The sequence below is a fragment of the Osmerus eperlanus genome, chromosome 25 (genome assembly GCF_963692335.1).
Source record: "Osmerus eperlanus chromosome 25, fOsmEpe2.1, whole genome shotgun sequence".
Taxonomy (NCBI): domain Eukaryota; kingdom Metazoa; phylum Chordata; class Actinopteri; order Osmeriformes; family Osmeridae; genus Osmerus; species Osmerus eperlanus.
In genome coordinates, this window is record NC_085042.1 from 5,532,540 (window position 1) to 5,657,999 (window position 125,460).

At 45.8% G+C, this 125,460-nt stretch overlaps 17 protein-coding genes across 33 annotated transcripts; 6 read left to right on the top strand and 11 right to left on the bottom strand.

Annotated features, from left to right (window-relative positions):
• Positions 1–1,169: 1,169 nt before the first annotated feature.
• Positions 1,170–3,723, bottom strand: tal2 (T-cell acute lymphocytic leukemia 2). 2 transcript variants are annotated; one of them, XM_062451715.1, is made up of 2 exons: positions 2,792–3,723; positions 1,170–2,325 (listed from the first exon to the last, which is right to left on the bottom strand). In XM_062451715.1, the coding sequence occupies exons 1-2, from the start codon at positions 3,094–3,096 to the stop codon at positions 1,977–1,979; spliced, it is 654 nt and encodes a 217-aa protein (XP_062307699.1). In that variant the 5' UTR covers positions 3,097–3,723; the 3' UTR covers positions 1,170–1,976. The 2 variants fall into 2 exon arrangements, with proteins under 2 accessions (XP_062307699.1, XP_062307698.1); XM_062451714.1 differs by having other exon boundaries at positions 1,170–2,328.
• Positions 3,724–5,983: 2,260 nt separating this feature from the next.
• Positions 5,984–20,781, bottom strand: LOC134011838 (protein shortage in chiasmata 1 ortholog). Of its 3 annotated transcripts, none has more exons than XM_062451325.1 (29): positions 20,620–20,781; positions 15,558–15,633; positions 15,292–15,421; positions 15,094–15,184; positions 14,788–14,984; positions 14,439–14,601; positions 14,196–14,301; positions 13,964–14,105; positions 13,794–13,883; positions 13,576–13,708; positions 13,343–13,437; positions 12,988–13,236; positions 12,811–12,849; positions 12,167–12,673; positions 11,834–12,010; positions 11,549–11,725; positions 11,250–11,342; positions 10,895–11,088; positions 10,742–10,814; positions 10,574–10,643; positions 10,211–10,386; positions 9,880–9,985; positions 9,164–9,275; positions 8,828–8,949; positions 8,599–8,686; positions 8,326–8,457; positions 7,966–8,115; positions 6,545–7,709; positions 5,984–6,261 (listed from the first exon to the last, which is right to left on the bottom strand). In XM_062451325.1, exons 1-29 carry the CDS (start codon positions 20,646–20,648, stop codon positions 6,176–6,178), a joined length of 4,968 nt encoding a protein of 1,655 aa, XP_062307309.1. In that variant the 5' UTR covers positions 20,649–20,781; the 3' UTR covers positions 5,984–6,175. The 3 variants fall into 3 exon arrangements, with proteins under 3 accessions (XP_062307309.1, XP_062307310.1, XP_062307311.1); XM_062451326.1 differs by lacking the exon at positions 20,620–20,781 and adding an exon at positions 15,857–16,203; XM_062451327.1 differs by lacking the exon at positions 10,211–10,386 and having other exon boundaries at positions 10,506–10,643.
• susd1 (sushi domain containing 1) lies at positions 16,217–20,151 on the bottom strand. The gene is made up of 12 exons (XM_062451328.1): positions 19,829–20,151; positions 19,454–19,633; positions 19,185–19,364; positions 18,917–19,096; positions 18,580–18,759; positions 17,898–18,062; positions 17,663–17,757; positions 17,382–17,568; positions 17,070–17,163; positions 16,661–16,916; positions 16,501–16,540; positions 16,217–16,394 (listed from the first exon to the last, which is right to left on the bottom strand). Exons 1-12 carry the CDS (start codon positions 19,962–19,964, stop codon positions 16,255–16,257), a joined length of 1,833 nt encoding a protein of 610 aa, XP_062307312.1. The 5' UTR covers positions 19,965–20,151; the 3' UTR covers positions 16,217–16,254.
• Positions 20,782–23,110: 2,329 nt separating the features above from the next.
• On the bottom strand, positions 23,111–28,839 carry si:ch211-12e13.12 (uncharacterized). 3 transcript variants are annotated; one of them, XM_062451610.1, is made up of 8 exons: positions 28,370–28,839; positions 28,076–28,239; positions 27,711–27,944; positions 27,366–27,575; positions 26,007–27,220; positions 25,625–25,734; positions 24,522–24,579; positions 23,111–24,407 (listed from the first exon to the last, which is right to left on the bottom strand). In XM_062451610.1, exons 7-8 carry the CDS (start codon positions 24,556–24,558, stop codon positions 23,695–23,697), a joined length of 750 nt encoding a protein of 249 aa, XP_062307594.1. In that variant the 5' UTR covers positions 24,559–24,579; positions 25,625–25,734; positions 26,007–27,220; positions 27,366–27,575; positions 27,711–27,944; positions 28,076–28,239; positions 28,370–28,839; the 3' UTR covers positions 23,111–23,694. The 3 variants fall into 3 exon arrangements, 2 of the variants coding, with proteins under 2 accessions (XP_062307594.1, XP_062307596.1); XR_009928524.1 differs by lacking the exon at positions 23,111–24,407 and having other exon boundaries at positions 24,551–24,579; positions 28,370–28,813; XM_062451612.1 differs by lacking the exons at positions 27,366–27,575; positions 27,711–27,944; positions 28,076–28,239; positions 28,370–28,839 and having other exon boundaries at positions 25,936–26,025.
• A 127-nt stretch (positions 28,840–28,966) lies between these two features.
• On the bottom strand, positions 28,967–29,993 carry LOC134012013 (immediate early response 3-interacting protein 1). Its single transcript, XM_062451613.1, has 3 exons — positions 29,828–29,993; positions 29,501–29,602; positions 28,967–29,360 (listed from the first exon to the last, which is right to left on the bottom strand). Exons 1-3 carry the CDS (start codon positions 29,916–29,918, stop codon positions 29,305–29,307), a joined length of 249 nt encoding a protein of 82 aa, XP_062307597.1. The 5' UTR covers positions 29,919–29,993; the 3' UTR covers positions 28,967–29,304.
• A 503-nt stretch (positions 29,994–30,496) lies between these two features.
• Positions 30,497–38,023, bottom strand: LOC134011830 (mothers against decapentaplegic homolog 2). 2 transcript variants are annotated; one of them, XM_062451300.1, is made up of 11 exons: positions 37,832–38,023; positions 36,565–36,949; positions 35,269–35,358; positions 34,873–35,066; positions 34,513–34,647; positions 34,325–34,387; positions 34,123–34,176; positions 33,753–33,965; positions 33,440–33,577; positions 32,909–33,053; positions 30,497–32,774 (listed from the first exon to the last, which is right to left on the bottom strand). In XM_062451300.1, the coding sequence occupies exons 2-11, from the start codon at positions 36,798–36,800 to the stop codon at positions 32,651–32,653; spliced, it is 1,392 nt and encodes a 463-aa protein (XP_062307284.1). In that variant the 5' UTR covers positions 36,801–36,949; positions 37,832–38,023; the 3' UTR covers positions 30,497–32,650. The 2 variants fall into 2 exon arrangements, with proteins under 2 accessions (XP_062307284.1, XP_062307283.1); XM_062451299.1 differs by having other exon boundaries at positions 34,313–34,387.
• Positions 38,024–38,494: 471 nt separating this feature from the next.
• lrp13 (low-density lipoprotein receptor related-protein 13) lies at positions 38,495–46,507 on the top strand. The gene is made up of 21 exons (XM_062451763.1): positions 38,495–38,596; positions 38,758–38,916; positions 39,050–39,265; positions 39,453–39,623; positions 39,845–40,060; positions 40,325–40,554; positions 40,748–40,877; positions 41,020–41,210; positions 41,412–41,598; positions 41,783–41,995; positions 42,142–42,325; positions 42,535–42,736; positions 42,857–43,021; positions 43,360–43,560; positions 43,696–44,248; positions 44,348–44,467; positions 44,752–44,859; positions 44,977–45,210; positions 45,303–45,888; positions 46,034–46,232; positions 46,325–46,507. The coding sequence occupies exons 1-21, from the start codon at positions 38,539–38,541 to the stop codon at positions 46,346–46,348; spliced, it is 4,347 nt and encodes a 1,448-aa protein (XP_062307747.1). The 5' UTR covers positions 38,495–38,538; the 3' UTR covers positions 46,349–46,507.
• A 694-nt stretch (positions 46,508–47,201) lies between these two features.
• LOC134012024 (uncharacterized) lies at positions 47,202–49,145 on the top strand. Its single transcript, XM_062451628.1, has 3 exons — positions 47,202–47,320; positions 47,432–47,483; positions 47,640–49,145. Exons 2-3 carry the CDS (start codon positions 47,436–47,438, stop codon positions 48,411–48,413), a joined length of 822 nt encoding a protein of 273 aa, XP_062307612.1. The 5' UTR covers positions 47,202–47,320; positions 47,432–47,435; the 3' UTR covers positions 48,414–49,145.
• Positions 49,146–49,474: 329 nt separating this feature from the next.
• Positions 49,475–50,612, top strand: LOC134012070 (uncharacterized). The gene is made up of 2 exons (XM_062451693.1): positions 49,475–49,530; positions 49,616–50,612. Exons 1-2 carry the CDS (start codon positions 49,480–49,482, stop codon positions 50,330–50,332), a joined length of 768 nt encoding a protein of 255 aa, XP_062307677.1. The 5' UTR covers positions 49,475–49,479; the 3' UTR covers positions 50,333–50,612.
• A 48-nt stretch (positions 50,613–50,660) lies between these two features.
• On the bottom strand, positions 50,661–56,424 carry rchy1 (ring finger and CHY zinc finger domain containing 1). 3 transcript variants are annotated; one of them, XM_062451723.1, is made up of 9 exons: positions 56,379–56,424; positions 53,240–53,359; positions 52,893–53,008; positions 52,730–52,808; positions 52,598–52,642; positions 52,408–52,466; positions 52,242–52,271; positions 51,993–52,113; positions 50,661–51,789 (listed from the first exon to the last, which is right to left on the bottom strand). In XM_062451723.1, exons 1-9 carry the CDS (start codon positions 56,406–56,408, stop codon positions 51,589–51,591), a joined length of 801 nt encoding a protein of 266 aa, XP_062307707.1. In that variant the 5' UTR covers positions 56,409–56,424; the 3' UTR covers positions 50,661–51,588. The 3 variants fall into 3 exon arrangements, with proteins under 3 accessions (XP_062307707.1, XP_062307708.1, XP_062307706.1); XM_062451724.1 differs by lacking the exon at positions 56,379–56,424 and adding an exon at positions 55,503–55,524; XM_062451722.1 differs by lacking the exon at positions 56,379–56,424 and adding an exon at positions 53,815–53,970.
• Positions 56,425–57,134: 710 nt separating this feature from the next.
• On the top strand, positions 57,135–61,920 carry kcnv2b (potassium channel, subfamily V, member 2b). Its single transcript, XM_062451350.1, has 5 exons — positions 57,135–58,605; positions 59,520–60,420; positions 60,733–60,787; positions 61,276–61,374; positions 61,574–61,920. Exons 1-2 carry the CDS (start codon positions 57,271–57,273, stop codon positions 59,775–59,777), a joined length of 1,593 nt encoding a protein of 530 aa, XP_062307334.1. The 5' UTR covers positions 57,135–57,270; the 3' UTR covers positions 59,778–60,420; positions 60,733–60,787; positions 61,276–61,374; positions 61,574–61,920.
• A 1,424-nt stretch (positions 61,921–63,344) lies between these two features.
• LOC134011854 (purpurin-like) lies at positions 63,345–65,490 on the top strand. 3 transcript variants are annotated; one of them, XM_062451353.1, is made up of 7 exons: positions 63,345–63,504; positions 63,759–63,873; positions 63,967–64,103; positions 64,219–64,257; positions 64,291–64,331; positions 64,634–64,846; positions 65,108–65,490. In XM_062451353.1, the coding sequence occupies exons 1-7, from the start codon at positions 63,488–63,490 to the stop codon at positions 65,116–65,118; spliced, it is 573 nt and encodes a 190-aa protein (XP_062307337.1). In that variant the 5' UTR covers positions 63,345–63,487; the 3' UTR covers positions 65,119–65,490. The 3 variants fall into 3 exon arrangements, with proteins under 3 accessions (XP_062307337.1, XP_062307338.1, XP_062307336.1); XM_062451354.1 differs by lacking the exon at positions 64,219–64,257 and having other exon boundaries at positions 64,258–64,331; XM_062451352.1 differs by having other exon boundaries at positions 63,346–63,504; positions 64,219–64,331.
• A 74-nt stretch (positions 65,491–65,564) lies between these two features.
• On the bottom strand, positions 65,565–70,307 carry idua (alpha-L-iduronidase). 2 transcript variants are annotated; one of them, XM_062451348.1, is made up of 14 exons: positions 69,948–70,307; positions 69,600–69,740; positions 69,400–69,482; positions 69,181–69,288; positions 68,991–69,086; positions 68,512–68,714; positions 68,115–68,294; positions 67,652–67,868; positions 67,202–67,411; positions 66,918–67,039; positions 66,636–66,761; positions 66,148–66,224; positions 65,951–66,051; positions 65,566–65,829 (listed from the first exon to the last, which is right to left on the bottom strand). In XM_062451348.1, exons 1-14 carry the CDS (start codon positions 70,091–70,093, stop codon positions 65,729–65,731), a joined length of 1,911 nt encoding a protein of 636 aa, XP_062307332.1. In that variant the 5' UTR covers positions 70,094–70,307; the 3' UTR covers positions 65,566–65,728. The 2 variants fall into 2 exon arrangements, with proteins under 2 accessions (XP_062307333.1, XP_062307332.1); XM_062451349.1 differs by lacking the exon at positions 69,948–70,307 and having other exon boundaries at positions 65,565–65,829; positions 69,400–69,515; positions 69,600–69,732.
• Positions 70,308–70,494: 187 nt separating this feature from the next.
• Positions 70,495–72,176, bottom strand: si:ch211-155m12.1 (uncharacterized protein LOC567653 homolog). The gene is made up of 3 exons (XM_062451600.1): positions 72,034–72,176; positions 71,896–71,943; positions 70,495–71,751 (listed from the first exon to the last, which is right to left on the bottom strand). The coding sequence occupies exons 1-3, from the start codon at positions 72,085–72,087 to the stop codon at positions 70,714–70,716; spliced, it is 1,140 nt and encodes a 379-aa protein (XP_062307584.1). The 5' UTR covers positions 72,088–72,176; the 3' UTR covers positions 70,495–70,713.
• Positions 72,177–74,632: 2,456 nt separating this feature from the next.
• On the bottom strand, positions 74,633–87,580 carry tnksb (tankyrase, TRF1-interacting ankyrin-related ADP-ribose polymerase b). 3 transcript variants are annotated; one of them, XM_062451281.1, is made up of 28 exons: positions 87,091–87,580; positions 86,293–86,517; positions 86,062–86,157; positions 85,911–85,947; positions 85,645–85,720; positions 84,108–84,128; positions 82,642–82,736; positions 82,286–82,352; positions 81,989–82,175; positions 81,625–81,746; positions 81,152–81,243; positions 80,933–81,011; positions 80,515–80,686; positions 80,137–80,216; positions 79,908–80,053; positions 79,592–79,757; positions 79,269–79,488; positions 78,867–78,976; positions 78,522–78,710; positions 78,081–78,321; positions 77,764–77,846; positions 77,490–77,619; positions 77,270–77,367; positions 76,933–77,007; positions 76,690–76,795; positions 76,326–76,512; positions 75,973–76,129; positions 74,633–75,777 (listed from the first exon to the last, which is right to left on the bottom strand). In XM_062451281.1, the coding sequence occupies exons 1-28, from the start codon at positions 87,542–87,544 to the stop codon at positions 75,691–75,693; spliced, it is 3,798 nt and encodes a 1,265-aa protein (XP_062307265.1). In that variant the 5' UTR covers positions 87,545–87,580; the 3' UTR covers positions 74,633–75,690. The 3 variants fall into 3 exon arrangements, with proteins under 3 accessions (XP_062307265.1, XP_062307266.1, XP_062307267.1); XM_062451282.1 differs by having other exon boundaries at positions 77,490–77,610; positions 87,091–87,579; XM_062451283.1 differs by lacking the exons at positions 79,269–79,488; positions 79,592–79,757 and having other exon boundaries at positions 78,867–78,956; positions 79,961–80,053.
• A 213-nt stretch (positions 87,581–87,793) lies between these two features.
• On the bottom strand, positions 87,794–99,491 carry piwil2 (piwi-like RNA-mediated gene silencing 2). 4 transcript variants are annotated; one of them, XM_062451484.1, is made up of 23 exons: positions 99,289–99,491; positions 96,768–97,246; positions 96,575–96,680; positions 96,102–96,201; positions 95,225–95,452; positions 94,963–95,073; positions 94,662–94,779; positions 94,320–94,444; positions 93,711–93,791; positions 93,461–93,574; positions 92,815–93,003; positions 92,434–92,518; positions 92,072–92,164; positions 91,728–91,868; positions 91,149–91,262; positions 90,504–90,692; positions 90,258–90,359; positions 89,889–90,005; positions 89,714–89,802; positions 89,397–89,502; positions 89,035–89,288; positions 88,567–88,674; positions 87,794–88,210 (listed from the first exon to the last, which is right to left on the bottom strand). In XM_062451484.1, the coding sequence occupies exons 2-23, from the start codon at positions 97,221–97,223 to the stop codon at positions 88,054–88,056; spliced, it is 3,183 nt and encodes a 1,060-aa protein (XP_062307468.1). In that variant the 5' UTR covers positions 97,224–97,246; positions 99,289–99,491; the 3' UTR covers positions 87,794–88,053. The 4 variants fall into 4 exon arrangements, with proteins under 4 accessions (XP_062307468.1, XP_062307469.1, XP_062307467.1 ...); XM_062451485.1 differs by lacking the exon at positions 99,289–99,491 and adding an exon at positions 99,232–99,252; XM_062451483.1 differs by lacking the exon at positions 99,289–99,491 and adding an exon at positions 97,707–97,997.
• Positions 99,492–102,342: 2,851 nt separating this feature from the next.
• On the top strand, positions 102,343–116,232 carry htr7c (5-hydroxytryptamine (serotonin) receptor 7c). Its single transcript, XM_062451488.1, has 2 exons — positions 102,343–103,006; positions 114,835–116,232. Exons 1-2 carry the CDS (start codon positions 102,540–102,542, stop codon positions 115,565–115,567), a joined length of 1,200 nt encoding a protein of 399 aa, XP_062307472.1. The 5' UTR covers positions 102,343–102,539; the 3' UTR covers positions 115,568–116,232.
• The last annotated feature ends 9,228 nt before the right edge of the window (positions 116,233–125,460 follow it).

Genomic DNA, 125,460 nt, shown 5'->3' on the forward strand with positions numbered 1-125,460 from the left:
AAAATACAGTCAACTGTAAATACAAATTATTACAAGCACCAGGAGAGCGATATATACTGTCTATATATCATACTTATTGCAGTGTGAAAAATGTATATAGACAAAATGAAGATAATCATAAAAAGCCACATCCTTCTAGTACAGTATGGCTGGATTCACCTGTCCATTCCCACAGGCCTGTGTGTGTGTGTGTGTCCAGCTGCCTTTAGCTCCGTGTACACACCATTAGTAGGTCTAACAGTGGGAAGAAAGAGGCGAAAGCCTTAAAACCAACTGTGTGTTTACCCTTCAGCTCAGTAGGAGCAGCCATTTGGCAGGAAATAGATCCGATTTCCACGGCAACAATAGGTGATTAAGGATGTAAATGTGTGACCTCTGTGCTTTTCGCTGATGACATCCCACCTAAAGGGTGCAGATCAACAAAGGACGACTGTTTGATGTGTTTTAATTTGTCAGTTATATATTTTTATGGATTCTTTTTAATGTGTTTCTTTATCGGATTACCTCCTATGACATTTATTGCAGAGCGTCATTAGGCTTATGTATCCCTCTAATGTAGTTTAATATTATTTTGGATTAAAGAGTATTAAAAAATGGGCTATCCCAACCTCCAATGGGTGTATTTGTCAGTTACAAATATTGTCAATAAAGTGAACAGCTATTCTATTCATGGGCAGCTTTTTACGTGGCACAAGGTTTATCCTGGCAGAGTAAGCTGGTATGAGAAGGGTTTTGCATTGTGTGTGGTTAGGAACTCGGTAGTATCTAAATCCACCCTGTACCACTGAGCTGCTCTAGTGTTTGGTCAGTGGTCAGTTTGACCAAAGGCTGACCTGTGACTTCGGGCCACAAGTTAAGCTGTCCTTTCTACCTCTGGGCCTGGACACAGGACGCAGGTCAGAGGTCAGCGCTGTGTCCACAAGGCCTTCAGAGGGCTTGTAGTGGACAATCATGGCTTGACCCATTGAGCAGGAACAACAGTGTTTTGTCTGCGGTCAGGCAAAATAACTGAGGGAGCAGGTGTACTCTTGACTTCCTCTGTTGTTTTGGGATTTGTGTTACATACAAACACGGAGTAAGATGTGAAAATCCCTGATGCTACGGTATCCACCTAGAAAATGGTAGCTTCTCTCTCACAAATCAAAATATTGGCAACCAGATTTATGAACAAATAATTTATTAAATTCCAATAAATAACATATAAATAACATATTCACAAATAAATCCAAATAATTTACAAAACCATATTGAAACAAGAGTCAAATAATAATCTTTGGCTACATGACATGCCTGTACAAATAGAGCGAACGCTTAAATAGTTCAATAGACAGACGAGACGGTCCTTCTAACGAAATGCAAAGAGGATCGTCGTCACTCAACTTCTCAATCCCTGGAATCCCAATAAATAAGAAAAGAAAGTTGTTGTTCTTTTTTAACTGTAGAACTTGATCATATCTAGTGCTGTAAACAAGTAGGGTTCAGATTCATTCTCATCATGAAATCAGCAGGTCAACACTGAGGTGAAGTGCCCTGGTTTTTGTAAAATAGCCTGTAGTCCCTGGTGAATCGGACGCTCCTTTATCAAGGAAAAAAAAACACCTTTCTAGAACAGTCTTGGACATTTTGCACATATTTAAAAACTCCCTTCGTCCCCATTCCAACCGACAGGTACGTTAACTGAAGACATGACGGGAGAAGACATCCAAGATATATCCATGCAGATTACAGATTGAATTTAAAAGGCTCCCGCTCTCCACATTCTTAACATTTCAACACTTGATGGACAGGGTAGCTACAACCAGCGTTTCATTCCGCTGGGACACAAACATATCCTCTGCATGCCCGACCCAGGCGCTGGTTTCAACTGAGCTCAGAGCCAAATAAGAGTCTGTAGATGGGAGAGAGGGGGGGAGGCTGTCACAACTTCACCTCAGGTACCCAGCACTCCGGTGCCTCCCTGGGCTTAGAGGCTCCCTCTACCAGGCCTCGGAGCTGTCGCAGCTGGATCCGGGAGAGGGGGCGTCCGTGTCGCTGGTCAGGCCCAGGCCCCAGGGCCGGGAGGAGGCATGCAGGCGCTCCACGTTGCCCCTGAGGAAGGTGAGCAGGGCGTTGGGGGAGTGGGAGGCCGGCTGGCCGCCCTGGCTCTCCAGCAGCTGCACCAGGAAGTTGATGTAGCGCATGGCCAGGCGCAGGATCTCGTTCTTGCTCAGCTTCTTCTCGGGGGGGTGGGTGGGGATGAGCTTGCGGAGCTCGGCGAAGGCGGTGTTGACGTTGTGCTGGCGCCAGCGTTCCCGGGTGTTGGTGAACACCTTCCTGGTCATGATGCTGCTGGAGGGGAGAGGAGAGACATGCATATAAGACACTCTGCATGATAGTGCCACAGTGAAATGATTACTGCTTAAGTGGTCTGATTTGATGATGTATTACAGTAATAAATAAAAAAAGATTATTATTATTGACAACAGTACTGTATCCCATAATAATGTTGACTTAAACATTATTCAATTCAAAACTAAATCTCGGAATAAATAAAATTGACATTCAGACATGTAATTAGAGCTACACTATGAAGGACGCATGATGCCAGTCGTCTGAGTACAGCAACAACGCCTTTGCAAAATGTCACTTCACACATTCCTGGTACTAAAATCCCATCAGTTGAATTCCTTCCGCTTTCAATGAAACACACGTTTTTTTCGATCGGTTCCCCAAAACCTTAAATTCTAAAACACACACAAAAAAATCTGTCTTCAGAGGTAGACAAATCCTGTTGCATATTCCATCGTCTCACCTGTGAGAGTACTGCGAAGGTGTCGGGTTATCCAAACGTGTCTTTCTCAGGTTATCCGTACTGTAGAGGTGTGTCCAGTTGGTACATCCACTCAATCCAGTCTTCTCATGCTCACTGGCTACTGCTGTGTGCGGAGAGAGAGAGAGAGAGAGAGAGAGAGAGAGAGAGAGAGAGAGAGGGAGGGAGGGAGGGAGAGAGAGAGAGGGGGATGGCTGGTGCACGCATGCATCGCACATTTTTATAGCGGGGTGAGTCCCATTGTGTGACGTGTGTTGTCGTCGAGCCTCCCGTACAGCCGGAGGCATTGTGTGAGGTGTTAACTTGAGAGTGCTGCTTCCACACCAGTATTCCCTTGCTGCCTGGTTAACAGAAAATGCCTGGAGAGAAAAAAACAAAAGGCTAACCTAAAGGGGTAACCATTTGAGTTTGGAGGTATTGTGCGACCAAAGACAATGCAACAATTTTCAACGAGAAGTTAGAAACCTCTCTTTCATTTAATAGCCACTGACATTTCATGGTGAATATGTCAATTGATTCCCTCCTGAAAATGATTTTTTTTTTACAGTGTACAGTAGCTGACAATACATCCAAGGTTCAGGTCCTATTGACTTGGAACTGAGATGTTTCCCTGCTTGATCCTCTCCTTGCATTTCAAAACACTTGTTCCTGCTCATGCTTCCAACATTAGCCACGGCTATCCCGGCCAGTCCAACCTTCATATCACTAACGACTGCTACCATTGAATTCACCCCCGATTGGAGCACAAAAGGTAAAAATACCACATCCAGATTGACAGTTGAACAATGTGGGGTTTGTTATGACTATGGTAATCTTGTTTAGCCATCCCGAGGCCCACACATAAATTACAGGGAACATGGGGACACCAATTCTCTGGGTCACAAGCATGAGCGCTAGCTTTCTCTCTCCTTCCTTTCCCCTCTCTCGCTCCCTCCCCCTCTGCCTCCCACTTTCAACCTCTACGCAGATCAAAAAAAAAAAACGACGTCTAGTTTAACCAATTGTCACTGTTCTTTTTACACCCTTCAAGTGTTGTTTGAAAGACGCAGCCTTCCATAAAAGTCTCTCTGTGTGGAGTAGAATTTACATAATCCGATTAGGTCCGGGATTAGCCCGGGCCTGGAGAACAGGCCCGATGGGGCCGGAGATGAATTGGTGCCATTCATAGGCCTTGCTGCACTTCCAAGGGGCTGCACCTGCAGTGCTGCTGGGACTCCGGGGGTCTCTGGGTCTCTGGTTCCTTCGCTGCAGGTCTGCAGACACACTCACAGCACGCCCCTTCAGCCAAGCCGGCCCCTCCAGACCCCGAGTCAGTGCCGCACTAGACCGAGGTAAGGCCAGCCCTCACCGTGAGGCATCATTTCATCTGTCTTACGTGGACGTCAGTTGGCTGCCTGTCTCGAGTTGTTTGGCTCCCGACGTGACAACAAAACAACATTACGTTTACATTTATGCATTTAGCAGACGCTTTTATCCAAAGCGACTTCCAAGAGAGAGCTTTACAAAAGAGCATAGGTCACCGATCATAATAACGAGATAGCCCCAAACATTGCGAGCAGCCTAAACATGAAGCATACATTGTGGAAAACCAAATAAGTGCCAAAGGGAAGAACCATAAGAACATTGGAGCCATTGGGAAGCATTTAAGGGAAAATACATGATTATGTATCTTGATCGAGTTGGTATTCAATTGAATTCCGTTAACTTCATGGATCCTGAAGGAAATCCAAGACAATGATTATTGGTGTTCAAAATAATAGTAGAGATGTTATGAGAGAAATGGAAGGGGAAAAAAGACGCAAAACACAACAAAAAAAGTCAAGTATGAGAACTGTTCTGGCTTCTCAGGAGCGAGGCCCTATCAGGCCCATCGGTTCTCTCTGGAGAACGGCCTGCTGGGGTATAAAACATCAGTCTGCCGTATGACCTTTAGAAAGTGTGGCCCGGCCAGAAACCCGCTCTAAAGGTTAGGTTTGAACAGCCTGTCAATTCTCACAATATATCTTCTATTCACGGCAGGACCAACGTGTGGCAGGGCGATTACTGCACCATTACGCCGCTGTTTACCTAGTCTGCGCGCAGACACCTCTTAAACCGCTCGCTGCTTTTGTTCCTCCGCCATTAAAAAACAACCCTTTTTCCCCCTCGTTTTTTCTGTTTTGTTTGGTGTGTGCTTGTGAGCGAGGCGGTGTGTCCAGAGGAGGAGAGAAGATGGGAGGCTGGGTTGGTTGTAGACGGTGGTGTGAGGGAGGTTAGCGCTAGCTGCCTGGTGGATGTGGTTAGTGAGGAGGCTGCTAGGCTGGCAGAGATCAGTGTCCCTGGGGGGGTCTTTGTCTAGGGCTCATTCCTGCGGGAGCTGGCTTCAGTCTGCTGGCTCGTGAAGATAAGGACTCTCTCCACACTCTGAGAGCCGCTGATAAGGGGATTGCAGCGCTCAAACGAAAAAAAAAACTACCGTTTGAGCTCCAAAATGGGAGAGACTTTATCAGTTTAACTGGAAAAATGTAGAGAAAAATACCCCTTTAGTTAAAAAAAAAGCAGAATTTTTATTACGAAATAGAATAAGTGCTATATATAACCTTGTATTAAAGAAAATACATCTGGATGGAGACACCTTGTTCTAATTTTGGACAGTAAAATAGGTGTTCATGTCAAATTGGTTTTCAATTGAAAATTAGTTTAAAGATAATTATGAAGTGTAAAAAAACATTTTCCTGCTAATATTAAAACTCGAAATAAAAACATAAGCATTTGAGCCATGAACACTTCTCGCATCAATTGAAATATTTGGTCCCCAAACACTATATGACCTAAGCTTTTCATAAGTTCTGCTTTGACAACACAATGCTGTTTTTAGAGTCGCCCTCATACAGAACTGTGCTACTTTGGCCCCATTCACATTGAAATGCAGTCTGCCTGACTACAATAAAGCCTTTTTAACTAGTTGTGTGGTATTCGGGAGTAGTATAGCTCCAGTAATGTGTCTTATTGTTGGTAAACACAGGGGCAGCACTTCTGAATGGAGGTTTTACTGCAACACCAGTCCACCTGCTGCTGGTCTCCAATAGGAAGCAGACAAGAGGAGACAAGACCCCTGTTGTGATCCCAGGCTGACCGCTACATACTGGTCACTGGCTAAGAATATACATGAATTGATGAACAGAAATAACTGGAATAAATACATTTCATTTATTTTTAAATTAAACGACATAGAATCAATAACTACAACACTTGGAGAGCATACTAGCTTAATTTAACTTGAAATAGCTCATCGTATTATTTGTTTACAAAACAATGTGTGGTTAAATAGTTTAAATAAAGAACACCATTGACATGAATATGCTCCTGTCTGTGGTAATGTCCTATCTAGAAAAACCTCAGTCTGGTTTGGCCATCGCTTCGTCCCGGAACCTTCTCATAGCTGAGCTTGCCTCGCTTCACGGGTGTCAACGCTGAAAAAGACACCGACAGCAGATGAGACCTACATCAGGTATTATTCTTTGTTTCCCACATTTATTATCCAGCTCCTGTCGAGATGCTGCATACTATTAGTACATTTCTTTTGATAAAAGCATGTGCCAAATGAATTACATGTAAATGTAAATCACATGTGACTAGTTCATCTTCAACTGATGCTTAGCAGGAGCTTCTCAAACGTAAGCGATACAAATGTGTTGAACCAAAGTCAATCGATCATCATTCAATGTTGGCAGCTATCAGACACTTAGACATTACCTGAACTGAACATTCCTCCTCCGGCCGTCACCCTCTTCCTCTCCTGGCCCGTCCTGAAATGATTCCCATATCCGGGGGATCCCACCAGGCCGCCTCGCCGCTGACCACCAGCGTAGTAGGGACTCCCCCGGCTGCCTGCCCACCGCCTGGCCCTCCTGGGGGAGGTCAGGGGCAGGTAGTGGCTGCTCCCTGGGTGCTGGTGCTCGCTGTGGCCGTGGGGGAAGAAGAAGCTGGGACTGGTGGGGCAGGCTGGCTCCTGAAGCCTGAAGCCGGAGGAGGCGTGCTGAAAGGGGTTGCTCGCGGCGCCTGGGTCGGCTGGTTCTCTTTGGGATCCGTAGACCTCGCGGTGTCTAGACCAAGGTTCTCCGCCCCTCCAGTTGTGTTCTCCTTGTCTTCCTCCTTCCGGAGTCCTCTCCCTGTCGCTCTCCTCCTCCTCTTCCTCCTCCCCCCCCCCCCAGGGGTTGTCGTTCCGCCAACTCTGCCGGACGCTGGAACTCTCAGAGCCGAAGGGGTGGCTCAAGTCCACCTGGAGAGCTGCATGGTCGTCCGTGGTTGAGACAGGGTCGTACAGGTGGAACCCTCCTGCTACGCTCCCAGCACAGGGGGAGCTGGGGAGGAAGCAGTCCAGGGCTCCAGGGTCGGTTTGTGGGTGATGTTGGGGCTGGTGGTGTTGGGGCTGGTGGTGTTGGGCCTGGTGGTGTTGGGGCTGGTGGTGTTGGGGCTGGTGGTGTTGGGGCTGGTGGTGTTGGGCCTGGTGGTGTTGGGCCTGGTGGTGTTGGGGCTGGTGGTGTTGGGGCTGGTGGTGTTGGGCCTGGTGGTGTTGGGCCTGGTGGTGTTGGGGCTGGTGGTGTTGGGGCTGGTGGTGTTGGGGCTGGTGGTGTTGGGCCTGGTGGTGTTGGGCCTGGTGGTGTTGGGGCTGGTGGTGTTGGGCCTGGTGGTGTTGGGGCTGGTGGTGTTGGGGCTGGTGGTGTTGGGGCTGGTGGTGTTGGGCCTGGTGGTGTTGGGCCTGGTGGTGTTGGGCCTGGTGGTGTTGGGGCTGGTGGTGGTCTCTGGTTATCCATGGGGGGCTGGGGGTTACGGGGGCTGTCTGAGGAACATTGGGGCGAGACTCTGGAGGGGAGGGGGTGGTGGTCGGCTTGTACAGGGATGTGGTTTCGCTGAACAGCTGAAACACATGGAATGGAGAGAGACCCGTCTTACAGAACGACTTTGTGAAAAGGGGTGACAGACAACTGAAGTTAGCTGCATACTTCGAGGCCGGGGCGTTTACGAACGGTCACACAGTGACTATACCGCATACTGACATTCACTTTCAACTGTCTAGTTCTAGGACTGAAACAGTCACCAGGGAGGTTGACTGCAGTCGAGCCGTGGCCATGACAGGGTCAAGGGGGACGACAGAGAGAGGCTCTCCCGGTCACCTTGACGACTTTGAGGGGGACTTCAGGCAGCAGCTCCTGTAGCTGGGGCAGAGGGGCCCCCAGGAGCCACCGGAGGGACGGGGCCCTGCTCAGCAACAGCTGGGCCACCATGGGGTTCACACAGGGGAAGGCCAGGAGACACTTCTCTTCCTAAGAGAAACACACACACATGGGCACATGAACACACACAGAGACGGAGACGCACCCAATAAGGCAGACACACATTCATATACCCACAGATGCATACAAACACACACATGTACATGAATGAGGCGAGCGTGGGCACAAACACGACAATAAACACACCCGTGAACACACCCACACAGACCGTTTTCCCCATCTACAGTTCTAGAACCACACCTCTGAGGGCATCACAGACAGCCATTCTCTACTGAGGTAGGTAAAGGGGTCAGTTTTACTGGACATCAGGGTTCGGAAGGCTATCTGGCAGATCCACCTGGCTATATCCTCCATCTCTGGCACGATCAGGACCTAACCACACACAGATCAAATCAAATCAAACTTTATTGATAGAACAGGACAGAACACAGCCTGGATGGAGACCTAATACTAGGCGGGCATCCTCTATAGATCATGTTTATGAAGACATAACGGCTGAAAAGGTTGTTTCACCTTAACATCCAGATCTTCAGACTTCAGGCCAAACAGGACCAGAGAGGAGTAAATCAAGACCAGGTTGTTGAAGCCCTCACTAGTCAACCTGCATCGGCAGAGAAGCCCCTTACACATGACACAGAACCAAGCTATGGGACATAAAACGTACTTGTGTATTATGTGTGTGTGTGTGTGTGTAGTGCTTGTGCATGTGTACATGTATGTGTGTGTGTGTGTGCTGGCCCACCCTCCTCCCTGGCTGTCTGGACAGTGGATTAGGAGCCAGCAGCAGCTGTACTGCAGAGACAGAGCAGTCAGTCTCAACACCACATCCTCACAGGCCCGGCCTCGACACAACTCGTCCTGCTCCTGCAACACACACACATTTAAATATACATTTGAATATACATTCACCCACCCACACATACATTAGACATCCATATAAAACACCCCCCCCCCCCACACATATATACACAATTGAACAAAAGTTGATATAAGTGAATAGCCATACTGTACCAAGAGGGGTGTTTTGTGTTGGGATACAGTGGTAAACGGCAGTGCATCGTCCATGGGCTCGACCTACCTGGATGACAACGGCAGTGTTCTCATCCACGGTGACCACTGCGTAGTGGTGAGTCCCTCCTAGTCTCTCTAACGACTGGGAGGGGCTCCTCTCCAGCACGGTCATGTTATACCTGCGCCACACACACACATATGTACATGTATACACACACACACATATGTACATGTATACACACACACACATATGTACATGTATACACACACACTGACGCACAGCCGTTCACACTCACTCAACAGAAGTCTCTTCTATATGTAGTGTTGAAACTGCAGGAGTGCCACAGTGTGACCCTGGACTGCTGGTGACAGCGTGACCCTGGACTGCTGGTGACAGTGTGACCCTGGACTGCTAGTGACAGTGTGACCCTGGACTGCTAGTGACAGTGTGACCCTGGACTGCTGGTGACAGTGTGACCCTGGACTGCTAGTGACAGTGTGACCCTGGACTGCTGGTGACAGTGTGACCCTGGACTGCTAGTGACAGTGTGACCCTGGACTGCTGGTGACAGTGTGACCCTGGACTGCTGGTGACAGTGTGACCCTGGACTGCTAGTGACAGTGTGACCCTGGACTGCTAGTGACAGTGTGACCCTGGACTGCTGGTGACAGTGTGACCCTGGACTGCTGGTGACAGTGTGACCCTGGACTGCTGGTGACAGTGTGACCCTGGACTGCTGGTGACAGTGTGACCCTGGACTGCTGGTGACAGTGTCGACTCACGTGGACTCCAGCAGGTGCAGGAGGAGGGGACAGTTCAGCAGGCCTTCTGTCACAAACACCGTATGGGGAACCTTCTGTTCCAGCGACCAAGACTCTGGATCATCATCTGAGGGATGCGCACACACACACACACACACACATACACATACATACAGACACACATCCGCCAAAATATCAGGAAATGAAAAAGCCTTGAAGGAAAACCCTTGAAAGAAACCTTGAAGACGGGAACCTTTCACTCTGTGAAAAGTCCTCGCAGCGCTTGACATTCTCCAGTACTGTTTTCAGACACCATCTAGTGGTTTCCGGCCCTAGTTAGAACAGCACTGACTGGTGTTGTGGAGGCTGGTGCGGAAGGTCAGGTAGCAGATGTTCCTCTCCCGGCAGACAGGCGCCCAGGGGGAGGGCGGCGTGGGGTCGTACTCCACCACCAGAGACAAGCTCTGCCAGGGGAAGTCTGCACCCACGTGCTGGCCGCACACCACCACACACATGCTGCCGCGCAGGCTGGGTGACACACACACATACCGACACACACACACATACCAACACGCACAAATCCCGACACACACACACACCCACACCGACAAACACATAGAAGGCGTTTAGAGGAAGACTCTCCTCACCCTCACGATAAGTCGTTTGTGGATATGGTTTGTAGTTGTGGTTCAGGGAAAGATTTAAAGAGGGCCACCTGTTCAACACTCTGGCTTTATCCAGCTTCTTCCTGCCCTCCTCGGGACACAAAGCAGATACAGTCTGACCTGCAACACACACACGCAACTTAAGATACGAAAAGATTCCTTGACATTTACGGCTGTAGATTATGTATTATGTATCTGGTTAAAGCTCATTTCCATACCTGTGGCTTGGGTTAGGCCTTTGATGATCATGGCTCTAGTACGGTCTGACCCTGACGTTACAATAACCAGAACCTAGGACACAGACAAAATCAGTAAAAACACTTAACAAGCAGGACAAAGGTCTGATGCTGTCTTGATGTAGAAGGGCTGACTTTGGACGCCTGGTTGTGGCTCTTTCTGTTCTGTAGCCAGGCGGTTATGTGCTCCTGCATCTCCAGGATCTTGGGGTTAGGTTCTTGGTTCCTCTGGCTGAGGAACAGGAGAACCTGCAGCCTCCGGCCCAGCGGCACCAGACCCTGGTCCTGGTCCTGGCCCACACACACATCACTGGCCCTGGACAGGAAGTCTGGCACAACACCACACAACAGGAGGGGAAACAGAATGGCTTAAACGAGGGAAAAGTGTCATTTTACACATTTAAACTGTGATATATTGGAGCCCATTCAACGTCAGATTATCTGTTATCTCCACTAAATATCCCAAACCTGCCAGAGGCTGAATACTGACCCACAGCAGTGTCGAGGTCACACTTGAGCAGCAGATCTTTCACCGTCACCAGGACATGGATCACAGCCGCCTGGTTATACATCTCCTCGCGGTCTGCCGTGACATCGACAGGATCGACGACAAGCCTCGTTAATATCCCAATGATTTCCCCGGCTTTCGAAAGGTCAGCCAAACATTTCTGAGCAATGTGGGCCCTTGGGGAGATGACGCGACACCTTCTGCAGACATCAAAAGCGATCTCTATGCCTACGGTGTGGTGTGTGCTTGGTGGGAGGTGCGGCCTGTCCTGTCTGTCTCACCGTGGTCCGGTCCCAGGCTGAGCTCCTTCTCCTGCTGCTTGAGGAGGAAGCGGGAGTGGTCCGGAGCCAGGCTGTGGAAGTCCTGGCAGGCTGCTGTGTTGAGGCCCAGGTCCCCAGCCCTGGACAGGCACACTCGGGCCAGAGTCCTCAGCTCGCTGAACGCACGCCACTGGCTCTCTACGGCCAGGGGAGGGGACAGGGGTCAAACACACTGGGCCGATGTGTTTGACTTTGTGTTTATTTATTGGAAGAGGCGGAATTGTACCTTCAGCAGGGACACTATACCTGTGGCTTGAACCTCGATCACTCTGCTGTCGTGTTTGTCATCAGCTATTTTATTGGTCGTTTCCTGGACTCTGATTTCACTTCCTGTGACTGCGGGTCTCTCATAGGCTGGCTTGGCATCTGGGTCCACCCTCTGTTCCATCACAGGTGGCTGTGGTGTATGGCTCGCCTTAGGAACTAATAAAGTCAAAGGTCCAAAAATGTATAGAATATAACCATACCAAAAAATATTACATTGCAGAGTAAGACCCCATCAGGAAACAAACCATCCTATAGAGCACATATACATGCTCCAACCACACTGCGTGGCACAGGACCCTGCAGCCTGCGTACCTGGGGGGCTGGAGCAGCTCTGAGGCACCACAGGGACATGGGCTCTCTGTAGGGACCTGAGCATCATGAAGCTGGACAGGGGGTCCAGGCCCTCTGGAGGGCCAGTCAGAGGGACACTCCTGCGGCGGTCCACCACACAGGGCCTGGGGGTGGGGATGAGCCTAGAGGTGGGGGTGAGCCTAGGGGTGGGGGTGAGTCGGGGGGATCTGGCACCCTGAATCGGCTGGATATCATCCCTTCTCCCAGGTCTGATTAGCTGGTTGGATTTCTCCTGGGAGGCAGGGCCAACACAGACTGAACTCCCAGCTGGATTTGCAGAACTGGCTTTGTCATTGGAGAGGAGCGCAGTGAAATCAGACACAGCCTTGTTTATAACGTCATCGCTGGAGGAGATTGCCGTTCCTCCTGCAATCACGCCTGCAGCTGATTGGCTCTCCTGGTGAGGCTGAGGTGTTCGAGGAGGCGGAGTCTTCGGCATGGACTTGGCTTTGACCTTAGTGGATGGCCCTGGAGGTTGAGGAGACACGAGGAAGCAAAATGTTACAGCCTTCTCTTGCAGCCCCTTCTGAAAACCAGGCATACTGTCTGAAAGGGTAAACTTCTGCTGTGAACCACAAGCACAACCCCAATGAAATGGAACTGACCGGAACGAGCGGAATCGTCAATAGACTCATTCAGGATATCTGGGAAAACATCAAGCATGGCAAGAAACACCGTGTTAAATGTTCACCGACGTGAAATACATGTTCAAGTGAAAGTGAGACTGGATGTGCAGTGTGGCCGGTTGCCACGGTCTACTGAGAGAGGGAGGGAGGGCTTACAGTCCATATGGCTGGGGGACAAAGGTGTGAAATCCTCCATCTCATCCCTCAAAGCATCAATAACACGAGCATGCTCAGAGCTCATGCTCTCAGTGAAGTCATGGCAACCAGTCAGCCCTTCGGACAGTGCTGGTGAGACTGCTGGTGGATCCGTTTCCATGTCAACAGAGCTCGACTGGCCAGTGGTAACTAGTGTCAAGGCCTGGGTCAGGGGCTGGAAGCGGACGGCAGGTCCAGACGACACAGGCTCTGTCGGAAACGCAAGACACGCGTCATTTGCCGTGCGGTCAAACTGCCTTCTTCTCGCGCCGAGGCGAGGGATAAATGTAACCCCGAACTGTACAATTGCTTTTACCTGTCAGCAGGAATCCCAGAACTAGTTGAGTGTGTCTCTCTGCCGTCCACAGAGTCTTCTCCATCTCCTCCTGCTCTCTCTCGGACACGAAACAACTAGAACACAGACAGTCACAGAGGCAACGGAAACCGCACAGTGCTCGTGGCCTCACTCTTGGTTGCTGGTGTCGATTTATCAATTAACAACGTTTACTCTCCCTTTAATTCCTGGTTACATGACGGTGTGTGACTTACTTCCTATAGACGGGAGACAGTTGCTCAGCTGGGATCTTGGCGGGAGACAGACCCATCTGGGACAGGCTGATCTTAGGAGCTGGGGTCAGGGGCAGGTCCATCTCTAACTCCGTAGGAAGCATCAGATAGCCTGCTAGTAAACACGAACCTTCATCAGCAGGCAGACACAGCACACTCATATAGGTTTTCCTTAACTTTACAGGGAAATAGAATTGTACCTGGTGACCTGAGATCGGGTGTATAGGGACAGGAAGTGCCTGGCCTGTTTGGCACTTCAAACTGAGATATATCCACAGACGGATGCGTGTCTGAGGGATGAAAAAAAAAAAAAAGATTTGAGCAAACAGCTTGGATCCCTAGAATAACAGCTCCAGACCCAGCACTACACCTGCACACTGTAGATCCAACCACGAGATACGATCATCCATCAACTCCTGGGTAACATTCAGTACATTGCGGGGGTTTGGAAAAGAAATGCAATATTCGTTCTTGAGCGTATAGAGGTCCATCTCAACAGGCAGCAGCAGAGACTGTAAGAAAACAAATATTGACTAAGTATAAAGGTTTCAGTCATAATTCTGCACCTATATATATATATATGTCATTATCCTCCATATTACCTCTTCAATCGACACTATTTCTTTACTGAACACTTCCTCAGTGTTTGAAAATGTCTCTGTGCTCTCTGGCTCTTCATCATGAGGTACCTCATAACTTGCACAATGCCTAAGAAGATAACGAAACAAAAGGGTATAATAATATCAATGTCTCCCTCTCTGACAACCACCACTCCGTGTTTGAGACATTCCAGGAGGCTGGAGATGAGCAGCGGGCTGGTCATGGTCCCATCACACGGCACCTACAGGAGCATGGTGTCCTCCGAGAGGCATCCCCCTGTGGGGCTGAGCAGGGGGTCTGGCACAGGGAGGGTCCGGAGCCTGGCTAGTTTGGCCCTCAGCGTGGGCAGGTGCATCCTGAACTGGGGCAAGGGATCGACAAACAGAACTTCTTCTGGTACGAGGAGATCTGTGGAAGGGGTGATGCCATTTAGACGACACAGGCAAGAGATCCTTTGAGGGTTTAGGCTGGTTATAGGTCCTCATCTATGGGCATTTATGAATCGCTCTCCATGTCATTGCTTGGGTTATAAAAGGGTCAAATCTTGATTTAATATCCAACACTGGCAGATAATACTATAAATTCAGAATATACCCTCGTCGATAAGTCTCTGGCCCATCAGCACTTCTGTGCTCTTGCTGAAGACTTCGCGACAGAGAGAAATCCCCTGTTCTGTAGCCTCTCGTAGGAACCAGTAGGCCTCTTCTCTGTCCAGCACCTGGGAGTTGGGATTGGAGCTCGATATCACATCCACAGCAGCCCCCTTTGTTTGGGTAACCTTCACATTCAGACTGGACAACAACAGAAAATACATTACGTCTCCCCCCTTTTAATTAAAAAAAGGTTTCAGTTAACATATAGCCGTTAAAGGTGCTTCTAGATTTTTTAATAACATTTTACTTTTCCAATGAGTCTGCTAGTTGACCATTAATTCCCAAGTCAGCAAGCACCGATCCACTGACTGACAGTTTGCAGGTTGATATTACATTCCCTGTCAAAAAAGAAGGAACAGTGAAAGCAGTTACAGTCATAACAGAATTTACAGTGATTATTGACAGATTATTTTGCCAGCCATCTCGTCAATTCGTGAGAACCTACCTCTAATCCACGGTTTCCTGAAGGTTACCTCAGGGAGGTTTCCAGTATGGGGGTAAAGGTCACTGTTGTCTAGGTTATAGGGCATTGGGAGGGCGAACAAGTGCATCGTCAACTTCTGCCTGGTAGAAGCCTGAATTGACAACAGGCCAAACTGAGTCAAACTGGCCAAACTGAGTCAGTTTGTTAACTAGCTTGCAAGCTAAGTAAAGTAGTACTACTCATTGGGCCTAGCCTAGCTAAAGAGAAGGGGAGGAAGGCTTCCTCACCTCACAAACATAGTCAAGAGCTCTATATCTGATTGCTGGGAAGATAGACCTGGAGACGCCACACTCTTCCTCAGACCTTGAACAGTAAAATAGGGCATAAAGCAATGGCACGATGGCTACTTAAACAGCTTTATCGGCTGGTGAGCTAACTTTCGCTACATTACTACATTGCTGAGGCCTGTTCAGATGACTTTGCTAATCTAGCTAGTTAGCGACCTGTTTCAGAAAAATTGTTTGTCAACAAGTCTTTTGTTTTACATTTTACATGTAGATTTAATAAACACATTTGTAATGCTTACATTTTGGCGACTTCAGTACAACGAGCCTGCCTTCAAATTGTTTCGTAGGAAGTGTGATTTATAGCAAACTCGTGCGCAGAGGTTTACAAAGCAAAGCACAACTGAGACTCGTGAAATATTGAAATTATTTTATGTTTGTGGTTGGCATTGAGTGAAGTGCAAACTACTTAATTTAATTCAGTTAAATGTGTTTATTGATTATTGCATGAAATAACATTTAAATAATACCAAATACATTACACTGTTAAAGCTACATCAGTGGTAAAATTACAAGGTCAATGTTGCAAAATGTCGCGAATGAGTAAGGGCCTTACAGTTTATCAGGATATAAACTGTAAAAAAAGACACAGAACATGTCAATCCAGTCTGAGTGACATACTGTATGCCTACTTTAAACTTTAATTGGATTGACCACATCTAAAACAACAGTGCGTCTTTGTAAAAGTAGTGTACAAGTATCCTACAATAACGACCGTGGCCAAAAGTCCAATTGCTGCACTAACAAAAACTGCTGACATCATCATCACGTAAGATGTTCCTGCAACAAAAGAAAAAATACACAATCACTATAAGACATGTGACCATCATTTACAGCCTGAAGCCCTGAACCACAAAACGATTAAGAAAGTGAAATAATTCCTTACCTCTCACTTTTGCCCAAAGAACACAAGAATGTTTAAAAGCCTGTGAAATTGCAGAGCATAGAACAGATGATATTAAAAACTACAGTTACCAAAAGTGCATACCGTTGCACAGGGTCTGCTTTACCTTATATATATATATATATCAATGAATATCTCTTACCCCTCTCCACTGACTGACAGCTCGTAAAATGATGTAGTAATCTGTGCCGTACAGTAAGGGAGCATTGTAGTACCCTTCATAGTAGTGTGCATCCCCCACACTGAAGTTCATCTCTCTCCCTACATTCTTCAGATGGACTTGTGCTGTGATGTACTGTCCATGGAGGCCCCTCTGGCGTAGGAAGTCTGGGTTCTTGGGAGAGGCGCAGTCGAACACAAGGGTTCCCTCCAGAGGCAAGACAAACACCTGGTAATAACTGCCAACAAAAAGACAAGGGAAATGAGATATAAAAAAAAGTGTGTTCAGACTTGAGTGTCAGTTCAGAACACACTTTTCTTCTGTAGATAAGATTTGACAAAGGAAAATAGTTTGGAAAATAGTTTAAGATATAGAAACAAGTCTGCAGTACCTGATTGGGTCTAGAGTGCTGGCCGATCGGCGTAGCCACAGATTGGGGAACGGGGTTTCAAATTCCCGGTAGAAGACTTCTGGTGCTTGAGGAACTATCAGCATGACAAGATTGAATATGTCCCATTGTATGTATTGCACAGTGGTAGAGCATTTGACTGCATATAAAGAACTACACTGATATGGATGAACGTTTCTGCTAACAATATTACATTTGACAAAGAATACGATTTTGATCTTCATTTGAAACACAACAGTAGGTTTGAAGTCCCAATGCTTTGTGTATGATAGTAAGTATCGGGGTAGTTTCTACCTTGTAAACTGGTGTTCGCTGAGATAGTGGAGGTGAACCTGGCAGACACTGCAGTGACTGTGATGGTATAGTTAGTAACAGGAAGCAGATCCAGGCATACTTCCAGTTGGTTTTCATCAGAGCCCAGGGCCATCTTCCTCTTATCATGAAAGTTCCTTTGATAGGTTCTGAATCCACTGAATACTACCTATACAGGCGGGTGACACAGCTACGTTGTCTATGAGCAGTAACAATATGTTGACGTGTAAAATATAATAAAAGTTAAATTACTCATAGCTCACTCTGTAATTTTCGGTGTCCTCTTCGTATTTCTCTGCTTTCCATCTTAAGCATTTGTCATTAAAAACTGCCAGTTCGCTGATGGCTGGCTTGATTTCTGGAAGGTCCGAGCAGATAACATCTGTGTTAACTTTGCGAGACATTACAAAGTGTTGACAAACAGACACGTTTGAAATAAGGTCATAACAGCAGTATTTCAATTGAGGGGGATTTAATCTGTTTGCTCATGACAAATACCTCTGCATCTCAATGTGGCCTCCTGCCACTTCCCAGTGTCGTCACACACAGACATGTTGCTGCCCTTCCAGCTGTGGTGTCCCTTCATGCAGCCATGGAGGACAGCACTCCTGTTGTGCCAAATCACTTCAGAATTCACAGGGTATGGGGCAGGACCACATTTAGCTGAAGACACAAATAAGAAGATTTTTAATTTTTTTAATTTTAGTAATAATTTTTAAAAAAAAGAATAAAAAATGTTTTAACAGTTTTTTCTTCTTCATTAGTCATGCTGTGAAGGAACTATGAATATATGCTTTCTTTGCTCCTATTGGTCAAAAAAAATGAAAGAAAGGAAAGCCCAAGTCAGATATTAGAGGCCGTGGGAAGGTTTTGCCAGATTTGATCAATTCAACACCACCCTCCAGTGGAGCAGGGGAGGAGGTGCGAAAACAAGCCTTAAGTATCCCAAAGTCAAACTGTTCCCTGGGAACCTCGGAGGACCACTAACTGGTACACTACGGTCCACACACTGGACTACATACTAGGCACTGAAGTACACAGTAGATACTTGTACACAGTGCATACTACACAATGGTGGTGTGCGGATCAGCTGTGAAGAGAAGCACTGGAATGGCATTTATCCAAACAATACGACAACGTTTCAAAAAAAACATTTTAGAGAGAGGGATTGTTACTTTACCTTTGCATTTCAATGTAACCTTCTCCCACTCTCCTGATTTTCTACAAGCTGAGAGACTGTTTCCAGTGTCTTTGTAAAATCCATCCATACACACATACTCAACCATACTCCCCAGTCCAGTTGTATTGTCCCACAGTATGTTAGTATATTGAAGGATTTGTGGTTGACCACAACTTATCTCTATACATGGGGATCATTTAGTCTTGGTTAGACTAAGTTCATAGAATGACAGATACAGAAGTACAGTTTGACTGAATGATTACAAACTAATTATAAGAACAAAATAGCGTTTCATAGGAGCCACTGTGATCAGTCTTTAGGGATGAAAGTGGTTCACCTTCACAATGTAGATCATTCTCCTCCCAAAACCCTGTGTTTTCACACACAGTATAGTCTTTCCCATTTGAGAGAAAATATCCTTTGTCACATAGGTAGTAAACCACACTGTTCATCCTTGACACATGGTCCCAGATCATCTTAGAATGGGGTCTAAATGGAGGCTCCCCACAGTCAACCTCTGGAATTCAAATGGTTGATCAGGGTGGTGAGAAGTTGAGAAACGACAAAAAAAGAAAAATATTTGAATCCAATTTTAAAAAGTTCACCTTGACACAGAAACGTTGTTTTGTTCCACTGCCCACCGGCAGTGCAAACCGAGCCGTTTCCCGCTCCCACATTGTGATACCCAGAGCTACACCGATACACCACCTCAGAGCCCATGCTGGACCTGTTATCCCACAACATGACTGAGTGAGGGAGATCGGGGGGGACACCACAGTCAACCTCTGGGAGGCAAAACACAGGAAAATTGGATCTCCAAAAAGTATTTTAAGTGTTCGGTATAAAAAAAAGGAGACTTCAAATAACATGTTACCTTTGCATGACAATGTTGAATGAGTCCAGTAACCAGTTTCTGCACAAAAGGACACATTGCTTCCTTTCTCACGATAGAATCCATCTTTACAGTAATAGGACACACTGCTGCCCAGGTTAGAGAGGCCCCCCCACACCTGCTTGGTGTGAGGCAGGGCAGGGGGATCCCCACATGCTATTTCTAGGAAGAAAAGCAACACGGTGATACGACACAGAATAGCTTAATAGATCTATTGTAGTTAACAGGATTGATTTCATTTCTAACTCTGGAACAACTTGTGTATCACAAAGATCTACTTTCCTTTCAGTCATGAATACAATGTAATTCCAGTCAATTACACAATTTCATGTTAAAAGTTTAGGTACAGTAGAATACCTTTGCATGATAAGCTTGGCCTAGTCCAGGAACCCCTTTCTGTACAGTGGGACAGATTTGCTCCACCTTCAATAAAAAATCCTTTCTTACAGTAGTAGAATACATAGCTTCCAGGGGTGGTTTTGCCATTCCACATTTGTCCAGTGTGGGGCAGTATTACAGGATCTCCACATGACACCTCTATAAGGGAAAATGCATCATGGTAGGACTGACGTATTTTCCCCAGAGTACCTCAAATACACCGGCGATTACAGTTCAGTAGAATGTGTAGTAATGACAATAGTACATCAGTAAGACGTTTAATACTTCTAGAAGTACTACGTTTTTAACCCTAACTCTAAACTCATAATCGATTGCTCAAACGTTAATCTGACCGTGATCAGTTGGAGCTTGGATCGGTACGAGATAGGAAAAAACATGAACTTGAAGTGATGATTTATTTTTACCTTGACATAAAAACTTTGTTTTGTTCCACTGCCCACTGGCAGTGCACACCGAGACGTTTCCCTCTCCCACATTGTGATACCCAGAGCTACACCGATACACCACCTCAGAGCCCATGCTGGACCTGTTATCCCACAACATGACTGAGTGAGGGAGATCGGGGGGGACACCACAGTCAACCTCTGGGAGGCAAAACAATAACACTCAATCTGAAAGCTTTTCCCTTCACAAACAAACAAACAGCTCGAGAGCAAATTCAGACTTGTGAAGAAATGATTTGACCATCACAGCTCTCCTCCGCATAGCCAGACAGCGTTATGACAAATGAAGTGAAGAAACAAGGTTACCTTCGCAGACCAGACTTGGGACAATCCATTGGCCATCCACCCCACACACAGAGGTGTTGTCTCCACTCTTCCAGAGGAAGCCCTTCTCACAGCCAAACCTAGCGACGCTTCCATAGTGTGTCCCTGTGCCAGACAGCTGGACTGCATCAGTCACAGATGGGGGATCCCCACAGTCGATGACTGAAAGACATTTGTACCATAGAAAAGGATTCTGACTGAACAATTTTGTCAAATGTTCAACTGACATTTGTGTCATCGTAAAGTGTTTACTCTCTCATTCAGGTCTGTTACCTTTGCAGAAGGCTTGGTCTTGGCGTGGGTGAAAGGGCTCGGTTCCATTGTGAACCTTGTATCCGACTTGGCAGTGGCAGTTAAACCCCCCCTGCAGGTTCCTGCACTTACCCCCCTCTCCACAGATCCCCGGTATCCTACACTCATCGATGTCTACAGACAGACAGAGACAGGGTTAAGATCTCAAAATGGGGTCAGTTGAAACATCAACACAGTGACTAATGAGTAGATTTCAGAAGAATGGGGGTGTTATCATTCATGACATGACATAGCGTCATTTTAACTCGAAAGACTACAGTATGAAAACCTAGTGAAGGACCTCAATGTGTCTCTCACAAAACACACTATAACAGTAAAATATCCATTAAGTCATCTTCAGAAACACAATTGCAACTTGCCCTGGCAGTGGGTGCCATCGTTGGGGATGAAGATGACCAGACTGTTGGAAGGGCTGTATCCTGCCTGACAGGTACAGTAGTAACTGCCGTAGGTATTATGGCAGGAAGTGTGCAATCCACATATCTTCGTGGCCCCTATTTGACATTCATCTTTATCTAAACCAAGGCAAAAGGAAGTAAGGAAAGCTACTTTGACCTGTTTACATGGTAAGTGAGAAGATTTGCATAAGAGAGGTACCTAAGCATATACGGGGTACGCACCTTGACAGTAAATTCTGCCGTTTCCGACAAAGCCATACATGCAGTTACACACCTTCCCACTGCCACCTGGCTTGTCCTCGCAGGTAGCGTTGGCGTGACAGGTGGCACACACATCCACAATCTGACCGGCCACTTGGAAGTCTACAACCCGATAAACAACAACTGTCAACATCACACCTGTTTTTGGTTCAAGATCTAATCTTTCACCATCAGGGTTCTCCAGAAACATTTTTGACGTATCCATGATGCTGATGTACCACTGTCTAAGAGCTCTGCACGAGTCCACACTCTGGAGTTATTTAGACATGTTTACCTGACAAGGCGCACAGAAGACAGGCAGCAGTCACAACAGCTGCTCCCCAGCGCTTCATCTCGAGATGCATCGCTCTCCCGCTCTCACAGACAGCAGGAGCCGCTTGTTTTTATCCCCACCGTTTCTGATTTCCGCTCTGTAGAGCCCCCGGCTTCTGAATGGACTTGATAGCCATGATGATGAGAAAGGGCGCCAGAGTGATCTGAGGTCACACAGACTTCCAACTGTTTTCTTTTTTGGATGGTTCTCTATGAGCTGGTGGTTTGCGGGCTAGTCTGTCATGTCTTCATTCCGGCTGATGAGTTACCCTCAGTGTTGTTCACAGGGGGGATGGTCTTCGTTATGCTCTGGGGTCACTAGAAGAGCGCTGGGGAATTTGCACAGTCATGTGTCAGGAGATAAGAGCTAAATTTGGCCCCTGGAACCTGTTTGAGGTTTAATTTGATGAATGTAAACGGTCATGTCAACAGGGAAGTACAGACAAACTAAAGATAACTCACTGAGTATGATTACCAAATTCCCATCAGGATTAATGCTAAGTAGGAAATAGAAGCAATAAAAAATGTCTAACATGTCTTTCTTTTTTAACCCCCAAAAAACGACATACCTTTTCTTGACACATGTTGTCCACAGTGTTTGACATAAGGTTGTAAGAGCTCCCTGTCAATGTCAATACTTTACATCAAGGTCAGGACCACTTAAGACTATCCTTCACCACCGTACAGTGTTCCCAGTGGCTCAAACTGGGTGTTAAGCTGGCATGGTGATGTGTGGGATGGGGAGATTAGTTTCCTCGGCCTGCTATCTCTCTCTCTCCACCAGAGCCCTGGGTAGGGGTCTCTCTACCCCAACCAACGACAGCCCCCACCTTCCACAACCGCCTGCTGCTGTGGGCTGATTACGACCAGCCCCTCCCTGAAACAACCCAGCAGCACGTCTCTGAGGACACTACCAGCAGTGTCCTATAGGGGGCGACGATACAGCACAACACTGCAGATGTGACATGGGAGTCTCTGGAAGAGATCTCTGATCTCTCTGTTTCCTAGAAATAACTAGGCCCTTCTCTCGTTGATCCCATGTGAAGGTGTCAAATAGAAGTTGCTGCTCTGTGTGTCCTGTCTGTTTCATTTAAAAAACGTTTGAAATGATTTGTGTCTGATGTCCATTCAAGGTCAACTTCAAGAAACCACTGAAATAAAGTCCACAAAAGGTCTACACCATGCAGGTATGAAAGGTTTATTGGAAATTTAAATCAATAACATGGATATTACTACCAAGTAGTCCATCATTCAGATCATGTTCAATGTCAGAACACACAAGTAAGCACTGTAAAAAAAAATATATATAAAAAATAAGTCCCAACAAAACTTTTGTGTTAGTGTAGTGTGTAGTGTTAATTACTGTCAATATTAGCAAACATAATTGTATTAATTAACTTATGTGTTTACTCACCCACTGAAACCCTGTGATGTGTTCTTGATGTTCTTCAAATAATTAGGAGTTCAAGTAATTTATTTACTACATGCATGCACTATATTCATATATACCACTGACTCGACTGTGCATTCATACGTGTCACATCAACTGCAGCAGACATCACATTCACACAGGTTCCACGTTCAAATGAGTGCAGATAAGTGAGAAGAGTTACACAAGTTCAAGGTGCGTCATTTGTGCTTTTGTCAATATGAACCAAGGCCTACACTAAACAATCGAGAGTATCAATATAGAGAAAAGCGCCCCCAAAAAAAAAAAAAACCTACACATAATTGCCCTCCACCCCAGTTCCTTAGTACTGTGGTGTTGGCACGGTCACAGTATGGCACAAAAACAACAGCGCTGCTGTTTGCCTGGGGTCTCTGTTTCCGTAACAGGGGAGGTCTGGGGAGGCGGATTCTCCTCCTTGCTCTCGGAGAGCGAGCCGCTGGAGGTGGACAGCAGTCGGCCGCACACCAGGTCGGCCGCGTTGCCGTCCATGATGGACATGTCCGTCACCGTCTTCTCCCTCAGCGACATGTCGCCGTCGTCGTCGTCGTCGATGAGGACAAACTCCTTGACGTGGACTCCGACTCCCAGAATGCAACGCATCTCCCCCGACTCGTCGGCGGTGTGGGCGTCCATGAAGGTCAAGGTGGAGGTCTCTGTGAGAGTCTCGTGCGCCTCCGTGGAGTTGTCCTCTGCGCCGGAGCAGGTCTGACTGGTCGTGTCACATGTCAGGGTGGATAGGGAGTCCTTTAGAAATCTCTGGTCTCTTATGTCTCTTTGGCCTCCGCCGTTCGGGACTCCGTCTGATGGACAGGGCGCCTTCCCTCCGCCGTTCGGGCTGTCGACCTGGCCCAGGGCGTCGGGCCCCTTGGAGCGGGCACCGTTCTCCGTGGGGTGGGCACCGCCTGGGAACACCTCATATGCGACCCTCTGACAGTCGTCATACACTCTCACTCTGCTCCCCCCTGTCGGGGAAGAGAGGTGGAGGGTGCTCTCTGCCTTCCTGTGTTTCTTCATGTACTTGTCTGTGGCACGCTGGACTGCAGGGGAGAAAGAAACAGGAAGTGTTTGTGATGCACTTCACCTGGAGTGACCAGACCAGACATATCCACGGATTCTCATACAACAGATGTTCTGCCTCCGGAAAAACATACCTGCTTGGGCGTTGCGATGATTGTCTTCAGAAACCATGCTTAGTGCTTTTGAATCCACCTGCAGGCAATTTTTGCAAAACAATTGTTGCCGTGGTTGAGATTTCAAATTGGTTTACTACATTTAAGAAGAATAAAAATGGCATATAAAGGAAAAAGAAACATAACTGTGAAGTAGTTTGTTCTGATAACAGATATGATTAATGGTAGAAAGTAGAAAGAGCCCTCCAGTTAGATTTGCCCTTTTAAGATAAATAAATTAAGTGAGTACTTTCAAAGTAGCAAAAGTAACTATTTCCCAGAGGATAGAAATCCTTTCAAGACAGAGGACCCGGTGATGTCCATTAAAGTGCAGTAAGCAAGGAATGGAAGGGATAGTTGCTATAAAAGACTCTCTCTCTCTCTCTCTCTCTCTCTCTCTCTCTCTCTCTCTCTCTCTCTCTCTGTTACACACACACACACACACACACACACACCTAAGTGACAAAAAGAAACATGGTTCTCCTCAACCCTATACTATCCAAACAAACTCACACACAACATACTGTACATACAAAGACATACACACACACACATAAGCACACACACACCCACACACAAGCTTTTAGTCAGTGCGGTTCCACCAGTCCTCCGGTCTGCGGACTCATAAACACTTGGAATACTTCCCATGGCTTAACGGATTGGCCCTGTTACACTTGACTACATTCTATGCATGACAGAATAGGGGCTCCATAAATGTATAATGACACAAAGATGATGAGTACAAGTACAGGCAACATCCAACATGATCCACACAGGCTGCTGGTGGAGACATCAATAATTCACCAAAGATTCAACATAACACCATTTTATCATTATATTGTTCTGGTTTCGAATGAAAAGCTCTGTCTTCGTGGAAGTTTGTGACACCGTGAGTTAAAATGTCTTTGCGTCTATGGACTTGACATAGAATAACCACGCCAACTTATTTCGCCTCAGCTATTGTGCATTTGTTTGTTTATTATTAGTCAGTATTGTGTATAATACATACGTATATTGAACATTTCAAAGTATAACCATAACTGTATGTATGTATGTATGTATATAAAAAATCAATCGTTTTTTACCTATTGTACCATCTGTAGTCTTGTTTCCATCTCTTTAAACCATTCCAAAACTCTGTCACCTGTTTCGTCATGATGACCTTGGATGGGACCTAATACAGCTCGTTTAGCAGCTGAAAAGGAGAACAGGAAATAGGGCATTGAGCACCTGTGTATCAAGTCAATTTTTCAAAAACAAGCTATCCTCAGATAAGAAGTATTTGGAATGGTAAGACAGGAACAACACAATAAAAAAAACGACATAAAGCAGAGCTACACAGTCATTATCAACAAGTCACAGCACCACACTGAATATGTAGCTGTATGAAACCTACCACTGACTGAAAATCCAGTTGTGTCTGTACAAGACCCAGACAAGCGGACCAAGTGACACACACATATTTACCAAATGCAGAGTGACGGTCCTCCACAGGGCTGGTGAGTCTTCAAAATGACGGCAAGCACGGCTCCAGATCCCATGCCTCAGTCGGCCAGACGACAGACGAGCATCACGGGGCTTGATTGAATTTCCAGTTCTGTGATGTGAGGAGCCGTCTAAGACAGAGCTGCGCTTCTTCCAGGCCGGCTCCCCCTCACCCGCCTGCGCTGCCCCCACACCTAGCACGCTCACACGACACAAAGCCGACACTGCTGAAGGGAGGGGCAGTCATGGGACGTTACAATGGCTACACTCACAACACACGGTTTTTCATCATCACAAGGTCGAAGGATGGGCATTGATGATACCTACTGACGAGAAAGCCCCCAAAAATGGGGGCTTTCCAAACCATGTTAGGATAACCATGTTTGTCATCACTTATGGCACACATCCAAGCCCACATGTTTAAAATTAAAACAAAAATGTGACTTTGATCTTCCAGTCATCAGACATGCATTTCAGTGACACAAATATGAGGTAACAGTAACATAAATATATATGTTCTGGCACATTTTAGGGACAAGCATCTCTTTATTTACTCCTTCCTGTCTACAGCTCATATTAGGAAAGAATTTCCCAAACATACATGTAAAGGCTACCTTAAAATCTCTTCTCTTTGTAAGCCTGGAACCAAATGTTTTGTGATGAATAATACAGGAGATAGACTTTAACATACATGAAGGCAGAGAACTAGAGTATGAAACTGATCAAATATTTAGAGGCCTTCTGTCCCTTTGGGACCAGACCTGCATTAGCAAAAGCTTGGTCTCCTGCTAAAGTGGACGTGGTTGACTTTGAAAGTGTTGACTTTGTGTTCTGTCACATGTTCAATAGAATAAAATCCACAGAGGAACATAGGACATGTAAAACTGGACTTAAAAGCAGCATCGGATCTGTTTCCACAAATAAAAATGAAGTGTAAAATGATTTAGAATGTAAATATGAAACACGTTATCACGCAAACATTTTCAGCGTTCAACCCCTGCAGATCTGGCCTGTGAGGTGAAGTGACGCTTCAGCACTTGCGCTTGGCTGTCTGACTTGGAAGCTTAAATCCTTTCTGGAAGATTGTCTGTCCTCTGGCGTGGTCTCCCAAAACTTAACGACCACCTTTCCAGGTGCTACCAAAGTATTTTTGAACTGGACATTAACAGAGATGGGGGCTCTTACAGCTTCAGCTCCTAGGGAATCCAACACAAGAAGAAAGGAACATATTTAGGCAACAACGAGAAAACACATCTATCATAATACAAATGGAACGTGTCCAACCGCACTCTGTTTCCACTTAAGAACATTAACGTTACATTTCCACGTGAGGAAGTATACCGTTGTGCTTTTCTATTTCCGCCAAACATTTTGACAGCATCCACAGACTGGGAGTTGTGGGGCATTTGTAGCCCATTAGTTGGGCTGGGATAGTTAGTAGACGATGTGGGGAGTAATCTGAAAAGGTCCAGATGCATTTTAGTCCTGTGGTCCACGGGACACAAATGTCCACCCTTTTTGAATCGTTGGAATCCAAGCAATCAGCTTGAACTGTTGACAGAAAAAGTGAGGACAGAGATAGGAGGAAATAGACAGAACAAGTGATTGAGGTTGTCGTTGATGGGAAAAGTGAGTTATAAAGAAAATGCGTTGTTATTATTAAACAATATGACAAAAAGTACTCACATTCCAATAAGGGATGTTTGTTTTGGTCTTTTCCCTGGTTGTGTGAGAGCAGTGTCAGAACACTTTCCCATACAGGCTGGCTGCTACGTGAAATGGCACGGAGGGTGATGTCCACCTCCACCCCTGCATCGACCAGCCGGTATTCGATAACATGAGCCTGCAATACAAAAGGGCCCTTCTTCAACTCATCTATGGGCTGAAATGTCTTTATGCTCTGGGACACCCGGAACAAACCTGAGGGAAGAGCGAAAAAATCCTCTGAAAATACTTCAAAAAGGTGGGATATGTAGGCTATAACCTTCCATATAAAATATGAATATTTCACTGTACAACTCATTTAGTTGGCTAACAAATAGGTGTCGCACCCATTGGACTCAACCTGAACCATTCTGCAGATATGACCATGACCACCAGCCTCATACAGAGGATCTCTGGGAAGCATATTGGGATGTCTCTGTATTCACTGTCTGGGTAGTCCCAACCGTATCCCGCTGCACTGCAGAACCTCCTCAAGACCTTAGTGTTTAGTCTGAAAGACAGGCAGTCGGTGTAAGCTCCAATATTTGTATGTCATAAACCTGCATTTGACTGTAGTACGTGGGACATCTTTCGAGATTTAGCTACTTTGAAATAGACTGACGACGGTGTCCCCGCATTACCTGCAGTTTATAATTGTGATGGCAGCTTCACCTTTAACATCACGGGCATGCAAGCGACCCATTTTTTTCCGAAGAGCTTCCACAAAATACTTGACTAACAAATACGCCAAACTCGGGAGTCTCTGACAGTCGAAGACGACATTGGATTTCAGTAGTTGGTGAGCGCGATAAATGTGTACATAAAACATATAGAACGCTAAAGAAAGTGGTAGCGTTACAAAAACAAAGTAGCTGTGAACATCCCCCATTCTTATGAGATAATTCTGACACAAATAGGTAAAGCGTAAAGACGAGCTTTTTGTAGATAATGTATTGATTTTAGTTTTAACTATAGGGCAGATAATCTCATAGCGTTATTTATAATAGCTGTACTTTATGAGCTTGTTAAACTTCTACACGGCCATTATCAAAATATACCTTGCTCTACGGAGAGAGAACATGGACAAACATTGGACGAGCATTTAGTACAAGACGACGTAAGTCGTTTCTAAAACGTTTTATTGCATTTTAAAGGGTTCTGTGCCAAACATAATTTAATTGTCATCACCATGAGACACACGTAAACATAACGTTGATGTAGCAGGCCAGTCAATGAAATTGTTGTAGGAAAACCGTATCTGCCACACACAGACAGATATATTTTTTATTTCAATAAACTTTCAGGTTTCATATGATTTGGATCATGTCCACCTCTAGGCTTCCACACAGGAAACCAAATGCAAATATAAAAGACAAACCGTTGGATTGGACGTTTATAGGCTATTCATTCTTTGAGACTGGTTTGTGCTCCATCATTAACATTCATTTGAAATCAACTTTTCACTGTGTGTGAGAGCCAGAGAAAGAAACAGAGACAGTGGGTTTCTTGCAGTACAGTTGGGAAGCCATCCATCTGCAAACATATTTCTTGGGTCCAACTTCGGTCATCTCTCTCTTCAACCAAATAGTAGTAATAAAACAATGCAGACAGAATTCACTGCTATCAAGGGTACTGTAAGGGAAGATGCGGACGTTATGAGTGTCAGTCAGCAAAATACAACAGTATTTTGTTCAGAAAGCATTACATTTGTTGCAAGGAATATAGAGCTACACAATTTTAAAGTTAATAAAAGAATATAACTATTAGGATACCTCTCATCACAGTCCTCACAGAGCGGATAAGGTTCATGAGCTGCACTTTGATTCCTGGTTCATCTCCAAATCCTCCTACACTTTGGTCCACACCCCATCCAACTAGCAAGGGAAACGTAAGAGAGCAGCAAAGATGTCATCAGATATGATTATTATAATCACTGGCTGTTCAGCGAGAATTTGAAAGAGTGTAAACTGGCAAGCTAGGCTACCCTAACTCGTTAACTAGCTGGCTATGTGCTAACATTAGCTCTACAAACACTGAGTTAGCTCAGTAGAGTGCAAAGTTAAACGAACGTTGAGGATCTGGTTAGCTAGGCTACTTACTTTTACTTAAAAATCTTTCTTCGTGTAATACGGAGACCGCATTAACACACAAAATCGCTGCCTGGATAAGCGAATACAATGTAAAAGCCATGTTAGTATGTGTCGGCTGTGTTCGCAGGTTGGTGGTAGATGCTCAAGTAGCTAGCTATTTACACCTGACGTAGCCTAACTGTATGGTAGCCTTGCACGGACAATTTTAACTTGTTTGACTTCTACCAACACTACTTTCCAGTCAGTATGTGACTTACATCTGTTCGGGCAGGATGATTTTAAAAACCACTACGTATACATTAAATACTCATACTTAACAAGGTCATTACAGCGGGGCAAGCTGCTGAGTTTGACCTGGATCACTGTGAACTCATTTTGTACTGGACTGGGTGCAATTTCATTTCCAAGTCCCATGCCAAAACAGTAATGCATGTGGACTGCGTAATATGCTGCGGGTTTTAATCTATGCAGAATTCACTCAAGAATGATTTAAACCAAAAATGATGAACCTTCTGATGTCCACCTGTTGATAGAGTAGATATAGATGCCTACTGATCCATTAGGGAGAACATTTAAAGGGGACACCGCTGCAGGGATCTGTGTGAGCCAAGGACCATTGGGATAAATAGAGGATTTAGGGGTAAACACACACACAATGAGAAACATCATGAAACAGGGTCATCATGAGAATAAAAATCTTTATTAGTGTTTTATGAAGTCTGCATAATATGCCACAGGCCTGAGAAGCTTATGGTCAAAAAAAGAACTGCTCTATCAATACCGCCCTCTACTGGTAAAACAACTGCGACAACTACTGTACTGACTGCTTTGCAAAAGATTACTGTTAAATACACACATACTGTACTACTGTTATGTATATTATGTACGTCTGGTCCACTTCAGATTTGTTAATGTTTTCTCTTCACATTCATATGTAGTAGGCCAAAGATAAATGACTGTAACACTGGACCCATAATACACGGTTCAGTTCCCCAAATCCAAACTCACTAGGTGCACTTACAAAGTACAATCACTAGTGCCGTAAGGTAAACACATTTACATCAATAAAGGAGTAGGGAGAAAACAGATGTTTCAAAAACTTGCAACAGCCACAAAATGACAATAATGGCAGACTGCAAGCTCGTAAGTCTTGATTTACAAACTGTATTTCATAGACAAGAACAAACACAATACACACACTAACATAGAATGTCCCAGTGTGCAGTTCCATTATCTCTGCCTCTATGATGTAAGAAACTGGAATAGAGCCATGTTTCCCTAACATTTGAAAGTCAATGTTGGTTGACCTTTAGTCGCCTACAGAGCACCAAATGGCTTCGAGAAATCAAATGTGTTTCGTAAAGTGAAGAGATGAATGACTTGAAAGTAAGTTCATACAGCATGCCTAAGGAATCAAATAACCATTACAGGAAAGTAAGTAGATCTTATGTTGCAGGCATGTCAACTGTATGTGTACTTAAATTGCACCAGGTTATTTTGAAAAGAAAACTAAAACAGTTCTATGTCACATGGGGGAGTGACTTTCTACCAAGACAAGGGCTTAATTTGGAATTAGATTGAAGATGAACCTTCAATATGACAGGAATGATCCATGCTCTCCATAGATTGCAAGCCAAGTCGTTGAAAAACTGGCGTAGTCTTGAAAAAATTACTTAATTAAAAAGTGAACGACAGAAAAATGTAAGTATATTTATATATAAAAATACATGAGAATACAAAAAAGTAGCAAAAGAAAGGGGATATAGGCTAAAAAATTATATAGAATGAAATTCATTGATACCTTCAAATCTCCAAGTGAAATATCTTCTTTTTATTTTTATTTTTTATGCGTCTCCTTGGAAACCTGGAATCACCCAGTGACACGTCCAAAAACGTTTTACATCTGATAGTCTCTGGTTCCTGCCCAGCACACCTGGGCCTAACCTAGCCCAGAGCTTACGAGCCTGCATACCAGGCCACTTCTTCTGGTGCAAATGAAACATACCTAGAAAATTGAGGAGGGTGCCATATAATGACAAAGAGCTAAAACTTTAAACTACAGCCAGATCGATTTTGCAGTTTTTAGTTTTTTTTGTTTGTTTATCATTTTTTTCCCCTAAACATTCCTATATGTCCATTAAGAGGTGTGTCTTACAACATACACACATCTGGAATAAGAAAAGGAAATTCTCTAACAAAGGGCAAAGTCAATTAAGCAATTCAATCTTAGAAACACAATGCAGTGTCTCCTATAGTGGATAAAGGTGAAAAGGCAGCCATTTCTGGACCAGGCTAACTCTCCCAGACCAAAAAAGATGGATCTAAATTTCCCAGAGAAAAGTAAACTCATGTCCAAAATATGGTAGGGCAAATTCAACCTAAATTAATTTTTGTCTTCAAGCATATTTAACTCATACAACAATTCTCTAATACTGAGAAGCTATTTGTAGATATTTTTGGTATTTCCCCTGTTTTCAACAATTCATTACTGGACTTTTAAAAACCAATATACATTTTATTTGTACCACAAATAGATCTAATATTAAGGATTTTGGGGAAAGCAATTTAACAAGGTGCATGACATACATGGGTAACAAAGTGCCAAATTCTATACTGGAAAGTCTGTCTCATTGAGTGTATGAGTGTATATGTGTGTGTGTGTGTGCGCGCATCTGTTTAAATTTAAAACAGGGATGTGGAGCTAGGCCACATATACTATGAAGTATGTTCCAGAAACTCAATACTTATTCTTTTTTCCTCTCCATGATAGCACTCACAAGTTTAGAATTTCATGATCTTTGCGTGGGTGACGTCTTGGGTCCTTTTCTAGCATTATGACATACTGGAGCAGCGTACGGAAGGGGAACCCATCTGAGTCAGAACTTTATCCAGCCACTGCAGGGGTCCGTTCAAATGCAGTTCGATCCAGCAGGGAGTGCTTGTGACAGTCTGCCGTCTGGGAGGCAAAAGAACAAACTCAAATCACTCTTAGATCAAGAACACCACAACTATCCAAACCATGTTGACTACCACTCCTTTAAGGGTTACAGATCATCATTTTGCCGTACAGAACTTGGTCAGGATGCTTACCTGTATTCAGCCCCCCAGCCTTTGACAAAGCTCATGCGGATGGTGCACATCCGGGTGAGCTGGTAGACGGCCTCAAAGCCCTGGTTCACCGACTGGGCGAGCAACGCCGCAAACTCCTGGTTGTTGAAGATCTTCAGGTTACAACCTGAGGGACAAGGAGGCCAAGTCAGGAGGGAGTTTTCACACCAGAGATGAGGTTGCAGACACAGATGCCTGGCCTGGAAACGGGCATCCTACAGCTGGAGATTTGTCCCGTCTGCCGTCGTGCATCATTAAAACAAAACACCCTGGTAACCAGGAAAGATGCAACAGGTATGCGTCATGTAGTTATGTTAGTGTATATTGTAACTACGTATTGTATCTCTGTGTGCATATCGACGTGTTTGTGAGGCTCTATAGGAGACAGAGGCACAAGTATCCTTGAAAAAGGGGCAAGAAAGATCAGAGCTGATGGAAATGGACCCTTTTTCATCAAACCTGACAGCGAAACTGTGTCCATTGTGGTGAAAAGGATGACATGCACTTCCTTACCTGGAGGGATTTTGCACACTGTTGCTGGGTGCCACCCATACCGCTGGTTGCAGTTTGGACTCTGAACAAAGATGGCGCTGTCACTTAGACACTCTGCAAACACCTCTCCACCAATATAGTACAGCCGGACTCCTCTTCCTGTGGAAAAGTATACGATGAACACTTTAAAGAGTGTCATTCACATCCTGCTTTGCTGTCCAACTTCATTCAAAAAAGCATTTTATGGCTCTATAAACTGAACTAAACATCCATTACCCTCTAACATCTATTATACTTGCTGGGTCCCATCAGGCTGACAGTGAGCATGGCTTACCTATGTGCCTCCTGGTCATCTCCACGGTGGCGTTCCTGTTGACGTTGGACAGCAGGCCCAGACAGAAGCGCTCAGAGTTGGAGGGGTCTGTGAAGCCGTCCACGGTTAGCGAGGGCTGCGAGGCGTGGAAGGTCTCCCCCACGCGCTGGTTGAGCTCGTAGTAGGCTATAGAGCACCAGAACGCTGGCTCGGAGTAGGTCACCGGCTGCAGGTCTGCAGACACACAGGAGGCGGGTTAGTCTGCCCCAAACGCATCATACATCATATGGCCTCCTGACCCAAGACCTGGGTTTGTAAAGATCATTCCGACGACCACAGAACGTGGCCGTCGTTTCATTGGTGTGTGGTTCCACGTGGCGGTTCATCTTACCCATGCTGTGATTGACGGGGGAGAGGGTACTGGGGGACAGTTCGGCAGGAGAACCTGACACGGGAGGAAAAGGACGGGACTCGTTCATGTTTCGAATGACCCGTCTTTGGTAAATGCAGTGCTACCCATGCAATAAGAGAGTGTTACAGCCCTCTCGGGAGGCCGACAAACATGGGTAGGCTCCGTGTACCTGTGTCCATACTTTGATTCATCTGCTGGTCACTCGCTTCCCCATCCTCGCTTATGTAGCCCGGTGGAGGCGTTTCTACAGCACAGGAAGAGCGGGGGGGGGGGATTAAATGATCATCAAAAAAAAAGACAATACAATATCAATATTTCGTTCTTATTAAGTGCATCGACGACATGCTCTTGGTTGTTTGTCAGACCAACCTGGTATGTAATTGTTAGGGGGTTCGATGCCCGCGGGAAAGTTTGTGTTCTCGGGTATGGAATGTGTGTAGTCATCAAGAGGAGGGAGCTCTGTCAGAATCTCAGAGTGTCTTGGCACAAGTACTGGAGGCAAAACTGGAAAAGTGACAGGTAATGAGACTGGAACCGGGGCCAAAGGACTCCCAGCGTTCATCTTGTCAACAACTATGACAAAAAGTCACATCAACAGACTTTGCAGAGAGCAATGGAGTTAGAATATCACACACAGTCTCACATACAGACACAGTCTCACATACAGACACAGTCTCACACACACACACACACACACACACACACACACACAGACAGAGTCTACCGTACCTGGGGTCTCCACCCTCTGGTAGTGGTAGGGGTTGATGCACACCTCATCCTTCTTAAGATGGAAAGCGTACTCGCAGGCCTCGATGGCGCGCAGCTCGTGGTGGCTGTGCAGATCAGGCCATCGCCACAGCCGGCAGTAGATGACATGAGGAAGACCCTTCTTGTGGGAAACTTGCAGGCGCCCGTCCAGGGATCTGATTGGTGGGCAACGAGGAAGTAGGTGAGGCAACGGGAGAAACAGGAAGAGATGCACGAGGGTGGGTATGAAAAAGGAGGATGTGGAGTTGCGAGAGAGGATCAGAAGTGTTTTTTCGATGCCCTTCTCACCTCCTTTGTAACAACAGCTTTCGACTGAAAGGTTGTTTGTGACACCATACAATAGTCGAAGATATTCACCTGGTTTGGTCAGGGTAGCTGTATAGGCCTGAGGTATCCCACTGCTCTATCGTATTTGATGTACTCAGTCCCCATATTTCAGAGCAATTGCTGTGCACAGAGAAAACAACAAAACAGAAAAAAAACTAATAATAAACATGGGACATGGATCATTCAGAAGTAGCAGTATGGGTAATGTGGGTAACATTAAAAGGCCTCTTTTATTATTAGTCGGTTTGTTAGATAACGAATTGTTTCAGTCGAGGTACTGAAAGGCAGACACTCCAAATAAGAGAAGCCTTTTGACAGAATTAAGAAAAACAACATAAAAATGAAATACATCTATATACTTGAGAACAACAAAACTGGCCTGTGAGACAAAGAACATTCTAAACGGCTACAGTTGCATTCTATCAAACATTCACAATACCTTAAACTCGTTTAGGGACTGTGCGTCAGAAACAAACTTATCTGGAGACATTCATAAACATAGAAGACACACAATGGGCCAAAAGAAAGGGAGGGGGTAACCTTGAAAGAAAAAAAGTACATTTCCATTTCAACGCCCTCTGAAAGTGGATTCTGTGACACCAATGGACACACACAAGGAATGATCCGAAAAGGAAACTCAATAAATCAACTAATGAAATGGGGAAATATGACAGGTTTGTTGCTGCTAGTATAACAGGCAGCATATAGTATATTTCCATAAATCACAATTTTGATCTCTGAAAGGGGACCAAATCTAAACTACCTTTAAAAATCACTAGCTAGTCTACTTTTGAATGTCAAAAACGTCCTAATAGGCCTATACTTTACATGCAAACACTGGGACTAAACCACAACAGATTAGATGTCAATTACACAAAGGAAGTCTAAACATCTCATACAGCACTTGTCAGCTCTTCACTGAATAAACAGCAGCGTTAAAACACAATTTTCCCAGGAAACATGGTCTGGGACTTCAAGGCTGACTGACTGATAAGGGCAATGTTCTCACACTCCAGACTGTTTCACCTTCTCTCCAGTCATTCGAATGATTATGCATTTTCCTACATGGTATAACAGTCACACTTCATCCACTAATAAAGCTAGCAGCACACCAACTTAAACATAAAAGAGGTAATCAAATTTTGGAGCTCTATTGTTCTGTGTCCATACAGATTTATGGTTTCACAAGTTATGGCGTACACAGTGTGCCCTTAATTCCAACTTGTTTGACGTTAAAACACTTAATAACATGGAGCGGCTCTGACCTCAACGTCGTAATATTCACTCTGTGGACCCCCGTCTCACGAGTGAGGCTTTGTGACATACCTGGGGATGGTGACACACTTGGTATTGCAGTTTTGTGTTGTTATGGCCTTCTCCAGCTCATCCAGCTGACTGGTCTTCTTGAGCTTTTTCACCAAGCTCTTCACAGCCTTCTCACACCACTTCTCCTCCTGCCCGTTCTGCTCTCCTCCCCCTGCTCCCCCTGGCCCACTGGCAGACTTCTTCCACCCGAGCAACCTCTTGACAACAGGAGGGGTGAACGGCAAGATGGAGGACATTTTGGGGGTATAGCGAGGAGACTTCAGAGAACCCAAACAAACACACACGCAGAGGGGACCTGGAGGGGCAGTTTGGCCCTTGCTCTGGTGTGGTCCCTCCTGTTAAACAAGGTTTTACAGGGCTGGTCTTTTACGACGAGATGAGATACCTAATGGGATAAATTCGACCAGAAAAAATAGAGCATTAGCTAACATCATGAAAAACACAAGGTGCATATAATTATATACACACATACACTAAAACAAATATGTTTTACAAGGGTGTTTAAAATTGGTGTTATGGGTTTTCCCCTACGTCTAACGTTGGTTAACAGTAAGTAGGCAAGCTACCACAACACATCTTCAAAGTCACCAGCAACTTCTAACAATCTAGTAGCAACTATTCTAACTTTAACTCGTTATAGTAGTTTCACCAGCAGCGGCTAGCTAACATATCATTCATGGCTAATGCCTGTCGGTGTTTATTCATCACGTACACATATCCAACAATTTCACGTATAACGACTTTTGGTTAATAACACCAACTCTTAAACTAGCTAGAAATACGAGTTGCTTCATTTTGGGAGTATGAATAGATCACGACCCACAGCGTGGACGGAAAACGTTAGTCGGGTAGCTAGCAAGAAGATGGCTAGTTCATCACCGCTTGCTAGCTAAACCTTTTGTTGTGCCGATGGACCCTGCTGCTGGCGCAACAATTAGCCATTAGATGACGGCCTAGGCCAGCAGCTAGCTACTGTCGCTAGCTATCGTACGTTATGCATGATTGCTAATGTGATTGAACTTAAATTAACCTCATCTATCATCTCCCATTATTAACTACAACAAAGTCAATGTTTGCTAACTCTGGCAACATTGACCTGATAGCTAAACGGTTGGACAATATAGTTCGCTAGCTAACTAACAAGTACAACAAAAATATGGCTGAGCCTAGCACTGCTAGCCAGCTACCGCTAGCTACCGCTAGGCATACACAGCTTGCTTGCTAACAACACATCTCATAATCAGAAAAGGCATTCGCGTTGCATTACCCCGATTATGAGATTCGCGAGGTCCTCTTCTAGTGAATATGATGCGTGACGGAAAAACTCCTAACACCAAATGACTGATGCCGTTTACCCCCAAAATAAGGGTTGGCAAGTTAAATCGACGAAGAGATTGTTGCCTTTTCTCAAGTTGCTAGCTAGCTGCCTTGGTAGCTAGACCTGAACAAAACACTCTCTAGCAAGCTAGCTCCATCCACAATCTTAATCCCTCCTCTTACCATTTGATTGGTGAAAAGAGAGGTTTACTTGCATCAGATTGGTTTATGAACATGACAATCACGTTTGTTTATTTGACAGCATGGTTTGCTTTACTATCTGTCATCGTTGGGGAGGATCTTACTATTTGATGCCGACTTTTGTTACTTGTCCAAAAACTTTTGTAACTCACAAAAATCGATGTACATTTTATTTACATGAATAGCAGGATACATTATATCCATTATATAGCTATATCTATATATCTATATAGATATATCTGTATATATATCTATATATATATATCTATATATATCATATGGTATATATGTAAAACGTGCTTTTATTGGAATCAAACTAAAGAAAAAACATTATCTACCTGGAATTCACTCTTGGGTCACCTTTAAGCTCCTCCCCATATCCACTCATAGGCCACACCTGATATCAATATAAATTCCTTAGCTTTTTCACTTGCAATATTTGGTCAAACTGCAAACATGAATACCTGTTTGCTTGGGTTGGTCGTAATTCTTCATTTCCTAGGGTCTTTGCGAGGTGAGAAAAACAGCTGCCCCAAAACTATTTTATTACCCCCCTTCATTCCCTCGCAATAAGGCCATTGCTTCGGTCTGAAAACTGAATATCGACTTGCCACTGAGGCAAAGGTATCTGACACTATGGTCATCGATGAATACATAATTGTTGTAATTGCACAGGTGTAAATGCAGAGGTATTGGCTCCTATTCAATGCAAACTGGGTAAGAAACTGTGCAACGATGGAACAGAATGCGTTTCCTATAACCATGTGTGTGATGGAGAGACTGACTGCAGGGATGGTTCTGATGAAAAAGACTGTGCTGTTGGCTGCAACACAGGTAGGCGTTTCTATTTGTCTCTCAAAGGCTGGGTGTCATGTGAAGCAAATCCATCATAAAGCCTCTTTTCCTTAGCATCCAGGTGTAGGAACATAGATTAATTTGTGAGTTTGACGCACCGTTTAAAATGTAGACCAGTTCCAGTGCGCGCATGGGAAAAAGTGCATAGACCGGAGTGAGGTGTGTGACGGAGAAGCCCAGTGTCAGGACCGCTCTGATGAGGCGGATTGTGTGGCGCACATGGAGGGCTGCTCCCACCACTGTGACAACAAGACCCGCTGCCTCCCCGTCACCTTCCTCTGTGACGGGGAGAGAGACTGCCAGGATGGTACAGACGAGGCCAACTGTGGTGAGTGGTTTCCATCTGGGGTTTACTGTTTGGCTTGTTTTACACTGGACTGGCTGATTTATATGGGAAACAACCCTTTTTTGGCCTTCTAAAACCTCAAATGTGCATTCAGTCTCGGTGTGGATTATTAATCCATCCTGACATTTTAGTAGTTTAATCTTGGGGATGTTTATTGCAATCTTCCTAGACTCAGATGACCGTGTCCCAACCTCAACTCCTGCACCCCGCAATTGTCGCTTGGGATCAAAGTTCTGTGACGACAAGACTGAGTGTGTTCTCTACAACCACGTGTGCGACGGAGAGGCTGACTGCACAGATGGCTCGGACGAGAAGGGGTGTCCATCAAAATGTGGAAATGGTAAAAAATAAATAAAAATAATGCTGTGGTTGAGTCTAGTCTTTTGATGCGACACCTAATAGTAGACCCCTGTTTAGTCTGTCTGAGGGTACACCACTGCCTACTAGTAAACTAAACGTGCACTGCAGCCAACATGTTGCAGCTTACAGTAGCATTCTGCGATCTGTTGATACTTTGGTTTAAAAAAATAAATAAAAATTGAATAAACGCACATTCCTCAGGGGAGTTCCAGTGCGCCCATGGGAAGAAGTGCATCGACCACCGTCAGCTGTGTGACGGCGTGGCCCAGTGTCAGGACCGCTCTGATGAGGCGGATTGTGTGGCGCACACGGAGGGCTGCTCCCACCACTGTGACAACAAGACCCGCTGCCTCCCCGTCACCTTCCTCTGTGACGGGGAGAGAGACTGCCAGGATGGTACAGACGAGGCCAACTGTGGTGAGAGCTTTTCTACCTCAGCACCAAATCAGGATTTGCGTCAAAAGTTTTCTTACCACCGACTATTTTTATGCAGATATGACCAGAAGAAGGGGTACATATTTATATATAGATGCGCTAAACAAATAATACCAAGTGTGTCACCATCCCCAGCGTTTGACATAAAAAATGTTGGAACCCTTGCATGTCCCACCATGTTGTGTATACCGAACGCATTCAATGTTTTTGATTAGGTCAGCTCCACCTTGTTGTTCTTCTCCATAGCTGACCTGAGGTGCAATGGTGGAGAATTCCGATGCAGCAGTGGTCAGTGTGTGTCCATAGGCATGCAATGTGACGGCCATCCCGATTGCAAGGACCGCTCTGACGAGGAGAGCTGCGCCGAGCTGCCAGAATGCCCCACCTCACATTTGTGTCCCCACAGCAAGGAGTGCCTGATAGAGGAATGGCTCTGTGACGGCTACAAGGACTGCAAAGATGGCACGGATGAGAAGGTGGGGGGGGGACGGTTTTAAGACATTCTGTACACGCATTCAATTCACTTAATGGATCCTAACTGCAATTCGGCCAATCAAATTGCTGGTGTCTGTCACCTCGTCTTTGCGGGTGCTTTTTTTTTATGATCCTTAAGTTTGAGCCTAAAGCACTTTTATTCTGAAGTACAGCAATTCTGCCCCCTGTATTTAGGATTGTAAGTCGGTCATGATGGAGTGTGGAGAATTCCAGTGGTCCTGTACCTCCAAGACCCAGTGTGTCCCCAAACTCTGGAGGTGTGACGGAGCGAAAGACTGTGAAGACGGAAGTGATGAAACAGGATGTGAGTGCGTTTTCGTTTATTTGCTTCCTGATTTGGCTCGATTGGACCGCGAAAGCACATTTGATTCATAAATCAACTTGCATCGAAATGGAAAAGGACGGTTTCTAGTTTCTTGAGAAGGTGTGTGTGTGTGGGTTTTTAGGTGGTATTCCACCTTGCCTCCCTCACCAGTTTCAGTGTGGTAGCATGGAGTGTTTGGATGTTGCACTGGTGTGTAACGGGATGACCAACTGTGCGGATGGCTCTGACGAGGGAGGAGATTGTCAAACCAAGTGTCCCTTGCCGGCCACAGCCCACTGTGCCCAGGACTGCCACAGCACACCACAGGGAATGGTGGGTGATCTCCTTTGACCTCACAAATAGTTTGACCACTGACCCACCTCACAAATAGTTTGACCATAGACGTGGTGAGACGTGAGCGTGGACAACACCACAAATTGATCTCACCGCATTGCTTTAACACGACAAGAATTTCTGGCACTTCATGAGGCATGTGTGGTAAAGCAGATGTCTTTCTGGGTGTTGTGCCTCTAGCGGTGCTGGTGTCAATCAGGCTACAAGCTCCAGGAAGATGGCATGTCCTGTGTTGACACTGACGAGTGTAAAGACAGACACCCAGGTGTTTGTAGCCAGCTGTGCACCAACACAGAGGGCTCCTACAAGTGTCGGTGTAGCACTGGCTACATCCTGGAGGCTGATGGCCGCAGCTGCAAGATCACAGGTGATGACTTTTGTTACTTGTCAAAAAACTTTTGTAACTTGCGAAAATCAATGTCCAGAACTCAAATGGCGGTTCAAATGGCTGGTTGAACGACACCAGTCTACCCTTTGTGTGAATCCCTTTGCGGAATTGCTTGTAAAAAGGGCCATACAAATAGATTGGATCTGTTGACGCCGTCCCTTAGGCGAGCCCTTCCTGCTGGCGTCGGTTAAAACGGAGCTGTTCCTTTTCGGCCTGCTCGGCAGCAGTCTGGACGTCCTCCTGTCCTCGGCCAAGAAGGCCATCCTCTCTGTGGACTATGACTGGAAGGAGCAGAAGGTGTTCTGGGTCAGCCTGGACTCTGAGAGCATCAGGTGGTCCTCGCTGGACCAGAAGAGCAAAGGCACGCTCATCAACGGTCAGTGCCGCGGAGCCGAGGTTGAATCGGTGACACGGGATGAAATGTCGGGTTCGATAGAGGATGAACGTGATTTTTGACCCCTACGTCCATCTTTCCCTCTCCTCCTTTCTTTCCCCATTCTCTCTCACTCTCCACCTCCCTAGGTGTTAAATCTGACTGCATTGCTGTTGACTGGATCGGGAGGAACTTGTACTGGATTGACGGCGTTGGGAATCAGATCATTGCCATCAGATTAACCACAGCCGTCACGAACGCCCTGGACTACAGCGTGATCCTCGATGAGGACTTTGAGCAGCCTCGCTCGCTGGCTCTGCTGCCACAGAAGGGGTCAGTCAACTATGCATTTGAGTTGTAAAGCCTGATGTCGTAAACCAACTAAATGGGAATTAGAAGCAAAGGCTAACATGTTCAGCGGATGCTGAAGGGGCTTTTAGTGTAGCCTCTAAAGACCTGTACTGTACCGGGCACACACAATCAGATAGATAAAAAACTTGCTGCCAACACGTGTAACATCTCACTTCTCCGTTGCACGACAGAATCATGTTCTGGTCGGAGATTGGAAACGACCCAAAGATCGAGCGGGCGGGGATGGACGGCTCTGAGAGGAGGGTGGTGGTCGACCGCAACCTCAGCTGGCCAGGGGGCGTGGCCGTGGACACCCTGGGGGAGAGGGTCTATTGGACAGACGAGAGACTGAAATGCATTGGATCGGCGACTCTGGAAGGAGAGGACATCAGGGTAACAGGCGAAGGGTCGTTTCAACCTGCGGGGGATGTGCTGGTGTCAGTAGCTGACTGAAGAGAGGACGGGAATGCCCGCATTTCTCTCACCCGATTCTGTTCTTTCGTTCACGTGCAGATACTGCAGATGGAGGAGACCTCCAATCCCTTCTCTCTCACAGTGTTCAACGACATGCTCTACTGGTCTGATGCCAAGAGGAGAACCATTCAGGGAACCCAGAAGATCACCGGAAAGGGTTATCAAGTTCTCTTCAAACGGCCAGGGCAGCCTTTTGGATTAAAAGTACGTGTTGATTCCATTTCCAAGGTTATGGATTCCAGAATAATCTGACAGATAAACAGACGGGTCAAAAAAAAAAAAACATTGGTCAAAAAAAACATTGGAGTCAGATGGCTAAGCGATTAGGGAATCGGGCTATTAATCAGAAGGTTGCTGTTTCGATTCCTTGCTGTGCAAAATGACGTTGTGTCCTTGGGCAAGGCACTTCACCCTACTTGCCTCAGGGGAATGTCCCTGTACTTACTGTAAGTCACTCTGAATAAGAGCATCTGCTAAATGACTAAATGTAAATTGGTCCTTTAATTTTTGCCACCGGACCTCGTGGTTCCTCCGGGATGCAGGTCATCCATCCGCTGTTGCAGGCAGCGACAGAGAGCCCCTGTGAGAGGCTGCGCTGCTCCCACCTGTGTGTGCTGGCCCCGGGGCCCAAGGCCGTCTGCAAGTGTCCCTCTGGCCTGCTGCTGGCCGAGGATGGCCTCACCTGCTCCAACCTGGTCACCTCCGCCTTCCTCCTGCTACTGTCTCGCTCAACCGTCACCCAGGTATGGGGGGTCAGCTACGGTAAAGGTGGCGCGCCGTGAATTCACGTTATGCTCGTCAGATCCTGCTTTTGTACGGATTCGGATTGCTACTCAGCCCTTTCACGCACACACACACACTTGTTTGTATCCGTCCAGATTCACCTGCAGGCCATGCACAGTGCCGTCAGCCTGAAGGGCTGGCCCGAGCACCTGGCCCTCCTGCTACCCAGCATGAACGAGGCGGCCACGCTGGACTACTCTCTACGGGAGCACACTCTGTACCTGGCGGACGCCGGCCAGGCCTCGGTGGGGCTCTTCAAGCTGAAGGAGACGGGCCTGGTTCCCCGGGGGCAGCTGCTCCGCCTCCTGGGCGACGCGGTGACGAGCATGGCTCTGGACTGGGTCACTCTCTCCCTGTACTGGAGCAGCATCAAGCAGCCCAGGCTGCAGGTGACGTCGGCCAGCGGCGCGCACACCGCCGTCCTGATCCGAGACGCCGTAGGGAGCTTGGAGTCCATCGCCCTGCACCCGCTCAGGGGGAGAGTTTGTTTTATCAACCTGGTCAGGCAGGAGGGGGGCAGCGTTCAGCCACGGGTGGAGTGTTCCCACATGGACGGGTCCAGGAGACTCCTGGTGTGGGCCGAAGCGGTGCGGCCCACCGCGTTGGTCTTTTCCAACAGCGGGAATGAAATCTACTGGGCTGATATCAGTAAGGAAGAAGGCTGGATCTGCAGTCTTTGCCCCGTTTTGAAAAAGAGTTTTGATGGTTTGAAATCCAGTCATGGGAACCCCCTCTTCTGTGTTGCAGGTTCTGGGGTCATTGCCTCGGTCGGGGTGGATGGTTCAGGATTCAAGGCGTTCCAGACTGGTGATGGTCTGACTGCATTTGCCCTCAGTGATGAAATGCTGCTCTGGATGACGGTCAACGGTAATGTTAACCTTTTCTAACGGTCACTGCAAACAGCTGGTGGCCACATGCACTCCCATGCCATACATCAATCTCACCAGAAGATGGCGCTATTAACGTAACGCACTGATGAGTTGTGTACTCAATATCCAATTTATGTATCGACATTTTAAAATCAGATTAACGAGGATCAGGTGGATAAAGCTTTATACAAAAGCCATCTCGTCACGATGCCTACAGATTAATGGCAATGTTATGTGTAATCTTGCATCTAATCACTGGCCTTTTTTTGACCTTGTTTCCAGATACAGCCAAAGTGTGGTACAGGGATAAACGGCAGGTGCAGATGCTATGGTTTGAGGTCAACACCGGGGTTGTGAGTATGAGGGCCTACAGCGAGTCCAGCCAGAGAGGTATGGGCGCACACACACACACATTTCCCTTCACAGCTCTACATTGTGATGCGTTTCCTCTCTCTCTCTTTACGTCTCTCTTCTCTCTGTCTCTGTCTCTCTTTTTCCTACCGCCAGGCTCTAACCTCTGTACTGTTGACAATGGAGACTGCCATCACCTGTGTCTGGCTGCCCCTGGCGGGCGAATGTGCATGTGCGCCCATGACCACCTCTCTGTCAACGGCACGCGCTGCGTCCCTGACCAGCGCTGCGTGGCAGGCAGCAGGTCGTGTCTGGATGGGAGCACATGCCTACCCCTGCAGAAGTTCTGCGACGGCCATGTGGATTGTTCCGACCACTCTGACGAGAACTGTGAGTTGAAATGGATGACGTCCGCAAATCCCTAAATGCGTTTATTAATCTGACATCCCTTCAGTCACACCCGATATCTCCTCTTCCTTCAGGCGTTCACCTCAAGGCTGAACGGGTAACCAAGACCACACCCCAGCAAGACCCCAGTCCTACCCCTCCCTCTACCTCTGGTTCCTCGAACACCACCACCGACCAGGATCGCCGGGACGACCAGGATCGCCGGGACGACCAGGATCGCCGGGACGACCAGGATCGCCGGGACGACCAGGATCTCCTAGGCGACCAGAGTCGCCGGGACGACGAGGATCGCCGGGGCGACGAGGATCGCCGGGGCGACCAGGATCGCGACCAGGATCGCCGGGGCGACCAGGATCGCCGGGGCGACCAGGATCGCCGGGGCGACCAGGATCCCCTGGACGACCAGGATCGCCGGGACCACCATGATCTGGTGAGAAACCTGGATGCCCAGCAGTGCGACGTGAGCGAGTGCAGCGGTAACCGAGTGTGTGGGGAGGGCGACGAGGCCGGCAGCTGCGTGTGTAGCCTGGGCTACAGCAGAGAGTCCTGTCAGAACCGGCTCTTTCAGGGCCCTCTCTTGTATGGCGCTGTAGCAGCGGGCGCTGGGGTGGTCGCACTTGCAGTCCTCGCTTTCATCATCAAAAGACACAAGGCCTCCAGGTAAATGTTTCTGTGGCTCAACTAAATGAAAATGCTAATGTGCAGTCATTTGCCCAGAGGCAGCTTAAGACTGGATTTCCTCAAGGTCCTTAAATGTTGACATTTGTATGCTTGACATTTCTCTTGTCATCCCCTCCTCTCCCAGGAGGGCCAGTCGAGTAGTAAAGGATACTAGTTTGACTGACCTGGAGAAACCTCTGGAGACCCCTGTGGAGACCCCTGTGGAGACCCCTGTGGAGACCCCTGTGGAGACCCCTGTGGAGACCCCTGTGGAGACCCCTGTGGAGACCCCTGTGGAGATGCTCTCATCTCAATCTCAACCCAATGAGACCCACTTCATAGAAGTAGGCAGCTTCTTAAGTCTGAATTGTGTTGAATATGACAAGTCTACCATACCTACCCCTCCTGTGATCTCTAACTAATGTTTCTTTTACAGGAAGTGGTGGCTTTCGTGGACTAAGAACTGCATGTTTACATGCTCCTGTCAAATAAACAAAAATATATATATTTTTCAACTGTGTAGTTCTGTGGTGTTAAAGCACATCATGTTACCCTTATGTTTTGTTCTCCTTTACCCATTTCCTCAAGTAGCGAGTCCACATTAATGTCTTATCGTCTTGGAACTAGACCTGGGGTCATTAAAGATGTTGATTAACCAGGCAGCCCAGCCAAAGGTCTAGGCCTGTGTTGATGTGGCACTGCCTTACTTGTTATTGATCACCCCCTGTTTATTATGGACTGAATGGGTATCCCTGATAGCTGTAAAGTCAACTTTTCACAAGGACTTGATTTCAAATCTGCAAATAAAACGGCTTTGTTGATTTTACTGCGGTCCAACCACCAAAAGAGCATTAATTGTTAGCTCAACGTTGACATCATTAGTCTGGGTCTTTTTCCTGTCGACATCCATTTGTGACCAAAATGCCCTGAGCTGTCTTTGGTGGCTTGGTGAATCACAGTTCCTAGCAAATCAAACAACATTGCGTGAGAGAAACTCAAGCACAAAACCAATGGCTTTTGCCCTGTGGCCTTAAACATACTTAAAGTATCTTCACAAGTATCATCAGGATTCCCATAACTTGTGACAAACCTGGGAAGGTTTATAAATGAATTGTTGGCTGCGTCTCCTTCCAATGGATTATATCATTATCAACCATTTATACCAGGCAGATTAGTTATATAACTAATAAATCCATTAGGCAGCCACATTTCGTACCGAAATTCCTGTGGTGAAATATGATTCATTGTCTCGTCTCACCTCCAGAGGGCCTGCAGGTGACGAGTTAAAACGCATTTAAAAGTGAGAAAATGTCTTCATCTTCTGTACCAGTGTACACCCTTGGGAATCTGTACAGAACGGAGCACAATCCTGGTTTACCTGGACTTTGTTGTAAGAACAGACAGACTTTAAACCTCCAGACACCAACAAAAGGTAACAGCAATTTTGTAGGGTTCAATTTCCCCAAACCTGATACTATTTAGTTTAGAACACGTTTCAGGATTTTTGTGGAAGTTTTATTTTGGATGTGTGTCTGTGTCACAGAAGGATGAGGATTGTCATCTTTTTCATCTTCCTAATTGGAGTCATTTTTCCAGTAAGTTACGATTCCCTAAAGTTTTCCATTGTGTGATGTGCACATACCACATGCTTTAAAGTGTGCACCTGCCCTTTGTCATTTTTAATCTAACACATTTTTGTAACTATATTTATTTGAGCAATAAACTGGATTTCAACAAATGTATATCTTAAGCTGTTGCAACAGGTGCAAGGAAGACCGTATCATCTCCGCCAGCCGCTGTGGCCTTCTGCCCCAAGACCTTTGCCCCAGATGGACAGAAACGCTGACAGTGACGACTACACTCCCACCTTCTACTTTGAGGACCCGCCTAAGCCCCGGCCCCCTACGCAGCCTCAACCCAAACTACCAGGCCCTGTCAGACCCCCAGGCCCCTTTGTCCCACCAAACAAAGGCCTGTTGCCTCCTTTCGAGGGTGCTGTAGCCCCTCCCTGTGCTGGCGGTAACTGTGACTTCCTACCCCAGCCTTGCCTCACCCCCGACCCTGGGACCCCCGTACAGGGAGGCGACCTCCCGCTCGTCTTTGTTTTCAGAGCCTCCGACAAAGAACAGCCTCAAGTGTTCTTTCTCCCCCAGGTCCCTGGCGGACGAGGCCAGGGGACTGCTCTCAAGCCGCCCTCGACACCCTATTTGGCATTTCCGGGAGGAGCGGGTGTAGACACCGAGGGAGGGGTAGCTGGGGGGTTCCAAGGGCCTCTATTTGTGTCCCCAGCTGAGGTAGCCAGTGGGCTGGACCTTGGTAAGCAGCAAAGGGAGGTACTTGACACATTCTTGGGTAATGGAACTGGGTCTGGTGTTTCTCAAATCATCATCTACCCAGGGCTCTTTATTCCTGTCCCTGAGGGCGGACAGTCAGGCAGCGGTGCGCAATTCCCAATTGATCCCACCATGACTTTCCAAGAGAGGGTGGAGCCTTCTATTCTTGGATTTCAAGGGAGGGAAAATTGATTTTACGTATTGGGGTGAGGGAGTTTTGAAAGGTGTTTCCCTTGTTTGCAAACAAAGATGTGGAAAAGCCTTACCTTGAGGGGCGACATGCTTAGCAACAGTCAGAGGAAGACAATACATTTGAGAAAAGTTCTTAGTAAAGTTCAGCTTTATTAAGTGGTCCTCTGCAAGGATGAACCCTATTGTAATTACCTTTGGTTTTTTAGAACATGAAAAGGTGTATATATTACTAATGTATTGAAAAACATGGGTTTGGTCTCTACCCTCTGTTGCTTTGGCTGATGTTAGTTGGGTGCCTACAATGAATACTGCAAAATGATTATTACAGTGTGGTAGAAATAATCTATTAGGTAACTTCAATTTGAGTTTCAACCAATTGTACAATGCTGCAACAGGTTTGCAGCTTGCTGTGGGCAAATGTGTAGTCGTTCCATTATTTTCATGTTCGCTCAAGTTAATATGAGAGTGATATTGCTTGTGGTTTGATGGTTTTAGAGTCATTCTTATTTGTCAATGTAATGACTATGTACTTAGCCCAGGGTCACAAAAGAACTAAGTGTCTAAAATTGTGCAACTATCTGTCACTGTTGACAGTAAAACCACAAAAACATGTTTACCAAGGTTAGTGCATGTAAACAACATTGTCTTTTTATGTGTCAGTGGGCATAAAGGGTTTTCATACTTTTGATGTTGGTGTATTCAGTTTAAGAATAAAGACTAATTACCATGGAAACGAGAAAGAAAATACTGTTATGGAGTGAGATTTGTGGTTCTCACACACCCAAACTAAGATATAAAAGTCTCATCAGAAACGGAAGATCTGTTCATATTCTGCAGTATAAGAAGAGTCACAGCACATAACGCTGTTTCTTGGAGTGTCCCAATTTGATGCTCAAGATTGCAGGCTACTCTCACTGATTTAGGTAATATTTTTATGTTTATCAGAGAAAATTGCTAGAAATGCCAAAGCCAAGACTCTAATACACACTTTTACTTGGAACACCATAAGTCAGTTTGATGTTCTCATCTTTTCCTTATTCTTCCAGAAAAGACAATGGAGACTCTGATGACTATATTTGGTGTTGTCTGTGCCATTGCTGTCACATCCTCCAAACCTGTAAGAGTGCATTTATTGTCTTCAAAATCTGCTGATTTGAAACGTTTATGCTTAACGTGATGCTTAATTTCTATCATGGATACAGGTCAGTCTGTATGGATCACAGTGGACGGCTATGATGACAGGAAACATAGTAACTTCCTCATCCGAGTCCAACGAGTCCAACTCTTCCTCAGAGGAGACTGAAGGTGGAACTCCCCTTCCTTTAACCACCCTCCCACCAATCAGAGACGAGGCCCTCCCACCAATCAGAGACGAGACCTGCTCACCAGACGGTCAGGAAGAACTGGACTCTTCAGACAGGGAAGGTGAACTGCCCTCGTCCAATGAGGTCTCCCAAACCACATTCGATTCTGACCCCTCAGTCTTGCCAGACAGTGACGCTTCGCAGACCTCGACTGATATCGGGGAATCGAACGAACCCCCACAAACATCAGTTGGCACAGACGAGCCCCAGACATTCGATGGGGATGGTTCTCTTCTTCCCACTCTCTCACCACTTCCAGAGACGAATGTTTTACAAGACCCAGCTCTCACGGACGCCCAGTTTCCCCTCATTCTCGATGGCATAGCAGTAACAGTTCTATCCACAATCAGCTCCACAAAACACCAGGGACTCCCTGTGGACCTCACTCCTCCTCCAGCCCCTGTCATCCTCAAACCAAGGCCTCTGCCCGTGTCTGCTGTGCCTTTCCAGCCTCTTCCTGCAGGGCCCACAGAGGCTCCCACTGAGGCTCCATCTTGTTTCATTGTGGACATCACTACCCCTGTGCCCGGCCCTGCCAGAGGGGACAGCATTTAAGACCGAACTGGCACCTTACGTGATACCGAATACATGTAACTACAGTTCATTGCATTGTTTCCAAACTTAATTGATATGGTTTCTTTATGCTGTGCATATTGTTAAATGGAGTTGACACACCAGAAGGTACTTTGAGAAAAGGTCTAGACTGTATTGATTGGTCAATGCTTGATTTTATTAGCTGTTTTATCATGGATGGTTAAAAAGCTGCACTATTTCTCCAATAGTAATAGCCAAATTTACTTCACACCAAATACTGGTTTTACTTTGAGATTTTTGTTTGTTCAGTAAGTACATGAATAATACAAAATGAATGCAATGCATGAAATGTTTGTCCACGTGTTATTTATTTTTGTACCTGCAATGGTAAATATCACCAAATCATAAGACCTGCATCAACCATTGACACCAAGGCAATATATTTAAACACCACCTCACACCTCTAAAGCAACCGTACTAACAATTCCTCATTATTTAGTATTACTCATTTAATACACATTCAAGCATCAAATGCTACAAAGTTTAAATCAAATAATTTTGAGCTAAATTAAATTCAAAACGTTTTAACAATACTTTGAGTTACCTGAGTTTCTCACATACACAAGTGTGTATTTCTTATATATATCCCATTCATGTTGCAAAATGTCAGATTTTCCTGTTTAGCCATGCATTGAGACAGGTCTGGGGGGTATTCCATTAAGCAGGTTTTGCAACATAACCTGGTAAGTTAACCTACCAGCTAATTCACAATTTTGCAGCAACCTGCGGCAATGTTGCTACAATGCTGGGTGTCAGCTGGGGAGTTAACTTACCCAGGTATGTCACATAACCTGCTTTGTGGAATACCCCCCTGGTCAGGGGGGTTAACATAATGTTGATGCCACATACATTCCAGAACTCAACAATATTGAATCAAATGCCTTTTCTTAAATACACCCTTGCCTTCAATACATATTGCCAGACTATGTTCAATGCAAGAGTGGTTACTGTATGAAAAATATATTGAAGACCAAATCTGTATTCTACCTTTAGTCATTTTAAAATGTATAATCATACACCATTTAGTAGTGCTGTTTAACAACAAATAGACTAACGTTTAAGGACATTAGACCTTAAAAGCACAACTGAACATTTAGGATTGAGCCATTTAGACTTAAAGGTCTTTAATCTTCAGCAAATGGGATCGTTGAGAAAGGGAGACAAACGGGCAAACAAGTGCCTAGTCTAGCGGACTAGGATGGATTGCCAATGTGTCATCACTGAGACTGGGTCTCCTGCTCTGGTTCTGGTTGCTGCTGCTGCTGTTGTTGTTGTTCTTGTGGCTGGGCTGCTCGTTCCGGGAGCTGCTCCATGAGGCCTCCATCCTGGGCCGTGTTGTAGGAGCCACAACCGCCACACTTCATGCCCAGGACATGGAATGGAACTGTACAGTGGGCCTGACAGTCATTACATATGATCTGCGACAGGAAAGAGACAGACAGAGGAAAGGGAAAACAAGGGAAGAAGAGACAAAATTATATTAAAAAGGTTGAAATACCTCAGAGCCTTTCCCAATCTTAAAAAAACGACAACAATCCTCTCTAAAAACAAACCTAGTCAAATCTGTCTAGACATGATTGCCATTCTCCCAGGATAAAATTATCCTAAATGAGTGTATTACCTTCACAGTAGCATCCTGGTATTCAGTGGGCATAGGGGACTGGGCGATCTCTCTATCCATCATTTCCCATTGGTCCTCCATGTTCCACACAGAGTGCATGCAGAGCGGGCAGCGATACGCACTGCATAGGAGACATGTATTTGAGTCACCAGGAAGTAGATAGCGAGGCTGAAGAAAATGCTTATGGTTCCCCATAAACGATAATGATTCACTGGCAGAATGTCATTTGAGAAGGATTATGATAATTACCCTGTTCTGACCATGTCATCAAAGCATGTTCTGTAGAACACAACCAAACCACGTTAGCGTCTAAGTTAAATGGTCTCCCCGATGATGCAACTGTTTATGCACAGTTGAAAAGAAATGAAGTTCTGAGAGCAATAAAGAGATGTGAACTGTTTATGTTAGGTCATACTTATGCAGAAGATGCCCGCAGGGAAGAACGTGGGCTCCTATTCTGGATGTGTGGATATCCTGAGGAGAGAAAATATAACAGTATGCATAAGAGGAGAGAAAATATAACAGTATGCATTGAGAGGAACTGCCAGAGAAACACTGGCTAACAATAGAAATGCTATCATCATTCCTACCTATTATTTCCTTACCTCCATACACACTGGGCAGTTCTGTCTTGAAACATTTTCAACACACTTGAAAGATAAACAAAAGAGATTCAAATGAAGTCATTCACAATTTATCCATTGGTTGCAATTGGATAAATACATATGGATAATCACCTTGTGGTTCCCTCGCATTTCACTTGCTAAACAGAGATTGCACTTTTCACAGTGGAAATATTTTTCTTTAGGGCCAATCCTGCAGGCAAGCACAATAATAGTTATTATTCTCTTCTAACGATTATATTATTAAGACACTGCGGTTAGATTAAATGTTTCTCACCTGCAAATTCCACAGGGTTGACAGTGATATTGTTTTTTATCCTTATCAAACAAGTGGCAGATATCACAATAGTAATCCCCAAATTTCACATTACACTCCTGGCAAGTTTGGTGTGCCTGAAGGAATAACAGAAACGGCACTTTAACATCAATAGGTAATTAATCAGTGTAGCTCTGCCCTTAGGCTGGAAAAACACAATAAACTATAGCTTTTCACATTAGCGTTGGGACCATGGAGATTGCCTGGGTTTGTCCTAGTTCACAATGTGTGAACCATACATAACGATGCAGACAGTGTATTGAAAGAATACGCAACTCGTGCCCAGCAACACTATGACCTGCACCTACCTCCTGCACTGTGAGACAATGAGAGCACTGGACCTCTTTAACCTGGAAACGGTCCATTTCATGATCTTCTTTTGCATCGTGGCACAATCGACAGACGTATAATTTGCCACAGCAAGGTGCCTTAGGGGAGGGAGAGTAACGGTTACAGAGCAATCGTATCCAGCTAGACTTTAAAACGACACAGTACTGTACAAGTGGCAGTAGCTATATGAGTTTTAGGAAAAGCTAGATCTAGCTAGATGTCTATATGAATGACAGGGCTTGAAACTAAATCTTCTGATGACCAATTTAGCATCATGCACAGCTAGAATTCATACTGCCAAGGCATGGGTAACTAGCTAACCAATCTTTCTTGAAAGAATCACAAGTCTTCATGTTTTTCTTCCAACTAGCACTCTAGTAAACTGTAGAACAGCCAGCCAGTTAGGCAGCTAGCTAGTGCTAGTTAGCACGAAGCGTTATATGTAAAATGTTGCCGCGAGTGAAAATAAGAACATGTTCAAAAATATGTTTTCTTAGCGCAAAGGAATTATAAGCAGTTCTGCATAAATTACACAAGTAGCTAGTTAGCTCACTTTCATCAAACAGCTGCGCACGTAATGTTCACAACCATCTGGGGTAGCCATTTTTCCCGATTGAATGTCTTCTTCTTGTTTTCAGCTTGATAAAACTAACAACTGATAGAGACGGTAACTACTGCCATCTAGTTGCTGAATGTCGCTGTTGCCAAATCATTCTAATCACTTTAGGCTATACATGGACTTTTAATCAGGTAGGCTACATTTGTTCAGTTTGTGCAGTAAATCTTGGGGCAGATGACATTAACCCCGACTCTAACTCTGACCAGAGTAAAATATTTTCAGTTAACCGTTATTAAAACATACAAAGAGTGTGTAGGCTATAGCCCATCTCTTTCAGTTGTTAATATACCAAATCGTTCTGGCCCATGTTAGAGGTGCTCCAAGGTGCTCCAACTCAACACACTTCGAATTTGATCATGACACAGGGCAGCGGCTGCTTAGGGCCCCCGTAGCCTCCAGAGGGCTCCCAAGAGCACAATTACAGCTTAATTAAAAAATTATATATATTATGTTAATGATAATTATACAAATTCGGAGGGGCCCCCAAATCAATTCTGCTTAAGGCCCCATAAAGGCTTGGGCCGTCCCTGACACAGGGTACTGTAATGAATTGGACAGCCATGACCGTTGCTCCTTAGCAGACAGACCACAGCACGTCTATCTGTGTAGAGCAGATTAAGTCATTTGGGCTATTAGTCATCTGTCCTCCTGAGATGATAAAGCGTCTTTAATCTGGTGGAGTGGGATTGGGAAGCCCTTGAAGCTCGAATTATTTGGGGTGCACCAAATATGCACCAGCCCTTTTCTGTTAATGCTATCACAACTGCAGGATGTATACCACGATTGAGAGGTGCTCCCAAACATATACTTTTCTATATTAAAGTGCAGTCATGATGGAAATATCTGAAGTGAAATAACCATTTGACAAAGGCCTTGAGGAGGCCCATGGAAACCATTGTATAGAAGGATACACAGTTATATTACTGTAGGTCTTGAAACTTTGAACGATCGTGTGGGCTCACAACGAGTATGTGTGTGCGGCGCTGACCGGCTTTTGGGCCAGCCCCTCAACTGTCTCGCCTATGACCCAAGTCACAAGGTTTCCATAGGTTGCGTGTGCGGAGATCACACATTTAGTTTTGCGTTTGCTAGAGACTCCCTTGCGAGAGTCCAACTACACCCAACCAACCACGGTGTCGCAACGTCACTGGGCTTTCAATATAACATCAAGGGATCTTTTATACAGGGGCGTAGCCAGGACACTATTTCTGGGGGGGCCAGCTCTGGACAGTCTTTTATTTGGGGTGGCACTTGATTGTCAAAAACTACTATTTTAAAACTCACACACTGCATCACTCAGAGCAGCAGTTTTCTAACGGTATCCAGTGGTTAGCTGCTAGTCTCCATTGAAGCACTGTCAGAATGCAGGTACGTTGGTTTGCGTCTTGTGCTGTTGATAGGGGCGTGGCCCAACATGTTGCAAATATGGGGCTTGTTGTGTAAGTGACAAATGACAATATAAGATGACTTTATAAAAAAAATACTAATGCATTTTTTCAGCTTCATACCGTTTCTGTTCAGGAGGGTTTAAAAGAAATAAAAAAAATACCAATGGTGGCCATTGGTAGACAGATTATTACATGTCAAGTCAAATTAGCTGGTCGCGATTCCTGGAGACTCACCTTGGTTATCGGCGTGGGGCGCTGTGTGCGTCTCTCAGATCTGGGAGGGGGACCCACCAGTGAGCACAGACATCGACTGTCTTTTTTCAAATGCTTATATGTTTACCTGTTCTTATGCACAGCAAGCCTAGAGACTACTTTGGAAAATGTTTGGAAATGGACATGACGCATGTAGCCAACTGTCACGTATACTTCTATGTGGTTAGTCTCTAACATATCCTGTGTTCTCTCTATGCAAGCTGTTTTCTAACCACATCCTATGCATTTACATTTAGTCATTTAGCAGACGCTCTTATACAGAGCGAATTACAGTAAGTACAGGGACATTCTCCCTGAGGCAAGTAGGGTGAAGTGCTTTGCCCAAGGACACAGACCACAGAGGATGAACAGACCTCTCATACAGCATGTCAATTGGACATCCAGAATTCCTTTTCAAAGCAAAAATTATGTTTAGAAAACTAAACATTTGAGTGGTTCTTCTGATTGGAGCTTGTGAAGACGTACTCTTTATGGAAATGTTATTGTAGAATTGACACCTCATAATTATGTTTATGTTTGTTGGTGTTTGTCTTTGTCTGGGCTTGTGATGTCCTGTATCAATGGAGCTGGTCGAAGTGTTGACCACGAGTGTTGTGTGAGAATGCCTCACACGCACCCCTCTATGCCCCCTCTCCCTTTACCCCTCACACAATAAGTAGTCTAATTGGTCATTAGATAATTCCCTAATCCTTGTTTAACATGACACCCTCATTGTTCCCAAAGGGTGGAATTGTGTTTTAATTTTTATGTGTCAAAAAGTGCAATATCATACATTTTGTTGAATTATTAATGTGGACTGGAACAGCAATCATCTATAGCTGAGCAGAAACAAGCCACCTTCTTTTGTCCCCTGGACTTGAGAGCCATCAACTAATCTTCACATTCCTATGAGACATGGGATTACAAAAAGATTACTGAACAGGGCACAATGCTTTTCCAGCATTCATATTGCACATGCTCAGCAATATCTCTGCACAAGCATACATGTTATTTGACTGCCAATCACACCATGCACATCATGAATACCGTACCTTTACATTTAAAATGATTTAACTGTACATTAACATTTTTTACATTTACATTTTAGTCATTTAGCAGACGCTCTTATCCAGAGCGACTTACAGTACATACAGGGACATTCCCCCGAGGCAAGTAGGGTGAAGTGCCTTGCCCAAGGACACAACGTAATTTGACACGTCCAGGAATCCTACCGGCAACCTTCTGATTACTAGCCCAATTCCCTAACCGCTCAGCCACCTGTCTCCACCACCATAACTCTATTCTTTAAACTGATATATTTGGTATTTGCTCTCAAACAAATTAAGCATGGCATTAAATCATGTTTCAAAAAGGTAAATAAGCATTTATTCCGAAATAATAGAATAGATAAGAGCATCCAAGACAACTGTTATAGAATGCATTGTTTAGGTCCCTGGCCAACACTTTGGCCACCCACAACCCGCTGAGTGAGTCGGTTTGAGGAAGTAAGTCGACGAGGGATGTTCCATAAGACATGTCATAGGGCGCACGTCACAATCAGCCAGACTGCTAGGCAGGGGATAAGAGTATTTAAATTCCCTGTAAGCACATGGATCCTCTCAGTCAGCAACATTAATGGGGCTGTGAGGTGTCCTGATCGCATCCTTTGTTCTTTACTGAGGGGGTATTAGAGGGGAGGAATACTGAGCGGTCTGAGAGGGCTGTCTGCTGTGTAACCCAGGGCGCTAACATGGGGAGCACCAGCAAGGTGCTAAACCTATGGAACAGAAGACAGAGCCTCTTCCCCAACTACAAAGTCACCGGGCCGGAAGATGCCCCACAGACCTCTGACAATAGCTCCTTGCCGTTCGTCAAGGACTGCTGCATGAAAGAATGGAACTCCATGCAAGAGCTGAGCAGAGACATCTACGATATCTACGCCGAATATGACGACGAGGATGACGACGGTAGAGTGCCCTGTGCCGTTTCCAGGCTTTCCTCCCCGGCCAGAAACTACATGCTCAACATCAACGTCGGGGGGAAGCCTTATCAGATAGCATACAGGGTGGCTGCCAAGTACCCCAAAACCAGGATAGGTCGCCTGGCCACCTACACGGACCATAACAAAAAACTTGACCTGTGCGACGACTACACGGTGAAGAACAACGAGTACTTCTTCGACCGAGACCCGGACGTCTTCAACAACATCTTCACCTTCTACCGAACGGGCGTCCTGTGGATCAAAGACGAGCTGTGCCCCCGCAACTTCCTGGAGGAGATCAACTACTGGGGGGTGAGGATCAAGAACACTCACCGCTGCTGCCGGATCTCCTTCGAGGAGCGCCAGGACGAGCTGAACGAGCAGCTGAAGATCCAGAGGGAGCTGGAGGCCGAGGTGGAGATCGAGGAGAACGAGGAGCTCTTCCGGGGCATGTTCATGGGCCACGAGCGCCGGATCATCTGGAACTTGATGGAGAAGCCTTTCTCCTCTGTCCCGGCCAAGCTGATGGCCCTAGCCTCCAGCCTGTTTGTCTTGGTGTCCCTGGTGGCCATGACCTTGAACACTGTGGAGGAGATGCAGTTCAAGACCCATGCAGGTCTCCCCAGCGGAAGAACCTACTTTGAATATGTGGAGTCGCTCTGCATTGCCTTCTTCACGATGGAGTATCTCCTACGCTTGGCCTCCACGCCGGATCTCCACACCTTTGGCAGGAGCGTCCTCAACACTGTGGACCTGGTAGCCATCCTGCCTCAGTACGTGCAGCTGGGTTTGGAGTGCTTCGACAAGCAAGCAGACATCAAGCACGAGAGCGACATGAAAGCGGTGGGCCAGGTGGGGAAGCTGGGCCAGGTGCTACGGATCATGAGGCTGATGCGCATCTTCCGTATCTTGAAGCTGGCGCGCCATTCCACGGGACTGAGGGCTTTTGGGTTCACCCTCCGCCAGTGTTACCAGCAGGTGGGCTGCCTGTTTCTCTTCATCGCCATGGGAATCTTCAGCTTCTCCGCCATGGTGTACACGGTTGAGCATGACGTTCCTCAGACCAACTTCACCAGCATCCCCCATGCTTGGTGGTGGGCAGCTGTGAGTATACTTCTTGTCTCGAAACCCAGAAGGCCTCTGTGTGGTCGCTTTGCGATGTGGCTGGTAAACACAGACCATTCCCTGACTCTGACCACTGAAATACGGTAGAACTATGCACTTCTTATCCATGGTCTTCTGTTTGGCATGTGCTTTATTAATGCACGGTTTGTATGTCAATTTGGACAAAGTGTCTAAAATGCTAAATGTTATCATTTAGCATTTTTTTTTTTGTCATTTTTAAACTCTAATTGTAACTGAGAGAATCTTGTGTGGTGAACTTGAACTGTATGACACTGTTCCAGTGAGTTCTCTTCTTTCCACAGTTGTATACAACTGTTTTATTATTCACAGTAGAATTTGGACAGGTCAGGATTGCTCCTGGGATATGTTCCTTTATACATAAGCTTGTTTGCTGCCTGCCTGGCAATACTTAGATGTGTGTATGGCTCTAAGAGGGTGTTTTAACACTATAATGCTATTACACTGCTTAGTATTTGAATACCTGGCACCAAATTAAAATATGGGCAGCTCACCTTTCTGTAATTAATAGCTCATAGATGGATTTTACAAGACATACAAGATGAGCTACTGTCCCACAAAGTGGAACATTTGGATTGGGCTTCTGCAGCCATAAAAGACAGACATTCCACAAAGTGAATAAAAACATACATCTAGGTTTCTCAAAGCACCTATATACACTTACAGACAACATGGGGTGTGGATGAGCTGGAATAGACACATGTATTGCCATTTTCAGCAAGTCATTATCGTCAGCGGGCCCCAGGACCACTCAACCAACACTTTCATTAAAACATGTTGTATTTGTAACAAGTACACATATGCCGTGGGCATACAGCATATCATGTAGGCTACGCCACCCCTAATGACCTTTGACCTTTACCTGTCCCCTGCAGGTCAGCATCTCCACGGTTGGTTACGGGGACGTTTATCCAGAGACGCTTCTGGGACGCCTTTTTGCTTTCTTCTGCATCTCTTTTGGGATCATCCTCAACGGTCTTCCTATCTCGATCCTCTTCAACAAATTCTCGGACTATTATTCAAAGCTCAAGTCCAATGAGTACACAGCGAACATGAAGAACAGGGGTAAAATCAGATTTGCCAAAAGGATAGTGAGAAAGATGACCATTTGTTGTGGAAACACTCACAGTTGAACAATACTTTTTAAGAGATTTCCCAGCCTCAGTAAAATACAGTAATACAACGAAAACTGGATCGAGTATGTCTACCTAGATAAAGTTCCTGATTGGAAGTACATTGGCTAAGGTAACTGAGCAATTGTGCTGCCTGATCTGATAGGTGAAAGGTCAGATCATGTATCTTTTTTATTACACCTTTCTTTTAATAATGACTAATAATTAATGACTTAGCAAGTTCCTGTTTTCTACCAAAATGTACTTTCCTGCTCACATGCTGCTTTTTGTTTGCCAGGAAATGAATGAAATAAATCTTTTTCTAACACGTCATCTGTGAATTAAAGCTTTGTTTTGGGTTACATAATATAGCATGTGATAAGGAAAATGACATAAATATGGTCATCTGTCCACGATCTGTTTATCTCTGAAGTATTTTAGACACACTGACGCGTCTAATAAAATGATTTAGGTGTCAGCGTTAAATGGATCTCTGCTGACATCTTGTGGTGAAAATAAAAAAGTAAAAAGAGGCGTCACTGTTTTCCCGAAATCCTCTTCGCAGGGAAAGTGACCTCTGTTGTGAAGCTACATTGGAGCAGGCTAAACAGCCAGATTCAGCAGAAAAATGGTCCCTCCAGTACAAGTATCACCGCTTATCAAGGTTTGTGTCACTAAAGCGTTATTCTTTGCTTTTGCAATTGCAAAGTCCTAGAAAATATTAAATGATTTCGTTAAGATTTGCTCGCTCTAGAGCTTGCTGGTACTAAAGCTAGATATACTGCAGCCAACGTGCAGGCATTAAATTACATGCATGAAAACTAGTCTTGACCAGTATTTAAATCTACCTTAAGTGTTGCCAACAAGCTAAACGTACTAAAACAGTTCTTCAGCCTGTAGCTAGACTAGCTAGTTTCACACCCTCTTATGTAAAACTAGGCCTAGTAATGTTGCTTTGACGTTTATTTCTTTACAGACGGCCAGATACTCCGCTCTCATAGCTGGCATTATCTATGGCAAGCGACGATATGGTAAGTTTGTGTCCACAATAAAGCAAAGCATAGTCATTGACATCACGTATGATTTAAAGCTAACTAGCCAGCAAAGGTCGTAAGGAGTTACAATGTCGCTAGTTTAGGCGATGTCGAATTGCACCGTACAGAATGTAGGCTAACTGACTTTGCAGACAGCAATGCTCTATTGACAAGCATAGACTGTAAAAAGCATAGACTGTAAAAAGAAACAGTCTATGGTAACAAGTCTAGCAGATATATTTGACATTTTACTCACAAGAAGGCACACAATGGAAGTAAAAAATAAGTCAAAACAATAGCCAATGTCAAAGAAAAGAAGTGTTCTCGGCAATTTTGCAGACTTACATTTTTCACGTCTCAATCAATTCTAATTGGGATCTGGTGTTCCAGGATCAACGCTTGGGCAAGCAAGGACACATTTTCGTGTAGATTAAAGACCATTTCCGAGCGGAAAATCCTCAACTTCTTAACATATTGAATTTCAGATGAACTGAAGCCCATTGCTGCAGAAGAAAGACGCGTAGAAGAGGAGGAGAAGAAGATTCGTGTAGAGAAGGAGCGTATTGCTAAAGAGCTTGCTGAAGGTCTGTTTATTTGACCAGGAAGACTCACTTTCCACATTTAAAGCATTTTTCATAAAGACATAGGTCATTATAGACAACATAACGTTTCCATGTAGCCAAATACTGAACTTGTTTCATGTAAAATCATACCAGTTGCATGTTTAAAGTGTCAGTTTATTTGGTACTTGAAACTGGACCTCTTTCTCTGTTCTCTCTACAGCCAGTGAAGAATCCATTTTGAAATGAGAAGCTACAAGAAGTCATTTCTCTGGGAAGGTCAATTTATCTACTAACTGTTTTTCCTTTATGGAAACCCTCTTTTTTTTCCTTTTTGGAAATCCATGGTCAAACATTCTGTCACACTTTTACCTCAAATCCCCTTTTTGTGCCAGAGAAGATGGTGCTCAGTATGCATTTACATGGCATGTTATTTAAATCCATCATTGGAAGTTCACAATTGTACCCATGACAACGTCACATAAATGCACAGTAACTATATGGAAAATTGGTGTATTGGTGTTTTTTATCCATGTCATTCTTTTTCACTATAAATAGACTGTCCTGCTATATGTGTCATGATTGAAATGAGAATTAGAAATAACTTGTTCCAGAGATGCAAGGTCTCCATGGTTAAGGGTTATGTTTCTGATGCAAAAAAAAAATCACAACCTTTTCCTGTTATTTTCTGCTACAACCTCAAAGTAGGAATAAAATATCATTTTTTGACATGGAAACCTTTGACGAGTTACGCCATCACATAAGCCTAGGAATATTATCAATTGTCCAGGAACACCAGGTGGCAGGTCTGTCACTTCTAAGGAGGCCTTCTGACCATCACAAAACTTAAGTACCGAGGACAGATCAGCCATATTAGATATTAAGATCACCATGTTAGTCATGTGTATATATTTGGATCAGGGATGATGGACGGGGAATTTAGATGTCCACTTGTGATACACTGTGCATTTTTATTTAAGGCATCACTCATTCATCCCATTTTCTATTCCGTTGTCTAAGGAACAGTATCAATGAGTTTATTAGGTGTGTATGATCCAAATGTCGTCACTGTGATGGGGTCAATGAGTTGTCACACAGTAAGTTTCGTCTGTGTTCAGCAAAGATAGGCTTGTGTTCTGCGTTCTTCATCACCTGGTCCGGTCACTAATGCTCTTCCGTTGGAACGTTTTGTTTGGGATTACAGGTAAAGACTTCAGGGATATTTTGGTTCAGGCTGCAGCACAGTTACTTAACTCCGAACAGATGAACATAAACTCCCACGTAGATCAGTCCCCCAACAACACGTGTTTTCATTCACATGCTGCACAAGGTCCAACTTCGAAGATTATGCGACTGGGAAATATTCAGACAGAAACACTATGTTGTTTGTTACCGAGAATGGGAACTCTTAATGCCAAAAGGAAAACCATCGCTTTAGATTTCCCTATTAATTATGTTATGATATTTTTGGGGTTTGCAAAGATTCCATTTGAGTATTTTCTCATTAAAAGAACAAACAATCAGTAGTATACTCAGCAAACAAATACATTATTCAGTTGGGTCTTGACATTCAAAGTAGTCCCTCATGTTTCAAAAAAAAATATTTCTGTCCATTCTCATGATATCCTTGTGACAGGGGAAAGGTATGATTGAATAATGATTGGTCTTCATAATAAAGCAGGTTTATAACTTATTTGTCCTATACATCATTTTCAAAGTGTACACCAAAAGCATTGAGGACAACTGAGGGCAACGAATGTAAACATACTGATTGTTCTGATGAGAACCTTACGCAGTGATCTGTTGCCTAAAATAAAATTGTGTTACTATGTGTGACAGACTTGGCATCATGGTCATAAGGTCAACAATTACCCTGGACATGTGCTTTGTCTCTCTATAGACTATTATATAGCCCCTCTACAATTACATAAAGCCATTTCCATGGTGGTAAACAGTCTAACAGCTTACGGTTGGGATTTTGTTAACAGGATTAGCAATAGATTTAAACCCCCCATTTAGGCTCCCAATGTGAAAATAATCAGCAGGGTTGTCTGTGACTTGGGTATATAAGGATCCTGGCCAGACACCTCACTTCACTTAAAAAACAACACAGCTTCAACGTCTTACTACCTGCTACATGCTCAACCTACTCAGGTAAGTTCTTTTTTTGCACAGTGTTTGCTGAAAGTCTTGTTTGTTTTTATTGTTTACATCTGTCTTTTGGGGAACGTTATTCATTGTGAGATCTTGCGATGAAACGCGACTAAAAGTCTTATACTTATGTCAAATGCCACGGTAATCCAAATAGATATTTTTTTTAGAGAGAAAATGTACTCTGTCTCTACGGCGTAGTATAGTTACGTACCGCTCATCCAGTATCAGTCCTAATGGCCGTGTCTCTCCATCAGAATGGACTACAGCATGTTTGCCCTGGTCCTTGTTCTCCTGGCCTGCATCGAGCAGAGCTGGGCCACCTGTGTGGTGGACAGCTTCACTGTCAAACAGGACTTCGACCCCAAGAGAGTGAGTTCCCAACGCGTCCATTCACCATCCTCAGACTTCCAAACCCTAAAACCGGCTCTCATGCAAAAAGCTTTGTTTGTGTCTGTGTTGTAGTATGCGGGGAAGTGGTACGCCCTGCAGAAGAAGGACCCGGAAGGCCTCTTCCTCCAGGACAACATCTCTGCAGAGTACGCCATCGGTGATGACGGAGCCATGGTCGCCGCCTCCAAGGGCAGAGTCACTCTCTTCGGGTAAGAGCCTCTCGGGATTTCTCAACAGGACTAGGCACCCTCTCATCATCTCTCGTCAAGTAAACTAAACAGACTAGCCTGAAGTTCTAATGTCTTTTTCAAATGTCCTTTGTAGATTCTGGGTTGTGTGCGCTGACATGGCAGCCCAGTACTCAGTGCCTGACCCTGCTAACCCTGGCAAGATGTTCATGAACTACCAGGGCCTGGCTAGCTACCTGTCCAGCGGAGGTAGGTCTTAGGAACACGACAAGAAAGCGATGTACTTTTGTACTACTTTAGTCATTTTCACTTAACACACATCCACACAGACAATCATTGCGCTCCTCCTTAAATTTAGTCATTTAGCAGACGCTCTTATCCAGAGCGACTTACAGTAAGTACAGGGACATTCCCCCGAGGCAAGTAGGGTGAAGTGCCATGCCCAAGGACACAACGTCATTTGCACGGCTGGGAATCGAACCAGCAACCTTCTGGTTACTAGCCCGATTCCTTAACCGCTCAGCCACCTGACTCCTCCTTCCTGTTCCCAGGCGACAACTACTGGATCATTGACACCGACTACGACAACTACGCCATCACCTACGCCTGCCGCACCCTGAAGGACGACGGCAGCTGCGACGACGGCTACTCCCTGATCTTCTCCCGTAACCCCCGCGGCCTGCCCCCCCCCATCCAGAGGATAGTCCGCCAGAAGCAGGAGGAGATCTGCATGGCCGGCCAGTTCGAGCCTGTGCTGCAGTCAGGTGGGTGACACCCCGCGTCTCACCCGGGTCCTCTGGGACACGTTTGCATCCAGTCGTCGTAGTGTGTAGGTCATCACGAGTACAGATGAACAGCAAATCCGTTTGTTATGGCTGGGAGGGGCCAGACAAGTCTGTCCGACATTAAGTGCATAACCCGGACACTAATCTTGCCTACAATGGCTGGTTTCGAAATGGGTCAATTTCTGCCTGAGTGCGTAATGTGCTTCTCTAATCCAGCTTTCCTTTCTCTTCCTCCTCCAGGCGCTTGCTAAATACATCCTCCATAGACGCGTGCCGTTCCGTCCAGCAGCATGCTGGTAGGGGCAGAGAACGGCTGAAGAGGGAAGTCTTAATAAGACGGACACGGGGGGATTGTTAGTACCAAAACGTTAACTTTGACCAATCTTCCGTTAAAATGTTGAAAGATCTGGTAAATACAATATTAAAAAGACCCCTGGTGAGTAGCACTACAACTGATGCTGTGTGAATATGCTGAGCATGTGATGCATGCACCAATCAAATGAACTGAGTGTTATCGTTCCTCATGTGAACGTGGTGATAGGATCCATCACAGCACTGTAACAATGGTGTTTCCCTCCTTTAATTGTAAAACTGTGTCGGTGACAATAAATTTTGTAAAGAAACTTCCGAGTTGTCAGTTGTTCCTGCAAACACGCCCAAAAACATTTGACAAAATGATTGTATTTATTGTTAAAAAAACATGATTGAAAAAAATAAAACTGCATATTTATACTTGAAGCGAACCGACAATGTCTAATATCGCAAAACAGTATTTATGTCAATGGACAAATACTATCACTGTAAGACATTCGTTTGGTCAAAAACCTCAAGCTGCTGCTGTTGGACCATAAGCCTGGTTCCTTAGTGTGCCTCTGAGTATCTCTCCATGAGTGAATACTCCCCAGGACGCTCCCAGTAGTCCACAGCCCTAACTCTGTAGACACCGCTCACCTCCCGGCTCTCTGCGCAGGAGAGAAGAGAAACAACAAACACAGATGTCACTCTCATCGTCTAGGGGGGAAGAACTGGAAGGTTCTACAGGTGGAGGGGAGGGTTCCTCGTATACGTGTTGTACGTTCTTACCTGGGGAGAACACATATGAGGTGAAGATGGAGTCTTTGGTGTTTACTCTGAGGAAGGTCTTCTGATCTTGGGACAACTCCACCTCATATGTCTTGATGCATCTATGAATAAAACAGAAAAGGTTGCTGACTGGTTCATGTTACAGATGACAAGGAGGTAGGAAATAACCAAACAAATATTAAAGGCCAGACACTTACTTTGAATTGACACAATGATCTGACCATATGACCAGGACTTGGCCTTTGGTTATGCCAATGAATCGCAATCCATTAACCTTACAGGGTTAAAAACACTATTAGATTTGACCTAATTCACAACCAGTCAGTAACAGACCAACTGACTTATAATGGATCTATTCACCTCCTGACAAAACATCATATTATCAGACCCCCAAAAACATCTAGGAGTCAATGTAAATGAACACGTTGTAGAGCAGTGGTTCTTAACCCTGTCCTCAGGGAACCCCCGTCCTGCATGTTTGAGATTTTTCTTGGCTCCAACACAGCTGATTCAAATGCATGTTCGTTACCAGGCTTCTACAGAGCTAGATAACGACCCATTTATTTGAATCAGGTGTGTTGGAGCAGGGAAACATCTAGAACATGCAGGACAGGGGTTCTCTGAGGACCAGGGTTAAGAACCACTGATGTAGAGCTTTCGATGCCCAGAGCGTGTTGCCACCGACCTGGCCTGGCACCGTCCCGGGCTGGGCACACACGTGGAGCAGGACGACGGAAGGCACAAGGAGCTTGACCTTCAGGGTCAAAGTGCCCCTGACAGGCACAGGCAAGGGTCCTTCCATCACCGGGTCCTAATCACACAACACACAGCCTGTGAGGTCACACCCTGAGACGGCCATCATTCGAGTCATTGGGATAATCCGAGCGAGTGGAGACTTAATCTTGTCGACGCAGACAACTGATAATCTGTTCAGTTGTCTGAGAATGAGGGCTGTTTGTTTTGTCACCTCCATGCTCCTGAGTCGTCTGAACTGCTCTGGGGTGGGGTAGTCAGGGCTGCCCATGCTCTGCCACAGCTGGTAGGGGTTGGTTACGTTGTTGTCCAGGTAATAGGTCACATACACAAGACCTGGAACCGACAAACAACAGATGAATAACTTACAGGAGCAGCAATATGATTGAGCATGGAATACGATCTGGGAAAGGTGACTTTAATTGGAATCCAAAAGGCTTCAACACTCTGTATGGCCCTGTGAATAGTGTCTAGCACTCTCCATATTGCTCTGCCCACCCTTGTGTGCCGGGAGGGCCTGGAGGGACACAGAGAGGTGGTCGGTGGAGGTGGAGGTGCTGTTGTCATCGCTGTTGTAGACCAGCACTGTGGTCTGCCAGGTGTCCGAGGTGCCTGGCACGAGGGGGGCGTGGGTGCTGGCCAGGACCCCCACGGTGCCGTTGACAGACCCTCCCTCTGCCACCACCTGAGTGAACACCTGGGTCTCTCCTTAGAGCGGAACCAGAAAACAACCAGTTACATTTATCTGTGGCACTTCACAACTACCCTATAGTCATCATATCGTATCTGGGAAGATCCAATGACTTTGAATTTACTTGAGGAACGCTTGGTTTGAACCCTTTTAAACCTTTCGTGCAAGCACCACGGCCTAAATCAAACGCACCTCAAGTAGTCCAAATACATTTTCCTTCTCCCGTAGAGTGTGTGAAAGTGTTTGGTATTAGCCACCTAGCAGCGCCAGCAGGCCCATGACGGTGAGCACAGGCTTTCTGAGCAGCTGGATGTGGGGCGGCTGGGTGTTGTTGACCTGGAAGCGGGCTGTCAAGGTGCGCTGGGTGAAGGGGTGCGGGTGGTAGCTGAGGAAGGCGTTGTCGTTGCTCAGCAGGGTGTAGTTGATGGTGTTGTTGCGGTCAGCCAGCAGCAAGTCCTGGTGCTGGGAGATAACCTGGACAGCAGGTGAGAAGATGGAGGGTATAGCTCAGTGGTTAGAGCATTGGACTGCAGATTCAAAATCCCCCCCAATGTCTTTAAAATCGATCGAATGATATGCTACATCAATACATGACATTGCATATTGATACTTTACATGAGGAATGCAACTGCATGCCCATGCAACTTAGTAAACCTCACTTGTACCCAATAGCCCTGGAGTGAAGACCTAGCCGTACCACGGACAGCTCTACTGACCTACCTTGACCACCATGGCAGCGTAGGTCACGTCGGCCCTCCAAGGCTGGGGTCTGGACCAGCCCACCAGGGGGTCTGCCTCGTCATTGTACACAGGCAAGGCCCGGAAGCTAGGGAACCGCTCCTGGATCTCTCTCACAGTCTGGATCTCCTGTTGCATGATGGGTAGGGAATAGCCTCCCCCCTGTAAGACAACAATCCTTCAGGATTTTTTTGGGGGGGTATTCCTGGTTCAGCTTTTCTTCTGGAATGTACTGGCCGGGTTTATTTGATCAACATAACCTAGAGAGACTAAAACAACAGCTGAACCCCCTACCCACCACTCACACACACACACACACACACACACACACACACACACACACACACACACACACACACACACAGACAGACACACGTACCTTCTTATGCAGGGCGATGTAGTCCAGGCGGACCCCTGTCTCTCCAGTGAAGACGTTGGTTCCGTTGTAGCAGTGCTGTAGCATGGCCCAGCAGTAGGGGGAGTGGGGGGCGGGGTGGCAGGAATCTCCTGGACCTCCAAACCTCAGGGCACCGTTTGCTGCCCGCAGACCCTCAGAGCAAGCATCGTAGTAGTTTAAAAACCCTTGAGGGAGGAGGGTCAGACATGCACGGTACAGCTGGTTAAATGCAAAAACCTAAGTTTTATGTGGCGAGTTAGAGTTTGTGAATAGGATCGGAAGAAATACATTTTAAATACCAGTAGTCTTACTCTAACCATGTAATAATGTATTCATGTAGCAGACACTTTTATCCAAAGTGACGTAAAGAGGGGGATTTGAACCTGCTACCTCTTGAATCTGCACTGACTGAGCCAGTGGTAAAGCTGTCAATATGTCTATCGTAATGTAAAACGATTTACCTTCGATTGACACAGTGACGTTGTCAAAATCATGGTTGTTGGGTTCATTCCATGTCTCGAAGTTCCACTGGGAGACATTTTCTAACCCGTACTTCTCTGAAATTCCGGATGAATAGTTATGGGGAAAACATTTCGCTAAGGCAGATAAGATCAATTGAACCTGTGGTGTACATTCCCATGACGCGCTCACCAATGTATCTCTTTGCAATGAGATACACCAAGTTCCTCCATTCAAGCACTTGTCTTTTGTCCTCAAAGTCGGTGAAGTAGTTGGAAACACTGCCCATCAATTCAAAACCTGGAACAAAGCCAGTTGTGAAATCAGATTCATGTATTTCTGACCCCTCGAGAAGGAAACTGTAAATTGTGTTCTTTCACTAGGGGAAGAAGAGAGTGCAGAGTTAATCACCTGGTCGTAGTCCATTGAGCCATAAGAGGTCGATCAGCTGGTCCAGTTTAGTAAAGTTGTAGTACAGAACTCCTTTGTTAACTCTGGTAAAGTCCATGTAATAGGTTCACCTCAAACTGACATATGATTACAGAATCTTAAAAACTAGACAATAGTGACAAGAAATGTGCCCTCTACCACACTCAGACACACACACTCACTGTGCTGAGACCAGCTCGAGCATCCAGTGGATGCGGACCTGCTTGATCCCCCCGTGGGGCACGGAGCCCACGTAGGCCATGTTCAGCTCCTGGTCCCTACTCAGGTCATACTGGTCAGCCTGGGTGTGTGGGAGAGGAGGGCTGGATGGTGGGACAAGTGTTTTTGTATGTAAAGACATATTTATTGACACTTATTTCGCTTATCAAGTATGTGTCAAGTATGTATCGAGAAAATTACACAGCTTTTTATAAAAGGTCCCAAAGGTAAGGAAACTAGTAGCGTATATGTCATGATGACTGCCTCTGTCAAAACATCTGATGCTATGAATGTCGAGAAGGCTAGCATACCAGAAACCAGTGCTTCTCCAGAAATGTTCCAACCGTCTTAATGGCCTGCCGACATCAACTGAGATCTCATACAAGGAGCAAAAAGACTGGGGTAATTTCAAGGACAAAACAAAGATAAAAACTGTTGCCCGCATAAAACGTTTCATTTTTGCCAGAGCTGAGCTAGCTAGCTAAGCTAGCAAGCTGCGTTCAGTAAGCAAGCAACATACAATCAACTTTGCTGTGTGAAACACATGGCAACTATATGATTGCATGAAGCATGCAGCCTGATGAATACTCTCCAAAATATATCCAATAACTGTAATACTTTCACTAGAATACTTCTAACTTTTTGTTACCCAAAGTCAAGAGCACAACCAGTTATAATCAGCTGGTTGCACTAATGACGTAGCACGCAATACGACAACGACTGTTCAAGTCATGTCAGTTAGTGCCTAAAACCTTTTTACAATGTTAATTCTAAGATTTTGACGACTGTACATTTCGGTGCACTATCGAAGTTATTATAAATGCAAAGACGTGAAAACGAGTTAATTAGAATGTTTTTTTTTATTTCGATATATGGGAGGAAAACAGATCCCAGTGGACCAAAAAGAAATCCTTGCAAACAAATGACACACATACAATGAAACAGACTGACATATTTTGTAGAAAAAGCAAGGAAACCAATAGAGCTGCAAGCTCTATCCAAAAAGATATACCTCTATGATCCTATAAAGAAACACGTCAACTAGCATCCGTAGAAAGCCTATGGGCTTGAGCTACACTAAACAGCCACTTGTTTCACTACCTCTTGCTCTGGCTCAACATGCTCTGGCTCTTTGTCCTCAATATGTTCAATACCAGCAGGCACTTGAATGTTAGACCCCTGGCTCCTCTCACGGAATATGATGGGAGGAGATATGCCGAAAGTAGGCCGTCCTCCGAGACCCCCATACGGATTAAAGGAAGGCATCTGAGGAGGTAAAGGCATGTACAAGGACTTGGTTTGGCCCTGAGGTTGGCTGCCGTAGGACGCCCCATCCTGCGGGACCAGGGCTATGTAGGAGATTCCCTGGGGGTTGGAGGCTGGGGGAAACTGGGGTACTGCTTGCTGGGTTCCAGGTGGAGGCAATTCCTGTTGGCCAAAAGAAAACACTACACCTTGCTGGGGCATAGGGTAGCCCATGCCTGGTTGGGGCATAGGGAAGCCCATGCCTGGTTGGGGCATAGGGAAGCCCATGCCTGGTTGGGGCATAGGGAAGCCCATGCCTGGTTGGGGCATAGGGAAGCCCATGCCTGGTTGGGGCATAGGTAAGGCCATGCCTTGTTGGGGCATAGGGAAGGCCATGCCTTGTTGGGGCATAGGGAAGCCCATACCTGGTTGGGGCATAGGGAAGGCCATGCCTGGTTGGGGCATAGGGAAGCCCATGCCTGGTTGGGGCATAGGGAAGGCCATGGGTTTTTGTGGACCTGGCAAAGGCATGCCATGCTGCAAGAAAGGGCCAAAGGGCGTCCCTCTTTGAGGAAGAGTGTTTGGAGTGAATGGGATACCTTGGATGGTGACTGGTGTGGCCAGAAAGACTTCCTGGTTGGGTGGCTGCTTCGGTGGCTCATTCTGGGGGACGCTACTCTGCACGGGAGCTGAGAGGTAGAGGTTGATCTGAGGGAGAGAGTTCTGTTCCGGTTTAGGGCCAGATGCTGGGATGGAGTGGACAACAATGCCGGGGGCCTTTGGAGGTGCTGCTGGTTGGGCAGGAGGAAGTTGGTTGGCCTTTGCCAGAGTCTGTTTCATCTCAGTCAGCATGAGACGCAGGTTCTCTACCTATGAAATAATAACAGACGTTACAGTTTCTGGCCTGTTTAACCCCAAACACAATGCTGTAACATACATGAGTGGCCATTGTAGTAATAATCCTTTACTATCGTTCTAGAATGTTTTAAAAACAATATAAAATATTGTTATTACTTCTTCATCACTTGCAGACCGAGCTTCTCTCCTATGTTCATCTTCAACCTGTGACAGTAAATATATTTTAAATACGCAAACACAAGTGTCAGAGGTAAGTGGGTTGCTTAAAAATTAGTTTGTTCAAAGGACACTTACCGGAGCTGTGTGACAGGTGATTAGAAGACCCAGCAGGAACACTAGCAATTTCATTGTTGAGGCTACAGTTATAAATTGTTAAGTAATAGGATTATTCGAAAGCAGTACTTAATATCAGAAGCTGATCACTAATCAAAAAGAATAAATCATATACCCATAAATGTATATATTTTACAGTCACTCTTACAGACACTCTGTGTAAGACTGTGAGGACACTAATAACCAAGTCTGACTGTTCTATGCTGACAGATCTGATATAAATACTTCTAAGTATCTCCAGTCAACCAATCAGGTCACCTTGCCGCTGCTATTAGAAAGAAATTGTGAAATTATACACTCAAATTGGATTTCAAAACAACCCAAAGGAACCACACATTAGTCATATCATATGTGGCATTGAGAAGAAACAGTCAAAACATGTGAGTCAGAATGACCGGGCTCACATAATTTACATTTTAATTGATGGATTGAATGATGATTATGAGGTTACTGGTTGACATTTAAACAGTGTTATCTCATAGCAATTATTATTCCTATATTTGTTTTGTCTGTTGAATAGATGTTGGAGAGAAAACTAACACATCCCCGAAGGAAAACCCACAAAGGTTGGTTCAATTCAGCTAGCTAGACATAACCTCCAGTCATTCCTGCCCAGACAGGCACATTACCTGCAATGAATTGGTGTCTGGGAAACCCTTGTGTGAAACAACGTGACAAACCTGGAAAAATTGAACTGACAGAACTATTCATGAATGTGCAAATTGGGATTTTTACATTTCTTTATGAAAAAGGGAGTCAGGTGGCTGAGCGGTTAGGGAATCGGGCTAGTAATCAGAAGGTTGCTGGTTCGATTCCCAGCCGTGAAAAAATGACGTGTCCTTGGGCAAGGCACTTCACCCTACTTGCCTCGGGGGAATGTCCCTGTACTTACTGTAAGTCGCTCTGGATAGGAGCGTTTGCTAAATTACTAAAATGTAAATTTAGAAATCATATTTGTGGTCTCACTGTGCTCATTTGTTGAAGGTGACGGTATGGTTTACCCTCGTGGTATAGATTGTAATAAAGAAACTATTTTGTGCCTGTTGAGCCATCACACACTTGTGGGTAATGGTTGAGTATGTGGTACATTCTTTATTTGTTTTGACAGAAATCTGAAACAATAACACCAACAGAATATTTAGAAAGGGAGTTTCACAACATGTTGCAGCATTATAAGGTGGTTAAAGCAAATAGTGTCTTGTGATTGGCTGAAAGCATAATAAAAGGTATTAAAAAGCTTTTTATATTCGTTGATCAGAGACAGAGTTCCAATAGATCCTGCAGGAGCTTTAACCTATTTCTAAGGTAGGTCAGCAATTACAATATTAATAAAGTTGGGCTTTGTGTTCAGAGTGTCATATAGTGACTGCAAAATTAGCTCATAAGCCATGATGTATAAAACATAGAACCGTTACAAAAAGGTTTTTGAAATGTGTATTGATTTGAAATAATCATCTAACAGGATGAGAATTAAGTCCAGCATGAAGACTTTAATTTTGATGATAGGTCTTCTCCATCTTTGTCTGGCAGCTCCAGTAAGTTGAAGTAAAACATTTTATTGACTGTATTCTGACTGATTAATAGTTACGTGTTGTCAGTTCATGACTCCTTTAAACCTTTTTATATTTCTGTATAGATGGACCAAACCGAGGACAGGAAGATCCAACCTCCAAGTGATGTGGTAAGGAATGTTGAACTTTTAAAACGATAGTCATATCCATTTCAAAACATTATGGACCTACTGTACAGCACGCAATACTGTAATCGGGTAATATAACTTACCTCCCCCCCCCCCCTCCCGTAATTGCTGATTATAATAAAACTACAATATCCACCAGCACGTCTCCCACCTTTGAACTCAAATTCCCAGGTTCCAGGTTCTTTAGACCTGCCACCTCAGACGGCACAGCAGCAGCAGGATGGAAACCCTGCCTTCCAGCCAGGGCTGTTCCCTGACCCACAGATGGACAACTTCCTAAACCCTGGAGTCCCCATGCTCCAGAATGTTCTCCAGCAGGAGATCAAATACAAGTGGATCACTCCAAATCCTTCGTCTCAAACCAACCCTGTGTACTACTATTTGTCTCGAACAAACCCCATGTACTACTCTTTGTCTCAAACAAACCCCATGTACGACCCTTACTACCAGATGAATAGCTACTATAATTTCCCTTACTCCATGAATCCTTACTATGGCAGTGGCTTTAACATGTCTCCTGTTATTGGTGTACAACCTCCTATCATAGTGGTGGAGAGACCAGCTAACCCACCTATAAGACCCACTCCAAACCCAGACAACCGAGGTGACGCTTGAAGTCTTACAGCTTAGCGGTTGATGGTAACTTTCTGCCTATTTCTTCCCAGTTCTGGAGCTTTGTGAACAATCTACGGTGTTTGAGGAGAAATTACATTGCTACAGCCTTAATCACAAATGTGTGGTTTTCATTTATGCAATTAAGATTGCATTTTATGCACAAGGTTAAAGAACACAGCAGATACAATACTTACTGCATTTTTATGATTTTAAGCTTTATGTATGAATAAAAAAAGACCAAAAAACTCTGGGACAACGTTTATTCAAAAAAGTAAGAGAATCAAGAAGGCCAGAAAAAAATTTAGACTTCATTTACAATTAAACTCAAATGACACTGTTAAACATACAGTTATACACATCCATTTACACAACCTGTACATAAACATTTTTTTCCCATAACATTTGCCATTCAAATAACTTAAATAGTTTCTATGTAAAAGTGCAAATCCTTACACATGGGATGTCTGTAAATAAGACCATGGCCATCTGGGTTGTCTGTGGAGATCACGTCATCTTGTGCAACTTACTACAGAATGTTTGAGTAGATGATTGATATCATCTTATGCATGTGGCTTGAGTGATATATTGCTCAATATGGAATACCCCCAAGAAATTGAAATTGAACTGAACCAAAACAAAAAAGGTTTTGCAGTAATGCATCAGTGAATAAAAAAATAAAAAAAACAGCATAGCAATTGGGTCGAATGAACCATGTGATAGAATTTTCTGTTAACACATCATCACAAACGTCAGAAGTTGCTCTGCAGAGTGTACGCAGACGGGGGTGGGGGCGGCGGGGGGGGGTCAGTTGTTATGCGATTCTCCGGGTCAACGAGGCATGATGAGGTGAGAATGGTTAACGGCTTAAATGTGGACACTGCAGGGCGGAGGGCGGGGCTCTACGCTGCCCCTCCCCCAGCAGGGCGGGGCTCTACGCTGCCCCTCCCCCAGCAGGGCGGTAGACTGGGAGAGAGAACCCAGGCACGCTACTGGGCCGTGCATGCGTCCGTATTGTACATGCAGCCAATGCAAAGAAAACTGACACGGTTCACCACAAGTAGGAGAGATAATACACAGTATAGTTCATATATGTCACCAGTCCCTGGTTATTCTAATGGGCTAGATTAATGGAATCGCTTGATGAAAATAAAAAGTTCTCTTTTAGGCATTTACAGTAAGTCGAGAAATAGCAAGAAACACCAAGCGCCCCCCCTGGTGAGCGCGGGGGGCCATGTTCAGTAACTGTGTGTGTGTGTGTGTGTGTGTGTGTGTGGGGGGTTGTTGACAGTTGGTCTGGATGAGGACTAGGACTTCTGCTCGGCTCCTGCAGCTGCCTGGGCTGTGCTCTCAGGCTTAAGGATCTGGTAGGTGATGAGATACTCTGGGTAGGCCTGCAACACACCACACGTCAGGTCAGAGTACGAACCATGCCAGCCAAGTAACAACTGTCCCACTGATGTATGCATCATTCCAAACCACGGTTACACTTCCTCCAAAATATATGCAGTTCTTGACAAACAACACAATGGAAAGAGGGAGTTGTGGGAGGATCCTGGTGGTTCTCTGGGACGTGTTTGCGCGCTCACCTGCTCTCCCCTGTAGATGACGTACTCGGCGTAGGCCAGGCCGTTGACGCTGGGCCGGCCAATCACAGAGTGGTGTCCGGGGGGGGCGTGGGCCATCTTCATGGCGCTGAACTGGAGGAAGGACTTCCCCAGGGTCACCCGGCAGAACAACATCTGCCTGGAGACAAGACAGGAGACATTTAGTCATTTAGCAGACGCTCTTATCCAGAGCGACAAGGTCAGCGAGGTCGGCGAGACAAGGTCAAACTACAGCGAATCAACAGTTTTAAAAAATATATATATATCCATTCCACATAAAACTCTTATTCCATGATGTGAAAACACACTTTTGTACAAGTTTCTTTTCTCTTTACCTATGGCACAGGTAGCAAGAGCGGTCTTTGTGCGTGGGACAGCCCGTGCCTCCCCCGATGCCGTAGACATACTGGTTACTCTTGGAGGAGTTCTCCGCAAAGTAGATTCCCGCGCCGAACATGCCTCCGATGTAGGCGTGGCGCTCGTCAAAGCCTTTGTGGATGATGGCGTTGATGAAAGGAGAACCTGGACCCGAGGCAAGCGCAGAAACACCGTTCAAGTCAAATGCTGTTATGATCGTACATCATTCGAAGGATGATCAAGGACTATCTTGATCCGGGTTCAAATCCCCCCGCGCATCGATTTGGATAAAAGCGTATGCTAAACGAATACATGACATTGGATTCTATTGAGCGTAGCTACCATGGAAGAGCATGCGCTCGTTGTGGTGGTTGTGGTTCTCGTCTGCGATCTCCTTCTGGCGGTGTGTGTAGCGCTCCCTCAGCTTCTTGTTCACCACTTTCTGGATCTGAGGACACAGATGCACACGCGTTCAGGTAAACAACAGGTTACAGGTGACGTCGGAAGTCAGGCCACTTGTAAATCGGGCGAGAGGAAGTTTCTAGGCGGCGTGGTGAGGTGGGGTAGTGGAGTGTCGAGGCAGACCTTGATGATGTTGTATCTGCTGAACACTCCGCCCGCGTTGCCCCCGTCCCTGTGTTCTCTGATGGTGCTCTGCATCTGCAGGGCACAGGGAGAGAACGCTCCCTTTAAAACACCGTCCGTCCGTTCTGGAATGTTCCATCCGTTCTAGAACACTCCACATTCTATAAAATGGTCCATCCGTTCTAGAACATCTATACATTCTAGAACGTCTCCACATTCCGTCCATTCTAGGGAGGACGTTGGAGTGAGAGGAGCCAATTACGTTCAGCGGTCTGGTTGTTGTGATGAACTGAATGGACAGTACATGAGGCTCCTATAAAAGAGCAAGGGTACCCACCTCCTCTTCCACCGATTGGCCCTCCTTGTCGTCGGGGGCGAGGTCGATGAGGACCGTGCCCTGGTTGGCACAGTGGAATGTCAGGTACGGATTGGCACCTGAGGGACAAACGACCTGGCGTCAACACCCTGACACGCGAGGCTTTCCGGAAACTTCCAGGGGTTTTACTGAGCTACGGCCGTGAGAGCGGCTTCCATTGTCCCGTGACGAGTCTCCTCACCTTGCTGCCCCCCCAGCAGCCTCTCCACCCCCTTGATGAGCTTGTGTCGGTGTCCGTAGGCGTTGATCCCGATCTCCTTCAGCTCCTCGTGACCCATGTCAGCCAGCACGTCCAGGGTGATCTGACACAGCAGCAGGACACAACGCAAACACACACACACGATCCTCAACTATGACATCCATCTCCCTTCACAGTCCTCACACGAGCGTGACGTCACAGACACGGACGGGAGAGGTGGCGGGGGGAGACGACCCCCCCCGGCTGCAGGACTCACCTGTTCCCTCTCGAAGATGTCCCTCAGGTGCTCCAAGCCCAGGCTCTTCAGGAACTGACTGATGTTCATGTCCAGCATCACCACTGATGAACAAACAAAGACAAGAAGATAGCAGGGAGATATTTAGCCAACCGGTCAGTAACACTCGAGTCTTGCTTAGAATTTGGAATGTGCAAAAATATATCCCTCCCCCCCTTGCAAAAAAAAAATCCAGAACAAACTTTTCTACATGGGGACCCTTTTCCTACTGATCTTAACCACACAAAAAGACGATGTCATTTTTCAAAGCTCCGGAAAGTTCCGGCAGGGCTACTCACGCTCTCCCTCCTTCCTGTCCGAGCCCGTAGCTCCGTCGGCCACTCCCGAGGCTCCGCCCGAGGCCGCCAGCTCGTTGAGAGGCCCCGCCAGGTTGTCGATGCTGCTGGCGGCCGACAGGCAGGAGGGCGTGGACGCCGGGGAGATGACTGAGGCGCTGACCACCGTGGCCTGGGGCTTGAAGCAGCTGGGCAGGGCGTCCGGGGGCATGGCGTCCATCAGCAGCGCCCGGATGTCGTCCGCCTGGGAAGGAGGAGGGGGAAGGTGATTAGAGGGTTGTAGAGGTCCTTAAGAGCTTGAGTCGCGTCTGACGCCAGGAGATTGTAGATCAGGAATACAAAACAATCGCGATATCAATGTATTTGCTACTGTTATCAACGGGGTCGTTAAAACCACATGTAACCTGGAGGTGAGGGCCAGGAGGGAGGGGGGAGGAGTCTCACCGTGGCCAGGTCCAGAGCCGTCTGCCCCTCCTGGTTCTTCATGGCAGGGTCGGCTCCGTGGGCCAGCAGCAGGGCGCACAGCTGGGTCCGGCCCTTCTGGGCCGCCTCGTGGAGAGGCGTGAAGGCCCACTTGTCCGTGGCGTTGACACACGTGTTGTACTTGATGAGGAGGGCCGCGATGTCCACGTGCTAGGGGGGGAGGGAGGGAGGGGAGGAGAGGGGAGGCAACGTTAGCGAGCGGGGGTGGAGGTAGAGTTTGATTTTGTACGGGTGAGCAACCTGTGTGGTATCTGACTTGAGGCTGGGGTGCTGCCGTAGGGGGGTGAGTGTGTGTGTGTGTCCTACCCCGTAGGAGGCAGCGTTGTGCAGGGGGATGAGTCCTCCCTTGTCCTGGGCGTTGACGTCGGCTCCGTGCTCCAGGAGATACTCAGCCACCTCCAGGTTGTTGTAGCCCGCTGAGCCCAGGGAGACGGCAAACACAACATCAGTCACTACAGCCAAGTCCTGTCATCAGACACCTGTCTACAGGGGAGGGGTGTGTGTGTATGAAGTAGACGTGTGTGTGTGTACGGAGTACAGAGGTGTGTGTGTGTATGGAGTAGAGAGGTGTGTGTGTATGGAGTTGAGAGGTGTGTGTGTGTATGGAGTAGAGAGGTGTGTGTACAGAGTTGAGAGGTGTGTGTGTATGGAGTTGAGAGGTGTGTTTACGGAGTTGAGGTGTGTGTGTTTGGGGTGGGGGGCTGTTACCTGCCAGGTGCAGGGGGGTGGAGTTGCGCCCCTGCGTGTCTCTGCAGTTGATGTTCTCGGGGCTGCAGAGCTTCTGGACGCGGGCCAGGCAGCCCTTCTTGGCGGCGTCCAGCAGGGCGGCGTCGCCCCGCAGCAGGTCCTGGATGTCCGTGTCCCCGTCCTTCACCATGTCCAGGGGCATGTTCCCGTCCCGGTTCTTCTTGGTCGGGTCCGCTCCGTGCTGGACACACAGAACCCCCCAAAAGATCAGTAAAAAAATTCTAACACGCAACATGATCTGTTTGATGGCGGACCAGCCGAGGGGCTCGACGGAGACCACCGACCTTCAGCAGCAGCTTGCAGATCTCGTATTTGCCCTTGGCGGCGGCCTCGTGGAGCGGGGTGAACTTCCACAGGTCGGCCACGTTGACCGACGCCCCGTGTCGGACCAGGAGCTCGGCCACCTCGTAGTGGCCGTAGGAGCAGGCGTTGTGGAGCGGCACCAGACCCCTGGAGGGGGGGCAGCGAGGGGGGGGGGGAGAGAGAACACAATGTAAATGTCATGTCAAATCTATGTAAATGTCAAAAACTGTATTCAGACAAGACATGTCTACGGGGGGGGGCTAAACGTGCATCAGGGCGGGCGCGTGCGTCCCGTACCCTTTGTCTTTAGCGTGGACGTCCGCTCCGTGGTGTAACAGGTACTCCACCACGGCCACGCGGTTGTAGCCGGCGGCAAAGTGCAGGGGCGTGGAGTGGCGCCCCTCCAGGTCGCGGCAGTTCACATTCTGAGGGGTGCACAGTTGCTGTGGCAACACGGAGACAAGAGCGGTTACAGAGGGAACGACGCGAGGTCTCGCTGATTTGAAGGGAAAGTCGGGTGGACTACCTGAACAGTGTCTAAATCTCCGGCTTTGGCAGCTTCCAGGAAACGGTAGTCCACGTCAGAGTTGCGAGTCGGAACGTTTTCTGAAAGGCAAAAAAATGTTGAAATATTTCAAGAGATCTTAACCAAACCCTGTTAAATCACCAGTAGATCAGGAGATACCCACAAAGTTATAGTACTGTCCAGTAGCTTCATTAACAATTCGCAAGTCATATCGTAGGTTCCTGATGCTGAGGTTAAGTCAAAGACAAAACCGAAAACCTGGATCTGTGTGTGAGTATCTGCATGTGTGTAAGAGCATCTGTGTCTGTGTGTATAAGTGTGGTTGTATTTGTAAGTGTGTGTATATCCATGTGTGTGTGTGTGAGTGGGTGGCCTCACCGTTGAGGATCTGCTGCACGGCCTCGTTGCCCATCTGCGAGGCGGTGAAGCCCTGCAGGGACACGATGGAGGGGTCGGCCCCCGAGTTGAGCAGCAGGCGGCAGGTCTGGATGTGGCCCGCCAGCGCCGCCCTGTGGAGGGCCGTCTGGCCCAGCGTGTCCACCGCGTTCACCTGGAGACGCCCCCGCCAGACAGACAGACACACACACAGACCATGGGAAATGTGACTAGGAGAACGGACAGCATGATACCCAGGGCTTTGGTGGTAGGATGGTGTAGGAACTGTAGGAAGCAGGGATGCCAGAGGGAGGACAGGTAGGACTACAAGCAGGGATGCCAGAGGGAGGCCAGGTAGGACTACAAGCAGGGATGCCAGAGGGAGGCCAGGTAGGACTACAAGCAGGGAGGACAGGTATACCTTGGCACCGTGCTTCTGCAGGACCTCCAGGACGTCGTTGTGTGCCCTCTCCGCTGCCACGTGCAGGGCTGTCATGAAGCTAGAGAGAGAGAGAGAGAGAGAGAGAGAGAGAGAACAAGGAGAGAGGAGGCGAGAGAGGGAGAGAAAGAGATGGCTAACGTCAGCGCCCTGGTCCGTCTCCTCCACACCGGGTGAGCGGATCCTGAGCAGGGCACTTACTCCTTGTTCTTCTCGTTGATGTTGGCACCTTTACGCAGCAGCAGCTCCGTCACCTGCTTCCGTTTTGGGTGAGGCGAGGCCACGGCACAGTGCTGCAACACAGGGACACCACAGTCACGGCGAGCCTGCTATCCCTCGCTCCGCATGGGGAATATACTAGGCTGCCACGTCAATTTCATTCACACTGATGGTTTAGCTTGTGGACTTTGAGAGTGGCCCTTTAATATTGACAGAGTTAGAGAAGCACTTTCATATTTTTACTATCAAGCACTATACTTTTTTTAACTATCGAGCACGACACACATTTTTACGATGGAACTCCGTCATTTCTTTTATGCTTTACTATTTCATCCTGTCAAGCAGCTCATGCTAGGGTCTGAACAGGGTCTTATTCTGTTGGGTTTCAGCTGTCGGGGGTGAAGACGTTGTAGGAACAGAGGCGTCAGTGTGCAGGGCGAGAGGGGGTGTCCTACCAGGGCCGTCTCATTGGTCTGGGGGTGTTTGAAGCTGATGATCTCCAGAGCCAGGGTCTTCTTCACCTTGGCCATGTCCGCCTCTCGGGCCGCTTGGAGCAGTGAGTGACCTTTGAACTCATCTAGGTGTCAAGAGACAGAGAGACAGAGAGAGAGACAGAGAGAGACAATGAGCACCAACAGCTTGTTCGAGCCTCAGGTGACAGCGAGTGTGTAGGAGTGGGTCGGATCCTGGCCAGTATCATTTTGCGCGGGAGAGTGGGGGGACAGGATTAGGCTCAGGTCCCCTACAACGCAACTCAGCACACAGTGCCACTTCTACGGCTCTCCGGCAAATGAAGTCTCGGTCGGCGGCTCTACTCACAGGTGAGCCTCTCTTTGAGCTCCGGGGTGGGGGCCATGTCCACGGCGCTCTTACTGTGGCAGTTGAGCAGGGTGGGGTCGGCCACGTGACTGAGCAGCAGGGAACACACCTCCACTCGGTTCTTGGACGCGGCCTCGTGGAGGGGCGTGAACTGCCACAGGTCCATGGCGTTCACGCACGCGCCGTGCTGGAGGGGGAGGGATCATAAGGCAGGTGAGTGACTCTCGACGACGTCCTGAACACACGGGTCCACAGGGGACCGGCGGGGGTGACATGCCGCGGGGGACAGACTCTCACCTTGAGGAGGAGCTCCGTCACCTCAAAGTGGCCGTAGGAGCAGGCGTTGTGGAGAGGGACCAGACCCCTGCAATCAAAACATCAATTCAGCATCCAACACCATTCATCATCACGCGTCTTCATGCATCTGAGACTACGACAGGCATTACGAACCAACCACAGATCAGTTTGGCCAGAATAACCGTTCCTATTCCATATCCTCAAAAGCATGCGAGTGTGGCGAACCAGCCGGGAGCGTCTGGTGAGAGGTGTGGTGAACCAGCCGGGAGCGTCTGGTGAGAGGTGTGGTGAACCAGCCGGGAGCGTCTGGTGAGAGGTGTGGTGAACCAGCCGGGAGCGTCTGGTGACAGGCTTACCCTTTGTCCTTGGCGTGGACGTCTGCGCCGTGCTGCAGCAGGAGCTGGACGATGCGGACGCGGTTGTAGCCGGCCGCCAGGTGCAGCGGGGTGGACTGGGGGAGAGAGGGGCAGGCGTTAAGGCGCTCACAGCGGCGCTGGGGAAACCCTGCCTCAGGAGAGGCGCACACGCGCAGGCCCGATTAGGATCAGAGTGGGTGGCTACGGCCTGCGGGAGGGGGCGGGGTGGGTGGGTGCAAGTTGACAACGCTGGGCTGATCCAGCAGTGAGTTTACTGACGGGGTCAACTTCATGTACGAGTGAACTGCTGGTAGCGTGTCGGGAGCGCTCATATACCAGGACTAACGTTAGCTTCTCTAGGTGTGGGAGAAAAAACAGGAAGAGGAGACAGATTGGTGTCCTTTGGTTGAAAATCACATGACTTAAGGTAGAAGTCTTGGAGTCAGTAACTTCCGTTGTGGCGATTGTTGTTTTAACTAGCCTGTGTGGATCCCATCTTCCAACAAAATGTGTCAGGGATCGTTTGCGTTGGGCGACAGAAATGATGGTGTGTTTGTGTGTGTCTGCACAGGCCAATTCAAATCACATGGTGCACACAGCAGCCAAACAAAACACTGTTAGTGTAGCCAAGCTAAGACACAGGTTAGAATTCCCTACTTGGGGGGGGGGGGGGGGGGGGGTCTAGCTGATGTGTAGCACGCACGCTAAATAGAAAGAAAACATGGCTATTCATGCACTCGTGTGAAACCGACATCAAGGCAAAACAGAAGACATGGTGAGGGTCATTACAGCATAGCCTGGAGAGGAAAAATCAGAGGAGGGCCATATTCGGATGGCATCATTCAGGCATTTGATGAAAAGGGCAATCGATCACACAGGAAGAGCAGTCCACGAACACAAACCAACGTGACAGCACAGCATCAAAATCAAGCAGTGAGATTCCTCCCCATTTTTGACACGGATGCATGACACTCCGTTCGCATTAGCGGTGACGAGAGGACACGGACCACAAACACGAGAACTGAAGTGACGAGATGCGAGTGCGGGGCTTACAGGCATGCACGGGAGATCCCCACCGGGGAGATGGAGTCACACGACAGACAGGGACACCCGCTGAGGAGCGGGTGGCTGGGGCGGGGGAGGTGGTGAGGTGGGTGGGTGTGAGGGAGTTAGAAAGGGAGCAGAATAAAGGGAGGCAGAAGGCAAGCAGTGGAGGGATTAGTTGCCTTCCCAATCCAAAAGAGAGGGCGGTAGCTTCAGCTTTAACCCAGGTCCCACACCATACTCTCTCACTCTCACACACACACATTGGGTGGGGTATATGAAAGTGACCAGTACACCCAGGTCCAACGATGCACAATTACAAGTGATAGCCATCTTATTGGGCAAATAAAACATGGATTAAAGAAGAAAAAAAAAATGAAACAGTGCATCAATCAGGTGGCCTTTATACAAAAGAAACTTACCAGCATTTTTTGGGATGTTGACTGATCGACAAAGTTGCCAGATTCACACAGAAAACAAAAACGAAACAAAAAATTACAAACGGACAACATATTTTCATAGCAAGAGGAAACACACTGGTTACACCATCGAAAGTGTCCTACATTTGACACCATGCTACAGAGGGCGTCGTTCATGAACGCCACCGTACTGTCCCGGCTCCTACAGTACCGAGGATTCCCACCGAGAATCTGGGGTGGTGCCTCATGGGAAAAAAAGTCTCAGTGCCTTGAAGACTTGACACACGGAACTAGGGCCCAGGCAGAGTGGACTGCGCTGTTGTCACCAGACCAAAGGGGCTTAGCTGTTGTCTTCCCAAAGCCACAAACATGTCTCACCAGCAAAATAGAGATAATAAAAGAAGAAGTAGGAAATCTATTGCTGATGAGAAAAGTGAAAACTATAAAGCAAAATGACACAGCATAAACACTTTGCTAACCGGGTCTCTTCATGGCATACTAAAGCAGGCCTCTAGACTATGGTTTATTGCCAACTGAGAGATTAATTCTCTGCCGTTTATGAATAATGGATGAGAAGGAAAAAACAGCACACAAAAAACTTGGTGCCAAACAGGACGAAGGAATAAAAAAAGGTATAAAAATAATCATAATAAAACTGCAAACATTACAAATGGAAAATAGCTTGACACACTGACATCTTAAGTCAGAATGCCCCAGGTAAAGGGATGTGCTAGAAAGCACACAACATAATACACCTCTACTCAGATGAAGAAGAGGATCACAATGCTTGATAATAAAATCAAAAATACCCTCGCTCCACAAAATACTGCTGATGACCTGACATTAGAGAGGGTCTCAATTACTAGACTCTTATTACAGGCAATTACCATAATCAGTTATTTCCATTATATGAGCCTCCAATAGAAATAAATATAATGGAGTCCTACAGTTCAATTGTGAGAATATCTTAAGAAAAATTAGATTTTGTTTGTGAGAAAACTGTCCTAATTAAACAGCTAGCAAAAACTCACATAAAAGTAATGTTATTAACAACAGCAAAAAATAAATAAATAACCCTTTTGTCCCCAACAGGAAGGACATTTTTTTTTTTTAAGAAAGCATTTGAGGCGCGTTAAATCTGAACTCAGCCTGATAAAGCCGTTTAGACAGATGTGAATGTTTTGAGAAATATCTCACCAGGGGACATTTTTATGCCTGAGCTCATTAAATGTAAGGCTAAGGCAAATATGAGACCACATTAAAGCCGCCCTTGCTTAATCCTTCAGCCATCCAACAGCACAAATCCTCTTAATAAGTACAACATAAACTAATTCCAGCTACCATCTGATGGTGTCTTTAATCCTAAACCAAGAAAGTGACTTTGTTGACATAACTTAGAAACATGTTAAAAATCTTTTCATGTGTTCTTTTGTTCTTTGGAGGCTCTGTCTGGTTTCCTTATACCCAATGCAGTATGCCGGTCTGTGTCACAATGACGCATCACTAAACAGTATGGATATACTCCGGGCAGATATCTTACCTTGCGGCCATCGCTTGCATGACAGTTAACGTTCAGTGGAGTCAGCAGTGCCATGAGTTTCTCTTCATTCCCACTTCTGACATTTCAAACAGACCCCAGAAAGCAGGGGAGGGAGGGGGGCAACAGCATACAGAGTTATGAATTAATGCACTTGCTTGCTGAATAAGTTATTCTTGCCAAATGGGACACTTTTGGAAGTATTTGAAGAAATGCATTTCAAATCTGACAAAAAAAAACCCTGAATGAAGTGGAACAATAGTGCTCACCTTGCTGCTTCCAGAAGTTCATCCTTCTTGTATTCGCCTGAGACCAAACAAACGATAAGGTTAGAAGCCTCAAGAAACACCAGGCTACAGACACACATTAGCACACATGCAAAGACACCACTGAAAAATGAAGCAGTGAACATAGTCCCACCGGTAAGAACAGCCTTGGCAGACGGGTCTGCCAGATCCAGGGCAGACTTGCCGTCAGTATTGCGGATATTGGCATCCGCTCCATGTTGGAGCAACACTGTGTGAATTAATAAACAGAATGATTCAGGGTTTCAAACTTCACGAGGAGAAAGACTTAACATCGATAAAGGAAAACAAACGTATTAAATTAAGTGGTACGAGATGACTATGCTAACGCCAAATGGGACTTTACCGATGCACACGTCGATCTTGCCCTTGATGGCAGCCTCGTGCAGGGGTGTGTAGTTCCAGTTGTCACGTGCGTTGGGGTCCGCACCTTGGCACAGGAGGAGACTGACTACTTCTGCATGGCCGAAGGAACACGCATTGTGGAGGGGGATAAGACCACCGTCATCTCGAGCGTGCACATTGGCTCCTGTCTGTAAAAGATGCTCCACCACGTCTTTTCTGCCAAAACCTGGAAGGTTAAATACATTTAATTTAGTGCATGTATTGAATGCATTCAGAGTACACAAGTGATTTTCACTTAGGCAGTACTTTTTTTCCTTTGGCATTCCAAACTACGATTATATTTACGATGTGTTGGCTTTCCATATGTATTTACAGGAGTAGTTTAGCATAAGTATGAATATTAGCTAAATAATGAAGCAGTGTATTTACAACTACGTTTTTTTGGAGTAAAATTATGTAATCGCTATTATTTGATTTAAAACGTACATACGTAGTTTTAAACATATTCATTGAAAGTGAGAATGACGATAATTGTGGTAATGGGGGGGGGGACAGGCCTGCGCTGCGCAAGTGGAGTGGTCAGCAGCTGACAAGCAAGCGAACTGTCGAATAACAATATTGCGGATTATCCATTGCCCGTTAGCACCAACTATAGGATGTGTATTAGGGAATGTGATAGTGCAACGGTGTTTAACTATGCACACAATATCCCTGATGACGTTAATATCTAAACAAACTGAAAACCTAGCTATAGTTAGCTAGACTAGCATAGCTAGCTTGTAGCTAACTGGTTGCTAACCTGCAGCGAAATGTAGTGGAGTCGATTTTCGCCCGGCCATGTCCTTCGCATTCACGTTTACAGAATCGACAAGCCTCTTCACCCGTGATACATCTCCATTCCGACAGGCCTCAAATAACTCCCGGAAAGCTCCCCCGATCCCACTGACACCGTCACCGGGGCTCGTGCCAACAGAACCGGGGCTCGAGACACTGCTACCCCCACCCGAGGTTGTTGTGGTCGAGCTTGTGCTGCTCCCACCCAGGGCCGGGGTCGGAATATCTGGTGAGGCCAGAGGCATCTCCATCCCAGTCCCACCGCTGCATTCGCGCTCACTGTCCGGTGGCACAACAATTGCCGTCACCAAAGCCATCGGTGGAGACCCGGGAGGACTGGGCGAAAGAGAACTGTTCCGTGGCGGAGACTGTAAGGTGCTCTGCTGTTGTTGCTGTGAAGAGCGACGAGACACCGCCATTATTGCAGCTCTCTGGCAACAATAAACACCACCCTTACATTTCCTGTGTAAACCAACTAAACTTCCGGTTAGGGCCAGATTGCGGGGTTTGCACTAAATCTTCTAACGTGTCATTCGTGTTCGCTTCACGTCCAGCTCTTATTTGCTTCAAGGACAGGGATTTGGAATTCACCCAACTACAAATGTCCCCATACTTCTGACATCGAAGTGCATGTGAGGAAGAAACAACTTTTTTTTCTTTACTTTAAGAACGGTTTTATTTTTTGCAACAGCAATGTCACTACATTACAAAAATCAAACTCTTCTGGCGTCAATGGCTCCTTAAATAGAACTTGGATTTAAGGATTCTGGACTAATCGATGATTACCTGCAGAGTAATGATCTCAAAAGCAATGTTTGATTGTAATAGCAGTGAACAAACACAAAATAAAAAAATATATTTGTTGCTACCACCAAGGCCCTCAGGATTATGATTTACTCATTTACTCTCCTTCACACACTTTCCTTGGCTAGAGGAAGAACAGTTTGTCGGCCAACTGGATGGCTGGCTCCGTGTGGAGGTACTGGCCTGACAGGAAGGCCAGTTTGTGCGCGTATTTGCAGGGCGCTGGTACACGGATGGTCCCGGGCCAATTCCAGTACATGTGGCACATCTTGAAGGTCAGCCTGGGGCAGAAGTTTTATCATCGGAATGAAACAAAGAATGTAACCTGAATGTAAACTAACATAGCCACTCAACCACCAACGTGCAGCACATAGGCTACCGTGAGCAGCCACTCACCCAACAACGATGACCAATTTGAAGCGTTCCACAATCGCAGGGCTCTCCAACCCTGTTCCTAGAGAGCTACCTCCCTGAAGGTTTTACCTCCAACACTAATCTAGCACACCCAATTCTAAGAATTAGCCGGTTGATGAGGTAACTAGCGTTGAATCAGGTCAAATAACTGGTGGGAGCAAAAACAGGCAAGCTCTCCAGGTACAGGATTAGAGAGCCCCTGACACACAACCATTGACATCACCTTTGCATGTGGTCTGGAGTGAGTTTTGCTGAGTTGTACACAGAAATGTAGTGTGTTGGAAGACCGCAGCCCTGCCGGACTTGATGAGCCATCAGGTAGAAATCCACCCTGGGGAGGAAAACATGAGTGTATGAGGAGGCCCAGACACATGGACAGTGGGAGGAAATTGCCTACATGGGTTAACAGCCCCACACCCTCTATACGCTGTTTTGGATGAAAGAGTTAAAAATTAACTCGTTAGGGTAAAGCTCAGTGGTAGAGCACTGTTCTGCAGATAGAGGTCACAGGTTGGAATCCCCGCTGTATGGCGTTTTGGCTCAAAGTGTCTGCCAAATGAACACGGTATTTGTACCGTTTATTGAAATGAAAATGAACAAAGCCTCTGGTCACGTGTTGCGGCATTCCATTACTTCAGGCGGACGCTTCCCCCCCCCTTTTTTGTTGTTGAGGCACGACACCTCCACTCACCATTCCCTGTTGGTGACTGTGTGGTCCAGCACCGTGCCGGGCAGAGAGGTGCCAAAGCGGTCTCCGCTGCACGAGTACAGTGTGGTGCTGATGCGCTTCTGGACCACGATGAAGGTCAGCTTGGGCTCGTAGTTGGGCAACGCCTCGAAGCATTTGAACAGCTGTGGGACCTCGTACAGCTCCACCATCTTGAGCTGCCCGTCCGACACCCCGTCACGGTACACAACGATCTTCTCTGGGAAGCTGTGGTTTGCCTGGGGGGGGGGGGGTTATTAGCACGCCGTTAACATCCGAGTACATGTTTAATATTATTACTGTACACGTCGACGTACCAGAGGTATTCATGCTCCTGTGTTGCCTACCTCATAATACTTCTGCAGTGCCGCCAGCAGACACACGCGGAAACCGTTGATGATCTCCTCATGAGGCATCTGAAAGGTCACTCTTGAGTACCACCTGGTTAGGAGACTGTTGGGGGGGGGGGAAGTCGATTGATTACCCATGAGCCTTTGCGTAAACCATCATTGGAACGCACATACAGACTGAGATTCCTGGCAATATAGTGAGATGTCCTTGGCTCAGCCTCAATGTATTTAATTTAGGGGAAAGGCTGTGCCCAGAACCTTCTAGGCCAATATGGGATGCAGTGCATACAAGCTGTATGTGTCTGGCTGACTACCTGTTCAGACTGGCAACGAATCCCATGACAGACTGGTGTTTCCTGCTGGCGTCGTGGTGAACGTCAACTCCAATCACCATCAGGTGTTTCTGTCAGGATGATGCAGAGTCAGCTCTCAGCTCTACAAAAAACATAAAAGCGGTACCTTCTGGATCGAGCAGAGAGGAGGACTCACGAGAGGGACATTCACGGTCCACAGCTCTCCTCCCAGTTTGCAGTTCATCTGCAGCATGATCTTCTGGGCGATGCTCCTCAGCTTTTGGGGTTGAGAGATGGTCCGGGCGTTGATGACCTTGTAAGAGATGTGCCAGGAGCCATCAGTTACAACAGTAACCATCGGCAACCCGCAAGACGACAAGACACATCCACCTGATAGTAACCCATTGGTCGGTTTTGACATCCTTCTACAAGTTACACCCCTACACGTTCTGCTACTGTCTTGCCATTCTCAGAAAGGCCCTTCTCATCGATTAGACATGAGTTGTCGAGATTTTTTGGAGGTTAAGGTTTGAGGTGGGGGTTTTTTACACCACAGGAAACAAACCTGAGAGGGGACAGGACTCTGGGCACAGCACAGCTTCTTGATAGCACTGTAAAGGTCGTCTCTGTTGCCTGTAATGATGCACACTACCATCTGCAAACTGGGCTGGAAAAAACACAAAAAACAAGCACAGGGCTTTACTAATTCAACCAAAGAAAAAATGAAATCGTTATATTTATTCATAACACTTTGGGGGACTCTTTGACCTTCTAAGTAACAGGCCCAAAGCAACAAAACAAGGGTGTTTACCTCGCTGGTGAGCTGGGAGTGGATGCTCTTGACGTAGGTCTCGGTGCGGTCATCCCTGAGCTCCACGCGGACGGGCCGGTTCAGGCGGATGCCCATGGGGCCAGCCACCTTACCGAAGGTGGCCACCAGCTCCTCCACCTGCTCTGCACAGCGCCGGGGGAAGAAGATGGCCCAGCAGTTCATGGGGATCTGCCAGTTAAAACAGGGAGTGAAAGGAGGTGGTGGTGGTGGTGGGAGAGATATCATTTTGTAATTTTTTTGCAGACGCTGCTATCCAGAGCTTATCCTAGTCTTATTCAGACTAGTTGGGAGGTTGAGAACAGACACAGCTGCAGGTGTCCTTGACAGGGCCCGAGTGCTAGCAACTCCAATTATGATCAGGCCGGAAAAGACGAGAACCGTGTCCTCGCTTACAGCTGTGACCGACCGCTCAGCGAGACATCAAACACATACGCTTCCTACAAAGACCCAGTGACAAAAGGCGCCTTGGGCTGTCTCTCCCCCCCCCCCCCCCCCTCTTCCTAAGTATCATTTACCAATGTCCCTACCGTCCTTAACAAACTCATCCCAGACTTCAGCGCCAGCACAGCCCGCTCTTCCCCAGAGGTGGCAGTGCTGTAGTCCCCCCCCCCCGTCCAGACTTACACAGCTGATGGAAGCATCCCTGACAACCTCTCTGGACCAGTTGACATCAGCGCCGGTGACGAAGGATGCGGACTGCAGACAGATGGTCTCCAGGGGCAGACTCCTTCCCTGGGTCTGGAACAAAAGGACAAGCACAAAAGAAACCAAGACCAAGGCCCATATGCATGACCACCCACAAATGGCAAATTGGTCTTGAGTGCTTGTAAAATCAAAGCCGAGGGTACACACCCGTCCTTTAACCTTGAGGGGGGGGGGAGAGAACTATTTTTTCCTATTCTGTTTGGACTTCCCTTGTCAGTACGGCAAATTATTTCTTAATTACCTCTACTAATAAAAGCTACTCTTAACTAATCAACAATCTGTAAACAGAACACTACAAGGTTTCTACTTGGTGACAATGCAAAAACTTTAAACAAAATTATGAAATTAAATGAATTATCATTAACTTTTTTTAATGGCAACTGTTCAGCATTGCCCAAGGTCGGTGGAGTAGGATTAAATACAGTAAAAGTGTTGAGATGTGTAGATAGATACATATACATAGTGTGTTTGTGTGTGTGCGCAGGGACCAGGCCATACCACCATGATGTCCATGCCGATGTCCAGGCCCCAGCGAGCCAGCTCGGTCAAGGCCTCAGGGCTGCCTCTAATGTTCTTCAGGAGCTGTTTCAGAGACTGAGTGTGCTGCTCCGCGCTCACGTTGATGTGCATCGTCAGGTCCTACGAGCGCAGAGACAACCCTCTTTGCTCACTAAATGTTTCTTTATTTTTCTCTCTCTCCCACCCCCCACCCCCCCCTTTACATCCTCAGTTATTGTACCGCACCTTACTTCTAATGGCTGTGCTTCATGGATTGTCTGGATGGAAGTCTAGGAATAGCCCACAGGGCCGAGCACGCTTCACCGCTCACACAATTACTTTACCTTCATGGCGCGGAAGTCCTTTCTCATTTTGTCAGGGATGCCCGTCATGAAGGAGAGCTCAGGGAGGAGCAGGATCTCGCCTGTGATGACTTGCTGTAAGGGCAAAGGTTAGTTATTCCTTAAAAACATAAAAACAGGGGGAAAAAAGGTATATGACACTGGTTTTCCTGCATTTAGTAAGCGACATAAGCAGAGACCAATTTCAATACTTACACATGCCACAAGGTGGCATTCTATTCCTAGACATAGCCACGAGGACTAGAATTCCCCCTCCCCCAGAGATCACAAAACTACACATATCAAACCAAGCCGTTGTCTATCCTAACCTTGATCTTAATAGATTCTGAAAGGTGACACATTACCTTCCCACCGGGTTTGGATCTCTCTTTTGGACGATGAACAAGCATTGGTTGGTCCATCTCTTTTATGGTTATGCCATAGTTTTTGCTGTTCACAAGTACCGAAACACCTTCACATTATCATTACATCCAAATATTTACATGAAAACACTACGGTAGATCAAATAATTTTATTTGTGTAGCCTTTTTATGTATTTTTTTTTTTACAAGCCATGTCACAGAGGGCTTCAAGAGATGTGCATAGAATTAACCGACCTAAACCCCCTCGAGGACATATAGAACTAAATACAAAAAAAATAAAAGGAATAAAAAGGAAACTAAAATGTCCCGACTGTCCCGACTTCTCACTTGGTCGTTGTTGGTCGTGAGCCTCCACAGCGTTACCTGTAGTAGTCTATGAAGCTGGTCTGGGAGCCATCAACCATGGTGAAGGTGTCCTTGGGGGACTTGCTCCACTCAATGTCATCGATGCGGTACGTGCGGTTGTTGTAACGGGTGATGATGATGCTGCCGATCAGCTCCTTGGTGCACTCGTCCTGAAAGCTCTCCCGGCTCTGCTGGTAGATCACGTTCCTGCGAAAGCCAAAGGTCATCTCTTCACACCTTCAAGTCCTTCTCCAGCAGCCTAACAAGTCGCCCTCAATGGCCTTTCAGACACTTTTCAGGCTGGCTACAGGCTCTCAAAGTGGTTTCAAAGTGCTGGGAGTGTGCGTTTTCTAAATCAGTACTCTGTGGGAGCATATTGTGTTGAGTGTTCAATTATGGATGCCAGTGAATAAGCCGTCTTGAAATGTGTGACTAACCCTAACTTGGTACAGACACAATGCTTGTTCAATGTTGCATGAACATACAACCCGTATATCTAAACCCCAGTGATGGCCGTCACAACAAAAGCATTCCAGGAAGAAAAAGAAAAAAAGGAGTTGCGTCATGAATAAGATCCACAGTGCAGAATCACTGAGATGCGAAATTTCAGAAGTAGCTATTCACGGAGCTGCCACGACATCAGTGTGAATAGGGTGCATCGTACATGACATCGAGGACCGAGTCGTTCCTCAGGACTTTGTGCGACACGTCCACGGATAGATACAGCCCTCCGTCCGTGTGCTTGATGCACGAGGAGTACCCCGGCCACACCTGCAGCCTGGGAGAGCAGACACACACCAGGGGGGTTGGAGTGAGCACATCAGTCTCCTGGACGTTACAAAAGCAGACAAGTTCTCTCTGAGGGGGGGGGGGGGGGGGGGGGTTAAAAGGAGAAATCCAAATCAAGTGCTCACCGATGTTTTCCTAGAATGACTGCGCTTTCTGGATCGTAATGATTCCGGCCGACTAACTTCAGTCCCAGTATCTTCATTATCCTTGACAAAACACAAGGGAGAAGGAGGGGAGATGAAAGTCTTGCTTGTAACCCTAATTGAACATATTGGAACAGAAATCAAATCTGTTTTTGGAAAAGGTTACATATTTGATAAGGATAATTAGTTCTTTAGTGAAGGGTTTTTAGGATTTAGAGGAAGTACACCATTTCAAAAGAAGTCTGGCTTTGTACAAAACAGTAGAGGCCTCTCTCAAGGGAGCCTGTTTTAGCTTGAAGCTACTTAGCGAACACATTGAATTTGACTCCTCGTGGTGAACAAAGAGGAAAGAAATTAGCTAATTAAAGACAACACGGTTGCTCTCAACACAGCTTTCCCGCAGAGAATAGACCGTAGTTCCCTTATTTCTTAGACCAGCTTCTGAATTTCTTGGACTGCTGTGAGGTCAGATGTTGATTAATGAGGTGGCCACGCTGTATTCAGTGTTAATTTAGCAGAAGCTTTCATATAAAGCGACATCTAGGGCTAATGCTCTACTACTGAGCTAGTATGCATCCCTCCCCGACCTACCTCCTCAGCACCACGTTATAAAAAGGGATGCAGAGATCTGAGCTGGGCGGCAAAATCTTAGTCATCTGGATTTTGATCGCAATCTCCTGGTTGTCGGTCCGTCTCTCACTCTTTAGGTTAACCACCTGGTGGAGAACATGGGGAACGTTTGACAGGACGCTGTTATTCTCTTCACTGGTTGACATCAGTTGTTCCGAGTGAAACAGTGACGCAAACGGGTTCAAACGTTCTCTTCACACACACAAGGAGATGCAGTTTGACCCGCTGAAGCACAAAGCTCGGGCGGTGTTTTGCCATCCAGATCTCAGCCGCTCATGGGTAATGCATGGGAATGGCACCTACCTCATCGAGCCGCACAGGGAGGTAGATAATCGAGCCGTCAAACGCCACAACCTCCCCGGTGGTCGAGCGGTGTTCTTTCATCATGCCAAACCGCATTCCCATGGATTCCACATTTGGTCTGAAAATGAATATTCAAGTGACAGGAATTTACATATCTTATCCACCCAGGTCCACGGTCCCCTACCTCCACTAGCCCGCCAGGCATTTGCATTTTAGAGCCAAGAACGTTTACAACAGTTAATGATTGATATTGAGAATTAAGACGATAACCATGCTAAAGCGTTTTATTTTCCATACTGACGTGAAAGTGACGTGGTATTGATAGACTGCCTCATTCCGGCAGGCTATGGGGATGTGGTTGGACCCTATGGTCAACGGAGTTCCTTTTGTGCCAGCCTTATGCAGTGGAGCACTGCAAGAAGAGAAACATTTGTTCAACACACACAACCCCCCCACCCCCAATTCAATTCAGGAGGATTTAACTGTAACTATTGGTCATTTATATGTTTACTTAAAGATTGCAGCATAAGCCACGTTTTGTAATTATACTGTGTGCTTATTACCAATTAGCCTCGATCTTCAATTCGCCCTTGGATGGTGAGCTACCAGGGGGCTGCAGGGCCTCGTCCGGGGTGGAGGGAGGGGGCGTAAGGGAGGCAGCAGGGGCAGGAAGCAGGGTAGGGCCAGGGGGGAGAGCAGCTGCCACAGTGTGCCCTCTCCCTACACCCATCGGTGGCATTCCTGCTCTTCCGATCCCCACCATCTTAGATTGCGCACCACTGCCAGTGAAGCTGCATACAAACACGTTGTACTATTTATCTATTCATATATGTAGACCTGAAATGTAATGTATTCATTTTGATGCTTTTGTCCCGATTCGAAGTACAGTACTGTGGTAGAATTTGAACCGGCGACCTCATGCCATCTGCAGTCAAGGGCTCAAACCACAGACATATAACCTACCACTAAAACCATTGAAAGGCTGGTCTAAATGACTGGTATATAATAACTAATCGTATTATAGCATCTAACTTGACATTTATTTTCTATAACTCTGATCTATAAGTACACAGCAGTAATCACAGTAAGTGTTTTTGCATTTATTTCGAAAAAGGAAATATCCAGGAATTGTACGTGCAATTGATAGGTCTACGACAGCCTCTCATACATTTCATGAAAATGAAATAGTAACAATGAAAGCATGACTCCATCCCCACTAGCCTGAAACCATAGATGTAGGTCAAAAAGACATCATTCAAAAATTATATAAAGTCATGTAAGGGATGTATAGGAAAAGGATCATAATGTACTCTGTATGAATGATGCACTCCACAACATCCATTACTGCCAAGCTTTCGAGGACCGAAGCAGTTGGTCCCGTCTTGACATTAGGAGAGAATATAAGCTGCACAAACATGTTGTGGTCTCCCAGTCTCATACCTGCTGCCTCTCCCCATCGCCTCCTCAAGTTGTCCGTCCCCCTTTGGGACGGCGACCAAACACTCAGGGGCTGTCTGTTTGAACTCGACTGCCCCTCTCCCTGCACCGAACACAGGGATTCAGCACACATATGTAATGTCTTACAGTCACACATCAGAGAGCACTCCTTCCTTGAATCTTTTAAAAGCATCAATAACTATTTGATTCCATCTTAAAATGTTGATGGTGTGCACTTGGGAGACAAGCTGTGAGGGCAAATCTAATGCATACCAACTCCCGGAGATGGTTTGTTCCATTAAAACCAGTCACAAGCGCTTACATTTTCCCACTTTCATCCAATGTTCTGTATAATCCACATCCCGAACACTCAACAGCCCTCTGTCTAACTTTCACTCAGAGATCAAAGTAACCACTTCCCAGCATGAACTCAGACGACTTACATTTCTAACATCTCAGGTCTTTTAAATACTTACCCAGTGGGGGAACTCCCCGGCCCCATGACGTCTTACATGGGTCTATGCCTATGTCCCGGAACATGGACACCAGAGTTGAACCTAGGCCTGTGGTTGGCATCTGAACCTGTCCCAATATTACATTGTCACATATTTGCTTAAAAATGGACTGTATAGTCAGTATCATCAACCCCAGACCATAAACATCACTCACCTTCACTACCTCCTCTTCAACTTGCAGACTTGGCATCTCTTCCGACACGTCTTGCGTGACGGTTTGACCTGGAGGGGCTTGCACAGGGGGAACCTCCGGACCATGAAGAGGTGCCCCTCGAGCAACTCCGACTGTTGGTATAGCTGCAGAAAGTAGGAACCCTCTGGCGCGACCAAGTCCTCCGTCATCAGATGGCGTTAGCAACCCCCTGGCGAAACCAACAGCAGGCTCAGCCACAGGGAGAGACACTCCTCTTCCATACAGCATTGGTGGTGTATCACCCAGGGTGGTGAAACCCCTGGCTCTCCCTACAACAGGTGGCTGTGACTGAAACAAGAGGCCTCTGGCTCTTCCTACAGCGGGGTCCTCGGTCGGTTGCCCCCGCCCCTGAGGCTGCAGCCAAGGCATGAGGCTCGCACCAGGAAGGCCTGGGAACTGAGGCTTATTTGGATCCATAACACCAAGTTGAAGAGTAATGTCTGTGGAAAGCAAATTAAGACCTTTCAAACCATATGCACACACTGTATGGCAAATTAATTAACAACGAATGAGTCACAAACTGACTTAGTTGCGACGGCAATGACCTTCCACCATTCCAAGGACAACAATGCGCGAAGCTAGTTGGCCAAGTCACGGGGACATATTGTTCCAACAAGCCAATTAGCTGGTCTTGTGGGCACTTTTTATAACTCAGTTACTGATTAATTTTGACATAAGTCCCATCTTCATCATGTGTTACAGATGCAGCTTTGCTATTTAGTTGTGAAAAAACCCACACTAACGAAACTTGAACATGTAGTTGTTGACAGGTGCTACAGTAGCTAGCATCTATTTAGTAGCACATGCAATGAAAAAATCCGGCCAACTCGCTAGCTACGGTTTAATGCTAATTCAAAATAAATAAATAACCGCCGTAGCATTAAAAATGGCACACCAAACCTTTTTTCGACGGTTTTCTCTTAGTGCAGTCGAATGCTTTAACTGGCTCATAAATGTCCAAAATGATCTATTAAAACAACGAACTTCGTTCCAAATTCACAGACTCAGGCTCTCGCCCAGAAAGTAGAGACAAAGTGATGTATACTTCGGGAATGAGGGAAGACGATTTTTCTTTTGAGTAAATTAATGCAAGACAGAATAATATGAACTTTTCGCCACGCAGCTCGACTACGCACACTTCATCCATGCACTGATTGAATATTGTGTTGAACTGTTGATATGCGCGCGACCAATCAACCGTAATAGCTATTTGTGCCAGGCACACGCGCGCGCACGCACGCACATAATATCAACACTGTCTCTACATTCACTCGGTGCATGGAGTGCGCGAATGGCCGAGCAGTTTGGCTAAATGATCGATCATACTTTCGGGTCAGAAAATAAGATGTGACAGTCTCAAAACAAGTTGCATTCATTTTATATTACATAGAGAACAAAATGGCAGAATTTAGATTTGTTTTATTAAAACCTTCAATACACGTGTAACTAACAGTGCGTTCACACTGCAGCGTTTTTTAACGCTCTGTATCGCTTGCCTTCCCACAGTACACCACGCTCGGGGGCGTGTTAGACAAGTTAATACAGAGTTGTAGTTCTCTAAGGTCACTGTTGTAGTCATGGCCAAGCGTGCAGATTTGGGTTCATGTACTCACAATATCGATCAAAATACCACTTTTACACAACATTTATGTAAGTGCAAGATTTTACTAGTGCAAGATTACAGTAGAATACATGTTACGCCACCGGTCACTCAACCAGTCGTTTGTAGGCTGGGCTAGCGAGCTAGCAGTGGCACAGAACAGTCACGTAATGTGACGACTACATTTAAAAGTAGGCTATAAAAACACACTAGGAACAATGACGACATCGGCAACCATGCACCATGCATTATTAGTTTAATGTAATCTTTAAATTCAGGCTCGTCACATTAGTAACTTTGTTCTGAACAGAACTGGGTGTGCAGACACATACGAAAAGTTTCTCCTCCATCTTGAAATTGTCAAACCTAGAAATGTTTACCATGACGAACAGTTGCTACGTTACAAGAAACAAGAAACCAATCCGATTGGCCAACGCTAGCGTTTTCACGCTCCTCATTTACATAAAGTTGAGAAAATCCAACTTGCAACGCTCCGCTCCGCTCCGCTCGCCTTCCCACAATGCCCTACGCGAGCGTCAACGCCTGGTTTCATTGAAAATGAATTGGAAGCCGACGCCACGCGCCGCCCGCTCCGCTGCAGTGTGAACGCACTGTAATTGTGTTTGATGCTAGCCATAACAAATGCCTGGTTAGCAAAAAAAGCTGGTGTTGCGTTGCTAGTTTATTAAAATTGCGTTAAAACAGTGTTCGTGTCATTAACACATATTACATTGCTCGAATTCAATTCTATATGTTCAACTTCAAACACTATTTATCCATTTGTGGTGAATATGTGGTATGTTATGTAATTTAAAGTGTCCTTACTTCCATATAAGAATGTCGTGCAGAGTAGGAAGGGCAGTGCCAAATAGACTAACTGACCTGACCACACCCCCAGGCTAGAACCGCCTGTGAATCTAAAAGATTTGTTTCTTCTGCGGTTGAGGTTATGCCAGATTGCAAGTTGTAGGCAAATTGAACAGTGTAATTCAACTGAATGTTGAGTTTATATTAGGAAATATTTGTGGTAACACACACGCAGATGCCACTGCCCAGTAGGCCTAAATCTGCTGTTTTCCCCTTTGCATTTCATTTAGCTACATTCCAAGGCACTGATATTACCATATTCCTACCAATGCCACCTCAAATCAATCAGGCTAAGACAAAAACTGGACCATAACACTATGTTAATCAAAAGTTAATTTAGGTAAGAGAAGCTAAGCTTCTGTCAATGCAACAGTTTTTCTTTCGATTTTCATGAGTGGACCATACTTTTCATAGTGGGTTTCAGGTCAGCAATTTGGTACATTGGCAATTAGTTTTGGACTTGTTGAGGTAATCAGAAAAATGTTCCCAGAAGCATTAAGTGGATGATTTTCTGCCCCCAGCTTGTCCCTCCTAGAATAATTGAATCAGTCTTCCAGAAAGTAATGCATTTACAAGTCCATGCTCACAAGCAGCAAACACAGTGCGTCTTACTCACATTGTTTGCTGCTTTTTGGCATCGAATACAATTACAATATTCTTTATTTCGTTACATACAAACTAACTCATGATTTATGGCACATTTACAGCAGCACAGGCTTAAAAAGTCAGCATTAGTATCAGTGTGTGGTGTATAACTGACACAGCCTTTAAGGTCATAATTCTCAGCAAACCATCACCATAAATTAATAAATTACCCTAATTATCGTTGTCTTCTCATCTGGTTTATTGGGCATACACCCAGGTAATCATACCACATTCTATGTCAACAGTGCAGAACTTTTATTTAACTCAGTGTTCGCATTTGAAAACACAGTGTTATTATCTGCTTTTTCCAAACCCAGTTCCCATGGAAATCTCAATAATTTGTACCTGAGTTAAAAGTGCAGCAATAAACTTGGTCTGGAGAATGGATTTGATTGGCCACAACATGTGTCAGCCAAATAAGCTGTAGGTGGTTTGTAAACTTACACAGCATATGCAATTGAGCTGACTCATATGAATTCAAGACATTGTCAGGGAGGCCCAGTTTTAGAGAATTGATTCCTGGAGCCATCTGAGTGGAGAGTATGGGGTGACTGATTGTCCACAAAGGAGTGGATGTGCTACACATTTGTAAATCTCCCTTAGATGCTCCGGCTGCACAGAAGATACAATGACTGACGGTCTTTAGTGAGCCATGAAAGCGATCTATAAGCTGGGGCACCCGAGCAGCGTGTCACATCATCAGCTGATGTCATTCACGCAATCAACTGCAGGTGTGATCATTTAAGTTCCAGGCCTTCCCCTTCAGAGGACTTGAATACCGTGTGCACTCACAGACCCAGACACACACACTCACACATCATACCTTATGATACCTTATGATGTGTGAGACTTACCTGTATTGTGCAATTGCTGCCACCTTGCACCACCCCCAGCTCATCCATAATGTCTTATGTATCGTCACTACAATATGTTGTCAATGCTCTGTGAAGCCTTTTGGCTTGCTTGTTAAAAAGTCCACTTTATGGACTTTATGTTTTAAATTATTCCTGGCCACCAGTGGATCTTATATCCTATACTGCCTGCCTTGTTATTGTATGTCCTTGTATGCTAGCCATGCTCCAAGGTCAGGAGTTCCCCCTCAGATATAACCACACTGCCAGACAAACCTATTTTCATTGCAATAAATGGTTAAATGAAGACGTGACTGTCTTGACAGAACTTAAAGTTAATTGTCAAAAAAATAAACCCTTTAAAATAAACCCCCCATTGCAGCTCTAGTCTATTACATGATAAGTGGGAGTTAACAAGGTACTTTCCTGCTGAAAGCTTGTTCTGCACAAGCCCTCAACCTGCCCCTTGAGTTTATTTATTTATTTATGGAAATGCGTACCATCTCTTTGATGCCATACAGTGACATTGTCCTCACAGTGGTTGGAGCAATTTTAGTGACAGCAGGCTGGCCCAGGAGCTAGCATCACCAGTCACTGGAGTTAATGTAATGTGACAATCATCATTACCGGCCTGCCCATCAGCCTGGACAGCTGGCAGTGATGATCACATCCGGGGGAGTGACAGCAGTGGTCTGTGGGCAGCGCTGGTCTCCCTCCTCCCTTCTTCCATCCTCCGCCCCTGTCCTAGAGGGCTAACATACCACAGCTGTTTCTGCCTAGATGATAATACAAATACCCAATGTCCTGGGAAAGCTTCTCTCAATGTCCTTTCCGTGCTGTCTCCCTACAGAATTTCTGGATCTGAATTTTCCAATTGTTCTGTGCAAAGGTCAGGAGATATTCTCATGTGACCTGATGTTCAAAATTACTGATGAGAATATTGTTTTATGGAGGGTTTTTTTTTCTCGTCATAGGGCTTATGTATACGTAAAATATAGATATGAATAGTCTATAAGTATATGGAAGTGATCTATTTTAGCCAGGGATGGCATATGGTTTCCTATGCAGATGTCTGGGTAGGCATATTCCAAGAATTTGCACTAGGTATGCCATTAAAAAAAGTATTTAACAACATATTATGCTCATTCCCTATAGTATCCGACCTTTCTATGTGTTTGGTTTGGCTATTCTAAAAGGATTCAAATGTCTATGCTTCTTTAGAAATTACTTCAATATGTTGCCTTATTTACAAAGCATTATCAATACTCATCTTTAGCCGAACATTTCCGGAAATATTTAGTCTACTTGTGATTCAGCTTTCTCTTATTTTTGGTTATCAGCCGGAAGCCAGGACATGCAAAAAAACATCATCAAATGATTAAAAAAATAAAAAGATCTCATATCTCACAAAACGGAAACGCATACAGTGGTCAAAACGGTTTACTTTTCGAATTCCTTATTAGATTTCAGTGAAAGGCGACCAGTCTGTGCTACATGCGTGCGCACAATAGATTCAATCGTCTCGCGCGTATGAGAGGCGCGCGAATTAGATTCTTGAGCAGGTGTAGGCTACTCCTGAGTTGGACAAAAGTGGAGCGGAGGTAAAGTGGGCGCGTGTGCTTCACACCGCTTTTTAAAAATCTGTTATAGGTTATGAAAAAATGAACAACTGTTGGAACCAAAATCCGATCCATCCTGATCAAGTATGCGCGTAATTGGAATACTCTGGCGAGGTGTCCCTTGCATCGCCGCCGGGATAACGTCGCCGTGATGTTCAATACTTCAGGCGTCGATTCCACTTTCATTAAGAGAGAGGATGTTCCCGAAGTTATCAATGGCACTCTGGAGCATTTGTACAACGTCCTCATCACCATCGCTCCTACAGCCATGTGGAACGAGTCATGCGGGGAGCAATTACTTCATTTTGGCGAGGCAGAGAGGATAATTATCGGAGTGATGCTGGCCATCATCACCGCAGTCACAGTAATGGGGAACACTTTAGTGGTTATTGCTGTGTGCGTTGTTAAAAAATTAAGACAGCCTTCTAACTATCTTCTAGTATCACTTGCTGTGGCGGACCTCTCCGTGGCTATAGTCGTCATGCCCTTTGTGATAGTGACGGACCTAACAGGGGGCCAGTGGCTTTTTGGTGAAGTGTTCTGCAATATCTTCATTGGTATGGACGTAATGTGCTGCACAGCCTCCATTATGACCCTGTGTGTGATCAGTGTTGACAGGTAAGTTCTTTAAGTGAACCAACTAAATCATTCAGCTACTGTCATGCACATTGGTATACCATGCAGCTTGTAGTTAAATTGTGTGTGTAAAAAAGAAAGTAGCCTTTTGTGTCTTCATACCTAGTTGGAGACCATTGTGCGAAGGCGTGTCAGTGTGTTCGTTAGATGCTGAAGCCAGTCACGCCATGGACTTCAACTGCTTGTTCCGCTAATGTACGCCTCGCGTTAATAAGCAGGCGCAGAGATTCGGAGATTAATGAACAGTTGCAGCTCGGGTGAATTGGTTGTGGTGAGACGTCTTCCGTCTGGTCCTCTCCGGAAAATTCTCTCAGAACAAAAATTGGCAGACTGTGATTCATTTATTGCTTAATGAATTTTGTTACAATCATTCTGGTTCAGTTATCATTAGTTCTCTGAAGTGGGCAATATTTCTCATAATTGATTATAATTTGACTCACCCCCCCCCATTAAAATACATAAATATAATAACATCCTTAATTTGCCAATATTTTTTGCAAACTGTTAAAAGTCATCTACAAGTAAACCATTAAGTGAGATTGTATTAGGCCTAGAGTATTGGCTCACTTCCCGTGCCTTCGATTGGCATCTGCTCTGCACACAGTGCTCTGCCAGTTAAAAAGATCCTGGCTATTACAATGTTGGTGGAGCAACAAAACGGGCAGTGGTTCAGCAACCTTTACACACGCAATGCTCACTGGGGCTTTGTAAACCAGCGCTCACACACACAGAGTGAACCAACCCTTTGAAGTGTCAACTCAAGCAACCCGACCAAAAGATTGCTTGTCTCCACACATAAATCTCCTCATGTGCTATATTTAAACCACCCAAAATAATCTGTATTATTATGCCACCTCTCCCTCCACAACCCCCCCCCCCTCCCTACCCATCCTCTGTTGAAAATAAAAATAGAAAAAGAAGCCCCATCACCCTCATGAGATTGCGATTATTCTAATATCTTTGTTGATGGTGCCACATTGACAGATTGAAGACATTCCAGAGTCCCCCCTAATAGTTTAGTATGAAACTGGTGTTGGCAATCAATCAGATTGTCCAGCCTTAGCAACCTCAATTGAGACAAAAGCTGATGAGAGTTTTCAGTGATACGATTATACCTTCCCCTGTTTGACCATATTGCCATATTAGCTCCATACATTACACCCAGATGTACCCATTGTTATGACAATGCTTCCCTAAACAATAACTATTCTGTCTTTGGGAGGAAGTAATATTATTAAACGAGGAACAAGGAATAGTGAAATATGACAAGTTGAATTGGAAGCAATGCTCTTACACTTTTCAATTGGTTTGGTACATTTAACATGAGCTCCTCGGATGAATCATCATGTTTTACTGTGTGTGTCTATAAGACACCATTGACTGTGGGACAACATTCGAAGTGTCCCCACGGTTTTCAACCACGCGGCCACAGGGAAAAATGATTTACAGTGAGGGAAGTTAATACCACGTCACTGTCTGCAGGGGCATGTTATATGGTCATATGGTATCATTTTAAATAGAGTGTTAATGTCAAGGAAATTAGAGAAGTAAACTGCGAATGTGTAGGTGATGTGAATGTCTTGTTATTTATATACAGATATTGACTATATATGTACATTTTTGGCCAATGGAGGTGCAGTCTTGGTCAAGGAAATATTCAGCCTCCAGTAAACTCACCATCTGTCCTTTTATAGCGCATAACATCATTGGTTGGTCATCCCGGAATAGAACCTCGAGCTGCATCTCCAAAAACAGCCTGACATCACAGCTTTTATGGCTGACCCTTTCTGCATTACGCCAGAAAGCCATGATCCGTCCACTGCAAAGCGATTGATCCGGGCTCTTTTCCCTTAACCTTTTAAAGGCAGAACAAATAGTGCTAATGTGTGAGAATAAACCTTGCTTTGGAGGACATCAGTGCCGGGGGCGAAGTCAAAATGACCTTGTTTGCCAAGCTGAGGCAAATGAAGGCGTTCTTGATTAATGACAGACAATTGTCCCTGGTTGAAGCCTACCTCTGGTCTTTGGAGTCGGCAGGTGGGAACTGAGGACATGGTCAGGTGTTTGACACCACATGAGATAAGAGTTCTGTGGTTGTCTGATTATAGATCTTGGTAGTTCTTAGTTTTTGCTCAGCAGATGTGCAAATATACAGACTCTTGAATGAGCAAGCATGTCAAATGATGAAACGGGCAATTTGATCTGTCAACTTTACAAATGATGAAATGGGCAATTTGATCGGTCAACTTGTAACATACCCATGCAACTCACCAAACAAACCTTTTCAGAGTTTGCCTCACGCAAATGCGGGGGCATAGACAACAAAGAGAAAGGGATCTAATGTTGTAACTAGACAAAACCACATGGCAATGATATGTGAACTGGAAGGAAACTTTTCAGATTAGCATGTGATTATCCTCGGGGATAGCAGCATTCATGCCAATCCAGGTATTCAACGGGCTCTCCTACACGAACATTCATTATCATCCTGTCATATCAGAGTCCTGTTATTCAGAAAATGCAAGCTTGCAAGCAAACAATACACACTCTAAAACTCATTATCAGTTATAAACGGCTTTGTTGAAAATGCATTATCTCTGCATCCTTTTATTCCTTCAACGTTTTGAAGGACTCTTGATGAGGTGGAGGGCTTATTGTCTTACTTAAGGGTTTACAGAAGTGGCCATTCACAGCTCACTGTGTAAATGACACATAGAGCTGAACAAGGGGCCATTCAGAGCACTGATTTAGCAGTGTAACCAGGGCCACACAGGCCCATGTGGTTTCATCTCACCAAGAGTTATGCAAGTTCTTTAGGAATCCTTTGAGGCTGTGTATCGATTTTACTCTGAGGGCTCCTGTCATCTCCCAGCATGGGATTGTGCAGCACTGCATGAGAGTTATTTGGTCCCTGTGTGACCAGTGGATAAGCATGATCCTGTCAGCAGCCCAGACCCATGCATCAAGAATACACAGAAAAAAAAACACTGGCCACTCTTGTGGAAATAATATCTGTGCTTTTTATGACCTTTTCCGTCGCATCCTGCATGCCTCTGGCCTGGACACAAGGTGCAAGGAGTGTGCGGAGTATGAAAGAAAGAGAGCTCGGTAAAATATCGGTGGAGTCATTTATATTTGAATGGCTTTGTTTCTGCATCGCAGGCGGTCACAAACACCATGTATGATAATGACTCTCCAGTGAACCCTCTGGCCTTTTCTAAGGGGGCTGTACGTATAGCTACCGTGTGCCAACAACTGATTTAACCGTCAGTCTACCACGGCATAAGCTCCGAGTACTGTTAGTCATCCGAATCAGTTTCATGTTTTTCAAATCTAATCCAATTCCAACATGTTTTCATGCATGCTCGACATCTCAATAATGGCAGACTAGTATTCCTTGGGCATTTCACAACACGTTTCATCTAATACCTACACTTAGCCGGGTCCTGTTCTTCAAAAGTTCCCCTCTCATGTCAGTGCCAGTTCTAACCTCGCCGATAGTAATATGTTGTTTCTTAAATATTTCACAAGCCTGGCATGAATAATTGAACTGCTTCGAGGGGTAGAAAGGATACTTCCACACTAGAATGTTGAAAAATTTCCCTGAAGGTAATGGAGGAGTTTGTTATTGCTGGAGACAGATCTTCATTAAATTTGCAAAATGGAAATACACCGCCATGCACTCAATGACCGTCTCAATCAAGTACGGATACGGATGTGGCTTAAAATACAGGTGTCCCATCGGTGGTCAGACTTCTATACCAGCCTCCTTTCATGCGCTGTCACAGTGGACGGGACAGTGCATGAAAGGAGGCTGGTATAGAGGCTGTCCCGTCCACTGTGACAGCCTGTTTTACCTCTGACGGAGGCTAAGCCCAATACCAGATGGGATGCCAGAGCATGGCTCATGCTGGTGCCCTTGGCACCTTGGTAATCTCAGGACCGGCTGACGGGCCAACACAATAAAGCCTGTCAACAGTTCTCATCACCCCCTCCATCCTCCCGTCCTCCCCCTTGCCTGTCCAATTGATTGTTTGGGAGCCTGTGACAATGCTGATCCGTGGGGAGTCGGTACTTGTTTGGGCTCCGTGTGTAGAAGCGTCCACCCACAGACACGGCGGCACACCCACCTCCACAGGCGACTTGACATGGCTAACACTTCCTCGGGTAACACAGAGTGACACTAAGGTCTCACACATCCGAGTATACCTGTCCTGTGCTATACGTCCATCTCTCTGAAGTGCCCTGCTTGCCTCCTGAAATATGAAAGAGGAGACAGGGCATTGGCTGTGCTGATCTTTTCAAAGCCAGGATGGTCAGATCAAAGTGAAGGCGTCACAATAAACCCACATTACTGTTGGCATAATGCCTTCAGAAGCGTTGTCGTTTATTGGTGCTTCTCTCCTTGTATGTGGTTGTGCACTTCAATTTTCAAGCCACACGAGCAATTTATCTGAGTTCATGTTATGTCAACTTCGAATCAAACGTGTATAATCTTTTGGGATGAGATTGGTATCAAGCGTCCTTTTAGTATGCATAGAATAACTCTGTCAAGTTATTTGGTAATTCGGTTTGAAACTATCAAGGCTTTGATGATTCTCAACCCTCACAGTTGCCCCAAATAGAAGTGAGCGCCCACATTTGGAATATACTAATTCAATAACCTAAATGTGAAAGCTGTCAAACACATCTTTACAGTAGGCTATGGATTCATTAGGCTCCTATTGAATTTCTGCTCCTTGGTTTTGTTATTGTTTGCTTTAGCTGCTAAATGAGACACCCACAACTAATCAGAGATCCCTTGAACCATTTCCAGATAAGCATTATCATACGTAGAGAGCAGGCACAGTGCTCGAACACGGACCGTGGAAATGTCCCTGAAGAAATCCTCAAGCTGAAGGGTTCATGTAACGACTCTCAAGGAGGAATAATTTGGCTGACAACCTGAATAATTTGCACATTTTGCACAGTTCTGTGCAAGGCAAGTGAAAAACAGGATAAAGAGAAACGCATTGGGTGTGAGCCTGTCAAAGATGGAGACCTACTTTTGCTGTAAACACAACTTGTAGCACTGACTTCTGAGTAATCTGGTGAGGAAACTGAAAGGAAAAAGCCAGCGGTTTAAATGTGTTCTTAGTGGGGCGGGGAGCCTAGTATAAATCATGTTGCGTGTTTGGCATGAAGTAGCCATGGGGCATTTTTCAGAAGTGAAACGTTCACCCTGGAGGATAATGGGATTCCCAGTGGTAGCTCAGAGATTACATACAGTTGAATTTAGATTGTGCATGCTGGCATCTGTACTGCACATGCGTGATTCAATGTTTGTGTGTGTGACAGTGTGTTTTTGTGTGTAAGTTTATTTTAATTTAGTCTACAGCTGCATACAAATTCCAGTACACATGCAGATTTATGGTTTGAGGAGTTGCTTTCCTCTGGAATGACAAATTGTTGAATCTCAATGTAAGTCTGTACATAAACAATTGGCAGTTTTCTCCCTCAATGTCAAAAGACGTCATTAAAGTTTGTCGCTAAAACATAGACTGCTGTAAGAAGTGGTGAACAGGCTGGAAATGTTGCTTCTCTCTTGACCTCCCCGCCCAAAAGTTGATTGCACGAAGTGACATTCGATTCTATTCTCCCGTAAATTTCCCAAAACAGTCCCTCTGAACAAACAAAAGGCTTTGGCTCTTTTCAAATCAAATCAAATTTATTTGTATAGCCCTTTTTACACGCAAGCATGTCACAGAGGGCTTCACATACGCCCATAGAACTGCCCCTCAACCAACCTAAACCCTCAAGGAAGACAAGGAAAAACTCCCAGAAAAACTCTCAACAGGAGAAAAAATGGAAGAAACCTTGGGAGGAGCAATTCAGAGAGGGATCCCCTCCTCCAGAGACGGTTGGTGAGAGAGAGAAGCAGAACACAGGCTAAATATAGTCATACAGTGTCGATGGGTTTTGAAACACCAAAATCCATTGTTCAACTTTATAGATGTAGGACAGGACCGGGAGACTCGCGACCAGGTCCAGCGTTGGCCGACCGACGACCAGGCAGGTGCTGACAACTCAAACCCCCCACACCACATCTTTTGTTGTTTTTGTTTGAGGGTTTGATTTTAGTTTGCTCACCTGCCGTGGGGACGAAGGTACACAGGTCTGTCTGTGATGACAATACACAGATACGGAGAGATAACAAGTACTGGCGATGTTCAAACATGTTTTGACATGTCTCGCTAATAAACAACAGAAAATTACAGAGAGGAAGCGGACATAGGCTATGCCTACTGTTTTGTTCGCTGTGTGCCAAATATGCATTAGTGAATGCATGTTTTAATGTTACTATAATGTTGCTGCTATAATGTTTTTGGGGCCCTCTCGTTGTGTATGATCATTGACCTATGCACTTTTGTAAAGCTCTCTCTTGGAAGTCGCTTTGGATAAAAGCGTCTGCTAAATGAATACATGTAAATGTAATGTAAATGCTGTATTAGGCCCTTATTAGAAAGAAATCTGTAGAGAGCAGAGAAGAATCAGGAACATGGTGTTTCTACAAAACCAGTCACTCTGATGCATATCAGTGTCTGTTGTGAAATCAAATTCAATTCAATTTGGCCTCCTCCCAGTCAGCAAAGAAAAATAGAACCGTCGCTGATAAAAATAACAGGGCAAGAGTTCAGAGTAAAACACAGACATTTTGATGAATCCCAATGGCAATATAACTGCCTATCTTTGTGTTTCAAAATCAGCTCCCGTGATCAGCATTATAGCTTTTCTACCATGTACATATAGAAGCCGTGTTGACCAGAGCTTAAGATCTAAACAGAAAGACCCTTGTTTTCTGAGGGATGGCTTCCTGGTGAAGAAGAAAAAAAAGCAGTTGTCCCTGTCATGTAATGTAAATATTGGATTGAAGATAACGGTTGGTCTGGATTGATAAAGCCAGGCAGGGTATGGCATGCCTTCATGTTCCACTCTGTATTTGCAGAGCACAAACCGGTGCTGTCTTTCCCACAGTCACTGTGCATCTCAGCTGCAGTGTTGCTGGTGACTGAGCTTGGAAAGGATGTGAGACTTGACTTATTGTTTGTGATGAACACGAGGTGGAACTCAGATCATAGAAATCCATTGTGTGGAGACACATCTGCAAGAAAGATGATGGTGTGTGCTGTCGTGTTTTTTTTGTCCAAATTAAACGGTAAAACAGTTTTGTTAAAGCTCTGGCAGCAAAAAGCTTTTCTGAAGGGGGATCTTTTTTCTCTCTCTTTCTCTCGTTCTCTCTTTCTCTCTCCCACTCTCGTATTCTGTCTTGGGGACGGTTTTAGAACGGTGGCCTGGGATTTGCTATTTGGATTTCAACAGGAAAGGTAAATTAATGGCCAAAAGGGAGATGAAACACAGATCTTAATATTGGCTTACATTTTTGTTACGTCATCAGTTTAAGAACAGCGGAACATTTTGGGTATATTATTTCCCTTCCCACACAGAGGCAAAGTGGTCTGATACATAAAAAAACACCTGCAACCTCTATATTCGGTCTCCGTGGTAACTAAGAAGTGGAAAAAAGAAAGGGAGCCAAAAATAAAAGTAAGAATATGCACGTACATGCGATTCTTAAGAGCAGGGAGTTTGTTGTTGCTCGTTGCGACATTTAGTTTCAAAGAAGCTGTTCAATAGAAAACACATCCTGTTGTTAGCCTAAGAAAATAATGTAGAACAGAGTATAAAGTCAGATAATCATGGCTGCCGTAGTAGTAAAAATAGATGAACAGACCCATAAATATTCTGATTCCAGCAACATAATTAAGTCATTGTATAGTAATGAGGAAGGAGTTGGCACATTCATGAATATTTGAGCAAGTCTTTTTGGACCTTGTTAAATTAGTTTGTGGATGTGGGTTCACATGTCATTCATGTGACACAGATGTCTGCATGCAGACATACCAACCCTACACCTACACAGTTGGTTTCCAAGTATAATTGTTCATCCCAGAAGATTGAATGATACAGCAAATTATCTAATCACAACTCAAGCGATTGTAAAAAAAAATTGCTCTAATTTGAATTGACACACCTGGCCTTGTGAGTGACAGGCGCAGCTGTGCCCTGTCTTATTAGAGCACATTAGCAGTTTATAGATTTGACGCTAATAGCATGCCATCATCTTTCTCCATGGGAAACTATAAACCTCAATGACACAGGTGGTATCTTAGACATGTAATGACCCACGGCAGCATGGCAATAAAATAATTTTATAGTCCTGCCCTGTTCAACTGCTAGGTGAGATTGAGTTGAACCAAGTTTCCCTGTGAACATATGCTGCAGAGGAGATATCAAGGTGTGTCTAGACAGTAAACATTCTGACCATAGAAAGACATGACCCTGTGTCCCAGGCACAGCCTATCAGGATCCTCACACACTGGGTTTTCCCAGAATGCAGTGTAATAAATGTCTGTTTGCATACTCTATCTAACAACATAAAAGTGCCTTAAGTCATCGTTAGATGCGTTAACCGGATGTCAATTGTAAACAAGAGTTTAAGTGCTCTCTCCAAAATGCTCTCTGTAAAATAAATGCACCCAACAATGCACTTACCACATATCAGTCATCAATATAGCGTGTTCACACTCGATACCATATTGTTCATATCCCCTTAATGTCCATTCGTCAGTTCAAACATTTCAACAGTGTTATAGAGAGGAAGTGATGTAATCTGAGTGGTTCGGGAGGCAGAAGAGTGGGTAGCTCAAGTGTAGGGTTGGCATGTGTGACAGGGCGGGTTAGGGTTGAGGTGGCTAAGTGTCAGGAATAGGGTGGGTCAGGGTTAGTGGTAGGGTGGGTTAGGATTAGTGTCAGGGTTAGTGTCAGGGATATATGGTGGGTTAGGGTTAGTGTTAGGGTGGGTTAAGGTATGAGGGGGTTAGGGTTAGCTTGTGGGAAAGGGTGGGAGGCAAAGGAATAACAAACCCTTGCACACAGCAGAGTCTCTCAGCGATGACTCAGACAGTTTATGTAAGATTCTTGTTCTGCTTCTGGCTGGGTCTTCATTGCTCACTGTTTTTTAACCTTGACCCAGCTAGGGACAAGTTCAAGAGTGTAAAGTAAGTTATTTTAACTGCGAGAGCCATATGTGGAAGTTTTTCCGGAGCTTATTAAAGACCGAGAGTGAAGGACAGGAGAACGGGGAGCCTTCTCATCCTCTCATATTTGAATAGATTTGATGTGCTCGCTGATGTTTTTCAGACCCAAGAAATGAATGAGTGCTCTTTAGAAATTCGCTCTCTGTCCGTACTTGGGCTTTAAATTCCCGACTGTCTTTGTTAAACAAACGTAAGGGTGCTGGCAAGACAACTTTGGCCCAGAGTTCGTCCTGGCACTGAATGGTTTAGAGTGAGTATGTGCTGAGGACGCGCTTTGCCAGCTTTCATTTATTTTCTAAATTTCTCCCTCTCAGTGCTCATCTTTATCTAAACTGCACAAAGCCATGAAGAGGCCATGACGAGGCGGAAGTAGGTTACTGACCATTCAATTGATAACAGCAACTTGACATTTCTAGGGTTCTAAAAAAGACTAGAGTACACATAGTCGAGTATTGTGACAGCTATGAATGGCATAAAATATCAATATTCATTCACATCATGAATGAAACTAAAGTAGATGTCTAGCAGCAAGGGATTCGATGCCATTGTTTAATAAAGATAATAGTGACACTTTCTCCTTTGAGAAAAATATCTTATCACAGAGAGAAGTAGAAAAACTTGAAACAAAATTGAAGTTTACCATCCTTATATTTTATAAATTGACAGCACCAATTCTTGAACAAAATGGACAAATCATAATCACAATTTCTGAAGGCTCTCAAGTGCAGTGTTAGGCTTTTTCATTTATTTATTTTTTACAACGTCTCATCTTTGTGAAATAGAACCCAGTTAATAGAATATGACACACTATCCTCCTCAATGAAGTCAACGGTGAAAAGCAATTCAACACATCTTCACTGGCTCCCACCCCTGTTTCCCCCCTCCCATACCATAGACACACGCAAACCTCCATTTAGCAAGAGCAGTTCGAAATAGCATCCTCGCCCCACCCCTACTGTAGTAGCGTAAATATTTCACTGTGTTTCCCATCCCTGACATACAAGGCTTGAGAAGTGCCCCTTCGGAGTGAGCGTCAGCGGCGCGGCAACACTGGGGCCAGCTCATCATGTGTGCGAAAAAGAGTCCACTTTTCAGTTCTCTTGCTGGCAGCCTAGCGGAAGTAACAGAATTCTCCATTAACTCAGACATACTGTTTGTCTTGGACTTTGCAATCCCTTGAGGGGCCAAGAGGAGGGGTAGAGGAGGTGGGGGGGGGGCGTGGGTTGGGGGGGGCACAACTGTCGAAGTCTCTGAATCGTGTGAAACTTCCTTGAAGGTGCTCCCATCGGCTTGTGTCGCTTTGTGCGCGTGAAGAGAAGTGACCCCCTGGATCAAGTGTGGCTTAGTGGTGATGGTCACTTGCAGGATGCAATAAAGACGACGATACGAGCAACAGATGCTTCGATTCCCAGGTGCTTCGGTTGTGGTGATATGCGACTAGCAGATGTCGAAACATCTATAGTACAAAGTCACGTGCACTGGAACCAGGATTGCTCTATCCAACATTTGTAAAATACCATACCCAGTCACCCTACATGAAGAAATTAGAGAGATAAAGTAATTCAACACTGGCACACAGCCAAATTCTTTTTCAGTGAGAGTGGTGATGCGGGACTCGTGTCCAAGTGAAAGTGGTTTTGAAATGGCCTTCTTGTAGAAAGGCCAAAAAATGAGCGACTGAACATACAGTTGTGTTCCTTAAACAGTGTTTTCAGCTCATTGAATACTACATTTATGGCGCAGTGTTACATGACTGTGTGGCCACAAACTATTCCTAACCATTCCCTCAGCGTAGGGTGTAGACATCCTGAACCGTATCGCCTGTTTAAATCCCCCGTTCACAATTCTAAGTACATCTTAAGACCGTGGGATTTGACATCATCACTTTGCCACAGTCATGACACAGCATTTGACCAGCTTCTCTCATGCAAACAGTCAGATTTAGTCAGGTAAAACTATAAATTAATACAGATTAGTAGGATCACAACGCTGCTTACTGTTGTATTTCACCAACCTGTGACCTAGGGATATAAGACTATGTTGTGTATGTAGATATCCTCTAAAACCTCAAGTTGGCAGTGCACCCGGTTGTAGGTTTAATGGCTGGTAAAGCTTTGACGCCTAGAAATCTTCTTTTGGACCTAAGTAAAGAACCTGTTGGCCTTCTAGAAGATGATGGGGCTTACTCTCAAGCGCATGACCTCAAGTGTGAAGACTCTCTCTTTGAAAAGAAGCACTTCTTTGATGTTTCGATGTTTTTCGGCAGCTTTTGATCATGAGGAAAATGGCCGGGGAAAGTCCTCGTGCCTCAGGAGCGCTGCTAGGAACACACTCCTTTTCCCTGAGGAGATGAATCACGGTAGAAGTAGGTAATGGCCTTAGCCGCACACGCAAGCAGAGATGCATCTCCCCATTGACACGCTAACAGACTCCACTAAGCTGAAAAGCAGTCTGTATTAATGGCAGAGAAGAATGAGTTGAATCCCTGGTTGATACTAACACTCTAAAGCCCTGTCGGGTTTGATTTCATCTTCTTCTTCTGCTTTGCGGCACTCAGCATAGCGGGGTTCAGTTTTGATCTGTCCTCTGTGTTGGAGGCCGGGGGTTTCAGATGAGGAGGTAGTCTCTGATCTTGCTAAACGCCTTTTTCTTCTCTCCTCTCCCTCGCTCCAGGTACCTGGGCATCACCCGCCCCCTCACTTACCCGGCCAGACAGAACGGTCAGCTGATGGCGAAGATGATCCTTGGGGTGTGGCTGGCGTCGGCCTCCATCACCCTGCCGCCGTTCTGCGGCTGGGCCCAGAACGTCCACACAGGCGGCGTGTGCCTCATCAGCCAGGACATCGGCTACACCATCTACTCCACGGCCGTGGCCTTCTACATACCCATGCTGGTCATGCTCTTCATGTACTACAAGATCTTCCGGGCGGCGCGCAAGAGCGGCGCCAAGCACCGCCTCACCGACCCGGCCCGGCGCGAGCGCCTGGAGACGGTGGCCAGCGAGGCGGTGAGGATGCAGGGCCTGAAGCCGCCGGGCGTGGCGGAGGAGTGCCTGTCGCGGCTGCTGAACCGCGAGCGCCGCAACATCTCCATCTTCAAGCGCGAGCAGAAGGCGGCCACGACGCTGGGCGTGATCGTGGGCGTGTTCGCCGTGTGCTGGCTGCCCTTCTTCATCCTGTCCACCGCCCGGCCTTTCATCTGCGGCGTGACGTGCAGCTGCGTGCCCATCTGGCTGGAGAGGCTGCTGCTGTGGCTGGGCTACGCCAACTCCCTCATGAACCCCTTCATCTACGCCTTCTTCAACCGCGACCTGCGCGCCACCTACAAGGACCTGCTGCGGTGCCGCTACCGCAACATCAACCGCCGGCTCTCGGCCGTGGGCGTCCACGAGGCTCTCAAGGTGTAGCGAGAAACCGCGGGCGGGTGAATAAGAACGAATTGACGTTGCGACCTCTTGATTGGCTGTCAAACGCCCTAACCACTGAGCGATACCCATTCCCGGGAAAGAGGTGGAGCGTCTACAACGTTTCGGAGGGTTTCCCCAAGAGACTCTCTGGGGAATAGCGACCCCTTTTTCCTGTAAATGGAACCAGTGTGCTGGCTACTGTAAATAATAACTGACAGTATTAGGGTCGTTTAAAGACTACATCCCCCACTGCAAAAACAAAAAAACAGGACTATCACTTCAGTGTTTGGGTGACTCGGTCAGTCTATTTCGGGGAAGAGAACCAGGAAAGCGTACATGATGGGCTATTCAAGTTGACACTGCTTTCGTGCATCTGCTACTGCTTCAGCCATATTCCCGGCGACATGCAAGTACAGTCAATAAGTCTGTTCTCTGAGAAGCACGGCCCGCAATTGGATTTCTTTACCTTTTCCCAAATGGATGCCTGTGTGGCTGAGGATGCTGTCAAGGTGACTGATTATCTATTCAACATTGGTCACACAATGTAAACCACTGCAAAGGCAGTTTCTTTTGTATCCGGAGTTCCTTTCCAGACATGCCTTTGAACCGTACTGTATTTCAACAGAAATATCCCACAGTGCTCAAGTGGTACACAACAAATCCCCCCCCCCCCCCCCCCCTGTTGGATTTCCATAAGAGAAGTGTCACAACAAGGCAGACGAGCCTGACGCAGATATTGTTCTCATGCCCTGGAGAGTAGCAACACATGCTTAAGCTGTGATTCAACGTGATTGTGTGTTTTCTTTGTTAGTTTGTGTGTGTGTGTGTGCGCGTGTGCGAATGTGTGTGTCGGTGTGTCTGGGGGGGAGGGATGTTACGTTTAAGAAAACGATATCGCAAACGCCCCATCTCCCAGTTTGAAATCCCCAGGAATCCACATTCCAAACACAAAACCGTTCTGTAAGTTGTTTGAGTCTGCATGAATTTCATGTTAGTCCAACGTGCTGCTTTAGATCATATGTGAACCATGAAGCACAATCGCTTGCATCGATTTAACTTAGTTGGGCACACTTGCTTATAGACACAAATGTGTGTACAGGATGTCTGTCCAAAAACAACGATGCTGTTTGACGTTCTATACATATTATTTTCAACTCTTGAAACGCTCGGCTGCAGACATTTCTGCTCTGGACAGACAGATTTTGGGAATGGCATTTTGCCATTACAATTTCTCAATTGTCAAAGTTTCGGAGTGGCTACAAGAAAGCATCATCAATAAGTACGAAACGTAATTTCGATGTGTCTTGCGCTCATCTTGTGAGAAGGAACAATTTGTGTGAAACCTGTTTGCTATTGTAGTTCTATTGGATGGGGGTTTATTCTGTTTCCTCCCAGTACCAGGATGTAGTCAAAGCTTCGACAAAACCTGGCTGCACCCTTTCTCTTTGACAGGAACTCTGTTGTATCAATTCATGTGAATCGTAACCAGTCAAGCAGTGTGAGCTTTCTCTACCTCGATTTTTGAAAATAATGTATCTTACCGCAGACAGACATATTGCTGTCTTGCACTATATTTTGTAACATGACTTTTATTTATAGTGTGGACATATTTACATCGACACCTATCTACAACTGCTTTTCCATTACCTTCTAGCATTACTTGGAGAAGAAATATCATTATTTCATCGTATTTTACTCTTTGTAAATAAAGTGGCACTTGGCTAAAATCTATGGACGTCCCTGTGCCTCGATGTGTAAAGTCACTCACTTGACAGATGGACATGAAGTATTCAAGATCCGCAGATGTGTTGTCACAGCGAAGATATGGTTTCACGCTGTCAAACAAAGACCCAGATTTGCCTGACTGGCCCATGAGATCTCTTCTTCAGAGGTTGAATTGTACAGAATGCCGCGTTCATTTTGTGTATCACAAGACTGATACACTTGTCACGAAGAAAGGGGATCTTGAAGGCACGGAATATATTCTCATTAAATGACGAAACGAAAATGCATTACAATTCGTTACATTCAATGTTTGTTCATTAATGAAGCCTAGAAGAAGGGGGGAAAAAAGAAAGGGGTTTCAGAGAAACCGCTTTGCAGCTCTGAAGAAGTGAATGAGGACGGTGACCCAAAAAAGAAATCTCTTTATTCTCATCCTGCTCCCAGCAAAATATTTTATTCAGAACTTGTGTGGCAGCTGTCTGGCTTGCTATACTGAAAACTTGTCAGGAGAGAAAGAGCGCGAGAGAGAGAGAGAGAGAGAGAGAGGGAAAGAGGGAGAGAGAGACAGAAAGAGGGAGTGTGAGAGAGAGAGAGAGGTACCAAACACGAGTCACACTGTGAGCATTGCTCAGCACCAAGCCTAACATGGTAGTCAGAGGCGACATGTAAACATTAAAGGAAAGGGACACAAGCACGTATAAACGTCAGGGGGGGGTGGGGTGTTGGGTGATGCGGGGCTTAGGGAAGACAGTGCGGTTGGTGGGGGGGGGGGGGGTTGGGGGTACAGGGGTGCAGGGGGGGGTTTGGTTGACGTCGGGACGGGGTGATGCAGAGGGTAGCAGTTGTTCACACGTGACGCCTTCTCATCAAAGGGAAGCAGACAGATGACGACACCACATATGCTGCCCAGAGGCTCCATGCTGAACTATGACAGCCTGCAACGGGGTGGGGGAGGGGAGCGTCACACACACACAAACGCTGTTGGCTCTGCTCCACACCTTTTAATCCTCGCTGGAAATTAGCGGTAGAAGCTTTTGATTAAACATTCAAGGAAACCGATCTTGAGTTGTAAAACTTTCAACACCTGATAATGTGTGCCGTTTGGCCTAATTCAAAGAGACACTGATTTAGGAGAGAGGTTGAAAGAGCGTTCGTTGCAAGATGAAGGCTGTTTTATGTGTGCTGAGAGTGGGGAGATGTTCTTATGTAAGTGCCTCTTGGGTGGTAGCCATGCATCTGAGAGTGACTTGTGGATGGGAGACCAACCTCTAGGTCATCCTGTGTTCGCAGGAATCAAGTGAAGGTACTAATGCACAAGTCAGAGTTACTGCCTAGAGTGCACAGCCAGCAGTGATACACTACTGAAATATAATTGGACCACCAAGGCACCCATGTTCAACCAACCTCCTCCTCCAACGGAACCAACCACACACACACACACACTACCTCCAAGACCCTCCAAGCAGTAGCTATTTATACCATTGTAAACATGTCAATTATAGGGTAATCCCATTTATTTAGTGTGACCTAAAATATCAACCTCCTCCTACAAACACAGCCGATGGCCAAATGCAATACGAGGCGGCAGTGTCACTTCCACGGGAGGACAGGCGCAGGATTAAAAGGCATGATGCTATCTGCATGTGGAACAGGGACACCACTTACTCTTGTTTCAATCAGGAAGGAGGTAAGAAGCTGCAGCCTGTCATTGGACCAATACGAGTTCCTTGTCTCCATACAAGGTAGTTCCATTCCTCAAAACCTTGTTGATTCAACAATGAAGCCCTAATTGCAGTGCTTTTGTAGATGCTACTATCATTGTCGAAGTCTTGTATGAGATTATTTGAAGGTTATTTTATTTTAATTTTTTTTTAAATTTAAATTCCATAAATGACACTCATAAACTCTATTGTATTCTCCAAATGCAAATCCCAGCCGAATCGAAGATTTGAGAAACTCAAGAATAGGTAGCATTTTCTTATATTAATCTTTTTTTTTGGTGGTGTGTGATGAAAATGACCCTCGGCTGGAAGTTCACAAGAAAATTGCTCTATCGAGCCTTTTAATCGTGCCACATGTAGGATTTCAGAGTCAATATTGAAACGTGTTGTTCCCAACTGTCCTGAGATCCGACAATGACTCACTGGCTTGTAAACCAGTGTGTATGGCGACGTTTAACACCATGAATCGCACACCTACACACTTTACACACTGCGATATCGACCAGACTGGAGTGTGCCGCCTGTGATAATGACATTGCATTGACAGGATGAAAGACAAAATAAAAACCTAGCTTTGAAAAAAAGTCATTTCCATCTCTCAATTCTGTCATCCTCAAGGTTTCATAAACTTATGATAAACATACCTTTTGAGTCGGTTCGCAGCACGAAAGGGATTTTACATAAACGAGAATTAATCACTGGGGTGGTGGAGAGGGAACTGTCAGCAATGCATCATTCTGTCACACTCACCTCACAGTCCCATCACATTCTGTGGTGGCATCCAGCTGTTGAATTATGTGTTTAGCGATCAAGCAAATCTGTCTCATCTCACTGTGTGATGCAGGCTGGAGCTGACAAACAGCTCGGAAAAACACAAAACTTGTCTTTGTCACCATCAGACACATTGTAAACAAAGGTCTTATTCTTCCATTTTTCTTCCTGTTTATGTCTGATGACCGTAAGTGTATCTTTTTTTATGTAAAGCTTCGGCTTCTGACAAATTTCCACTTTCCACTCCCACACAATTGTTGAGTCACAGTCAGTTTGATCACCAGGAGCAATAAACATTCTTGCTCTTCAGAATGCAACATTTACCTCCCTTGGCCGTCTGATTTTGTTAACTTAGAAAGTTATGTTACCCTAATGTAACAAGCGATTGCTTTTTCACATCTCCTGATGTGTGAAACGTGACCTTACCTTCATAATTCCATGTACAAAAAAGTCAAACCGACTCGCATGTTCTGAAACTCATCCCGCCGCCCCAAACCAGACTCACAGCATTCACTGTTCCATCTGCCCGAAACAGGTAACTAAGCTGTACGGCTTGTCTGTGACAGCTTGTTAGTCCCTGCTTTAGCAGCGGAAAGGAGTGAGAGTGACAGTGTGTCTGCCAGTGCAGTCGGTTGGGGTGTAGACCTGAGTACATCCCGGCACTCAACTGCAGTCTGAACCACTTACTAGGCCAGTCAATCCCCACCTGCCTATTGTCAGAGCACATTGGCTCTGATCCCTGACTGAGCTGCTGCAAGAACCTGTCACCCTGTCGGGCTCACCACAAACCTGGCCACCCTGCCCTCGCCTGCAATAACAAAAAACCTGTCACTCTTTATTGTTCACCTCAGCTGTGGGTGGCGGGAGATGTCAAGCCACCGTCCAGGAAGAGCGACCCGGGGTCTCTCCTGTGTTGATCATGTGATCGCGTGTCAGGAATCGGACGACTCGGGCGGGGGGTTCGTATAACGGGATAGGATCGTTCGTTCGATGGGCGTTGGAGGTTCATCCTGTGCTCTGTTGCTGTCGTGAGATCCCCTTGCTGGGACGGACAACAGCTATGTCATTTTTTGGGGGGACTTTGCATTGCCGGAGTCTAACACACGTCAAGCATGCAAAATGACCTTCGAAGACGTTTGTTTTCAAAGGAAAGAATCCCTTTGAGGGGATGCTTTGTCTGGGCTGCGTGATACTTCTGCTTCAGCCGTCAACGCAAGACCAACTCCTGAAATCCATAGCTAGAGGCTCAAAGAACAGCGTACAAACAGTTTTTTGCCACAACAACTGGAACAATTGCTGTTGTTGCAAAGTGGAGTGATGCTACAAATGAATCTTACCCAGGGGGTCAAGCAGGTGAAGAAAAAGGCAGTAATGGATCTCAAAGGCCGTTTCATTTTACCTGCAGTTTTTGGGTTTGTTTGACAGGAGAGGATCTAACCCAGAGGATTATGTGTGGAAATGCTCTCACATTGACTAATGGGGTTGTCTCAGAAATTACCTCTCAAGTGTATGTTGCCACACAGCCTCCCATCACATCCAGGCATTCTAGAAAATGAGTTCCCCGTCTGGCATTGACTGGCCATACAATTAAACACATCAGACATGCTGAGGCCTGACAGAGTGTGGGCCCTGCAAGGCCCCCAGCCACAAAAAAATCAATACAGCTGAACAAAATTATCAGATAACTTCCCATCGCAGCTTGCCTTTTGACATACAGTAGCTTCCCGAATCATAAACCTTGGTGTCGGGGATTTATGTTCAGATTGAGGAAACCCAACGGTTAACCTTGTCTGGAAATGACCTGCTGGTAAATGTCACATGTTGATTGGCTGGTGTTGGATGAAGGCTGGTTTTGTTGTGATGGAGTTGTGTTTGTCCACAGGCAAGCTTGTACGCAGCGATACACACACACACACACACACACGGTCCAACACACGCACACGATCAGACACACACACAGCAATACACAGACACACGCAGGCGGTCCAACACACAAAAGATCCGACACGCACACACACACACACACATTATGGAGCTTGTCTTAATTGTTCAACAGATGGTGTGAAGTCATTGATTAATTGCATTTCCTTCTTCCAATATACTGTATAATAGAAACAGTGTTATGATAAAGGCCCTCGCTGGCTAAACGAATTGGCAATGTCCAAAGGCAGTATAAGTGGACCAGCATCCCCACCTCCCTGTCACATCCTTTTCATCTGCCACTAACAGCCTGGATATCATCCCCCCCCCCCACCCCCACGAAGTACACGCCCCTTCGCAATCTGTAGCCGACAATCTAAAACCCATTCATTCCATTGTTTCATTGTGAGGGTCTTTTTCTTTTTCGTTTTCTCCCACTGAGCAGTGGAGGCGTGATTGAGAAGCCCACATCCATTACCTCAGATAGCATCGGAGGAGAGAGGCCTTAGGCAATTCTCCTGAGGATCTGTCTGGCCAAGGTTGTTAGGAACAGCATGAGGCCTCGCCATGCAGCCAGAGGAACTCCGTGTGTTTTCGCGGTCAAATTTATTCAGGACAGAATCATCTCCATTTGTGTCCCTGTCCGCACGCGACCCGCAGATTTCATGTTGCAGATCTCCTCCGCCGATATCTCAGACCAGATTACTCACTCTCCAAAGGACACCGCTGCCGCTTGAACGAGGTCAGACTTCGTCTTGCTAATGTAGCCTACATTTGATAGACATCAGATTCACCAGTCAAATTAGTTTCAAACTTAGCCATCGGTGTGCAGGATTAAAAAATACTGCACATTTTCACAATACAGCATGAAATAACATACATGCTGTCACACGCGCACACACTCAAAACTATGCCAAGCATGACCATAGCATAGGTGTGCAAACAACAAACGAAGTCTCCATGAATTGAAAATTCATCTAAGTCCCTTCTCCCTCCGAGACTCACGCCTGGAGGGCAAAAATGAAAGTCACCCCAACAAACAACAGATGCGAGTAGAGTAGTTCTTATCTGTTGATGGAGCCAGAGCGGTGATAGCTAAGTGGCTGGCAATGTTTGTGTTACATCATCACAAGACGGGCAGATTGGGATGGCTCGGTTAAGGGGAACCTCTGCTCTCGCGTTCCTCAATCTCTCTCGGGGGGTGAGTGTCTTCTGACTGAGAGACTCAGTCTGAGAGGGCTGACTGTTTGTGTGTGTTTGTGTGAGTAGGGGGGGGGAAAGGGGGGTGGTACAGAAAGAACAGGTTTGATGACTGGCACAGGTGGTGCATTGAGACATACAGGAGAATAACGCTTGCAGGTTCAACTGACTCATAAAAAGTCAATTTCAGATATAGCGTTGACATATGAACGCATCATATGGACATTTCTTACTGTTCACTTTTTACAGTGGTGTAGTGGTCCCTGGAGAAGTGGGTATACTCTCAGTATTCACCTTTTTTTTTTTTTTAAGTAGTCCAGAAAAAAGCCCTGTTTTAGAAACAGTGACATGTAAGACTATGATTTAGTTTACCCAAAAATATGTAATTTCTACTTGCACACTATTATTCTTGGATTTGAAGTCTTCTGTTTGTTTAGCACTCCACAGGTCTGGCCAGTCATTATTGATGTCTACAGACAACAACAAAACTAATTATGCATCTCCCTGTCTCTCTCTCTCTCACACACTTACACACACACACACACACACACTACTGTGATCACAATAGTCATCAGCAAGACATGGGTCCCCCTCTTTACATTAACAATCTGCATAACCTAGTGGAAATATTTTCAGCAAGTGAAGCTGAAGCATACAGGAGATTAGTGAGTGAAATACTTGGGAGAGTTTATTTAACAAAAAAACAACAAATTTAACACAAAATGTACAAAATGTTATATAACAGTAGCATTGTAAAAAACAAACATGGATACAGACAAAATAAATAGAAGGGCAATAAAATAAATAACATCACACAGAAATTCAAAATGAGGCTTAATCTGTCAAAATCACCTTTTGTTACAGTGTGAGGCTTCACTTTTCAATAAACTGGAGATGCAATTTACTGCCTGTGTGTTCTGACCTGGTGGTGGTAGACTGGATCCTTGTCTATGCTCACACTGACTTGCCTGGCTAGCTCCCGGTTGAGAGCTGCCAGGGCTGCTGGTTTTAGGGGTGGGGTCTGCCTGGGCCTGATCTGGGCCTGATTTGTGCCTCTTTACAAAAAAGTCAGCAATATCTCCCTTCCTTTTCATGGTTACCTGTCCCTATACAAAATAAGACAGCCTGATTAGACCTCAATATTGTTTTAGGCTGAATCTTAAACTATTTGTCCCCATTCTTGTGTTTTAACTTACTTAAAAATCAACTACCAGCTTAGCTACTATGCAATTAAACTAGATCATATAGGTTAGTTAGGGCTAAGTAACTTGGCTAATGTTATAATTTAGGGCTTAGTAACTTGGCTAACGTTATAATTTAGACCTTTACAATAATAAACAAGCTTCATAAACATTGAGATAATCAGTTTCATCAGTCTGGTATGAAATTCTTATGAACTGGGTTGATTAAACACTTACTGAAAACCAACAATGCCCCGGTTTCCCCACATTATCCCAATCTACGTAGCTAGCTTCATAACGTTAGCCGACTCGCACTAACTATTGGCGGCAACATCTCTTCTCCTCTAAATGTGCAGTCACTGGCAATTTGCCAGTAGTTTAAAATAATGATTCATTTGGAAACCACCTTAAAACTTACCTCAGAATGATGTCTTCCATCAACTGGGGTGGCACACCGCCGCTTGTGTCATTTCTTCATCTGTTGTTTGGTCTGCTGCCGTTATCGTAGTCAAGTGGCACCGGCACCTGAGTTGTTTTTTTTTTTTTTTTCACTGGCACCTGAGGTATTAGCGATATTTTCCTCGGCATGACCCGCCCTACTCTGCCTCTGATTGGCTCATCAGTCCTCATGCCTAAAGTTAACCAATCTAATCAGTGAAAGCAGCGAGTACCAGCCAATTAGAGGCAGAGGAGGGTGGGTCATGGCTTCACTATCCCCGAGGAAGAAAATAGGCAATCTGACTCACAGATATTACTGAATGATGCGCATCAGGGGGGATTTAGAAGTGGGTATACGCAATGCTGACTGAAAAATAAGTAGGTATACGCCGTATACCAGCGTATACCCTGGACTACACCTCTGACTTTTTACAGTTCTATAGTGATTATCGGTCTGTCCCAACATGGGTTGTGAATCCTCAACCACAAAAAAAACTCTCAAGTGAAAAATCGAAGCATTTAACGCATACATTAATGGTTGCGATTGGAACTCTCCAATTGAAATCATTAGATGAGCTTGTGTTGGCTTTTTTGTCGAAAGAAAGCAGAAATGAGATCGAGAGGCGCTTAGTTAGAGCAGACTGGTTCTGGCGTGAATAAGAATGTAAGAATGCCGAGGCGGTGATTCATTGGGCCGTATTAAAAGCTAACACCTCTGTATGAATGACGCTCAAGCCGCCCTCACTTCTCACACATCCCTCCTGCGAATACCGGGGGGGGGAGAGAAGAAAAAAAACTCCGCCAGATGATTAAGATATATGACTATATCGAGTTTCCTTGTGGTCGTGTGCACCCTGTTTGGATTGCTGCTCATCAAACAAGGCAAGGGGAAGGAGTTTTAAGTGTTGGTGGTGGCGCGAAGACACTCCTCCTATTT

Bases quoted from the DNA above. Each gene is read 5' to 3' on its own strand.
- LOC134011854 (XM_062451352.1), top strand. The intron at 63,874-63,966 runs GTGAGTTCCCAA...TCTGTGTTGTAG, and splicing joins AGGACTTCGACCCCAAGAGA to TATGCGGGGAAGTGGTACGC. The intron at 64,332-64,633 runs GTAGGTCTTAGG...TCCTGTTCCCAG, and splicing joins TAGCTACCTGTCCAGCGGAG to GCGACAACTACTGGATCATT.
- LOC134012070 (XM_062451693.1), top strand. From the start codon at position 49,480: ATGACTATATTTGGTGTTGTCTGTGCCATTGCTGTCACATCCTCCAAA. The intron at 49,531-49,615 runs GTAAGAGTGCAT...TCATGGATACAG, and splicing joins CTGTCACATCCTCCAAACCT to GTCAGTCTGTATGGATCACA.
- LOC134011830 (XM_062451299.1), bottom strand. From the start codon at position 36,800: ATGTCCTCCATCTTGCCGTTCACCCCTCCTGTTGTCAAGAGGTTGCTC. The intron at 34,177-34,312 runs GTACACGGAGCC...CTCCCGTGTCAG, and splicing joins GAATCAAAGTATGGACACAG to GTTCTCCTGCCGAACTGTCC. The intron at 32,775-32,908 runs GTAAGCATCCTG...TTTGCCTCCCAG, and splicing joins GGCTGGGGGGCTGAATACAG to ACGGCAGACTGTCACAAGCA.
- tnksb (XM_062451281.1), bottom strand. From the start codon at position 87,544: ATGGCGGTGTCTCGTCGCTCTTCACAGCAACAACAGCAGAGCACCTTA. The intron at 86,518-87,090 runs GTTAGCAACCAG...TTAACCTTCCAG, and splicing joins TCCACTACATTTCGCTGCAG to GTTTTGGCAGAAAAGACGTG. The intron at 82,353-82,641 runs GTAAGCCTGTCA...TTTTGATTGCAG, and splicing joins GTCCACGCCAAGGACAAAGG to GGGTCTGGTCCCTCTCCACA.
- kcnv2b (XM_062451350.1), top strand. From the start codon at position 57,271: ATGGGGAGCACCAGCAAGGTGCTAAACCTATGGAACAGAAGACAGAGC. The intron at 58,606-59,519 runs GTGAGTATACTT...TGTCCCCTGCAG, and splicing joins ATGCTTGGTGGTGGGCAGCT to GTCAGCATCTCCACGGTTGG.
- LOC134011838 (XM_062451325.1), bottom strand. From the start codon at position 20,648: ATGGATTGTCCCAAGTCTGGTCTGCGAAG. The intron at 14,106-14,195 runs GTAATATGGAGG...GTTTTCTTACAG, and splicing joins AAATAGTGTCGATTGAAGAG to TCTCTGCTGCTGCCTGTTGA. The intron at 9,986-10,210 runs GTCAGTGCTGTT...CGCATCCCTCAG, and splicing joins CACCAGCCTCCACAACACCA to ATGATGATCCAGAGTCTTGG.
- tal2 (XM_062451714.1), bottom strand. From the start codon at position 3,096: ATGCCTCCGGCTGTACGGGAGGCTCGACGACAACACACGTCACACAAT. The intron at 2,329-2,791 runs GTGAGACGATGG...TCTCCCCTCCAG, and splicing joins CCTTCGCAGTACTCTCACAG to CAGCATCATGACCAGGAAGG.
- htr7c (XM_062451488.1), top strand. From the start codon at position 102,540: ATGTTCAATACTTCAGGCGTCGATTCCACTTTCATTAAGAGAGAGGAT. The intron at 103,007-114,834 runs GTAAGTTCTTTA...CCCTCGCTCCAG, and splicing joins TGTGTGATCAGTGTTGACAG to GTACCTGGGCATCACCCGCC.
- si:ch211-12e13.12 (XM_062451610.1), bottom strand. From the start codon at position 24,558: ATGGTTTCTGAAGACAATCATCGCAACGCCCAAGCAG. The intron at 24,408-24,521 runs GTATGTTTTTCC...TCTCCCCTGCAG, and splicing joins TCATCGCAACGCCCAAGCAG to TCCAGCGTGCCACAGACAAG.
- LOC134012013 (XM_062451613.1), bottom strand. From the start codon at position 29,918: ATGGCTTTTACATTGTATTCGCTTATCCAGGCAGCGATTTTGTGTGTT. The intron at 29,603-29,827 runs GTAAGTAGCCTA...TTCCCTTGCTAG, and splicing joins AGAAAGATTTTTAAGTAAAA to TTGGATGGGGTGTGGACCAA. The intron at 29,361-29,500 runs GTATCCTAATAG...CTTCCCTTACAG, and splicing joins TGTGAGGACTGTGATGAGAG to TACCCTTGATAGCAGTGAAT.
- idua (XM_062451348.1), bottom strand. From the start codon at position 70,093: ATGAAACGTTTTATGCGGGCAACAGTTTTTATCTTTGTTTTGTCCTTG. The intron at 68,715-68,990 runs GTAAATCGTTTT...TCCTCCCTCAAG, and splicing joins CGTCACTGTGTCAATCGAAG to GGTTTTTAAACTACTACGAT. The intron at 66,225-66,635 runs GTCGGTGGCAAC...TAACCCTGTAAG, and splicing joins CCGGGACGGTGCCAGGCCAG to GTTAATGGATTGCGATTCAT.
- susd1 (XM_062451328.1), bottom strand. From the start codon at position 19,964: ATGTGGAATGGCAAAACCACCCCTGGAAGCTATGTATTCTACTACTGT. The intron at 17,164-17,381 runs GTAGAAACTACC...TCATGCTGATAG, and splicing joins AGCGAACACCAGTTTACAAG to TTCCTCAAGCACCAGAAGTC. The intron at 16,917-17,069 runs GTACTGCAGACT...TTTTGTTGGCAG, and splicing joins AGCACTCTAGACCCAATCAG to TTATTACCAGGTGTTTGTCT.
- piwil2 (XM_062451484.1), bottom strand. From the start codon at position 97,223: ATGGATCCAAATAAGCCTCAGTTCCCAGGCCTTCCTGGTGCGAGCCTC. The intron at 94,780-94,962 runs GTCAGTATGGAA...ATTCATTTTCAG, and splicing joins CAATACCACGTCACTTTCAC to ACCAAATGTGGAATCCATGG. The intron at 90,360-90,503 runs GTAAACACCCTT...TGTTTTTTCCAG, and splicing joins ACTCCCAGCTCACCAGCGAG to CCCAGTTTGCAGATGGTAGT.
- LOC134012024 (XM_062451628.1), top strand. From the start codon at position 47,436: ATGAGGATTGTCATCTTTTTCATCTTCCTAATTGGAGTCATTTTTCCA. The intron at 47,484-47,639 runs GTAAGTTACGAT...GTATATCTTAAG, and splicing joins TAATTGGAGTCATTTTTCCA to CTGTTGCAACAGGTGCAAGG.
- si:ch211-155m12.1 (XM_062451600.1), bottom strand. From the start codon at position 72,087: ATGAAATTGCTAGTGTTCCTGCTGGGTCTTCTAATCACCTGTCACACA. The intron at 71,944-72,033 runs GTAAGTGTCCTT...TTACTGTCACAG, and splicing joins TCACCTGTCACACAGCTCCG to GTTGAAGATGAACATAGGAG. The intron at 71,752-71,895 runs GTAATAACAATA...ATTATTTCATAG, and splicing joins GGTCTGCAAGTGATGAAGAA to GTAGAGAACCTGCGTCTCAT.
- rchy1 (XM_062451722.1), bottom strand. From the start codon at position 53,865: ATGGCTACCCCAGATGGTTGTGAACATTACGTGCGCAGCTGTTTGATG. The intron at 53,009-53,239 runs GTAGGTGCAGGT...TTATTCCTTCAG, and splicing joins ATTGTCTCACAGTGCAGGAG to GCACACCAAACTTGCCAGGA. The intron at 52,272-52,407 runs GTATGACCTAAC...TGTGTTCTACAG, and splicing joins TGCGGGCATCTTCTGCATAA to AACATGCTTTGATGACATGG.
- lrp13 (XM_062451763.1), top strand. From the start codon at position 38,539: ATGAATACCTGTTTGCTTGGGTTGGTCGTAATTCTTCATTTCCTAGGG. The intron at 40,555-40,747 runs GTGGGGGGGGGA...CCCTGTATTTAG, and splicing joins AAGATGGCACGGATGAGAAG to GATTGTAAGTCGGTCATGAT. The intron at 41,599-41,782 runs GTGATGACTTTT...GCCGTCCCTTAG, and splicing joins CCGCAGCTGCAAGATCACAG to GCGAGCCCTTCCTGCTGGCG.